The following is a 137,500-nucleotide window of genomic DNA, read 5'->3' as shown; positions in this document are numbered from 1 at the left end:
GAACGTCTTGTATGTTATTTGATATAATAATATTTTAATTATTTTATTTTAAAACAAGGAGCTAGAAAAATAGGAGTTTTTTTTGGTTGAATTATGTATGTTGACCCTAACCATCAGAATCTAAGGTTCTTCTCTTCTTAGCGATCGTGATTCTTTTTGCTATTTTATCTGTAACACACACACTCTTGGAAGCTTCAAGTTCCCCACCGCAGCTTCGCAGAAGTTGTCATCATCGACAGTCGTTTCTCTCAGCTGGATTGCGGCCGCAGCATGCAAAGCATGCTTCATGAGTGCGTAACTTCGTCAAATCTCATGTGTACTCCGCAGCACCATAGCCTAATCGAGAGCGCCCTCTCAACACACTCGATCGAAATGTGCAACACTAGTTTGCGTCGCACGCATGCTTTCGTCTTCTATGACCGCCGACTTTCTTCGCACTCTCTGTGATGTCACGCCAGAAGAAGTACCCAGCTACGTAAGCTTTGATTCGGTCAACTTGAGCCAGCCGATTGATGGAGTTCTAGAGAAACATGTACGAACAATTCTAGAGAAACATGAGATAGAACTGGCTTGTGAAACATGCAAGAAAAATGGACAAAGTAATTTCACCACAAGGTTTTCGTTCTTTTGAGGAAAGGGTAGCACGTGAATGGAGCTCGATGGCCAAATGAAAGGTACTTGGACGTGCATGTCTTTTTCCCACGACACTGGACAAAACGATGGCCGGGAGAAGAGGCTTAGTAGTTTGTCGTCGACCAATCCACAGCCTCAAAAAATGGAACGAATAGGCCGGTAAGATGGTCAAAGAGATCCTTCTTTTTCCTTCCCCAAGCCATAGCCAAGCACGTAATTGTCATACGAAGGACAAAAAAAATTGGTACGTTAATTTTTGTGAAGGAATCGAAATCATGGAGGTTAATGACATACACAGTATCTAAAAGTGTTTGATAATTTCTGAAAGGGAATATATTTGCTACCTTTAATTGCATGTGATTAAGGTTTTGAAGAAAATCAGAGATTTGATTTCTTATAGGATATGATTTAATCTATATGTATTTTCTTTTTAGAAATTATATCAAATTAATGATAAAAAGGACTTGAGTTACGATATGTGAAGTCAGGTATAGTTGTTAGAATCGGATCAGACTTGTTAGTTAGACTAAAATAATTTAAAATTGGATTATCATCAATCGAGTTATTGAATCAGAAATATTCATTACTTGGCAGGTTTTTTTAATACTTTAGAGTGTTTAAAAATACTAAAATAATTCTTAAAATAATAGTATTAGAATAATAATTATATCTTGTTATTTATAATATTTATTTTAAAAATATGATCATTTAATGATGGGAAATTGATTTTTCTGCAAAGGATGATTCTATTTTTTAATTGGAAGAGAATTTTGATCCGAATTGACATACGAGGAGTTGAATGAGCCAGTCGACCTTCTTCCTCCATTATTCTAAAATATTGTAAAAAACATATGAAAACCTGACCGAATAACAAACCACGTGGGCCCCCCCCCGTTCACCTTGGCCGCTAGTGTGACGTTCCAACTATAAAAATGCGGCGACTCCTTTCCCTTGACGTATACGAGCTACCATCGCAAAGCACAAGCATGGCACTCCTGCTCTCCCCATTTCCCTTTCTTCTCCTTGTTCTCGCGCTGCTGTCTGCACTTCTTCTCGCAGGTCGGAAGGCAAGAGGTAGCACCGCTGCCTGGAAGCTCCCTCCGGGCCCGGCCAAGCTCCCCCTGATCGGCAACCTCCACAGCTTGGGGAGCAAGGTGCTGCACCAGTCCCTGTGGGAACTCTCCAAGAAACACGGCCCTCTCGTGCACCTGAAACTTGGACGAGTCCCTGTTGTCGTCGTGTCGTCGCCGGAGCTGGCCAAGGAAGTCCTCAAGACACATGACCATGAGTGCTGCACCCGGCCTTCTCACATCTCCACCGATAAGTTTTCATACGGTCGCTCCGACATAGCCTTGATGCCGTACGGAGACCGATGGAGGCAGCTTCGGAAGTTTTGCACCGTCGAGTTCTTCAGCGCCAAGAAGATCAACTCTTTTAAGGGCGTCAGAGAACAAGAGACGGAGCGAACGGTGAAGCTGATATGTTTTCACGCTCGCCAGTCGCTCGTCGTCAACCTGAGTGAGCTGTTGCTCTCACTTTCCTGCAATATCACTTGTAGAACTGCCTTCGGCAGTCGCATCGACGACGGAGGCGATATCCATGACATACTCAGAGAAGCTCAGGCGTTGTTGACCGCCTTCTTTGTGTCTGATTACTTTCCACTGCTCGGGTGGGTTGATGCGCTAAGGGGGATGAAAGCCAGGCTCAATAGGATCTTTCTTAGGTTTGATGGCATCTACCAACGAGTTATCGATGACCATATTGATCGAATGAAGCAACAACGTAACGGTGATGAAGACATCTTGGAAGCTTTGCTCCGCATGCAAAAGGCTGGGGAGGATATAACAGAAGACACCATCAAAGGACTGCTCACGGTAGTTGTCACATCCTTTCCATATCATCGAGTTCTTGTTGACGCTATTTCCCTTATAATCACCAAACTCAAGTTTGTGATGGCCGTGTAGGATATTTTCATTGGTGGGACTGACACATCCTCAGCAGCCGTGGTGTGGGCGATGGCGGAACTCATCAGGCAACCGGAGATGATGAAGAGAACACAGGACGAGGTAAGAGGATGCGTTGGAAGCAAAGGAAAGGTGGAGGAGAGTGATCTTCACCAACTTCACTACCTTAAGTGTGTGATCAAGGAGACGATGAGACTGCACCCTCCGGCTCCGCTGATGCTTCCGAGGGAAACGATGCAGACTATAGAACTAAATGGATGCATTATTCCACCCAAAACCATAATTTACGTGAATGCGTGGGCGATAGGAAGGGATCCAAATTCGTGGGAGAGGCCTGATATCTTCAATCCGGAGAGGTTCATGCATGGCTCTTCCGACACGAAGGGGCAAGACTTCAAGTTCATACCATTTGGCGAAGGTCGAAGGATGTGCCCTGGTAAGAATCTTGGAATGTTAGTGGTGGAGCTCGTGCTTGCGAACCTCCTCTACTCCTTCAACTGGCATTTACCACTTGGACTCACGAAAGAGGACGTTGACATGGAGGAAGCACCCGGTATTACTGTGCATAGGAAGTCTGCGCTCTGTCTCATGGCCACGGAATATGAAGGAAAAGAGGACTAATTTACGTATATTCACTGTCTAGGTGATCAGAGATAATATGCTTTTGTGGAGGGTCTTGGTGTAAGATTGCATTGCAAAATAAAATAATTATTGCGTTTTTTTATTTATTACAACAGTTGGGCTCAAGTATTTTAGGTTTACTCCTTGAACATAAAAGTATAACTTGTGTTAGGTGGACTTGGGGTTTGTTCCTTAATGTCATGGGCGAAAGAGATAGCGAACCATGAAGAAAATTATGGAGAACATGAAAATTATTATTCACCCCTATGATTTGTGTTACATGACTATACACTTATATAGACATTAAAACAAACGTTAAAGGCTAATTAATCATACATGCTAATATATAAGAGATGCTTACACATTTGAGCATTTTGCAATGTAGTATCCGGCTCAAATATGATTTAAAAAGTTATCAATCATTAATTTATATTTAAAATATGATTGTACTCACAATATATATATATATATATATATATATATATATATATATATATATATATATATATATATATATAATATGTTTTCAAATAAACCCTTAATCAGTATCTATCTCAATTTCTTGCTAAGTGATTGTTGATGTGACAAAGGGTAAGCGGACAAATGAGTACGATGGAGTCTAGGTCAGATGGCTCCTTTGAGGGTAATACCACTATTGGTGGGGCTTGGTTTCTTCTTAGAGATGACGATGGATGTTGGTTGCATGTAGGGATTGTTTTATCAACGAAGAAAGCTGTTGTTACAATAACCTTTGTGTCATCAGGAAAGGAGTGTAAGACAAGTCCTCTTGGAAGCTGTTAAATGTAATAAGGGATGTTTATTCTTTTATGCAAATTTACTATTTTTAATATAATATATGTGTGTATGAAAAAGTAACCAATGCACCAATTGATTAGCAAATTATATTAGATATTACAGGGATAATTTTATTTGAAACAGTCAGAAATGATATCACCTGTGTTTATGTTACTATATTTCTTGGATTATATATATATATATATATATATATATATATATATATATATATATATATATATATATATATATATATATATATATATATATGAATTACGTGTTGGTATGAAATTATGGAAAGCAAAACTATTCATTCTATCTCTATCTACTTCAATAATATTCTTTCCACTCTCTTCTCCAGTAAGTTTGTAGATATTCCTTCACTTAATTGTTTTGCTTTTTCCTTGATACAAACTCACTCTCTTGGCGTTCTACTCACTCTTATTTTTATTCTTGGACTATTTCTTACGTTATCGAATCGTAATGCTCGGGAGATTCTAAAAGAGGCATGAGATCTCATTCTTTGAAGTGGCCAATCTTTTGCTTACATATGATTTTCCATCCATATCCATAATATAACATAATAATATGATACATTGAATATCCTTAAATTTAAATTGTCTGATGACGATTATAAGGCATCAAATTCCAAGTCGTGACATGTTCTTCATAGATGATTACTTCAACGGCATCAAATTCATTATTTGAGTTTGCCATTATATGATTATCGCTTGTGTTAAGGCGAGTAATTTTACTATCAAAATTAAACTCAAATTCAAAAACCTAGGAATCCTAATCTAACTCACATCCAATGTAGATTTGATCAGATAAGAATATGCTGATTAAAATTTTATCCAAAGATGTCCAAAAATAGGTCAAGTATGTACATTGATGAATACCATGCTCAATCCACCTTCATATGGTAATCAAAAGTGTATACCTCTTTGTCCTGTCCAAAACTGATTGGTATGCCCCTACATCACAGTGGTATGGTCTGGCCAGCCATAGAAATCCACGGTTCAATTGGCTTTATCCATTAACTTATAAAACATGAACATGTATAAGAGACTGAATGAATCATATGACTGATTCTATGCTTCCATTGAATCAGATGACCGATTCTATGTATAAAACATGAACTATGCTTCCGTTGATCATTAAGATTCTACGTATGCCGATGCGTCCACATCACAATGGAGCGAGCCTACATCCAGAAAAATGAGGTGTCCATGCAACAGTTATGATCGTAAACAACTTGTTGGCCTTCTCATTGGTCAATCTATGATTCAAGATAAACATGAGATAGAATTGCTTGCTTGCGTTCGTTGGCTTGTGAAACATGAAAAATGTGTGAAGGAAACTCACAATCAGCATATGCTTATTTTTTTGTTAAACAAGGGTAGAACATCACACGATTGGAGCTCAATTGCTAGAGATGTCTTCTCCAATCGAAAGGCATTTGAACTATGAATATAGTACATTAGGACAAAAAATTGGTCGGGGAGATCCTTCTTTCTCTTCCGCAAGTAATGTCCTAAGTATGTAACGTTAGTATAAAGGTCAAAAAATAAAAATAAAAAATCTGACTAACTTGAAGGGGTTAAAATAGGATCAAAGATAATTGTGCCTGCAATTTCTGGAGAGAAAACTTTTGTCGGATTACTGTCCTGCCACTGGATCTTATCTTATTCATTGATTAAAAAAAAAAAGACACAATATATAAAATCTTTAACAATTTATGAGATAGCAATACATTTATTTTTTATATTACCATCATTAATTGCTGGGTAAAAAGATATGATTAAAACCTCTATCATAATCACGAGGGTAAAAATAATTATAACATCTAAAATTTAGTGAGAATAAAGACGTCATACCATAATAACGATCACCATGAAACAGACAATTGTGAAAATAATAAATCACTAATAAATTTGATATATTATATATAATAAAAATATATGAATATAGTTTAAACAATTGACTCTTGTAATTCTCATCTCTTTCCTAACCCTTATTATCAAGTAGTTGTGCATAATCACTATAAGAATCTCTGTATTAAGGAGATGTCAAGGGTTTTAAGTGAGGGAATAAACAGAGTGATGAAAAAAAATTTGATAAGACGATATGAAGGTTAAATAAGTTGAGAATAATATATATACTTATAAAAATTATAATAATTTGAGTTCAAGCTATCACTCGACTTTATCAGCTAAGTGGATGATTTCTAGGAGAAAATGAGTTCCTCCATGCAAGCTTTTTGTTAAGTTTTTATTGGATTCTTTCCATTTAACTTAGTATGCCAATGTACAATTAATATGTTGATAAATACCTTCTCGACAGGTCAACAATACTCAATCTGTGGTAGGTGAAACTATGCATATCAAGATTCTATACCTTTACTCCATGGTGGGACTTACAACTAAAACTATGATCATAAAAGCTCTGGCCAATACCTTGGTTTAATCTTTTGTCCAGAAGAAATGTATAGTTCCAATTGGCTTGGCGTATGAAACATCAACATCTTAATATCTCACAGTAATCATACCACATCTGTCTTTAGAGGAAGTAATACTTCATCAAGGATTAAATATTTTATTCAAATATCCAAAAAAAACCTTCGGGAGAGACTCAACCTGTGTGGTCAATAGTAGATGCCTCTTTTGTCCTTGCCCAAGTCATGGCTTGATGATAGAAAGTAATATATCAAAAAAAGAAAAAGAAAAAAAAACGAGAATATATTTTCTTATCCTTAATTAAATAGATTAAAAATTAAAAAGAAAGAAGGACATGAAAGTTTATATGTCCAAGCCTAATGATTGCGTAAGAGAAATTGTATATAGTTAAAAAAAAAATCTAAACAAAGAAAAAAAAAATCTATAATGTAAATAGCCTGCTACAGTTTTAATATAACCATATAAATATAATATGATAAGATAAAATAACTTTATCTTTATATAAAGTGTTTACCGGTGTGATATCTAATTGCAGATCACCAATATATTTTAAAAAATAATAAAACTTACTAATGATGCAAGCTTACTGTGAGATCTAATCATCATAATTATGAAATCCTAGGTTAATAATGATGCTCGGACGATTTCTATAAGAAAACTTCCAAGTTTTTATTTTTTTTTCCAAAATGATACTCATACTTCAAATAATACATAAAGTACCTCTCAATAACCTCAATGATATTTTGTCTACCAATTTTTTTGCTTTTTTTTTTATCAGTTTTGAATTACAACGGTATTTTCCAATTTATTATAATATTTTATTAAGGTTCTAAAAGTATTATAAAATTAATAAAAAATAATTATAAGTGACATCATATTGTGTCTTTTTTATTGTCATTCTTATTACAGATTATTAAGGGATATTTCAAATATTATTAGAAATAGAAAACCATTTAAAGAAACATCTTTTGAATTAAAAAATAAAAACAATTAAGAAAATCACACATGATTCTTACGTGACAAATTGGTGTTAGCTTGAGAGGTTGGTTTTCCCATTGGAAGAAAATTTAGATCTAACTTGTCCTGCTATTTGGATATACAATTATCGTACATATTATTTCCATTAATATCAAAAGAACAAAGTACTTGTTATAGAGCAATTAATATCTCCACAATATTGAACTATAAATTAGAAGGGGATTTTGATCTAACTTATCCCACTAGTTAGACATACAATTACCTGCTTAATATTTCCATTAATATCAAAAGAATAAAGTACTTGTTCTGAAACAATTAATATGATCACAATATCCAACTATAAGTTAGAAGAGAATTTTGATCTAACTTATCTCTCGCTAGTTAGATATACAATTGTCCAATCTATTATTTTCATTAATATCAAAAGAATAAAGTACTTATTATGGAGTAATTAATATGACCATAATATCCAACTATAAATTACAAGATATTTTTGATCTAACTTGTCCTGCAAGTTGGATTTACAATTATCTTACTTATTATTTTTATTAATATCAAAGAACAAAGTACTTGCTGTGGACAATTAATATAAAAACAGATCTGCAACAATATCTAACTATATGTTAGAAGAGAATCTTGATCTAATTTATCCGGCTAGTTGGATATACAATTATCCTGCCTATTATTTCCATTAATATCAAAAGGATAAAGTACTTGTTGTGAAGCAATTAATATGACCACAATATCCAACTATAAGTTAGAAGAGAATTTTGATCTAACTTGTCCCGCTAGCTGGATATACAATTATCCTATCTATTATTTCCATTAATATCAAAAGAACAAAGTACTTGTTGTGCTATGAGAACAAATCAACTCAGTGTCACAATATCCAACTGTTAAGTCAGAAGAGAATTTTGATCTGTTCCGCCGCTAGTTAGATATATAATTATCTTATTTATTATTTTTATTAATCTCAAAAGAACAAAATACTTATTAGCTCGGTACAGTGTCACAACTATAAATCAGCAGGCACTCCTACCATTCCCTTATCAACAACATACGTGTGCTACCATCACAAAACGCAACCATGGCCCTTCCTCCCCTCCTGCTCTCACCTCTCCCTTCTCTTCTCGTTGTTCTCGCACTGCTGTCTTCACTTCTTCTCGCAGGTCGGAAGGCGAGAGGTGGCTCGGCGACCTGGAAACTCCCTCCAGGCCCACCCAAGCTCCCCGTCATCGGCCACCTCCACCTCTTGGGGAGCAGCTTGCTGCATCGCTCCCTTTGGGAACTCTCCAAGAAACATGGACCTCTCATGCACTTGAAATTTGGTCGAGTCCCCGTTGTCGTCGTGTCCTCGCCGGAGATGGCTAAGGAAGTGCTAAAGACACACGACCTTGAGTGCTGCAGTCGGCCTTCGCTCCTCTCCTTTTCCAAGTTTTCATACGGTCTCTCCGACGTCGCCTTCATCCCATACGGAGAACGATGGAGGCAGCTTCGGAAGCTCTGCACCGTCGAACTCTTAAGCACCAGGAAGATCAACTCTTTTAGGGACATAAGAAAAGAAGAGATGGAGCGAGTGACGAAACTGATATGTTCTCACGTTCGCGCTTCATCCATGGTCAACCTGAGCGAGTTGCTGCTCTCGCTTTCCTGCAATATGACATGCAGATCTGCCTTTGGCTCTGGCTTCGACGATGGAGGCGACATCCAACTCCACGACATGCTCAGAGAAGCCCAAGAAGAGTTAAGTGGCTTGTTTTTATCTGATTACTTACCATTGTTGGGGTGGGTTGATAGGCTAAGTGGGATGAGATCCAGACTTGAAAGGGCCTTTCTTAAGCTCGATAGCATCTATCAACGCCGTATAGATTACCACCAAGATCGATTGAGGCAACAAGGTAAAGAAGATGGAGACGTCTTAGATGCTTTGCTCCGCATGCAAAAGGATGAGGAGGGTCTAACAGAAGACCACATCAAAGGAGTTCTCATGGTAGTTGATGCCACCCTTTTCACAGCATCCAGTTCTTGTTAACGCCTTTTCTCTTTCATAACAACCAAGCTCAAGTGCAGGATATTTTCATTGCTGGGACGGACACATCCTCGGCAACCGTGGAGTGGGCGATGGCGGAGCTCATCAGACAACCTGAGCTGATGAAGAGAGCACAAGACGAGGTAAGACGATGTGTCGGAAGCAAAGGGGAGGTGGAGGAGAGTGACCTTCACCAACTTCATTTCTTCAAGTGTGTCATCAAGGAGACGATGAGGCTGCACCCTCCCGCTCCGCTGCTACTTCCTAGGGAAACCATGCAGCACTTTAAGCTTAATGGCTATGATATTCTACCCAAAACATGGATGTATGTGAATGCTTGGGCGATAGGAAGAGATCCCAATTCGTGGGGGAGGCCTCATGTCTTTGATCCAGAGAGGTTCATGCATGACTCCACGGAGGCAAGTGGGCAGGATTTCAAGCTCATACCATTTGGCGAAGGTCGAAGGATCTGCCCCGGTAAAAATCTTGGAATGTTAATGGTGGAACTTGTGCTTGCCAACCTCCTCTACTCCTTTGATTGGCATTTACCACCTGGAATGGTGAAGGAGGACATCAGTATGGAGGAAGCACCTGGTGTCACCGTGCATAGAGAGTATGCTCTTTGTCTCATGGCCACCAAATATGATGCAACAACAGCCTGAATTGCTTGTGCATGTTAAAGTACTAATATGTCCAAGTATTTTAAATGATACGCTTGTTTACTTTACAAGTGATTTAAATGATTAGTACTAATAAAGACAGTCATATGTGTCGATTTGTGCAATTAAAACATCTGGTGATATCTTCAGTTTGTGATTTATTGTTTCATGAAAAGAAGTGTGTGACTATATTTCATAACTTTTGTGGTTGAATTGTTCATTTTGAGAAAAGAGTATACTCCAGCGATAAAAAATCTGAGAGCTTCTATCAGCTAAATGGCTATGATATTTTACCCAAAACATGGATGTATGTGAATGCTTGGGCGATAGGAAGAGATCCCAATTCGTGGGCGAGGCCTCATGTCTTTGATCCAGGGAGGTTCATGCATGACTCCACGGAGGTAAGTGGGCAGGATTTCAAGCTCATACCATTTGGCGAAGGTCGAAGGATCTGCCCCGGTAAAAATCTTGGAATGTTAATGGTGGAACTTGTGCTTGCCAATCTCATCTACTCCTTTGATTGGCATTTACCACCTGGAATGGTGAAGGAGGACATCAGTATGGAGGAAGCAGCTGGTTTTACAATGAATAGAGAGTATGCTCGTATGCTCTTTGTCTCATGGCCACCAAATATGATGCACCAACAGCCTGAATTGCATGTGCATGTTGAAGTACTAATATGTCTAAGTACTTTAAATGATACGCTTGTTTACTGTACAAGTGATTTAAATGATTAGTACTAATAAAGACAGTCATATGTGTCGATTTGTGCAATTAAAACATCTGGTGATATCTTCAGTTTGTGATTTATTGTTTCATGAAAAGAAGTGTGTGACTATATTTCATAACTTTTGTGGTCGAATTGTTCATTTTGAGAAAAGAGTATACTCCAGCGATAAAAAATCTGAGAGCTTCTATCAGCTAAACGAAACAGCACCTTCTGTCGAGTGATAAGAATTGAGACTTCTCTTAGTCGGATTATGGCATGGCATTGACTAATTATGGCTCTTTTATTCCTTTGAAGTAACTGTGAAGAAGACAATGTAAATTTGTGCTTCCGCAAGATTGAGTTCAAAGATGCAGAATGCTTGGGGCTTTCAACTTAGACGTATGTGTTAGAGATCTCTCAAGGATTTCAAATCAAGTTAAGTTGAGAATCACCACATAGCTTCAGTGCCCTCTTCTAAAAGTATGGTCATTTACAACATCATGCTCATAAGGACACCAAAGGACTCCTCTGTTAGTGCTATTAATAGATTGGGTGTGAGGGGCCACAAGGAGCCCATAGAACTCGTCCTCTCGTTTCACATCGTCCTCCTTCTCATCATCGTCGTAAGCTTCCTCATCTTTGTCTTTGTTGGCTGCTTTTGGTATAGAATTGAATCGCATGCCCCCTTGTTGGTTGGCTTGGTTAAAGGTTGCTTGAATTTGAAGAATTATGTCATGATTAGTCATATTTACCTTATAAAAAATATTTTATTATGTCAATAAGCTCAGGATACATCTTACTAATACGTGAAGCCTAAAAAGTAACAAGAAGATAACAAGAAAATATTGTCGAGCTATAAATAGGAGTTGTCCAAAATCTTTATATATAAATTTTTTAGGTTAAACAGGTCAGAGAAAATGATTAAAAAACTAAAGATATTATGTCATCTAAGGATTTATTTATAATTTTCTCGTTGTTAGAATATTTTAATCCAATCATATCAACTTTATTCTTTCAAGACTCTAATAACTAAACTGGGCGGAACTAATGCAAACGAAAATAGACACCAAATACGATCTAAAAATTTGAACATTAAATCATGAATCAAACTTATTACATGTCGCTTAACTCTTTCGGTCTACATTAATGTGTCTATCTTTTGACACATATTTTTTATCATATCACATAAATGAATATTTTTAATAATGCAAGCATCATATATGATAGCTCTAATTAATTTGACTCAAGAATCAAATAATTTGATGTCTCAACAACTTATATTAGGCGAGTCATATGGACAAGGATGACCGGTAATAAAAAAGTATATATGGATGGTCACATGAATTATAATTGGTACAATAATTATAATCCAAAGGATATGTTTTGATCCTTGGTGAGGGATAATGACTGATTGGATATGCAAGCGCAAAGAAACATATGCATACAGTTCAGCAGCCAATGGAAAACAGCGATGTGTCGCCCTCTAATTTTTCACCTGCTTTGAGTAAATGTGTTGTAGAATTCTTTGTGTTTGATAAATAATAAATAAAAGTATATTTTTAATATCAATTAATGTAAATATTATTTATTAAAATTATTGTTCAAAAGTGTTAGGAATGGGGTCGACACTAAGAGGGGGGGGGAGGGGTGTGAATTAGTGCAGCGGTAAAAATCACATCGGTTCAAAACTTCTTGCGAGAAAATCCGTTTCCGACAAAAAACTGTTTTGTAAAGATATTAACTTTGAAAGTGTACGGAAGAGCGTAGTGGATATAAAACAAGTAAAAAGGTTTGCAATAAGATAAATAAATAAATAAAAAGATAAATCAATTTATAGTGGTTCGATCGTCGTGGCCTACATCCACTCCTCCTATTCCTCTTCCGTCGAGGCCATCGGCCTCCACTATTGATCTTCCTTTTATAGGCGAAGATCAACATTCTTCTTACACCTCAATTTTCCTTTTACTGGTTTTAGAAGATAACCCTTACAGGCACTCACACTCCTCCTAAACAGAATTCTAAAGTTAGATCTAGAGGAGGGATTTCTCAAGTGATTGCAACAACATTTCTTCACTTTTAAACTCTCTGTGCTTGTATGCTTTAACTAGGGATGAGAGGGATATTTATAGGCTTCAAGTTGATTGAAACTTAGAGTCTAAAAATATCTCATCCCGGGTTTCTTGGGTCTGGGTGGTACCATTGTCTGCGTTGGGCGGTACCACCGTCAGTGTTAGTCTAACACTGATATTGCATCGTCCTCTCTTACGGCCTATTGCCCAATCGGCCAGTTGACTTCGCAACTCCGATATCCTTGGCATAATATCCGCTCTTCTTGGCCCAATGCCCGAATCCATGGCCCGAAGCCTTTTGTCGATACATCAACTGATCCTCCGACCCGACGTCCAATCTTTTAACATGTTTTCCTCTAGCCCAACATGATTCTTCCTACTTTAATTATCTCATCCTGATCGAAGTATCCTACGTCACTCAAAACGTAGATTAAATCATAAAATAATTATCAATTGGTTTTATCATCAAAAGACAAGATTCAACAATCTCCCCCTTTTTTATGATGACAACCAATTGATGACGGAGTTAAAACAAATTTCCGGAGTTTAAACAAACTCCCCCTATCAATATGTCATATTGATAGAACATTGAATTCAAACTGAATTCAAGTCATTGCAAATTTTATCATGAATATTTGTAACACTTTATCATGCATAACATGATCATACTTCTCCCCCTTTGTCATCAACAAAAAGGAGAAGTTCCAACTATCAAGTGTTTGGACATAATTTCAAGTCATTGCATAATAAACATAATTTTCAATTTTATCATTATGCAAGCTAGCAATAATTAAATATATGCAAGTTAGCATGTTTTATTTCTTAAGATAGGTAAGATAACACTTTTGCTTCTTTTGAGATAGCAACTCTCTGCTTCTCTTTATATCACAAGCTAGCAATTTTATCAAATTTTACATCATACAAGGTAGCAAATTTTTGGTGATGTTCAAGATATCAAGTTCTTCTCCTTTCAATACGTAAGCTAGCAAATATTTACTTCCTTTGTAATAACATAAGCTAACAAAATGTTACATTATTTTACAACATGGAAGCTAACAATTTGAGATGTTCAAGAAATAAGTTCTTTCTTCTCTTTTGAGAAGTGTAATTTTTGTTTTCTTCTTGAATTATGTGAGCTAACATCTTTTATCTCCCCCTTTGAAATTGTTAAAAAGAAGAGAAGACCCTTTTATATGAATTTTCATATTATGACAAAGGAAAATAGTATAGATGAAAATTCAAATCATGAATGTTAAAATAATTATTTTATCATGAATATTTCATCATTTCATGCATCATTATCATAAGTTAAAGTATTACATGCTTAATACCAAAGCATCATATATATAAAATATAAAATCATCATTACATGCATGATTCCAAATCATCATTCTAGAGTATTATTTTAGAAAATGATAATTATTGATTTTCATATTATTTCAAAAAATCATAGTGTTGCATGTATCATTCCAAAACATTTCAAGACATACAAGCAATAAATACAAAGAAATCATGTCATGAAAGATAAGACCAATTAAATGCCAAAAGGTATGATTCATATAGTAAATTTCTTCTATAAATAAAATACCAAAAAAAATTGTAGGTGTATAAAGAAGAGATTTTGATTCAAAAAATCTCAAGTAATTCCAAGAAACCAAGATCATGATTTTGATAAAACTCTTTCAAATTTAAATTATCAAAATCATCAAAATCTCAATATTTCTTTCAAGAGATTCAAAATGACATAAATAATTTTATTGGTCCCTTAATGAAAAATCGATAAGATAGAGAAAAAAGAAATTTTCAAGAAAAATACTTTCCTCCTTTTGTTTCAACTTATTGATTGATTTGATACATGCATATTCTTTTCTTTCAAATCCATGCATCATCATTTAAAACGGAAAGATAAAAAATCATCAAGATCAAATAGTGTAATACATAATTGAAAAAAAAAAATAATTTCAACTCATTGCTTCAAGTCCTCAAGCATACAAATCATCAAGTATGATATAAACATTTATTTTCAAAACATTCATCATGGGCATACAAGCCAAAGAAATCATTAAACACAAAGCATATTCATTAATCATGGTTTTATTGGGCATAAGACATTTTCAAAAAAAATCATTTAGTTATTAAACATGTAATTTTTATTATCATTTTCAAAATTACTAGATATCAATTTTTTACATTTTCATTATATTTTTAAACATATATTTTTTAAAAAAATAGTTTTTTTAAACTAAATAAAAAATAAATGCATCATAAAAAACATCATGCAATTTCGAAGTAAACTAAGGGCATTTTAATTACCTCATCGTCGAAAGTTGTTAAGGCATAGTTTGCCACCACGCCTTTGTTGATTTTCTCCTCGTCTTCGGAGGAGCTCGATTCATCCCAATTTATGTTCTTCTTCTTGCGTTCAAAGCAAGTAGTTTTATTCTTTTTGCTTTTTAATTTTTGTTTCATGAACTTTCTAAATTTCATTTATAGTTCAAGTTCACCATCACTTGAGTTTATGCTCGAATGGTCTTTGATTGTTCTTAATCTGAAATCCTTCATGTCCTTTGGAAGGTGGTTCTCAAGTTCTTCATGTGTATTGCACGTCATTTCATAAGTCATCAAAGACCCGATAAGTTCTTCGATCAAAAAAGTATTCAGATTTTTTTATTCTTGAATAGCCGTTATTTTCGAATCCCAATTTTTAGAAAGTGATTGTAAAACTTTACTAACAAGTTCAAAATTCGAAAAAGTTTTACCAAGAGCTTTTATACTATTGACGACATCCGTAAAATGGGTGTATATGTCTCCAATAGTCTCGCTTGGTTTCATTTTGAAATAGTTCAAAATCATGCATCAAAAAGTTGATTTTTGAATATTTAACTTTGCTAGTGCCTTCATGTATGATTTCGAGAGTATGCTAAATTTTGAAAGTCGTTTCGCAAATAGAAATTCGATTAAACTCGTTTTTGTCTAAGGAACAAAATAAGGCATTCACAGCCTTTGCATTTAAAGAAAATATCTTCTTTTCTAAATCATTCCAATGATTTGTTTGAAGAGAAGACTTTTAAAAATCAAATTTGACTATGTGTCATAAATCGAGATTTAATGAAAGCAAGAAAACTCTCATTCGAGTTTTCTAATAAGTGTAGTCCATCCCATTGAAAAAGGGAGGACGAATGAGAGAGTAACCCTTTTGAAAGCCGGAAAGAGCAATTTCTCTTAGGTGTTAAACCAAGTGAGAAATAACGAGGCTCTGATACCAATTGTTAGGAACGGGGTCATCACAAAAATCACGTCGGTTCTAAACTTTGTTACGATTAAATTCGTTTTCGACGAAAATTTCGTAAAGGTATTAACTTTGAAAGTGTACAGAAGAGCATAGTAGTTGTAAAGTAAGTAAAGAGGTTTGTAGTAAGATAAATTATACAAAAGAAAAGACAAACCAATTTATAGTGGTTTGGTCATCGTGACCTACATCCACTACTCTGATTCCTCTTCCGTCGAGACCACCGGCATCCACTATCGATCTTCCTTTAATAGGCGAAGATCAACCTCCTTCTTACACCCTGATTCTCCTTTTACTGGGTTTAGGAGACAACCCTTACAAGCACTCACACTCTTAAACAGAATTCTAAAGTTAGATCTAGAGGAGGGATTTCTCAAATGATTGCAACAGCATTTCTTCACTTTTAAACTCTCTATGCTTGTGTGCTTTAACTAGGGATAAGAGAGGTATTTATAGACTTCAAGTTGATTCAAACTTGGAGCCTAAAAATATCTCATCCGGGGTTTTCTAGGTCCGGGCGGTACCACCGCCTACGCTGGGTGGTACTACCGCTAGTGTCAGTCTGACACTGACACTGCACTGGGCGGTACCATTGCCTGGCACTCTGCCACTAGGCGGTACCACCACCCAGACTAGCGGTGTCATTGCCTACAACCTCTCGGAGGCTATGTCTCGGCGGTACCATTGCCATGACGGTGTCACCTCTTAAGGCACTATTTGGGCCTCTCATTAGGCCCGACACAGTCCTTACATGGGCTTAACTGGCCCCTAATTGGGTTGGCCCAAATCCAAACCCAATTACATGCTAACTATGATTCCTAAGACATATTCTAAGCTAAATAAGTCTATAAGTCTAGTTTCTTCTAGCGAGCTTCCGGCGAACTTCCGACGATCTCTTGGCAATGTTCTAGCGAACTCCCGACAAGCTCTTGCACTTCACGATGATCTTTATGGCGAGTTCCGATGAACTTCTCTAGCAAGCTCCGAGACTTCTCGGCTGGTTCCGACAGAACTTCCGACGGACGACCGGACTTCCGACGAACTCTCGAACTCCCAAGTTTGATTCATGACTCCGGGACTTCATTTTACTTCATACCTTGCTATCATAGTTAATCTTACACATGTAAAAACACACTTCGATTTATACAATTAATACTAAGCATTAATCATGTTGTCCGGCATGTCATTGGTCCCTCGACGCTTCGTCTGATTCTTCGGCGCATCGTCCTCTCTTACGGCCTATTGCCCAATCGGCCAGTTGACTCCGCAACTCCGATATCCTTGGCACAATATCCGCTCTTCTTGGCCCGATGCCCGAATCCATGGCCCGAAGCATTCTGTCGATACGTCGACTGATCCTCCGGCTCGACATCCAATCTTCTGATATGTTTTCCTCTGGCCCAACATAATTCTTCCTACTTTGATTGTCTCATCCTGATTGAAGCATCCTGCGTCACTCAAAACACAGATTAAATCATAAAATAATTATCAAAATACGAGATTCAACAAAAAGATCATTAAATATTTTAATAAAGATCTTTTAATTGACCATGAATTATTTTATATGAAATATCTTAAGTATTTTTAAATTTCTAGAGTCAGAGTCTTTAGATAAAAAAATACAAAATAAAAGAATTATTATATTTTTTAATTATTACAATAATTAGGCTCAAGTATTTTAGGTTTACTCCTTAAACATAAAGTATAACATATTGTGACGGGCGAAAGAGGTAGAGAACCACAAAGAGAATTATGGAGAACACGAAAATTATTATCCACCTCTATGATTTGTGTTACCCAACACTACACTTAGGTAGACTTCAAAACCTACATAAAAGGCTAATTAATCATACATGGTAATATATAAGAGATGCTTACAATCAAGAATAAATGTAAAGAATCAATTATGACATAATAAAATATTTTTCTTTATGAGGTAAATATGACTAATCATTATGTTACAATTCTTCAACTTCAAGCAACCTTCACTTCAATTTTGATCATTATCCACGCCATGTCCAATCAAATACATTAATCCAACTTATTTTCGTGCATCATCCGACTTAACTACTATATTGAGATTTTTAATTATTTAAGTTTGAATAATATTTTAACTGGGCCACAACTTGACTTCGATTCGATCTCCTTAAGAGATCTCTAACACAGACGTCAAGTTGAAAGCCCCAAGCATTATGAATCTTCAAAACCAATCTCGTGAAAGCACAAATTTACTTTTGTCTTCTTCACGGTTACTTTCAACGCAAAAACCCCTAAGAAATAAAACAGCCATAGTTAGTCAATGCCATGCCATAATCCCACTAAGAAAAGTCTCAATTCTTATCACTTAACCTTACAATGACAGAAGGTGATGTTAGGTTAGTTGATAGAAGAGTATACTCTTTTCTAAAAATGAAAAATCCAACCACAAAGTTATGAAATATAGTCACGCACTTCTTTACATGAAACAATAAATTACAAACAGAAGATATCGCCAGATGTTTTAATTGCACAAATCGACACATATGACTGTCTTTATTCAATCTGATACTTTAACAGGAACATATTAGTACTAATCATTTAAATCACTTGTAAAGTAAACAAGCGTATCATTTAAAATACTTGGACATATTAGTACTTTAACATGCACAAGCAATTCAGGCTGTTGTTGCATCATATTTGGTGGCCATGAGACAAAGAGCATACTCTCTATGCACGGTGACACCAGGTGCTTCCTCCATACTGATGTCCTCCTTCACCATTCCAGGTGGTAAATGCCAATCAAAGGAGTAGAGGAGGTTGGCAAGCACAAGTTCCACCATTAACATTCCAAGATTTTTACCGGGGCAGATCCTTCGACCTTCGCCAAATGGTATGAGCTTGAAATCCTGCCCACTTGCCTCCGTGGAGTCATGCATGAACCTCTCTGGATCAAAGACATGAGGCCTCCCCCACGAATTGGGATCTCTTCCTATCGCCCAAGCATTCACATACATCCATGTTTTGGGTAGAATATCATAGCCATTAAGCTTAAAGTGCTGCATGGTTTCCCTAGGAAGTAGCAGCGGAGCGGCAGGGTGCAGCCTCATCGTCTCCTTGATGACACACTTGAAGAAATGAAGTTGGTGAAGGTCACTCTCCTCCACCTCCCCTTTGCTTCCGACACATCGTCTTACCTCGTCTTGTGCTCTCTTCATCAGCTCAGGTTGTCTGATGAGCTCCGCCATCGCCCACTCCACGGTTGCCGAGGATGTGTCCGTCCCAGCAATGAAAATATCCTGCACTTGAGCTTGGTTGTTATGAAAGAGAAAAGGCGTTAACAAGAACTGGATGCTGTGAAAAGGGTGGCATCAACTACCATGAGAACTCCTTTGATGTGGTCTTCTGTTAGACCCTCCTCATCCTTTTGCATGCGGAGCAAAGCATCTAAGACGTCTCCATCTTCTTTACCTTGTTGCCTCAATCGATCTTGGTGGTAATCTATACGGCGTTGATAGATGCTATCGAGCTTAAGAAAGGCCCTTTCAAGTCTGGATCTCATCCCACTTAGCCTATCAACCCACCCCAACAATGGTAAGTAATCAGATAAAAACAAGCCTCCCACCGCCGCTTGGGCTTCTCTGAGCATGTCGTGGAGTTGGATGTCGCCTCCATCGTCGAAGCCAGAGCCAAAGGCAGATCTGCATGTCATATTGCAGGAAAGCGAGAGCAGCAACTCGCTCAGGTTGACCATGGATGAAGCGCGAACGTGAGAACATATCAGTTTCGTCACTCGCTCCATCTCTTCTTTTCTTATGTCCCTAAAAGAGTTGATCTTCCTGGTGCTGAAGAGTTCGACGGTGCAGAACTTCCGAAGCTGCCTCCATCGTTCTCCGTATGGGATGAGGGCGACGTCGGAGAAACCGTATGAAAACTTGGAAAAGGAGAGGAGCGAAGGCCGACTGCAGCACTCAAGGTCGTGTGTCTTGAGCACTTCCTTAGCCATCTCCGGCGAGGACACGACGACAACGGGGACTCGACCAAGTTTCAAGTGCATGAGAGGTCCATGTTTCTTGGAGAGTTCCCAAAGGGAGCGATGCAGCAAGCTGCTCCCCAAGAGGTGGAGGTGGCCGATGACGGGGAGCTTGGGTGGGCCTGGAGGGAGTTTCCAGGTCGCCGAGCCACCTCTCGCCTTCCGACCTGCGAGAAGAAGTGAAGACAGCAGTGCGAGAACAACGAGAAGAGAAGGGAGAGGGGAGAGCAGGAGGGTAAGAACTGCCATGGTTGCGTTTTGTGATGGTAGCTCACGTATGTTGTTGATAAGGGAATGGTAGGAGTGCCTGCTGATTTATAGTTGTGACACTGTACCGAGCTAATAAGTATTTTGTTCTTTTGAGATTAATAAAAATAATAAATAAGACAATTATATATCTAACTAGCGGAACAAGTTTGATCAAAATTCTTCTCTTCTAACTGACAGTTGGATATTGGGGCACTGAGTTGATTTATTCTCATATTAATTGCTGCACAACAAGTACTTTGTTCTTTTGATAATAATGGAAATAGTCGACAGGATAATTGAATATCCAACTAACGGGACAAGTTAGATCAAAATTCTCTTCTAACTTAAGAGTTGGATATTGTGGTCATATTAATTGCTTCACAACAAGTACTTTATTCTTTTGATATTAATGGAAATAATAGATTGGACAATTGTATATCTAACTAGCGAGAGATAAGTTAGATCAAAATTCTCTTCTAACTTATAGTTGGATATTGTGGTCATATTAATTGTTTCAGAACAAGTACTTTATTCTTTTGATATTAATGGAAATATTAAGCAGGTAATTGTATGTCTAACTAGCGGGATAAGTTAGATCAAAATCCCCTTCTAATTTATAGTTCAATATTGTGGATCTGTTTTGATATTAATTGCTCTACAACAAGTACTTTGTTCTTTTGATATTAATGGAAATAATAGGTACGATAATTGTATATCTAAATAACAGGACAAGTTAGATCTAAATTTTCTTCCAATGGGAAAACCAACCTCTCAAGCAAACACCAATTTGTCATCATGTGCGATTTTCTTAATTTTTTTTAATTTTTTTTTCAAAAGATGTTTCTTTAAATGATTTTCTATTTCTAATAATATTTGAAATATCCCTCAATAATCTGTATTAAGAATGACAATAAAAAAGACATAATATGATGTCACTTATATTTTTTAATAGTTTTATAATTCTTTTAGAACCTTAATAAAATATTATAATAAATTGGAAAATACCGTTGTAATTCAAAACTGATAAAAAAAAATAAGTGGAAAAATTGATAGACAAAATATCATTGAGGTTATTGAGAGGTACTTTATGTATTATTTGAAGTATGAGTATCATTTTGGAAAAAAAAAATTAAAAACTTGGTAGTTTTCTTATAGAAATCGTCCGAGCATCATTATTAACCTATGATTTCATAATTATGATGATTAGATCACACAGTAAGCTTACGTCATTAGTAAGTTTTATTATTTTTTAAAATATCTTGGTGATCTATCACACCGGTAAACACTTTATATAAAGATAAAGTTATTTTATCTTATCATATTATATTTATATGGTTATATTAAAACTCTAGCACATCATTTAAGCAGGCTATTTGCAATATAGATTTTTTTTTTTATAATTAGTTGTACCTAGAAATCAATAGTATAATCAACAAGTGCTTTTGTGTCTTTTTGACTCTTTCAATTTTTTTCTTTGTTTAGATTTTTTTTTTAACTATAATAATTTCTCTTAGGCAATCATTAGGCAACGACATATAAAATTCCATGCCCTTCTTTCTTTTTAATTTTTAATCTATTTAATTAAGGATAAGAAAATATATCCTCTTTATATATATATATATATATATATATATATATATATATATATATATATATATATATTACTTTCTACCATCATGACTTGGGCAAGGACAAAAGAGGCCCCTATTTTTGACCACACAGATCGAGTCTCTCCTCGAGATTTCTTTTGGATGTTTACACAAAATATCCAATCCTTACTTCCTCTATAACTAAGATACTAAGATGTTGATGTTTCACACCTTAGAGCCAAATGGAACTATAGATTTCTTCTGTAGCTAGACAAAAGATTTTAAGTAAGGTGTTGGCTAGAGAGACCATAGTTTTAGGTGTAGGTCCCACCATAGAGTACAGAATATTGATAAGCATAGTTCCACCAACTAAAGTATTCTTGATGTGGATTTATAAAAAGAATAATAAATCAGTAATTTATTATTCATAATTTATATTTATATTTATATTTATTTTTAAATTTAAATTATTATCTTTACAATAGTTAATATTCTATTAATTACAAAATGATCACATCTTAAGGATCACAAATTTATTACAAAATAATAGATTGCTCTGAAAATAAATATAAAATAAAAACATATCAATAACTATAAATTCTCGTACGAATCTCAAAATAATCATTAAAATAATATTTAATATTCATAAAATAAAAATAAATATCAATAATTTATTAAAAATAATAATATATCTATTCGTCATAAAACTCATGAAAAAAAGATGATAATTTCTTACATAATAAATAAAATTATATATCGACCACATACAACATATACATAATAACAAATGTGTACATCACCCGATGGTGTACTCTTCGAACAACGGATGGAGAGCCATATTCTATGGGATGGATTTCGCTAAACAATGGATGGAGATAATCCATATCGCACTCCTAATAACGAATGGAGTGGTATCCCTCACCCGCTCAAGTGAAGACACGTTCCTCCCAATAGCAGATGGAGAAATCGTCTAACCATTACGTCTGATGGTGGTCCGCTAATCCCCAAAGGGAATTGCTACTCTCGGCAAGGATATATAAACATCCATGATTATTTATTTACACTCATCCATTCACTCACGCATGTATCAAGAAATCAATATGATTAAATATTATGAGACCATACTTGATGTAAATCTGCTATACTATGTTCATTGGTGGCTTCGCATTGTGATGAGCCCGTAGCTCCTTTTTGCACTTCCAATGTGAACTACTAGCTTAGTCATATCTACTACATAATAATAATCATATCAATATCATAAACTTAAGAAAGTTAAAAACCAATCATCATTTTTAAATGACATCTTTAGATAAAATATTTAAATTCATTAAATTATAAATGCATGAAACATCAATCTCTCAATAGTCCACAATCAACCAAAACCTTAATTGGAATAAGTTAATTGACTTAAACTAAACTCAATTCAATTATGATCTAATGGAACCAACCTTAAATCTTTATAGAACCGATCTGGAATCATCCTAGACTGGTCTAGTTTTGAATCACCCTAAACTGGTTTTAACTGATCAAACCTATCTAATTTAGTTAATTAACAAGCTCCAACCAATAGAGAGAGAGAGAGGAAATCAGACTATATTGTATAGTGCTAACCCAAACCGAACCAACCCACCTAAGTCTTGGATGGGCACATACGCTGCATATGCATGTTCCAAGTAATATGTTGAGTTGAGGTACGATAGGTTATATAAAAGGAGCAATGATATGTTTAATGTCAATCGTATAGTTGGATAAGCTTAACTTCATGGACTAGGCTAAGCCTTACTTATAAATTGGGCTGAGTCTTACCATTGAACTAGGTCATGCTTGGCTCACGAGTTGGTCGTACCTAGAGACATGAGTTGAGGTTGTATCTGACCACATAGACTAGGTCGTACCTAGCCGCATAAGTTGGCCCATGCCTAGCCACATGGTTGGGTCATACCTTACCATATGAGTTGGGTCATACATGACCACATGGATTGGATCATACCTAATCACATGAGTTGGCTCATGCTTGGTCATATGGTTGGGTCATACCTTATCACATGGGCAAGGTCATACATGACCAAATGAACTGGATCGTACCTAGCCACATATGTTGGGTCATGCATAGCCACATAGTTGGGTCATACCTAGCCACATAGTTGGGTCGTATCTTACCACATGGGTTAGGTCATACATAGCCATATGAATTGGATCGTATCTAGTCACATGGGTTGGGTCATGTCTGGCAACATGGGTTGGATTGTATATACCATATGGGCTGGCTCCTACCCGGCCACATATATTGAGTTATGTCGAGTCACATGAGCTAGGTCATACTTGGTCACATGAGCTAGGTCGTACATGACCACATGGGATGAGTCGATTCGATTTGATCGATCAATTTGACTCAAGTCAGAACCCAATTAGACTCCTCTTATCAAATTAAATTTTAATATTTAAAATTATTAAAGAATAACTCAAATCCATTAATTAAAACTTTAAATTCATAATCTAAAATTTAAAACTAATTACATTATAGAAATTCACACATAATTCTTGAAACATAGATATATCTAATTAAATAAAATAAAACTATTATGCTAATCTAAAAATAAAATTTTAATAATTAAATCAATATTAAAATTCACTTAAGCTTAAGAGATCAATATAAATTAAATAATCATTCTAACATCATAAAATAATTATCATTATTTACTAATCATAAATTTTGAAATTAAAACATCATTATGCATCAAAAATTATAACAATCTCAACATCAAGATTTCAAAATATAAATCAAACCTAGTTAAAAAAAGAAAAGATCATACCTCTCCTTAGCTATCCTTTCCTCAATATTATCTTCTCGCGTAGTCCTCTCCTTAATTCTCCCATTATTAAGCTTTGAGAGAAGAGTAGTCTCCTTTATATAAGAGAAGATGAGATCTTTCCAAAAGGTAAATAATAATTTAATTCTTATTTTTAATTTATTTTTATTTTTTAGAGAAATATAATATTCATTTCTTATACTTCACACAAATAGAATGTAAACTATTTATTTCCTAAAAATCAAATCACTCATTAAGAAATAAATCAATTAATAATTTAATTGATTAGTAAAATTTCTAATTTAACCAAAAACCAAATTTAATTATTTCCTTAACTATAATACGCAATATAAAAGTTAATAATAAGGTAATACATTATTTATAGTAATTAATTGATATTAAAGGACATTATCGATGATTACATCGGGAGAAGGTCTTTATCAACGTATTAATTGTACGTTGGAAATAATCCAATAAAACCTTAACAAAAAGCTTGAATGGAGGAACCCATTTTCTCTCAGAAATCATCCACTAAGCTGTTAAAGTCAAGTTATAACTTGAATTGAAGCTGTTAGGGTATATATCACTGTGATGTAGCGGCATATCAATCAGTTTTGGACAGGACATAGAGGGATACACTCTTGATTACCATATGAAGGTGGATTGAGCATGGTATTCATCAATGTGCATACTTGACCTATTTTTGGACATCTTTGGATAAAATTTTAATCAGCATATCCTTATCTGATCAATTTTACATTGGATGTGAGTTAGATTACGATTACTAGGTTTTTGAATTTTAGTTGAATTTTGAAAGTAAAATTACTCGCTTTGACACAAGCGATAATCATAAATAATTTATGGCAAACTCAAATAACGAATTTGATGCCAATGAAGTAATCATCTATAAAGATCATTAGGATGATGTCGGGATGATATTGTCAATTGTTTTGATACTGCATTTACTGCACTACTCCTTTGCTGAATTCATGATATATCTGCAGCCATCAATATAGAGAAGGACGCTTTATGCATAGAATTATTACTAATGACTTAACGTATTCTAATGGAATAAGAATCTCGCAAAATAGGTCCAAGTATGGTCATGGCTTTATGCATAGAATTGTTGGCCATGCTCGATCCAACTTCTTTGGCGTTTGGTGGAACTGTGCTTCCATTGATCATTAAGATTCTACGTATGCTGATGCGTCCACATCACAATGGAGCGAGCCTACATCCAGAAAAATGAGGTGTCCATGCAACAGTTATGATCGTAAACAACTTGTTGGCCTTCTCATTGGTCAATCTATGATTCAAGATAAACATGAGATAGAATTATTGCTTGCGTTCGTTGGCTTGTGAAACATGAAAAATGTGTGAAGGCAACTCACAAGCAGCATACGCTTATTTTTGTTAAACAAGGGTAGAACATCCTAGAGATGTCTCCTCCAAAAGGCATTTGAACTATGAATATAATACATTATTAGGACAAAAAGATATGGTCGTGGAGATCCTTCTTTCCCTCCCGCAAGTAATGTCCTATGTAACGTTAGTATAAAGGTCAAAAACAAAAAATCTGACGATCCTTTTTCCCCTCCCGCGAGTAATGTCCTAAGTATGTAACGTTAGTATAAAGGTCAAAAAAAAAAAATCTGACCAATTTGAAGGGGTTAAATAGGATCAAAGAATGATAATTGTGCCTACAATTTTGAGAGAGAAAACTTTTTGTCGGATTTCTGTCCTGCCACTGGATCTTATTCATTGATTAAAAAAAAAGACACAATATATAAAATCTTTCACAATTTATGAGAGAGCAAGACATTTTTTTTTTATATTGCCATCATTAATTGGTGGATACACCTATTTATAGATTAAATCATTTTTTAAGAAACTTATTCATATGTTTGATTACATTTTTCAAGAAATTAGTGAGACTGGAGCATTCTATCAACTCGATGACTATAAAAGCTGACCTGGAATATCAAGATTGATAATGGAATGTGATGTTGAGATTCTAACCAAAATAAAAGATTTTGAATTAAATTAGGAATACTCTAAGTTTACTTGATGGAATTTTCTTTTTTCTTTTTTAAGTTGATAGATTTATTGAGTTGATAATGGAATGTAATAGATATATTTTATTATTTCTAATATTTATTTAAAATATATTATATTATGTTATCAATTGATCAACTAATTAGACTCATACCGAATGACTCTGATCATAATCATGACCAATTAATTATGCTTTATAGGTTGACCTTTTTTGGTTGGAAGAAAATTTAGGACAATCTTCGATCAATTATTCTACCTACTCCCTCCGTCATCTTAAAATCTTGTGAAACAAAAAGAAAATGAAAACAAGACAGACCATGCAATCTCCCCTCCGGGCCCCATTTACCACGGCCTTTCGTTCTTGAGCGTGAGATGCAGCTATAAATAACTAGGAAACCATCGCAAAGCACAAGCATGGCACTTCCTCATATGATTGGAGCTCAATTGCCGGAGATGCATTCTCCGATGGAAAGCCATTTGGCCTATGAATATGCTATCAACTTCCACGTGCAGCAAGCATGCTATCAAACTGATGAGAACAAAAATTATGTTGAAATATGCTATCAACTTGGACTATCAAGATTGGTAGTGGAATGTTATGCAGAGATCATAATCAAAATTTTGAACGAGGAGAATCCTCTTGTTTTCTTTGGAACTATATTAAGAATATTGAGTGTAAATTCTTTGATGTATTCGCAGTAATCATTTGCTACCTTATTCGCATGCATCTATTATTCTTTTTTAAAAGAATAAATAATAAAGATAGGATTTAAATTCAAGATCTTAAGATAAATTATCAAAATCTTTGCCAAGTAGATTTGATGTCAAATTCTACCAATTTTTTTTTAATATAGATAAAATTAGCTGGGTCTATTTGTGCTGCTTGAAGCATGGTTTATACTGTACAAACTAGCACTATAATAAAATTTGATCTTTCTATGAAAAAAGTGAGATTTATTGTGATTAATATTTTGTTGATTAGAAAATTAATGTTAAAGGGGCTTGGATTACAATATGTAAACTCACATATAGTTACAATAATAAAAAATTAACTCAGAGTTGTTTGATTATAGAATAAATAATATTAAAATAAATATTCACTAGTGTTAAGGTGAGAGAGAGAAGAAAAATTAAAAGTCAAAAACAAAAACAAAAAAACTAAAGATCAATAATCAACAATCAATAAGATACTTAAAAACGATTAATGTAGTTCAACAACTCCCACCTAAGTCGGTAGTGGAAAATTAAATTTCTCAATATATGAAATTAATTATAAGATACTTAAGTTATCCTACTCACATATACTCAAGCAAAAATTAAATTTCTTATTATATGAGATCAATTATAAGGTTTCTATTATAGTCATCTTCTTAACGGAGCTAGCCATAGAAGTATTTAAGGCATACACTCTCGAGTACTACAACCAGTTATTTCTCATCTTCTTTATTAAGTTTATATGTAGTCGCTTCGACATGGGCTTCATGTCATATGAAGACCAATGGAGGATTGAAATATACAATCGACTTTGACTTGAGCTTTTGTTAAAATAATTGAATTTAATTAAAATAGAACAAATAAGTTGAGAAGAATATATATTCTTATAAAAATTAAAATAATTTAAGTGCGAGCTATCACTCGACCTTATCAAATAAGTGGATGATTTCTATGAGAAAATGGGTTCCTCCATACAAGCTTCTTGATAAGGTTTTATTGTATTCTTTCAATTTAACTTGTATGCTAATGTACAATCAATGGTACCTTGATAAAGACCTTCTCGAGAGATCAAGAATTCTCAATCTACCTTATTGGTGGTTTGTGGAACTATGCTTATCAAGATTCAATACCTATACTCGGGACCTACAACTAAAATTATGATCATAAAAGCCTTGGCCAACACTTTGCTTAAATCTTTTGTCCACCTACAAAAGAAATCTATAGTTCCAATTGGATTTTATCCTTTGGCATATGAAACATCATCTATTAAGGCATCTCACAGTTATCAGACCACATCTGTCATTAGAGGAAGTAATAATACTTCATCAAGGATTAGATATTTTGTGCAAACATCTAAAAGAAATCTCCAGAAGATACTCAACCTGTGTTGTCAAAAGTAGAGACCTCTTTTTTCTTTGCCCAAGTCATGGCTTGATGGTAGAAAGAAAGGTACATATAAACATATACATAAAGAGGATATGTTTTCTTGTCCTTAATTAAATAGATTAAAAATTAAAAAGAAAGAAGGATAAATATGTCCTTGTCTAATGATTTCCTAAGAGAAATTATATATATAGGACAAAGAAAAAGTCTAAACAAAGAAAATAATTGAAAGAATGAAAGACACAAAGGACACTTACTAATTATAATATTACTAATTCTTTTCCCTCTTTGTGTATCAAAATAGGTTCCTCATCAAAATACCAACTTGATATCAAAATGCTAATATCAATCAGCACAGCATAAACAATAGAGTAATAAATCAATCACACAGTGAAACCAAATCTTTTTAATGTGGAAAACCCAATACGAAAAAAATCACGGGACCGTAGTCCACCTCAAACTTCCACTATCAATAATAATGATAACAGGTTTACAGTAGGTTTTCTCTAGAACAATTAGAGGATTAGAATAACATCAAGAACATAGATCTTGGCTCAAGAATAGCATATCTTCAGCATATAGGTGGATCTCCTCCAAAGAGAATTCTAGGTTTCACAAAATGGATATCGCAGGAAAGTACCTTAGAGAGGGTAAACTATAGATCAACACCGTTAGGATTGTAGAGTTTGCTACAAGGATTCTTCACATAAAATTTGGGCCGAAACTGATAACGTTTGGCCACCGATCGTCAAGCAGAAAAACTTAAAAACCTTACTTTCTCTCTCTATTTCTCTCTCCTCTTTTCTCTCCACGCCGCCGCACGCTGCACGCTCTTACTCTAATCTCACCCTAATTTCGTTCTCTCTAATCTCCAATTAGTTGATTTGGGCTTATGGTCCAAATTGTCCAAGCCCACATATGGACTGGACCCAACAATTCTCCCCCTCCAGCTCATATGATGGGCTGTACCAAGCCCTCTCTTCGCCTACATGCTTCAAGCTTCTCCTTAAGTAAAGACTTTGTCAACATATATGAACCATTATCATTGGTATGCACCTTTTCTAACTATAATTCTTTCATCTCAAGCACATCACGAATCCAGTGATATCTCACATCAATATGCTTGGATTTAGAATGGTATGTTGAATTCTTGGAGAGGTGAATAGCGCTCTGACTGTCATAGTAAACAGTATATCCTTCCTGTTTCAAGCCTAATTCCTGTAGAAACTTTTTCATCCATAAAGCTTCCTTGCAGGCTTCAGTAACTGCTATGTATTCTGCTTCTGTGGTTGATAGAACAACACACTTCTGTAACTTAGACTGCTAAGAGACTACTCCTCCTGCAAATGTCATCAAGAATCCCGAAGTGGACTTCCTGGAATCAGTATCACCTGCCATGTCTGCATCTGTGTACCCTTCTAACACAGGTTCATCATCACCAAAACATAAACACAACCTGGAAGTACCTCTTAGATATCTTAATATCCATTTTACTGCTGCCCAATGTTCCTTTCTAGGATTGAGAGAAATCGGGTAACAACTCTAACTGCATGAGCTATATCTGGCCTAGTACAAACCATAGCATACATCAAACTGCCTACTGCAGATGAGTAAGGCACTCTAGATATTTCTTCTTTTTCTTTCTCATTTGTAGGATATTATTTCGAACTCAGCTTGAAATGACCTGCAAGTGGAGAACAAACTGCTTTGACTTTACTCATGTTGAATCTTTCAAGAACCTTTTCAATTTAAGTCTCCTGAGATAGCCAAATCTTCCTTTTCTTCCTATCACGAAGAATCTTCATGCCAAGTATTTGTCTCACCGAACCTAAGTCTTTCATGGCAAAAGACTTACTTAGCTCTCTTTTAAGCTTTTCAATTTTTCTAACATCATGGCCAACAATCAACATATCATCAACATATAGCAGTAAAATAATAAAATCGTCATCTGAAAATTTCTTCATAAACACACAATGATCAGATGTGGTTCTATCATACCCTTGGCTCATCATAAAGGAATCAAACTTCTTGTACCACTGTCTAGGTGCCTGTTTGAGTCCATATAAACTTTTCCTAAGCTTACATACCAAATTTTCTTTTCCCTTGACTTTGAAACCTTCTGGTTGCTCTATGTAAATTTCTTCTTCTAAGTCACCATGAAGAAATGTTGTTTTAAATCAAGTTACTCAACTTCTAAATTCAAGCGGGCAGCCAAACCAAGAACAACTCGGATAGAGGACATTTTCACAACCGGAGAAAATATTTCTTCAAAGTCAATACCTTTCTTCTGATTGAATCCTTTCACAACTAGTCGTGCCTTGTATCTTTGTTGTGAGCTATTATTTTCAATTTTCAATTTATAAACCCACTTATTCTTGAGAGCTTTCTTCTCTTTCGGCAGCTTTACCAAGTCATAGGTGTGGTTCTCAAGCAAGGATCTCATCTCTTCTTGCCACTCACTCTTATTCTCATGTAGAATAACTTCTTGGTAAGTTTCTGGCTCTCCCCCGTCAGTAAGCATAACATACTCATGTGGAGGATATCTAGTAGAGGGTTGTCGCTCTCTAGTGGATCTTCTCAATGGAATCTCAACTGGTAGTGGAGGTGCCTGTTCAGTTGGTTCAGCATCATCAACTGTAGGTGTATCATCACTAGTATTCTCACCACAATCTTCTTGTTCATCTCCCCCATGATCATCATGAACTACAGGTGAAGGAACTGGACCCAAACTCCAAGGAATATAAACAGAGGTTTCTGGCTTCTCAACATTATCACCATCATCAAACAATTGGTCTTCAAGAAACACAACATCTCTGCTTCTAATAATCTTCTTGTTCACTGGATCCCATAATCTGTACCCAAACTCTTCATGACCATATCCTAAGAAGATACATGCTTTTGCTTTACTATCAAGCTTTGACCTTTCATCTTTGGGAATATGAACAAATGCTTTACACCTAAAGACTCTCAAATGATTATAAGATATATTTTTTCCTCTCCATACTCTCTCTGGAACATCACCTTGCAGAGGAACTGATGGAGAAAGATTTATCAGGTCAACTGTAGTTCTCATAGCCTCCCCCCAAAATGACTTTGATAACTTTGCGTGTGAAAGCATACACCTAATCCTTTCTTCAATGGTTCTGTTCATCCTTTCTACCACACCATTCTGCTGAGGAGTTTTAGGAACTGTTTTCTCAAGCCTGATACCATGGAACCTGCAATAATTCTCAAAAGGACCCTTGTACTCACCACCATTATCTGATCGAACACACTTTAACTTTCTGTCGGTTTCTCTTTCAACATTGACATGAAACTCCTTGAAAGCATCGAGCACCTGGTCTTTAGATTTCAAAGCAAAAGCCCAAACTTTTCTAGAATGGTCATCAATAAAAGTAACAAAATAAAGAGCACCTTAAAGAGTTCTAGTTTGCATAGTACAAACATCAGTGTGAACTAAATCAATAACATCAGATCTTCTAGATGATGGATATGTCTGAAATACAACTCTATGTGTTTTTCCAGCTAAGCAATGATCACAAGATTTAAGAGATGTACCTTGCAACTCTGGTAAGAACTGCTTTCTAGCAAGAGTTTGAAGTCCCTTCTCGCTGATATGTCCAAGCCTCTTATGCCAAAGATCTATACTTTCACCTTTTCGAATTGCATTAATCTCTCCTTTGTGTAGCTTAGCTTCCATGACATAAAAAGAGTTAATCTTCTTTCCTTTTGCCACAATTAGAGAACCTTTAGTGAGTTTCCATTTACTTTCACCAAAATAATGTGCAAAGCCCTCATCATCAAGTCTACCTGTAGATATCAAGTTAAGACGAATATCTGGAACATGCTTTACATCTTTGAGTATCAATTTGCTCACAATACTGGTCTCCAAGCAAATATCTCCAATACCCATAATCTTAGATGTACCATTGTTTCCCATTCTGACATTACCAAAATCACCAGCACTGTAAGATCTAAAGAAATCACCATGAGAAGTAACATGAAATGAAGCACCGGAGTCAATTACCCAATTACTGTCCTGAGCTACAAGGCTAACACAACCTTCATCACAGACAATAGTGATATTACCTTCAGCAGCAACTGTATTGATCTCTTTCTCATTTTTCTTCATTTCATTCTGTTCTCGCTTCCAAAACCTACACTCTTTCTTCATGTGACCTGGCCTATTACAGTGAAAACATTTGATATCTCTTCTAGACTTGGATCTTCCTCTATAACCATATGGATTTCTGCTATAATTTATTCCACGTCTTTCTTGTTTTTCAGTAACAAATGCACCAGAAGAAGATTCACCCTGTTCTTTCCTTCTTGCATCTTCATTTAGCAAACTGTCTTTAACCATATCTATGGTTAGAGTCCCCTCTGGCGTGGAGTTACAAATAGTCACCACATATGTTTCCCAACTTTCTGGTAAAGAGCTGAGAAGTAATAATCCCTGTATCTCATCATCTATATTCATTTTCATAGCAACCAACTTGTTTGCGACTCTGAAATAGGCTTATGTGCTCAACAATATTACCACCATCTTTATACTTCAAATTTACAAGCCTTCTGAGGAGAGAAATTCTATTTCCCACTGTCTTTTTCGCAAAGAGATTTTCTAACTTTTGCCAAACAACATCAGCTCTGATTTCATCTGAAATATGCTCATGCAAGTTTATATCCATCCATCTTCTAATATAGGCAATAGCTTTTCTATGTTGAACTTCTCATTTTTCATCGTCCATAATAGAAGGTTTATCTTTAACCTTGATAGGCTTATACAAATCTTTGCAATAGAGCAAATCTTCCATCAGACGCCTCCAAGTGGAATAATTTGATGAGTTCAATTTACTCATACCATCTGACTGCTCCATTTCAATCACACAAGAAAACTAGCACCAAACAACTAATGCTCTGATACCACTTGTTGGGAAGAAACCTGTTAATGCGGAATAATTCTTTTCCCTCTTTGTGTATCGAAATAGGTTCCTCATCAAAATACCAACTTGATATCAAAATGCTAATATCAATCAGCACAGTATAAACAATAGAGCAATAAATCAATCACACAGTGAGACCAAATCTTTTTAATGTGGAAAACCCAATGCGGGAAAAACCACGAGACCGTAGTCCACCTCAAAATTCCACTATCAATAATAATGATAACGGTTTACAGTAGGTCTTTTCTAGAATAACTAGAGGATCAAAATAACATCAAGAACATAGATCTTGGCTAAGAATAGCATATCTTCAGCTGGATCTCCTCCAAAAGAATTTTAGGTCTCATAAAGTAGATATCACAGGAAAATACCTTAGAAAGGGTAAACTGTAGATCAACACCATTAGGATTGTAGAGTTTGCTGCAACGTATCTTCAGCTGGATCTCCTCCAAAAGAATAGCATATCTTTTCTCTGCACGCCGCCGCACGCTACACGCTCTTACTCTAATCTCACCCTAATTTCGTTCTCTCTAATCTCCAATTAGTTGATTTGGGTTTATGGCCCAAATTGTCCAAGGACCGGACCCAACAACTACCATTGATTTCTAGGTACAACTAATAATAAAAAAATTTATATTATAAATAGGTTACTCAGATAATGTGCTAGAGTTTTAATATAACAATATAAATATAATATGATAAGATAAAATAACTTTATCTTTATATAAAGTATTTATAGTTGTGATATCTAATTACAGATCACATAGTTCTACAGCACCCAAGTCTATGTAATCAAGTCTAAAATTATAGCTTAAGATATTTAAAAAATTAATAAAACTGTTTATATGTTTATCTGGATTTATTCTTCTTGCCGTCTTAGATTAGATTACTATTTGAGGAAGGGTCACACTCATATATGATCCTCCCTTTATTGTACTAATTCTATCATATTACATCAACATTTTGATTAAAATATTTAAAGATTTATTTTAATGTAAGGTAAAACTTTTTTGTTTTTAAGGTTATGATATAGTTTAGAAGGGCTTTGTTCGAATATATCATAATGTTAAAGGAACGAGTTATAGATATAATGTTATAGACTCTAATACTATTTATAAGAAGAAGATTCTTTGATACTGATAGATAACTGATAAGAAAGGAATAGCTGATTGTGAGGTGGTAGGAATATAGTGGAGAAAAGCCTTCACAGTCACTTACATTTTCACTTGATAGTCACTCACATTTTTCATTTGATACAATTTCTCCACACACTTATACAACATGGACCCCTTATCTATATATAGGGGATAGATGGTAATTTCAAATCACATATATCGAGTATTCTCATAATTATCTAGAGATATTTCTCTTCTCAAAGTATCCTCATTCATTCTATGTTTAATCAGGTCATAATTATTTAAATGATCTTTTAGTTATCTAAATAACTTCAAATATTCTAATATATTGGATTAGAAATTTAAAAATATATTTAATTGAATCCAATCTATTAGTTTCAAGAAAATCGGAATAACAAATTGGTTGAACCAAATTGAGATAATTTTGAAATGCTAAAAAAATAATCAACAAAATATTTGTTTTTGAGTTTTCACCACTAATATGTGGAAAATATACTTAATTGAATCTAAAATTTCTGGAAAATCAGAATGACAAATTGGTTGAACCAAATTGGTTGAACCAAATTAGGATAATTTTAAAATACACCCAAAATGATAAACAAAATATAAACCCCAACACCTTTCTTCATCTTATTAGTCTGGCCAAGCATAGAAATATGAGAGTTCCAACTGGCTTTATCCCTTAACTTGTAAAACATTGGACATGTACATTGCAACTCACATCCATCATATGACATCTATTCTTCATCCATCAGATGATGGATGTTTTGTGCAAATATCCAAAAGAAATGATTTACTATAGAGGCTCGATCAAATGACATTTGTCTGTGCATGTCTTTAGACGAAAGTAGAGGCTTCTTTTGTCCTTGCCCAAGCAATGCATATAAAGAAAGGATTTACATGTTTCCTAGTCCGCAACGCATGTGAATCAAAACTTATCACCCAATAATGCATTCTTATGTAATAGGACAAAAAAAAGGTTGGGGGGGGGGGGGGGGGGGGGGGGGGGGGGGATGGAACGAGCATTTCGATTAGAAGAAGATCAAAGCTTTACTTTATTAGAATTATAATTTACAAATAAAAATTATTCTAAAAAAATCCTATTTGATATAATCCTGATAATTTATAATTAATTTAAGTTCTTTACATATTTTTGGATATTTTTTTATTAATGATATTTCATTAAATATATAGTTCAAATAATTTATCAGTCAATTATAAGAAGATCCTAATGACAAGAGCTTACTATGGGACCTAATCCTCGTAATTATGAAATCATAGGTCAATAGTGATGCCTGGGGGATTTCTATGAGAAAGCTTCCAAGTTTTTATTTTTTCCAAAGGCGTCCCCTATTTTAATTTTTTTCAAAATGATACTCCTAATTCGAATATTATTGAAGGCAAAAAACCATTTAAAGAAATATTATTGAAAACAAAAAACTATTTAAAGAAACATCTTTTGAAAAAAAACAAAAAAATAACACATGATTCTTTGGTGACAAATTGGTGTTTGCTTGGGAGGTTGGTTTTCCCATTGGAAGATAATTTTGATCTAATTTTTCTTGCTAGTTGGATATATAATTATCTTATCTATTATTTTTATTAATCTTAAAAGAATAAAATACTTGTTGTGGAGCAATTCATATGAAAACAGATCAACTCAGTAGTGTCACAACTATAAATCAGCAGGCGCTCCTACCATTCCCTTGTCAACATAAGTGAGCTACCATCACAAAACGCAACCATGGCAGTTCCTCCCCTCCTGCTCTCCTCTCTCCCTTCTCTTCTCGTTGTTCTCGCACTGCTGTCTTCACTTCTACTCGCAGGTCGGAAGGCGAGAGGTGGCTCGGCGACCTGGAAACTCCCTCCAAGCCCACCCAAGCTCCCCGTCATCGGCCACCTCCACCTCTTGGGGAGCAGCTTGCTGCATCGCTCCCTTTGGGAACTCTCCAAGAAACATGGACCTCTCATGCACTTGAAACTTGGTCGAGTCCCCGTTGTCGTCGTGTCCTCGCCGGAGATGGCTAAGGAAGTGCTCAAGACACACGATCTTGAGTGCTGCAGTCGGCCTTCGCTCCTCTCCTTTTCCAAGTTTTCATACGGTTTCTCCGACGTCGCCTTAACCCCATACGGAGAACGATGGAGGCAGATTCGGAAGTTCTGCACCGTCGAACTCTTCAGCGCCAGGAAGATCAACTCTTTTAGGGACATAAGAAAAGAAGAGATGGAGCGAGTGACGAAACTGATATGTTCTCACGCTCGCGCTTCGACCATGGTCAACCTGAGCAAGTTGCTGCTCTCGCTTTCCTGCAATATGACATGCAGAACTGCCTTTGGCTCCGGCTTCGACGATGGAGGCGACATCCAACTCCACGACATGCTCAGAGAAGCCCAAGCGGTGGTTACTGGCTTGTTTTTATCTGATTACTTACCATTGTTGGGGTGGGTTGATAGGCTAAGTGGGATGAGATCCAGACTTGAAAGGGCCTATCTCAAACTCGATAGCATCTACCAACGCCGTATAGATTACCACCAAGATCGATTGAGGCAACAAGGTAAAGAGGACGGAGACGTCTTAGATGCTTTGCTCCGCATGCAAAAGGATGAGGAGGGTCTAACAGAAGACCACATCAAAGGAGTGCTCATGGTAGTTGATGCCACCCTTTTCACAGCATCCAGTTCTTGTTAACGCCTTTTCTCTTTCATAATAACCAAGCTCAAGTGCAGGATATTTTCATTGGTGGGACGGACACATCCTCGGCAACCGTGGAGTGGGCGATGGCGGAGCTCATCAGACAACCTGAGCTGATGAAGAGAGCACAAGACGAGGTAAGAGGATGTGTCGGAAGCAAAGGGGAGGTGGAGGAGAGTGACCTTCACCAACTTCATTTCTTGAAGTGTGTCATCAAGGAGACGATGAGGCTGCACCCTCCCGCTCCGCTGCTACTTCCTAGGGAAACCATGCAGCACTTTAAGCTAAATGGCTATGATATTCTACCCAAAACAAGGATGTATGTGAATGCTTGGGCGATAGGAAGAGATCCCAATTCGTGGGGGAGGCCTCATGTCTTTGATCCAGAGAGGTTCATGCATGACTCCATGGTGGCAAATGGGCAGGATTTCAAGCTCATACCATTTGGCGAAGGTCGAAGGATCTGCCCCGGTAAGAATCTTGGAATGTTAATGGTGGAACTTGTGCTTGCCAACCTCCTCTACTCCTTTGATTGGCATTTACCACCTGGAATGGTGAAGGAGGACATCAGTATGGAGGAAGCCCCTGGTGGTACTGTACATAGAGAGTATGCTCTTTGTCTCATGGTCACCAAATATGATGCAACAACAGCCTGAATTGCTCGTGCATGTTAAAGTAGTAATATGTCTAAGTATTTTAAATGATACGCTTGTATACTTTACAAGTGATTTAAATGATTAGTACTAATATGTTCCTGTTAAAGTATCAGATTGAATAAAGACAGTCATATGTGTCGATTTGTGCAATTAAAACATCTGGTGATATCTTCAGTTTGTGATTTATTGTTTCATGAAAAGAAGTGTGTGACTATATTTCATAACTTTTGTGGTTGAATTGTTCATTTTGAGAAAAGAGTATATACTCTTCTATCAACGAAACTCGCTCAGGTTGACTGTGGTTGAAGCGCGAGCGTGAGAACATATCAGTTTCGTCACTCGCTCCATCTCTTCTCTTCTTATGTCCCTAAAAGAGTTGATCTTCCTGGTGCTGAAGAGTTCGACGGTGCAGAACTTCCGAAGCTGCCTCCATCGTTCTCCGTATGGGATGAAGGCGACGTCGGAGAGACCGTATGAAAACTTGGAAAGGGAGAGGAGCGAAGGCCGACTGCAGCACTCAAGGTCGTGTATCTTGAGCACTTCCTTAGCCATCTCCGGCGAGGACACGACGACAACGGGGACTCGACCAAGTTTCAAGTGCATGAGAGGTCCATGTTTCTTTGAGAGTTCCCAAAGGGAGCGATGCAGCAAGCTGCTCCCCAAGAGGTGGAGGTGGCCGATGACGGGGAGCTTGGGTGGGCCTGGAGGGAGTTTCCAGGTCGCCGAGCCACCTCTTGCCTTCCGACCTGCGAGAAGAAGTGAAGACAGCAGTGCGAGAACAACGAGAAGAGAAGGGAGATAGGAGAGCAGGAGGGGAGGAAGGGCCATGTTTGCGTTTTGTGGTGGTAGCTCGCGTATGTTGTTGATAAGGGAATGGTAGGAGTTCATGGTAATTTATGGTTGTGGCAATGTACTGAGCTAATAAGTATTTTGTTCTTTTGATTAAACCAATTTGTCATTCCGATCTTTTAGAAACTTTAGATTTAATTGAGTATATTTAAAAATCTTTAAGATGGCCACATCTTAGTGATGTTAACTCCAAAACAAATATTTTGTTTGTTATTTTTTGAGCATTTTAAAATTATCCCAATTTGATTCAATCAATTTGTTATTCCGATTATCTAGAAACTAATAGATTGGATTTAATTAAGTATATTTTAAAATTTCTAATCCAATAACCAAATCAACTTAGTCAAATGTTTGGTTTTCCATTCTTCTTTTTAGAACTATCTAATTGGTTCAAAATAAACCTAATTTATTAGAATATATGAATTTAATTATAATATTAAAAGATCATTTAGATAATTATGACCTGATTAAATATAGATTGAATGAGGATATATTGTGCAAAGACATATTTCTAGATAATTGTGAGAGTACTAGAGAAATTACCCTCTATCCCCTATATATAGATAGCTATGTGGTCCATGATGTACAAGTGTGTGGAGATATTGTATCAAGTGAAAATGTGAACGACTGTGAGAGCTTTTCTCCACTATATTCCCACCACCTCACAATCAACTATTTCTTCCTTATCCGTTATCAGTATCAAAGTATCTTCTTCTTATAAATAGTATCATTATCTATAACATCATATCCATAGCTCAAGTCCCTTTAATATTATGATATATTCCAACAAAGATCCTCTAAATTATATCATAACGTTAAAAAAAAATCAAATCTTAAATTAAAATAACTTTTTACTCAAAATATTGATGTATTCACATACAATTAGTACAATAAAGAGAGGATCATTTACAAGTGTGATTCTTCCTCAAATAGTAATACTACTTGTATAAGATTTAATCTAAGAAAATAAAAATAAAATGAGATAGACACATAAAAAGATTTCTTTTTTTTAATATCTTAAACTATAATTTTAGACTTGATTACCCTTGACTTGCGTCATGTCATGTCCTCTAGAACTGGATGAACGGGATGATTACCACACTTGTAAATACTTTATATAAAGATAAAGTTATTTTATATTATCATATTATATTTATATGGTTATATTAAAACTCTAGCGCATCATTTAAGCAGGCTATTTGCAATATAGATTTTTTTTTGTAATTAGTTGTACCTAGAAATCAATAGTATAATCAACAAGTGCTTTTGTGTCCTTTCGACTCTTTCAATTTTTTTCTTTGTTTAGACTTTTTTTTTAACTATATATAATTTCTCTTAGGTAATCATTAGGCAAGGACGTATAAACTTCCATGTCCTTCTTTCTTTTTAATTTTAATCTATTTAATTATGGATAAGAAAATATATCCTCTTTATATATATATATATATATATATATATATATATATATATATATATATATATATATATATATATATATATATATATATATATATATATATATATATATTACTTTCTACCATCATGACTTGGGCAAGGGCAGAAGAGGCCCCTATTTTTTACCACGCAGATTGAGTCTCTCCTGGAGATTTCTTTTGGATGTTTGCACAAAATATCCGATCCTTACTTTGTCTATAACTAAGATACTAAGATACTAAGATGTTGATGTTTCGCACCTCAAAGGATAGAGCCAAATGGAACTATAGATTTCTTCTATAGCTGGACAAAAGATTTAAGTCAAGTGTTGGCCAGAGAGACCATAGTTTTAGGTGTAGGTCCCACCATGGAGTACAGAATCTTGATAAGCATAGTTCCACCAACTACAAGTTTTCTTGATGTGGATTTATAAAAAGAATAATAAATCAGTAATTTATTATTCATAATTTATTTTTTATTTTAAATTTAAATTATTATCTTTATAATAATTAATATTTTATTAATTACAAAAAGATCACATCAGGATCACATACAACACATACATAATAACAAAGGTGTACATCACCCGATGTGCATTCTCCCAACAACGGATGAAGAGGCATATTCCATGAGATGGATTCCTCTCAACAATGGACGGAGATAATTCATATGGCATTGATAATAACGGATGGAGTGGTACCCCTCACCTGCTCAAGTGAGGACACGTTCCTCCCAATAGCGGATGGAGAAACCATCTAACCATCACATCTGATGGCCTGCTAATCCCCAAAGGGAATTGCCATACTTGCCCTCGGCAAAGATATATAAACATCCATGATCATTTATTTAACTCATCCATTCACTCAGTATGCATCAAGAAATCAATAGGATTAAATATTATTAGATACCATACTTGATGTAAATCTACTATACTATGTTCATTGGTAGCTTCGCATTGTGATGAGCCCGTAGCTCCTTTCACATGTTGCACTTTCAATGTGGACTACTAGCCTAGTCATATCTACTATATAATAATAATCATATCAATATCATAGTAGAAAACCAATAATCATTTTCAAATGACATCTTTAGATAAAATATTTAAATTCATTAAACTATAAATGCATGAAACATCAATCTCTCAATAATCCATAATCAACCAAAATCCTAATTGAAATAACTTAATTGACTTAAACCAAACTCAATTCAATTATGATCTAATAGAACCAATCTCAAATCTTTATAGATTCGATCTGGAATCATCCTAGACTGATCTAATTTAGATTTGATTGATCTCGATTAGGTCAAATAGGTTTGAACTAGTCAAGTTAGTTTTGAATTATCATAAACTGGTTTTAACTGATCAAACCTATATGATTTAATCAATTAACAAGCTCAAACCAATAGAGAGAGAGAAAATCAGACTATGTCGTATAATGCTAACCCAAGCCGAACCAACCCACTTGAGTCTTGGATGAGCACATATGTTGCATATGCATGTTCCAAGTAATATGTTTAGTTGAGGTACGATAGGTTATATAAAAGAAGCGATGATATGTTTAATGTCAATTGTATAGTTGGATAAGCTTAACTTCATGGACTAGGCTGAGCCTTATAAATTGGGCTGAGTCTTACCATTGAATTAGGTCATGCTTGACTCACGAGTTGGTCGTACCTAGACACATGAGTTGAGGTTGTATCTGACCACAGACTAGGTCGTACCTAGCCACATAAGCTAGCCCATGCCTAGCCACATGGTTGGGTCGTACCTTACCATATGAGTTGGGTCATACATGACCACATGGACTGGATCGTACCTAGCCACATGAGTTGGCCTATGCCTGGTCATATGGTTGGGTCATACCTTACCACATGGGTTGGGTCATACATGACCACATGAACTGGATCGTACCTAGCTACATGGGTTGGATCATGTCTGGCCACATGGTTGGGTTGTACCTTACCACATGAGTTAGGTCATATATTGTCACATGAACTGGATCGTACCTAGCCACATGGGTCGAATCATACATACTATATGGCCTGGCTCCATCCCGGCCACATATATTGGGTCATGCCGAGTCACATGAGCTAGGTCATACTTGGTCATATGAGCTAGGTCATACATGACCACATGGGATGAGTCGATTCGATTTGATCGATCAACTTGACTCAAGTCAGACCCTAGTTAGACTCCTCTTATCAAATTAAATTTTAATATTTAAAATTATTAAAGAAGGACTCAAATCCATTAATTAAAACTTTAAATTAATGATCTTAAATTTAAAATTAATTACATTATAGAAATTCACACATAATTATTGAAACATAGATATATCTAATTAAATAAATTAGAACTATTATGCTAATTTAAAAATAAGAATTTTAATAATTAAATCAATATTAAAATTTACTTAAGCTTAAGAGATCAATATAAATCAAATAATCATTCTAACATCACAAAATAATTATCATTATTTACTAATCATGAATTTTGAAATTAAAACATCATTATGCATAAAAAATTATAACAATCTCAACATCAAGATTTCAAAATATAAATCAAAGCTAGTTAAAAAAAGAAAAGATCATACCTCTCCTCGGCTATCCTTTCCTCGATATTATATTCTCCGAAAGTCCTCTCCTTAATCCTCCTATTGTTAAGCTCGATAAGAAACGAGAGAGGAGTAGTCCCCTTTATATAAGAGAAGATGAGATCTTCCCAAAATGTAAGTAATAATTTAATTCTTATTTTTAATTTATTTTTATTTTTTTAGAGAAATATAATATTTATTTCTTATACTTCACACAAAAATAGAATGTAAATTATTTATTTCCTAAAAATCAAATCACTCGTTAGGAAATAAATCAATTAATAATTTAATTGATTAGTAGAATTTTTAACTTATCCAAAAACCAAATTTAATTATTTCCTTAATGATAATACACAATATAAAAGTTAATAATAAGGTAATACATTATTTATAGTAATTAATTGATATTAAAGGACATTATCGATTATTACATCGGGAGAAGGTCTTTATCAACGTATTAATTGTACGTTGGAAATAATCCAATAAGCTTGAATGGAGGAACCCATTTTCTCTCAGAAATCATCCACTAAGCTGTTAAAGTCGAGTGATAACTTGAACTGAAGCTGTTAGGGTATATATCACTGTGATGTAGCGGCATATCAATTAGTTTTGGACAGGACATAGAGGGATACACTCTTGATTACCATATGAAGGTGGATTGAGCATGGTATTCATCAATGTGCATACTTGACCTATTTTTGGATATCTTTGGATAAAATTTTAATCAGCATATCCTTATCTGATCAATTCTACATTGGATGTGAGTTAGATTAGGATTACTAGGTTTTTGAATTTGAGTTGAATTTTGAAAGTAAAATTACTCCGCTTTAACACAAGCGATAATCATATATAATGGCAAACTCAAATAACGTCAATAAAGATCATTAGGATGATGTCGGGATGATGACTAGTAATGCCTTATAATCATCATCAAATGATTTAAATTTAAGGATATTACATGTATTATACTATTATGTTATATTATGGATATGGAGAAAGTCATATCTACCATGGCAAACAAAAGATTGGTAACTTAAAAGAACGAGATCTCATACTTCTTTTAGAATCTCTCGAATATTACGATTCGATAACATAAGAAATAGTTTGATAACAGAAACAAGAGTGAGTAGAAAATGCAACATTCAAGAATGCAAAGAAAACAAAGGGAGTGAGTTTGTATCGAGAAAAAAGCAAAACAATTGGGCAAAAACTTGATGGAGAAGAGAGTGGAAAGAACATTATTGAAGTAGATAGAGATAGAATGAATGGCTTTGGTTTCCATAATTTCATACCAACACGTAATTCATATATATATATATATATATATATATATATATATAAGCACACATGTAATCCAAGAAATACACCAACATAAACACACGTGATATGATTTGTGACTGTTTCAAATACAATTATCCCTGTTATATCTAATATAATTTGCTAACACCAATTGGTGCATTGGTTACTTTTTATACACACATACGTTATATTAAAAATAGTAAATTTGTATTAAAAAAATAAATATCCCTGGTTACATTTAACAGCTTCCAAGAGGATCTATCCTTCACTCATTTCGACACAAAGGTTATTGTAACAACAGCTTTCTTCGTTGATAAAACAACCCCTACATGTAAACAACATCCATCGTCATCTCTAAGAAGAAACCAAACCCCACCAACAGTTGTATTATCCTCAAAAGAACCGTCTGACCTAGACTCCCTCGTACTCATTTACCCCCTTACCCTTTGTCACATGAACAATCACTTAGCAAGAAATTGAGATAGATAATGATTAATGATGCATTTGAAAACATATTTTAAATATATATTAAGAGTGTAATCATATTTTAAATATAAATTAATGATTGATAATTTTTTAAAATCATATTTGACCCGAATACTACATTGCAAAATACTCAAGTGATGATGCTACACACTGAGGTAGCATTAGTATTTCAATATTTGTGTGATACTAATAAAATCTTTTAAAATTTGTAATGTACATTATGATATTCTCTAAAATTCTAAAATTATCATTATATAACTGACATTCATTTTCTCTCTCCTTCTATCGATTCTCCACTAACTAACATGATTTATCTGAAAATTTTATTTATTTAGTTTTAAGAATTATTTTATAGTTATTTATATGATTATGTTTTTTATTTATTATATAACATACACAATTTTTTATGAGATTACGTATATTATATATATATATATATATATATATATATATATATATATATATATATATATATATATATATATATATATATATATATATATATATATGATTTATTGTATAGTGAAAAGAATTGTGTGACTCTATTTCATAAATCTGGGGTTGGATTGTCCATTTTGAGTAAAGAGTATACTCCATATATAAGTCCATAAAAATCTGACAGCTTTTATATTTACATAGAAACAAAACAAAAAAAACAATGGTTAGGAATCCAACTAAGTTTGAGTTCTTATCTTATCACGGATTAGGTATGAATGTACACGATAGCTAACCATTGATCGGCATATTACTCATACGGCATGGCATTAACTAATTATGATTCTTTCTGAACTTCGAGGATGGTATAAGATATGAATATACACGATAGCTAACCATTGATCGACAGATTACTTATACGGCATGGTATTGACTAATTATGGCTCTTTTAAAATTTGGAGGACGGTATGAGGTATGAATGTACACGATAGCTAATCATTGATCAACAAATTACTCATATGGCATGGCATTGAGTAATTATGGCTCTTTTTGGACTTCGAGGATGGTATGAAGCTATATGTCCGTTAATGTTTCTTTTGGATTGTTTCCTTTAGGTGTTTTTGCCAGCTCGGTAAATTTGTGCTTCTACCAACTCGGTTTTCAGCAAACATAATGCTTGGGGCTTTCAACTTGATGTTTGTCTTAGAGATCTCTCCAGGAGTTTGAATATAAGTTGAATTGATCAGACTATCACACATTGTGGTTGCATCAACAGTTATGTATACATACGATCAGCTGTTTCATTTGCTTTGGTTAGCAACAATAATAAGTGTTATTTTTGGCACATTGTCAATTGTTTTGATACTGCATTTTCTGTACTATTCCTTTGCTGAATTCATGATATATCTGCAGCTATCACTGTAGAGAAGGACGGTTTATGCATAGAATTATTACTATATGACTTAACGTATTCTAATGGAATAAGAATCTCTTAAAATAGGTCCAAGTATGGTCATGGCTTTATGCATAGAATTGTTGGCCATGCTTGATCCAACTTCTTTGGCGTTTGGTGGAACTGTGCTTCCATTGATCATTAAGATTCTACGTATGCCGATGCGTCCAGATCACAGCGGAGCCTACATCCAGAAAAATGAGGTGTCCCTGCAACAGTTATGATCGTAAACAACTAGGCCTTCTCATTGGTCAATCTATGATTCAAGATAAACATGAGATAGAATTGCTTTTCGTTCGTTGGTTTGTGAAACATGAAAAATGTGTGAAGGCAACTCACAAGCAGCATATGCTTATTTTTGTTAAACAATTATAGAACATCCTAGAGATGTCTTCTCCAAAAGGCATTTGAACTATGAATATAATACATTAGGACAAAAAGATGGTCGTGGAGATCCTTCTTTCCCTCCCGCAAGTAATGTCCTATGTAACGTTAGTATAAAGGTCAAAAACAAAAAATCTGATCATCCTTTTTCCCCTCCCGCAAGTAATGTCCTAAGTATGTAACGTTAGTATAAAGGTCAAAAAAAAAAATATCTGACCAATTTGAAGGGGTTAAATAGGATCAAAGAATGATAATTGTGCCTCCAATTTTGAGAGAGAAAACTTTTGCCGGATTACTGTCCTGCCACCGGATCTTATTGATTGATTAAAAAAAAAGACACAATATATAAAATCTTTCACAATTTATGAGACAACAATACATTTATTTTTTTTTATATTGCCATCATTAATTGGTGGATACACCTATTTATAGATTAAATCATTTTTGAAGAAACTTATTCATATGTTTGATTACATTTTTGAAGAAATTAGTGAGACTCGAGCATTCTATCAACTCGATGACTATAAAAGCTGACCTGGAATATCAAGATTGATAATGGAATGTGATGCTGAGATTCTAACCAAAATAAAAGATTTTGAATTAAATTAGGAATACTCTAAGTTTACTTGATGGAATTTTTTTTTTTTAAGTTGATAGGTCTATTGAGTTGATAATGGAATGTGATGGATTTTTTAAGTTGATAGATATATTTTATTATTTCTAATATTTATTGAAAATATATTATGTTATCAATTGATCCACTAATTAGACTCATACTGGCTGACTCTGATCATAATCATGACCAATTAATTATGCTTTATAGGTTGACTTTTTTTTGGTTTGAAGAAAATTTAGGACAATGTTCAATCAATTATTCTGCCCTACTCCCTCCGTCATCTTAAAATCTTGTGAAAAAGAAAATGAAAACAAGACCATGCAATCTCCCCTCCAGGCCCCATTTACCACGGCCTTTCGTTCTTGAGCGTGAGATGCAGCTATAAATAACTAGGAAACCATCGCAAAGCACAAGCATGGCACTTCCTCATATGATTGGAGCTCAATTGCCGGAGATGCATTCTCCGATGGAAAGCCATTTGGCCTATGAATATGCTATCAACTTCCGCGTGCAGCAAGCATGCTATCAAACTGATGAGGACAAAAATTATGTTGAAATATGCTATCAACTTGGACTATCAAGATTGGTAGTGGAATGTTATGCAGAGATCATAATCAAAATTTTGAACGAGGAGAATCCTCTTGTTTTCTTTGGAACTATATTAAGAATATTGAGTGTAAATTCTTTGATGTATTCGCAGTAATCATTTGCTACCTTATTCGCATGCATCTATTATTCTTTTTTAAAAGAATAAATAATAAAGATAGGCTTTAAATTCAAGATCTTAAGATAAATTATCAAAATCTTTGCCAAGTAGATTTGATGTCAAATTCTACCAATTTTTTTTTAATATAGATAAAATTAGCTGGGTCTATTTGTGCTGCTTGAAGCATGGTTTATACTGTACAAACTAGCACTATAATAAAATTTGATCTTTCTATGAAAAAAGTGAGATTTATTGTGATTAATATTTTGTTGATTAGAAAATTAATGTTAAAGGGGCTTGGATTACAATATGTAAACTCACATATAGTTACAATAATAAAAAATTAACTCAGAGTTGTTTGATTATAGAATAAATAATATTAAAATAAATATTCACTAGTGTTAAGGTTAGAGAGAGAAGAAAAATTAAAAGTCAAAAACAAAAACAAAAAAACTAAAGATCAATAATCAACAATCAATAAGATACTTAAAAATGATTAATGTAGTTCAACAACTCTCACCTAAGTCGGTAGTGGAAAATTAAATTTCTCAATATATGAAATTAATTATAAGATACTTAAGTTATCCTACTCACATGTACTCAAGCAAAAATTAAATTTCTTATTATATGAGATCAATTATAAGGTTTCTATTATAGTCATCTTCTTAACGGAACTAGCCATAGAAGTATTTAAGACACACACTCTCGAGTACTACAACCAGTTATTTCTCATCTCTTTTATTAAGTTTATATGTAGTCGCTTCGACATGGGCTTCATGTCATATGAAAATCGATGGAGGATTGAAATATACGATCGACTTTGACTTGAGCTTTTGTTAAAATAATTGAATTTAATTAAAATAGAACAAATAAGTTGAGAAGAATATATATTCTTATAAAAATTAAAATAATTTAAGTGCAAGCTATCACTTGACCTTATCAAATAAGTGGATGATTTCTATGAGAAAATGGGTTCCTCCATACAAGCTTCTTGTTAAGGTTTTATTGTATTCTTTCAATTTAACTTGTATGCTAATGTACAATCAATGGTACCTTGATAAAGACCTTCTCGAGAGGTCAAGAATTCTCAATCTACCTTATTGGTAGTTTGTGAAACTATGCTTATCAAGATTCAATACCTATACTCGGGACCTACAACTAAAATTATGATCATAAAAGCCTTGGCCAACACCTTGCTTAAATCTTTTGTCCATCTACAAAAGAAATCTATAGTTCCAATTGGATTTTATCCTTTGGCATGTGAAACATCATCTATTAAGGCATCTCACAGTTATCAGACCACATCTGTCGTTAGAGGAAGTAATAATACTTCATCAAGGATTAGATATTTTGTGCAAACATCTAAAAGAAATCTCCAGAAGATACTCAACCTGTGTTGTCAAAAGTAGATGGCTCTTTTTTCTTTGCCCAAGTCATGGCTTGATGGTAGAAAGAAAGGTATATATAAATATATATATAAAGAGGATATGTTTTCTTGTCCTTAATTAAATAGATTAAAAATTAAAAAGAAAGAAGGACAAGCAAGTTTATATGTCCTTGTCTAATGATTTCCTAAGAGAAATTATATATATAGGACAAAGAAAAGGTCTAAACAAAGAAAATAATTGAAAGAATGAAAGACACAAAGGACACTTACTGATTATAATACTACCATTGATTTCTAGGTACAACTAATAATAAAAAAATTTATATTATAAATAGGTTACTCAGATAATGTGCTAGAGTTTTAATATAACAATATAAATATAATATGATAAGATAAAATAACTTTATCTTTGTATAAAGTATTTATAGTTGTGATATCTAATTAGAGATCACATAGTTCTATAGCACCCAAGTCTATGGTAATCAAGTCTAAAATTATAGCTTAAGATATTTAAAAAATTAATAAAACTTTTTATATGTTTATCTGGATTTATTCTTGCCGTCTTAGATTAGATTACTATTTGAGGAAGGGTCACACTCATATATGATCCTCCCTTTATTGTACTAATTCTATCATATTACATCAACATTTTGATTAAAACATTTAAAGATTTATTTTAATGTAAAGTAAAACTTTTTTGTTTTTAAGGTTATGATATAGTTTAGAAGGGCTTTGTTCGAATATATCATAATGTTAAAGGAACGAGTTATAGATATAATGTTATAGACTCTAATACTATTTATAAGAAGAAGATTCTTTGATACTGATAGATAACTGATAAGAAAGGAATAGCTGATTGTGAGGTGGTAGGAATATAGTGGAGAAAAGCCCTCACAGTCACTTACATTTTCACTTGATAGTCACTCACATTTTTCATTTGATACAATTTCTCCACACACTTATACAACATGGACCCCTTATCTATATATAGGGGATAGATGGTAATTTCAAATCACATATATAGAGTATTCTCATAATTATCTAGAGATATTTCTCTTCTTAAAGTATCCTCAGTCATTCTATGTTTAATCAGGTCATAATTATTTAAATGATCTTTTAGTTATCTAAATAACTTCAAATATTCTAATATATTGGATTAGAAATTTAAAAATATATTTAATTGAATCCAATCTATTAGTTTCAAGAAAATCGGAATAACAAATTGGTTGAACCAAATTGAGATAATTTTGAAATGCTAAAAAAATAATCAACAAAATATTTGTTTTTGAGTTTTCACCACTAATATGTGGAAAATATACTTAATTGAATCTAAAATTTCTGGAAAATCAGAATGACAAATTGGTTGAACCAAATTAGGATAATTTTAAAATACACCCAAAATGATAAACAAAATATAAACCCGAACACCTTTCTTCATCTTATTAGTCTGGCCAAGCATAGAAATATGAGAGTTCCAACTGGCTTTATCCCTTAACTTGTAAAACATTGGACATGTACATTGCAACTCACATCCATCATATGACATCTATTCTTCATCCATCAGATGATGGTTGTTTTGTGCAAATATCCAAAAGAAATGATTTACTATAGAGACTCGATCAAATGACATTTGTCTGTGCATGTCTTTAGACGAAAGTAGAGGCTTCTTTTGTCCTTGCCCAAGCAATGCATATAAAGAAAGGATTTACATGTTTCCTAATCCGCAACGCATGTGAATCAAAACTTATCACCTATCCCTTAACTTGTAAAACATTGGACATGTACATTGCAACTCACATCCATCATATGACATCTATTCTTCATCCATCAGATGATGGATGTTTTGTGTAAATATCCAAAAGAAATGATTTACTATAGAGACTCGATCAAATGACATTTGTCTGTGCATGTCTTTAGACGAAAGTAGAGGCTTCTTTTGTCCTTGCCCAAGCAATGCATATAAAGAAAGGATTTACATGTTTCCTAATCCGCAACGCATGTGAATCAAAATTTATCACCCAATAATGCATTCTTATGTAATAGGACAAAAAAAAAGGTTAGGGGGGGGGGGGGGGGGGGATGGAACGAGCATTTCGATTAGAAGAAGATCAAAGCTTTACTTTATTAGAATTATAATTTACAAATAAAAATTATTCTAAAAAAAATCCTATTTGATATAATCCTGATAATTTATAATTAATTTAAGTTCTTTACATATTTTTGGATATTTTTTTATTAATGATATTTCATTAAATATATAGTTCAATTAATTGATCAGTCAATTATAAGAAGATCCTAATGACAAGAGCTTACTATGGGACATAATCCTCGTAATTATGAAATCATAGGCCAATAGTGATGCCTGGGGGATTTCTCTGAGAAAGTTTCCAAGTTTTTATTTTTTCCAAAGACGTCCCCTATTTTAATTTTTTTCAAAATGATACTCCTAATTCGAATATTATTGAAGGCAAAAAACCATTTAAAGAAATATTATTGAAAACAAAAAACTATTTAAAGAAACATCTTTTGAAAAAAAACAAAAAAATAACACATGATTCTTTGGTGACAAATTGGTGTTTGCTTGGGAGGTTGGTTTTCCCATTGGAAGATAATTTTGATCTAATTTTTCTTGCTAGTTGGATATATAATTATCTTATCTATTATTTTTATTAATCTTAAAAGAATAAAATACTTGTTGTGGAGCAATTCATATGAAAACAGATCAACTCAGTAGTGTCACAACTATAAATCAGCAGGCGCTCCTACCATTCCCTTGTCAACATAAGTGAGCTACCATCACAAAACGCAACCATGGCAGTTCCTCCCCTCCTGCTCTCCTCTCTCCCTTCTCTTCTCGTTGTTCTCGCACTGCTGTCTTCACTTCTACTCGCAGGTCGGAAGGCGAGAGGTGGCTCGGCGACCTGGAAACTCCCTCCAAGCCCACCCAAGCTCCCCGTCATCGGCCACCTCCACCTCTTGGGGAGCAGCTTGCTGCATCGCTCCCTTTGGGAACTCTCCAAGAAACATGGACCTCTCATGCACTTGAAACTTGGTCGAGTCCCCGTTGTCGTCGTGTCCTCGCCGGAGATGGCTAAGGAAGTGCTCAAGACACACGATCTTGAGTGCTGCAGTCGGCCTTCGCCCCTCTCCTTTTCCAAGTTTTCATACGGTTTCTCCGACGTCTCCTTAACCCCATACGGAGAACGATGGAGGCAGCTTCGGAAGTTCTGCACCGTCGAACTCTTCAGCGCCAGGAAGATCAACTCTTTTAGGGACATAAGAAAAGAAGAGATGGAGCGAGTGACGAAACTGATATGTTCTCACGCTCGCGCTTCGACCATGGTCAACCTGAGCGAGTTGCTGCGCTCGCTTTCCTGCAATATGACATGCAGAACTGCCTTTGGCTCCGGCTTCGACGATGGAGGCGACATCCAACTCCACGACATGCTCAGAGAAGCCCAAGCGGTGGTCGGTGGCTTGTTTTTATCTGATTACTTACCATTGTTGGGGTGGGTTGATAGGCTAAGTGGGATGAGATCCAGACTTGAAAGGGCTTATCTCAAACTCGATAGCATCTACCAACGCCATATAGATTACCACCAAGATCGATTGAGGCAACAAGGTAAAGAGGACGGAGACGTCTTAGATGCTTTGCTCCGCATGCAAAAGGATGAGGAGGGTCTAACAGAAGACCACATCAAAGGAGTGCTCATGGTAGTTGATGCCACCCTTTTCACACCATCCAGTTCTTGTTAACGCCTTTTCTCTTTCATAATAACCAAGCTCAAATGCAGAATATTTTCTTTGGTGGGACGGACACAACCTCGGCAACCGTGGAGTGGGCGATGGCGGAGCTCATCAGACAACCTGAGCTGATGAAGAGAGCACAAGACGAGGTAAGAGGATGTGTCGGAAGCAAAGGGGAGGTGGAGGAGAGTGACCTTCACCAACTTCATTTCTTGAAGTGTGTCATCAAGGAGACGATGAGGCTGCACCCTCCCGCTCCGCTGCTACTTCCTAGGGAAACCATGCAGCACTTTAAGCTAAATGGCTATGATATTCTACCCAAAACATGGATGTATGTGAATGCTTGGGCGATAGGAAGAGATCCCAATTCGTGGGGGAGGCCTCATGTCTTTGATCCCGAGAGGTTCATGCATGACTCCATGGAGGCAAATGGGCAGGATTTCAAGCTCATACCATTTGGCGAAGGTCGAAGGATCTGCCCCGGTAAGAATCTTGGAATGTTAATGGTGGAACTTGTGCTTGCCAACCTCGTCTACTCCTTTGATTGGCATTTACCACCTGGAATGGTGAAGGAGGACATCAGTATGGAGGAAGCCCGTGGTGGTACTGTACATAGAGAGTATGCTCTTTGTCTCATGGTCACCAAATATGATGCAACAACAGCCTGAATTGCTTGTGCATGTTAAAGTAGTAATGTGTCTAAGTATTTTAAATGATACGCTTGTATACTTTACAAGTGATTTAAATGATTAGTACTAATATGTTCCTGTTAAAGTATCAGATTGAATAAAGACAGTCATATGTGTCGATTTGTGCAATTAAAACATCTGGTGATATCTTCAGTTTGTGATTTATTGTTTCATGAAAAGAAGTGTGTGACTATATTTCATAACTTTTGTGGTTGAATTGTTCATTTTGAGAAAAGAGTATACTCCAGCGATAAAAAATCTCAGAGCTTCTATCAGCTAAACGAAACAGCACCTTCTGTCGAGTGATAAGAATTGAGACTTCTCTTAGTGGGATTATGCTATGGCTTTGACTAATTATGGCTTTTTTATTCCTTCAGGCGTTTCTGCCTTTGAAGTAACTACGAAGAAGACAAGGTAAATTTGTGCATCCGCAAGATTGAGTTCAAGGATACAGAATGCTTGGGGGCTTTCAACTTGACGTCTGTGTTAGAGATCTCTCAAGGATTTCAATCGGAGTTGAGTTGTGGCCCTACTAAAATACTATTCAAACTTAAATAATTAAAAATCTCAATATGGCATTAAAAACACGAAAATAGGTTGGATTAATGGATTTGATTGGACATGGCCTGGTTAAAGGTTGCTTGCAGTTGTTGAATTGTGTTATGATGATTAGTCATATTTACGTCATAAAAAAATATATTTTATTATGTCAGTAAGCTAAGGATACATCTTACTAATACGATAAGCCTAAAAAGTAACGAGAAGATATCGAATTCAATTGAACCATACATAAAAAGAGAAAATATTAGAAAAAAATTCATATATTAGTCTCAAAAAGAGATATTGTTGAGCTATAAATAGGAGTTGTCCAAAATCTTTATAACTAATTTTTTAGGTTAAATAGGTCAGAGAAAATGATTAAAAAACTAAAAATATTATGTCATCTAATTCACTCGTTCACATCTACTCGTTGTTAGAATATTTTAGTCCAATCATATCAACTAAACTGAGCGAAACTAATGCAAATGAAAGTAGACACCAAATATGATCTAAAAATTTGAACATTAAATCATGAATCAGAATCAGACTTATTACATGTCCCTTAAATCTTTCGGTCTACATTAATGTGTCTATCTTTTAACCCATAATTTTTATCATATCACACAAATGAATATTTTTAATAATGCAATCACCATATATGATAGCTCTAATTAATTTGACTCAAGAATCAAATAATTTGATGTCTCAACAACTTATATTAGGCGAGTCATATGGACAAGGATGACCGGTAATAAAAAAGTATATATGGATGGTCACATGCATTATAAATGGTAAAATAATTATAATCCAAAGGATATGTTTTGATCCTTGGTGAGGGATAATGACTGATTGGAGATGCAAGCGCAAAGAAACATATGCATACAGTTCAGCAGCCAGTGGAAAGCAGCGATGTGTCGCCCTCTAATTTTTCACTTGCTTTGAGTAAATGTGTTGTAGAAATCTGTGTTAGATAAATAATAAATATAATTATATTTTTAATATCAATTAATGTAAATATTATTTACTAAAATTATTGTTCAAAAGATCATTAAATATTTTAACGAAGATCTTTTAATTGACCATGAATTATTTTATATGAAAGATCTTAAGTATTTTCAAATTTCTAGAGTCAGTGTCGTTAGATAAAAAATGTAAAATAAAAGAATTGTTGCAATTTTTAATTATTACAATAGTTAGGCTCAAGTATTTTAGGCTTACTCTTTAAACATAAAGTATAAATTGTGTTAGATGGACTTAGGGTTTGTTTCTTATTGTCACGGGCGAAAGAGGTAGAAAACCACAAAGAAAATTATGGAGAACACGAAAATTATTATCCACCTCTATGATTTGTGTTACCCAACTATACACTTACATAAAAGGCTAATTAATCATACATGGTAATATATAAGAGATGCTTACAATCAAGAATAAATGTAAAGAATCAATTATGACATAATAAAATATTTTTCTTTATGAGGTAAATATGACTAATCATTATGTTACAGTTCTTCAACTTCAAGCAACCTTTACTTCAATTTTGATCATTATCCACGCCATGTCCAATCAAATCCATTAATCCAACTTATTTTCGTGCATCATCCGACTTTACTACTATATTGAGATTTTTAATTATTTAAGTTCGAATAACCACAACTTGACTTCGATTCGATCTCCTTAAGAGATCTCTAACACAGACGTCAAGTTGAAAGCCCCAAGCATTATGAATCTTCAAAACCAATCTCGTGAAAGCACAAATTTACTTTTGTCTTCTTCACATTTACTTTCAACGCAAAAACCCCTAAGGAATAAAACAGCCATAGTTAGTCAATGCCATGCCATAATCCCACTAAGAAAAGTCTCAATTCTTATCACTTAACCTTACAATGACAGAAGGTGCTGTTAGGTTAGTTGATAGAAGAGTATATACTCTTCTCTTAAAGTGAACAATCCAACCACAAAGTTATGAAATATAGTCACGCACTTCTTTTCATGAAACAATAAATCACAAACAGAAGATATCGCCAGATGTTTTAATTGCACAAATCGACACATATGACTGCCTTTATTCAATCTGATACTTTAACAGGAACATATTAGCACTAATAATTTAAATCACTTGTACAGTAAACAAAAGTATCATTTAAAGTACTTAGACATATTAGTACTTTAACATGCACGAGCAATTCAGGCTGTTGTTGCATCATATTTGGTGGCCATGAGACAAAGAGCATACTCTCTATGTACAGTAACACCAGGGGCTTCCTCCATACTGATGTCCTCCTTCACCATTCCAGGTGGTAAATGCCAATCAAAGGAGTAGAGGAGGTTGGCAAGCACAAGTTCCACCATTAACATTCCAAGATTCTTACCGGGGCAGATCCTTCGACCTTCGCCAAATGGTATGAGCTTGAAATCCTGCCCATTTGCCTCCATGGAGTCATGCATGAACCTCTCTGGATCAAAGACATGAGGCCTCCCCCACGAATTGGGATCTCTTCCTATCGCCCAAGCATTCACATACATCCATGTTTTGGGTAGAATATCATAGCCATTTAGCTTAAAGTGCTGCATGGTTTCCCTAGGAAGTAGCAGCGGAGCGGGAGGGTGCAGCCTCATCGTCTCCTTGATGACACACTTCAAGAAATGAAGTTGGTGAAGGTCACTCTCCTTCACCTCCCCTTTGCTTCCGACACATCCTCTTACCTCGTCTTGTGCTCTCTTCATCAGCTCAGGTTGTCTGATGAGCTCCGCCATCGCCCACTCCACGGTTGCCGAGGATGTGTCCGTCCCAGCAACGAAAATATCCTGCACTTGAGCTTGGTTATTATGAAAGAGAAAAGGCGTTAACAAGAACTGGATGCTGTGAAAAGGGTGGCATCAACTACCATGAGCACTCCTTTGATGTGGTCTTCTGTTAGACCCTCCTCATCCTTTTGCATGCGGAGCAAAGCATCTAAGACGTCTCCGTCCTCTTTACCTTGTTGCCTCAATCGATCTTGGTGGTAATCTATACGGCGTTGGTAGATGCTATCGAGTTTGAGATAGGCCCTTTCAAGTCTGGATCTCATCCCACTTAGCCTATCAACCCACCCCAACAATGGTAAGTAATCAGATAAAAACAAGCCAGCTACCACCGCTTGGGCTTCTCTGAGCATGTCGTGGAGTTGGATGTCGCCTCCATCGTCTAAGCCGGAGCCAAAGGCAGTTCTGCATGTTATATTGCAGGAAAGCGAGAGCAGCAACTCGCTCAGGTTGACCATGATAGAAATAATAGAAGATACGAACAAATATTGAATGAAGCTTTATTGTATAAATGAAATAGCTTTAGCTTGAATCCATTAACATGTTCCCTCTCCTATTTATACAAATTAGGAGGAAGGATTTCCCTAACAGAATAGAGGATTTTCCTCAACAGAATAGAGAAATTTCCTCATATAGTTAGGAAAATCTTATCTTCTATCATGCCCCCGCAAGATGGTGCTCCTGACAAGGATACCAATCTTGGATCGATGCAAAGAATTGTTTACAAGCGAGAGGCTTCATGAGTAAGATAAGTGTAGATCGCTGCTGCTGCTGTTGCGATTGATGTTGCTGTGATGGCACAGGCGTTCCCTTCATTCTCCTTAAGTCTGTCAAATGTTGACAGATCAGCGAAGACTACCGCGGTGAGGAAGATGAGGATTGACCACGGAGCCTCTTAGGAATGCAACGGCATTGGTCGCTGGCCGAAGGCAAGAGCGAAGCCTCGCTTTTCTCAATTACGTTGGTCGTGGTTGCGATTACGACAGCTGCGACGGTAGAGAAGAAATCTACAGCAATATTGCAGTGATGCAACTATAGCAAAGGAGGAAACTGCAACAGAGGAGGAAGCTGTAGCAGAAGAGGAAGCTGTAGCAAAAGAGGAAGGAAAATAGCTACAACGAGGAAGAAAGGTGGGGCAGTGCTGATGAGCAGCACTAAAGATGCCGTAGCGGAAGGGAACAGACGTTGGCGCAGAATGGCAACACTAATGATGAATTGGCAACGAGAAGAGAGCTTGTTCTAGGCAAGCGGCTCTGATACCATGATAGAAATAATAGAAGATAAGAACAATAATTGAAGAAGCTTTATTGTAGAAATGAAATAGCTTTAGCTTGAATCTATTAACATGTTCCCTCTCCTATTTATACAAATTAGGAGGGAAGATTTCCCTAACAGAATAGAGGATTTTCCTCAACAGAATGAGAAATTTCCTCATATAGTTAGGAAAATCTTATCTTCTATCATGCCCCCGCAAGATGGTGCTCCTAACAAGGATACCAATCTTGGATCGATGCAAAGAATTGTTTACAAGCGAGAGGCTTCATTAGTAAGATAAGTGTATATCGCTGCTGCTGCTGCTGCGATTGCTGTTGCTGTGATGGCACAGGCGTTCCCTTCATTCACCTTAAGTCTGCCGAATGTTGATAGATCATTGAAGACTACCGCGGTGAGGAAGATGAGGATTGACCACGGAGCCTCTTAGGAATACAACGGCGTTGGTCGCTGGCCGAAGGGTGAAGCTTCACTTTTCTCAGCGATGTTGGTCGCTGGCCGAAGGCAAGAGCGAAGCTTCGCTTTTCTCAACGATGTTGGTCGTGGTTGCGATTACGACGGCTATGACGGTAGAGAAGAAATCTACAGCAATGTTGCAGTGATGCTACTACAGCAAAGAAGGAAACTGCAACAGAGGAGGAAGCTGTAGCAGAAGAGGAAGATGTAGCAAAAGAGGAAGGAAAATAGCTATAACGAGGAAGAAAGGTGGGGCAGTGCTGATGAGCAGCACTAGAGATGCCGTAGCGGAAGGGAACGGACGTTGGCGCAGAGTGGCAACACCAATGATGAATTGGCAGCGAGGGAACGGACGTTGGCGCAGAGTGCCAACACCAATGATGAATTGGCAGCGAGAAGAAAGCTTGCTCTAGGCAAGCGGCTCTGATACCATGATAGAAATAATAGAAGATAAGAACAAATATTGAATGAAGCTTTATTATATAAATGAAATAGCTTTAGCTTGAATCCATTAACATGATAGAAATTAAGCGAAGAAGATAGAAAGATAAGAACAATAGAATATAAGAAGCTTTATTGAAGTAGAGAAACTTTAGCTTGAATCTATTAACATGTTCCCTCTCCTATTTATAGGAATTAGGAGGAAGGATTTCCCTAACAGAAGATAAGATTTTTCTCAACAGAATAGAGAAATTTCCTCATATAGTTAGGAAAATCTTATCTTCTATCATGCCCCCACAAGATGGTGCTCCTGATAAGGATACCAATCTTGGATCGATGCAAAGAATTATTTACAAGCGAGAGGCTTCATGAGTAAGATAAGTGTAGATCGCTGCTGCTGTTGCTGCGATTGCTGTTGCTGTGATGGCACAGGCGTTCCCTTCATTCTCCTTAAGTCTGCCGAATGTTGACAGATCAGCGAAGACTACCACGGTGAGGAAGATGAGGATTGACCACGGAGCCTCTTAGGAATGCAACGGCGTTGGTCGCTAGCCAAAGGGTGAAGCTTCACTTTTCTCAGCGACGTTAGTCGCTGGTTGAAGGCAAGAGCGAAGCTTCGCTTTTCTCAACGACGTTGGTCGTGGTTGCGATTACGACGGCTGCGACGGTAGAGAAGAAATCTACAGCATTGTTGCAGTGTTGCTACTATAGCAAAGGAGGAAACTGCAATAGAGGAGGAAGCTGTAGCGGAAGAGGAAGCTGTAGCAAAAGAGGAAGGAAAATAGCTACAACGAGGAAGAAAGGTGGGACAGTGCTGATGAGCAGCACTAGAGATGCCGTAGCGGAAAGGAACGGACGTTGGCGCAGAGTGGCAACACCAATGATGAATTGGCGGCGAGAAGAGAGCTTGCTCTAAGCAAGCGGCTCTGATACCATGATAAAAATTAAGCGAAGAAGATAGAAAGATAAGAACAATAGAATATAAGAAGCTTTATTGAAGTAGAGAAACTTTAGCTTGAATCTATTAACATGTTCCCTCTCCTATTTATAGGAATTAGGAGGAAGGATTTCCCTAACAGAAGATAAGATTTTCCTCAACAGAATAGAAAAATTTCCTCATATAGTTAGGAAAATCATATCTTCTATCATGCCCCCGCAAGATGATGCTCTGACAGAGAAGGGAGGTTGGGGTGGTGGTGGGGGAGGTGAGGGGGGAGAATGGAAAGTGGAGGGAGCGAGCATAGGCGGCTCCGCCATTCTTTCCACATCGCCTCCCTTCGGTCTCTCCGCGCCCAACTCCTCCGATTCCTCCACCAACGTAAGGAGGCGCTGACAGAGAAGGGAGGTTGGGGTGGTGGTGGGGGAGGTGAGGGGGGAGAACGGAAAGTGGAGGGAGCGAGCATAGGCGGCTCCGCCATTCTTTCCACATCGCCTCCCTTCGGTCTCTCCGCGCCCAACTCCTCCGATTCCTCCACCACCTTCCCCTCCCCCACATATCTATATACATGGCTCCTTCCATCGAAGGAAAGCGGCCCGAGGTGAAGTCACCAATGAACACCACCTGCTGCAACCGGGAGGAGATCACTCCCCGGTACAGGGTCACGGTGGTCGGCAGCGGCAACTGGGGCAGCGTCGCCGCCAAACTCATCGCCTCCAACACCGTCAAGCTTCCCATCTTCCACGATGAAGTACGGATGTGGGTGTTCGAAGAGATACTGCCTGGTGGAGAGAAGCTGTCCAAGGCGATCAATCAAACTAATGAGAATGTAAAGTACCTTCCAGGCATAAAGCTCGGAAAGAATGTGATTGCAGATCCTGACCTTGAGAATGCAGTGAAAGAAGCAAACATGCTGGTCTTTGTAACTCCCCACCAGTTCGTTGCGGGCATATGCAAAAGGCTTGTAGGGAAAATAAAACCCAATACAGAGGCCATCTCTCTGATTAAGGGTATGGAGGTTAAAACGGAGGGGCCATGCATGATCTCGAAACTTATAACTGATATGCTGGGGATCAACTGTTGTGTTCTCATGGGTGCTAACATCGCTAATGAGATTGCTGTTGAGAAGTTCAGCGAAGCGACAATTGGCTACAGACAAGATAAGGAGGTTGCACAAAGATGGGCTAGATTATTCTGCACCCCTTACTTCCTAGTATCTGTGGTACAGGATGTGGAAGGAGTAGAGCTCTGTGGGACTCTGAAGAATGTGGTTGCTATTGCAGCAGGTCTTGTGGATGGCATGAACATGGGAAATAACACAAAGGCAGCAATAATGAGGATTGGTTTAAGGGAGATGCGTGCACTTTCAAAACTGCTATTCCCTTCTGTTAGAGACAGCACCTTCTTTGAAAGCTGCGGTGTGGCCGATCTAATAACAACTTGTCTTGGAGGGAGAAACAGAAAAGTTGCCGAGGCTTTTGCAAAATGTGGTGGCAAAAGATCATTTGATGAGCTAAAAGCTAAAGCTACTTCAATTCTACAATAAAGCTTCTTCAATTATTGTTCTTATCTTCTATTCTTTTTATCATGGTATCAGAGCAGTGAGAATTGCCTTTGGCCAGCGACCAACGCCGCTGAGAAAAGAGAAGCTTCGCCCTTGCCTTTGGCCAGCGACCAACGCCACTGAGAAAAGTGAAGCTTCGCCCTTGCCTTCGGCCAGCGACCAACGTCGCTGTAGTCACATTCCTGAGAGGCTCCACGGCCAATCCTCATCTTCCTCACCGCGGTAGTCTTCGCTAATCCACCAACAGTCGACGGACTTAAGAAGAACGAAGGGCGGACATAAGGAGAACGAAGGGAACGCCTGTGCCCTCATAGCAACAGTAATCGCAGCAACAATAGCGATATGCTCTTGCCCTACTCACGAAGCCTCTCGCTTTAAACCATTCTTTGCATCGATCCAAGATTGGTATCCTTATCAGGAGCATCATCTTGCGGGGGCATGATAGAAGATAAGATTTCCCTAACTTGATAGATGATAAGATTTCCCCAACTATATGAGGAAATCTCTCTATTCTGTTTATTCTGTTGAGTGAAATCCTTCCTCCTAATCTGTATAAATAGGAGAGGGAACATGTTAATATATTTAAGCTAAAGCTACTTCAATTCTACAATAAAGTTTCTTCAATTATTGTTCTTATCTTCTATTCTTTTTATCATGGTATCAAAATAGAGAAATTTCCTCATATTGTAGAAATGAAAGCATCTAAGACGTCTCCGTCCTCTTTACCTTGTTGCCTCAATCGATCTTGGTGGTAATCTATACGGCGTTGGTAGATGCTATCGAGTTTGAGATAGGCCCTTTCAAGTCTGGATCTCATCCCACTTAGCCTATCAACCCACCCCAACAATGGTAAGTAATCAGATAAAAACAAGCCAGCTACCACCGCTTGGGCTTCTCTGAGCATGTCGTGGAGTTGGATGTCGCCTCCATCGTCGAAGCCGGAGCCAAAGGCAATTCTGCATGTCATATTGCAGGAAAGCGAGAGCAGCAACTCGCTCAGGTTGACCATGGTCGAAGCGCGAGCGTGAGAACATATCAGTTTCGTCACTCGCTCCATCTCTTCTTTTCTTATGTCCCTAAAAGTGTTGATCTTCCTGGCGCTGAAGAGTTCGACGGTGCAGAACTTCCGAAGCTGCCTCCATCGATCTCCGTATGGGGTTAAGGCGACGTCGGAGAAACCGTATGAAAACTTGGAAAAGGAGAGGAGCGAAGGCCGACTGCAGCACTCAAGATCGTGTGTCTTGAGCACTTCCTTAGCCATCTCCGGCGAGGACACGACGACAACGGGGACTCGACCAAGTTTCAAGTGCATGAGAGGTCCATGTTTCTTGGAGAGTTCCCAAAGGGAGCGATGCAGCAAGCTGCTCCCCAAGAGGTGGAGGTGGCCGATGACGGGGAGCTTGGGTGGGCCTGGAGGGAGTTTCCAGGTCGCCGAGCCACCTCTCGCCTTCCGACCTGCGAGAAGAAGTGAAGACAGCAGTGCGAGAACAACGAGAAGAGAAGGGAGAGAGGAGAGCAGGAGGGGTGGAACTGCCATGGTTTTGTTTTGTGATGGTAGTAGCTCACGTATGTTGACAAGGGAAGCGAAGGAGTGCCTGCTGATTTATAGTTGTGACACTGTACCGAACTAATAAGTATTTTGTTCTTTTGAGATTAATAAAAATAATAAATAAGATAATTATATATCTAACTAGCGGCGGAACAAGTTAGATCAAAATTCTTCTCTTCTAACTGACAGTTGGATATTGGGGCACTGAGTTGATTTATTCTCATATTAATTGCTGCACAACAAGTACTTTGTTCTTTTGATAATAATGGAAATAGTCGACAGGATAATTGAATATCCAACTAGCGGGACAAGTTAGATCAAAATTCTCTTCCAACTTATAGTTGAATATTGTGGCAGAGTTAATCTGTTTTGATATTAATTGGTCTTCAACAAGTACTTTGTTCTTTTGATATTAATAGAAATAATAGGCACGATAATCGTATATCCAAATAGTAGGACAAGTTATATCAAAATTTTCTTCCAATGGGAAAACCAACCTCTCAAGCAAACACCAATTTGTCATCATGTGCGATTTTCTTAATTTTTTTTTCAAAAGATGTTTCTTTAAATGGTTTTGTATTTCTAATAATATTTGAAATATCCCTTAATAATCCAAAAGACATAATATGATGTCACTTATATTTTTTTTAATAGTTTTATAATTCTTTTAGAACCTTAATAAAATTTTATAATATATTGGAAAATACCGTTGTAATTCAAAACTGATAAAAAAATTAAGTGGAAAAATTGGTAGACAAAATATCATTGAGGTTATTGAGAGGTACTTTATGTATTATTTGAAGTATGAGTATCATTTTGGAAAAAAAAATTAAAAACTTGGAAGTTTTCTTATAGAAATCGGCCGAGCATCATTATTAACCTATGATTTCATAATTATGATGATTAGATCTCACAGTAAGCTTGCGTCATTAGTAAATTTTATTATTTTTTAAAATATCTTGGTGATCTGCAATTAGATATCACACTGGTAAACACTTTATATAAAGATAAAGTTATTTTATCTTATCATATTATATTTATATGGTTATATTAAAACTGTAGCAGGCTATTTACATTATAGATTTTTTTTAATTAATTGTACCTAGAAATCAATGATAGCATTATAATCAACAAGTGTCTCTTTGTGTCGTTTGACTCTTTCAATTTTTTTTTCTTTGTTTAGATTTTTTTTTTTAACTATATACAATTTCTCTTAGGCAATCACTAGGCTTGGACATATAAACTTATGTGTCCTTCATTCTTTTTAATTTTTAATCTATTGAATTAAGGATAAGAAAACATATCCTCTTTTTTTCTTTTTTTGATATATTACTTTCTACCATCAAGCCATGTCTTGGGCAAGGACAAAAGAGGCCTCTACTTTTGACCACACAGGTTGAGTCTCTCCTCGAGATTTCTTTTGGATGTTTGCATAAAATATCCAATCCTTGATGAAGTATTACTTCCTCTAAAGACAGATGTGCTATGATAACTGTGAGATATGAAGATGTTGATGTGTATGTTGATGTTTCATACGCTAAAAGGATAGAGCCAATTGGAACTATACATTTCTTCTGTAGCTGGACAAAAGATTTAAGCAAGGTGTTGGCCAGAGCTTTTATGATCATAGTTTTAATTGTAGGTCCCACCATGGAGAATCTTGATAAGCATAGTTCCACCAACCACAGATCGAGTATTCTTGACCTCTCGATAAGGTCTTTATCAACATATTAATTGTACATTGGCATACAAGTTAAATGGAAAGAATCCAATAAAACCTTAACAAAAAGTTTTCATGGAGGAACTCATTTTCTCTTATAAAGTCAAGTGATAGCTTGACCTCAAATTATTATAATTTTTATAAGTATATATATTCTTCTTAATTTATTTTTCCTTGTGATACAAGATTATACTAAGCAATTCCTTCGTATCGTCTTATCATTTTTTTCTTTTGTCTGGTTCCCTCACTTAAAACGCTTGATATGTTCTTAATATAATACTTTGTAGGAGATTCTTATAGTGATTATGCACAACTACTTGATAATAAGGGTTAGGAAAGAGATGAGAGTTACAAAGAGTCAATTGTTAAGACTATATTCATATATTTTTATTATACGTAATATATCAAATTTATTATTGATTTATTATTTTCACAATTGTCTGTTTGATAGTGATCGTTATTATGGTATGACCTCTCTATTCTCACTAAATTTTAGATATTATAATTATTTTTACCCTTTGATTATGATAGAGGTTTTAATTCTATCTTTTAATTTAATTTAATTCTTTTAATAGAAGCCCAAGTCAGAGCGATCGTACATTTCAATCCTTCATGTGTCTCGGTACGATATCAAACTAAATTTGGAATGACCATAGCACTCGAGGATGTATGTCTTGAGGACTTTCTTGGCCAGCTCCATTGAAGAGATGACTACAACACAAACCTTATAATTGATCTTATATAGAGAGAAATTTAATTTTTAGAAATTTAATTTTTCACTATAGATGTAGGTGGAAGTTACTAAACTATGCTAATCTTGTGTAGGATTTTAAGCATGTTCTTGGTTGTTGATCTTTAGTAATTTTTTTTTCGTTTTTGATTTTTAATTTCTCTTTTGGATTTTTATTTTTCTTTTCTCTCTCTCCTTAACACCGGTGAATATTTATTTTAATATTACTTATTCTATAATCAAACTAACACTGAGTTAATTTTTTTATTATTGTAACTATATGTGACTTTACTTATGTAATCCAAGCCCCTTTAACATTAATTTTCTAATCAACAAAATACTAATCACAATTAATCTCTTTTTTTTTAGAAAAAGTTCAAATTTTATTATAGTGCCAGTTTGTACATTATGTTGACAACAAAAATTATGATGAAATATGCTATCAACTTGGAATATCAAGATTGGTAGTGGAATGGGATGCAGAGATCATAATCGAGGAGAATCCTCCTGTTTTCTTTGGAACTATAATAGGAATATTGAGTGTAAATTGTTTGATGTCTTGCATGAGGTTAATAGAAGTAATCATTGGCTACCCTATTCACATTCGTCTATCATTCTTTTTTTCAAAGAATAAATAATAAAGATGAGATTTAAATTCAATATCTTAAAATAAATTAATTATCAAAATCTTTGCCAAGTAGATTAGCTGTCAAAGTCTACCAAAACCTTGGCAAAATTTTTTTTGCCAAGTAGACAAGTTGATGACAACATAATTTTTGTCCTCATCAGTTTGATAGCATGCTTGCTGCACGCGGAAGTTGATAGCATATTCATAGGCCAAATGGCTTTCCATCGGAGAATGAATCTCCAGCAATCGTTCTCCAATCATGTGAGGAAGTGCCATGCTTTGTGCTTTGCGATGGTTTCTCGTGTATGACAAGGGGACGGTAGAGGTTCCTCGTTCTTTATGGCTGCATGTCACGCTCAAGAACGAGAGGCCGTGCTAAATGGGGGAGATTGCATGATGTCGTTTTCTTTTCCTTGGGAGTAGGTAAAATAATCGATTGAGCATTGTCCTAAATTTTCTTCCAACGAAAAATAGTCAACCCTACAATGCATAATTAATTGGTCATGATTATGATGGCAGTCAGTAGGTATGAGTCTAATTAGTGGATCAATTGATAACATAATATAATATATTTTCAATAAATATTAGAAATAATAAAATATATCTATCAACTTAAAAAATCCATCACATTCCATTATCAACTCGATAAACCTATCAACTTTTAAAAAAAAAATTCCATCAAGTAAACTTAGAGTATTCCTAATTTAATTCAAAAGCTTTTATTTTGGTTAGAATCTCAACATCACATTCCATTATCAATCTTGATATTCCAGGCCAGCTTTTATAGTCATCGAGTTGATAGAATGCTCCAGTCTCACTAATTTCTTCAAAAATGTAATCAAACATATGAATAAGTTTCTTCAAAAATGATTTAATCTATATATAAATAGGTATACCCAGAAATTAATGACGGCAATATAAAAAATAAATGTATTGTTGTCTCATAAATTGTGAAAGATTTTATATATTGTGTCTTTTTTTAATCAATGAATAAGATAAGATCCAGTGGCAGGACAGTAATCCGACAAAAGTTTTCTCTCTCAAAATTGGAGGCACAATTATCATTCTTTGATCCTATTTAACCCCTTCAAGTTGGTCATATTTTTTATTTTTATTCTTTGACCTTTATACTAACGTTACATACTTAGGACATTACTTGCGGGAGGGAAAGAAGGATCTCCACGACCATCTTTTTGTCCTAATGTATTATATTCATAGTTCAAATGCCTTTTGGAGAAGACATCTCTAGGATGTTCTATCATTGTTTAACAAAAATAAGCATATGCTGCTTGTGAGTTGCCTTCACACATTTTTCATGTTTCACAAGCCAACGAACGCAAAGCAACAATTCTATCTCATGTTTATCTTGAATCATAGATTGACCAATGAGAAGGCCAAGTTGTTTACGGTCAAAACTGTTGCATGGACACCTCATTTTTCTGGATGTAGGCCCCACTGTGATGTGGACGCATCGGCATACCTAGAATCTTAATGATCAATGGAAGCACAGTTCCACCAAACGCCAAAGAAGTTGGATTGAGCATGGCCAACAACTCTATGCATAAAGCCATGACCATACTTGGACCTATTTTGCGAGATTCTTATTCCATTAGAATACGTTAAGTCATTAGTAATAATTCTATGCATAAAGCGTCCTTCTCTATATTGATGGCTGCAGATATATCATGAATTCAGCAAAGGAGTAGTGCAGTAAATGCAGTATCAAAACAATTGGCAATGTTCTAAAAATAGCACTTATTGTTGTTGGTAACCAAAGCAAACGAAACAGCTGATCGTACGTATACATACATGTTGATGCAACCATAATGTATGATAGTCTGACCAATTTAACTTAGATTCAAACTCGTGGAGAGATCACTAAGACAAACATCAAGTTGACTGCCCCAAGCATTATGTTTGCTGAAAACCGAGCTGGCAAAAGCACCTAAAGGAAACAATTCAAAAGAAACACTAACGACAAATGGTCCAGAAAGAGCCATAATTAGTCTTTCTAGCTCAAGTCCCGTTACAATCGATGTCATATCACACTACAGTCAAATCAGTAAAAGAAGCACTCCCACGTGTCGAGCCAGCAATCGTACCAAGACGTCGCTCAGTATGTCCCATCCTGGTAAGCCCAAGACGGCACCGCATTGACACGGACTTAGCTGGTTTTGCCTAAGTCGTGCGGCACCCTTGCATGTCCGTCCGCAAAGGTCAGCCTCCCCGAAGCCTCCCATTGTCCCATAGGACCACCAAAAGAGAGAACGGGTTAGAGAGAACGCCTCAATCGGGATCCACAAGCAGACATCTCCGAAAGAACACTTCATAGACAATGCAAATTACAAACAGACTTTACAAGCTCTGAACAGTGGCACAACAAAGGGTAAAATGGTCCATTACAGACCGAAAAGCTCTCGTACGTGTCCACATGACACAACCTTTATTTACAAGCCTAAAGAGGCCACCAACCCAACTAAAGTAGGACTATTAAGCCTTCGGCCGCCCTTCTACATTCTGTACAAGGCATGAACATGCCAAAAGACACGAACATATATAAGCATTACATCAAACACCCTGTTTCAAAGTTTGTCCGTGACATTCTCCCCCACTTATTCCTTCGACGTCCTCGTCGAAGCCTTTGTGAACACTACAACTCTTCACCTTTGCTGAGTCTTCAATCTTCTGCTCCAGCTGCAATGCGCCTCCTGGCTCCTAGCTGCTCTCCGCTGCTATTTTTGAGTAGTCGAACCTTTGATCTACCATGCTGCTTCAACTCGCCAATGACTCTGACTCTGGTGTGGGGTTGGCTGAGTTGTGTTGATCCTTGTTGATTCCTGTGGATCTCCCAGATGAAGGAAAAGACCATCCTTACTGCGCCAGTCTCTTAGAAATTCCACATGCTATTTGAACTGGGTAGATGCTTGTTGGAGCTTTAACGAGCATCGTCTCGCAAACTTCTGAAGTTTTGGGTCCTTCCTCCACAAAATCTGCTCATTGACTCTTCTTTCAGTTAGTTGTCACATCCAAGTAGGTTCGCATCACTTTCGCTTTCGATTGGCATTTCGTTGGGAAATGAAGCGAACAATCTACTCTCAGTAGCACTGATCACCGTTGGTGAGGATTTGACAACTATTGTCTTCCATTATCTTCGAAGGGTCTTTGAACTTGTGCAGAGCTCCTCTGCTGGATATAGATAAGAGAACTGGGGTACTCGGTTTCGCCCATTCTCTTAAGAGTTGAGAAGGTAAAGGTTACTTGACTTTGCCCGCCTCCTCGAGGTTGTACTTCATGCATCGAGCTGATTATGGCCTTCGCCTGCTCTTTGCTCACACTTCTGAAGCACTTGAAGTGTTTGCACTCCTTGCGTTGAGTTGGCTACTGTGATTCACCTTCTCAATGCCATCGAACTTCTGGAATGCGGGAAGTTTTCACCCAAACTTGGAGTAATTCTCTGATAGATGAGGTCGCCTCTGGGATTGTACCATCTTCTCCATCAACCCTGCCGCCTACTCCACTGAGTAGCAAAGGTACAGCACCGCGTACTGCTTGCTTCGTTCCTTGGTCGTGCACTCTTGCATGACCCGAAGTCCTTCACTTACGGCTATCTTGATGAGAAACTTGTTGACACCGGTCTTACGAAGTTTCTTGGCCTTTGCCCTTCAGCCTTGTCTCGGTACTTGGAGTTTGCCTCTACATGCTCCACCTCCTCGGCCCCTTTCACGACCAAGCGCTCTCCCTCCATGAGAGCAAGGGATCAATGACTTGCACGGAAGTCCCGCCTTTGCGGTACCATGGCGCTACCATGCCCATGGCCCTACTATCCGTCGCCTCGCCTCTACATCCCTTTTCTCCATGATCAGTAGATATGTCTCCGTGGCACTCCTCTGAGTCCACCTCCATTCTGACTGATGCTTGATTTTGGGTAGCTAAGTCCCTCTGGACTTGTCGTCGCTTCCTCGCCCCTTTCGACCCCCTACTTCAACACCTCTGTGTTCTGCAAGCAGCTCCCTTTGGTCGATGGAAAGACAGACTGCAACTCCCATGCATGGCCTCTGCCATCGCATTATAGGTTTTGCACCGATTCTACTCTTCTTAGCTTCCTTGGTAACAACGTTCGCTTACTCGGCCGTGTCCTCTGACTTGCCGGGCTCCCTTAAGCGAATATAAGCTCTGGAGCAGTCCAACTCTCCAGCTGCTTCGATCATACCTCTGCATGATCAAGTCCCTCCTATGGGACTCACTGGTACTTGCATTTGAACTTTTCCCTTGGTGGAACCCAGCCCCCATATGCTGATGACCAAGGTTTTCATCCGATGCAAAATTCGGTGCATGCCCGGAAGACCCGCCTCTGCGGTACCATGGCCTTCACTCCTTGAATCCATAGCCCTTCTTGCCGTCGTGTTGTTCACCGAAGTGGAGCTCCCAGTAGCTCCCGATCATACCTCCATAGGATCTCATCCCTCACGGGACATGGTTGTGTGTATCGCATTGCCACGAACTGTTCCACCACGATCCGCTGCACCATGTCACCTCCTGGTGACATCTCCATTGCATTTTGATCCTTGTGGAATAAACTCGAATTGTGAACCCTCCATGTGTGGCCTCTGCTAATACATCGCAGGGTCTCTTCCACCTTCGATTTTGTTCGCTCCTTTGGCAATCGACCTTCATCCACCCACTCTTGGGTCACACCTAGATGAAGCCCCGCTCTAGGACAGTCCGTCACCTAGTAGCTCCCGAAGTCCACCGACTTCACTGTAATTTGTGCACCATTGTCTGGATCCTGGACCTCTGCCCCTACCAGCACAATCTCCGCTGCGCACTGCTTCCTGCCTAGCAACTTGACTGGCAACACTGTGGCATATTCTTCAAGAGTACCCGCCTCTGCGTCCTCTTGCCCCGTGCTAAAGCCTTCTGAACCCAACTTCGCCTCTGCAAATTGAGTCGCCTTAGTTCCTCCATCAAATGCTCCTCTGAGATAAGGTGCATGTGCCCAGAAACTCCCTTCGTCTTTGGCACCATGCAAGATGAGTCCACTCCGTCAGAATGAAGAACCCATGGAACAACATGATCCTGTTCTTGCCTCTGCAAGAGTTCATGTCCTTGACCTCTGTCTAAGGAAAGCACTGTGCCTCTGCTCCATGTTCCAACTTCTCTGCTGGCTCCCTTCATGCGGCTTGGGTACTTCACCAAGTTACACCCAAGTTGCTCCGCTCCTCGTTTTTGCATTGAGTCGATGGTAGCCCTCGTGCCCACCATTCCACGGGTCAGCCCTCCCTTGAGTTCGATCTCATATCGACTCCAAATGTGCCTTCATCTGTGTTGCTTTAGGTCGCTCCCCCACTTGATCTCGCAATGCATCCACCAATGCATTCTCTCAAGCGAGATCATGCGACGACTCCTCGCCGCTTGCTCAGTCCATCGAGCTTCGTGGAGTTGTTGTTTGTTGAGGTACTCCTCCTCAACATGTGAAGTCCGTCTCACATGATTCTCCCTCTGGAGAGCCGAGACTTATCCCTCCTGGATAACTGTCCCGTTGGAGCAACATCTCTCTTTGTTTCGGAGACCACCATCCCCTTGGACTACTCCGATCTGCTGAACAAACTGTGCATTGTTCTGCCTCCTGCAAACGCACTTGCTAGATTGCGCCTCCACGTCAATACAGCCACCGCTGCACCCCTCAAGGACTAGCAACATGCTGAACTCGTTGCACACTTCAGCCTCCTCCGGACGTATCCTTCGTATGCCGAAGAGAAAGTTTCAATGCTCCATGGCGCCGAGTTTCGGTCGCCTTGGGATGGCCGCGAACATTCCATCGTCCGCATACAAGCCCATGCATGAGTATCGAATTCTTTGAGATAGCAATTCCCCTCACCTCTGTGAGCTTTGCACAACTCTTTCAATCGCTGAACAACTCATTCCGCCTTGCATGGTCTCATTCTTGCCAAGCGCCTCGCTTGCCTAGAGCACCATCAAGTATAGTTGTCAACGTTGAGCCGTAGCCCAAACTCAACGATCCCAACCTTTGTGCGCTCCGCATTCTTCCAAGCTTGCCTGTTCTCGTGGTGCCTCTTGCGCGAAGGGTTGGCCATTCCTCTGAATGCCAATGTCAGATGCCCGCTCCTCTGAGCGACTCTTTTCCCTACATCTCCATGCTCGTTTTCCCTCAAACGGTCGCGCGTGTGCTGACTGCCCTCAATGCAGCCCCGCTAGGTCCCCCACGTTTGCATGCTAAGTGTTTCTATGATTGCTTGTCCCGCTCTGATACCATATGACACAGACTTAGCTGGTTTTGCTTAAGTCGTGCGGCACCCTTGCGTGTCCGTCCGTAAAGGTCAGCCTCCCCGAAGCCTCCCATTGTCCCATAAGACCACCAAAAGAGAGAACGGATTAGAGAGAACGCCTCAATCGGGATCCACAAGCAAACATCTCCGAAAGAACACTTCATAGACAATGCAAATTACAAACAGACTTTACAAGCTCTGAACAGTGGCACAACAAAGGGTAAAATGGTCCATTACAGACCGAAAAGCTCTCGTACGTGTCCACATGACACAACCTTTATTTACAAGCCTAAAGAGGCCACCAACCCAACTAAAGTGGGACTATTAAGCCTTCGGCCGCCCTTCTACATTCTGTACAAGGCATGAACATGCCAAAAGACACGGACATATATAAGCATTACATCAAACACCCTGTTTCGAAGTTTGTCCGTGACAGCATGGTGCCATTCCACACGTCTCGAGATGATGGCCGCACAAAGGTACCATCTCACCCCTCGAGGATTGACCGTCACGCCAAACCCGCATACGACTAATCTTGTACAGTAGTATAAAAGCTCCTGGCTGGCATCCGGCATAGGGGGAGGGAGAAAAAGTAGAACCCCACACTGACTTACTTGTCAAGGGGCCACAGTCGGTAACCACCCGACAGGACCTTCTGTGTAGGTGAGCGGTCATCCTATAAGTGTCCACAACAAAGGTCCATTATAGATCGAAAATCTCTCACAAGTGTCCACATGACACAACCTTTATTTACAAGCCTAAAGAGGCCACCAAACCCAACTAAAATGGGACTATTAAGCCTTTGGTCGTCCCTCTACATACTATACAAAGCATAAACAAATAGAAAGACATGGACATATATAAGCATTACATCAAACATCCTGTTTCGAAGTTTGTCTGTGACAATGCGCCCTTTCTCTCTGCACTCTATTGTTAAGAAGACAATGCACTCGTTGTCGAGGGGCAATGGGAGAGATAGAGAACCAGAACCCGAATAGGAAAACCACCAACGTTGACATCTAGAACACAAACAAAGGTAGGGAACGACAGTTGTGGGAGAACAGAGTGGCTACCACAGTTGTTGTTGCTACTAAGGTCTATTACGACGATGAGCCATTAATCTTTTGTCAAAGCCCAACCAAGGAGGGGATGTGCGATTCAATCCTATACCAAAAGCAGCCAACAAGGACAAGGATGAGAAAGCTTACAACGATGACGAGAAGAAGGAGGATGTGAAACGAGAGGATGAGTTCTATGGGCTACTTGTGGTCCCTTACACATGATCTACTAACTGCACTAACGGAGGAGTCCTTCACCCCTCTTCACACTTTGATTGATCTAGTGATGATGTTGGACATGAGCCACGGTATAACAAGAGAGAAACTTCGGATGCTGAAGTGTGCAATGCGACTAGTAGTTTTCTCTTTGGGCCCGAGGGATCAGCTCTCCATCGTGAGACTCTCGACTGCTGTAACTGCTAAAAGGCTCCTCCCTTTACAACGAATGTAGAAGCAAGACCAGCATGTTACCCGCTAGATCATAGAAAGGCTTGTTTTAAAGGAAATTAACTAGACAACCGGTCCACGTTTTCAAATCAACATATTATCAATTTTTTTAAATTTAAATTATATATGTCAATATATTAATAATTTATTATGAGTTGATGGGAGGGACTTATATAATATATTTTTTAAAATATAAGGTTATTTTAGATATGATTAAATCATAAATATTTAAGAGATCTGGACTAAAATAAATCTTAATCCTTTATTATGAGTTAGTATATTACTAAGTAGACTATAACATTTGTTAACCCAAACTTAATGGGAGGAGCTTATATGCTATGTTTTTAAAAATATAAAAATTATTTTAGATACGAGTAAATTATAAAAATTTAAGATCGATGATAAAGGGATTAAAATAGGATTAATAATGATACTTGTACTCATTAATTAAGAAAAAGGAATATATAAAATCTTTCACAATTTATGAGAGAGCAAGACATTTATTTTTTATATTGCCATCATTAATTGCTGGGTACACATATTTATAGGTTAAAGCATTTTTGAAGAATCTTATTCATATGCTTGATTACATTTTTGAAGAAATTAGTGAGACTGGAGCATTCTATCAACTCGATGACCATAAAAGCTAACCTGGAGTATCAAGATTGATAATGGAATGTGATGTTGAGATTCTAACCAAAATAAAAGCTTCTGAATAAAATTAGGAATACTCTAAGTTTACTTGATGGATTTTTTTTTTTTTTAAGTTGATAGATTTATTGAGTTGATAATGGAATGTGATGGATTTTTTAAGTTGATAGATATATTTTATTATTTCTAATATTTATTGAAAATATATTATGTTAACAATTGATCCTCTAATTAGACCCATACCGGCTGACTCTGATCATAATCATGACCAATTAATTATGCTTTATAGGTTGACTTTTTTTTGGTTCGAAGAAAATTTATGACAATGTTCAATCAATTATTCTGCCCTACTCCCTCCGTCATCTTAAAATCTTGTGAAAAAGAAAATGAAAACGAGACCATGCAATCTCCCCTCCAGGCCCCATTTACCACGGCCTTTCGTTCTTGAGCGTGAGATGCAGCTATAAATAACTAGGAAACCATCGCAAGGCACAAGCATGGCACTTCTTCATATGATTGGAGCTCAATTACCGGAGATGCATTCTCCGATGGAAAGCCATTTGGCCTATGAATATGCTATCAACTTCCACGTGCAGCATGCTATCAAACTGATGACAACAAAAATTATGTTGTCATCAACTTGTCTACTTGGCAAAAAAAATTTTGCCAAGATTTTGGTAGACTTTGACAGCTAATCTACTTGGCAAAGATTTTGATAATTTATCTTAAGATATTGAATTTAAATCCCATCTTTATTATTTATTCTTTGAAAAAAGAATGATAGACGAATGTGAATAGGGTAGCCAATGATTACTTCTATTAATCTCATGGAATACATCAAACAATTTACACTCAATATTCTCCTCGATTATGATCTCTGCATCCCATTCCACTACCAATCTTTATATTCCAGGTTGATAGCATATTTCAACATAATTTTTCTTTTCAGCATAATGTACAAACTAGCACTATAATAAAATTTGAACTTTCTCTAAAAGAAAAAAGATTAATTGTGATTAGTATTTTGTTGATTATAAAATTAATGTTAAAGGGGCTTGGATTACAATATGTAAAGTCACATATAGTTACAATAATAAAAAAATTAACTCAGCGTTGGTTTGATTATATAATAAGTAATATTAAATAAATATTCAAGTGTTAAGGAGAGAGAGAAAAGAAAAATCAAAAACCAAAAGAGAAATTAAAAATCAAAAGCAAAAAAAATTATTTGAGATCAACAACCAAGAACATGCTTAAAAGCCTACATAAGATTAGCATAGTTTAGTAACTCCTACCAATATGTAGTATAGTGAAAAATTAAATTTCTCAAGTTCAATTATAAGATCAGTTATCCTCACTCAAATATACTCAAGAAAAAATCAAATTTCTCCATATATAAGATCAATTATAAGGTCTTTGTTGTACTCATCTCTTCAATGAAGTTAGCTAGGAAAGTCCTCATGACGCACACCCTCGAGTGCTATGGTCACTCTGACGTTAGCTACATATCATATAGAAACCCAAGGGAGGATTGAAATATACGATTACTCTTGACTTGGACTTCTATTAAAAGAATTAAATTAAATTAAAAAATGATTAAAATTTTTCTCATAATCATAAGGGTAAAAATAATTATAATATCTAAAATTCAGTGAGAATAGAGAAATCATATCATAATAACAATCAAAACAGACAATTGTGAAAATAATAAATTAATAATAAATTTGATATATTACATATAATAAATATATATGAATATAATCTTAATAATTGAGTCTTGTAATTCTCATCTCTTTCCTAACCTTTGTTACATTCTTTGACGTCAAAGAATAAGAGAAAAGAAAATAAGGTAAAGCCTCGATTAACTTAAAAAATTATGCATAATCACTAGAATCTCCTGCAAAGTATTATATCAAGGGCATATCAAGGGTTTTAAGTGAGAGAACAGATAGAGTGACAGAAAAAAAAAAAAAAAAAAGGATGAAATGAAGGAATTGCTTAGTATAATCTTATAAAAATAAATTGAGGATAAATAAATTGAGAAGAATATATATATACTTATAAAAATTATAATGATTTGAGTTCAAGCAATCACTCGACTTTATCAGCTAATGGATGATTTCTAAGAGAAAATGAGTTACTCCAATCTTTTTGTCAAGGTTTTACTGGATTCTTTCCGTTTAACTTAATATACCGATGTACAATTAAGATGTTGATAAAGACCTTCTCGAGAGGTCAACAATGCTCAATCTGTGGTTGGTGGAACTATGCATATCAAGATTCTATACCTGTACTCCATGGTGGGACCTATAACTAAAACTATGGTCGAAAAAGCTTTGGCCAACACCTTGCTTAAATCTTTTGTCCAGCTATAAAAGAAATGTATAGTTCCAATTGGCTCTATCATTTGGCGTATGAAACATCAACATCTTAATATTTCACAGTTATCATACCACACCTGTCTTTAGAGGAAGTAATACTTCATCAAGGATTGGATATTTTATTCAAATATCCAAAAGAAATCTCCAAGAGAGACTCAACCTGTGTGGTCAAAGGTAGAGGACTCTTTTGAAAGTAATATATCAAAAGAAAAAAAGCAAAAAATGAGGATATGTTTTCTTATCCTTAATTAAATAGATTAAAAATTAAAAAGAATGAAGGACACGGAAGTTTATATTGCCAAGCCTACTGATTGCCTAAGAGAAATTATATATAGTTAAAAAAAAGTCTAAACAAAGAAAAAAAAAATTGAAAGAGTCAAAAGACACAAAGAGACACTTGTTGATTATAATGCTATTATTGATTTCTAGGTACAACTAATTAAAAAAAAATCTATAATGTAAATAGCCTGCTATAGTTTTAATATAACCATATAAATATAATATGATAAGATAAAATAACTTTATCTTTATATAAAGTGTTTACCGGTGTGTTATCAGATCACCAAGATATTTTAAAAAATAATAAAACTTACTAATGACGCAAGCTTACTGTGAGATCTAATCATCATAATTATGAAATCATAGGTTAATAATGATGCTCGGACGATTTCTATAAGTAAACTTCCAAGTTTTTAATTTTTTTTTTCTAAAATGATGCTCATACTTCAAATAATACATAAAGTACCTCTCAATAACCTCAATGATATTTTGTCTACCAATTTTTCCACTTATTATTTTTATCAGTTTTGAATTACAACGGTATTTTCCAATATATTATAATATTTTTATTAAGGTTCGAAAAGAATTATAAAACTATTAAAAAATATAAGTGACATCATATTATGTCTTTTGGATTATTAAGGGATATTTCAAATATTATTAGAAATAGAAAACCATTTAAAGAAACATCTTTTGAAAAAATAAAAATAAAAACAATTAAGAAAATCACACATGATTCTTACGTGACAAATTGGTGTTTGCTTGAGAGGTTGGTTTTCCCATTGGAAGAAAATTTAGATCTAACTTGTCCTGCTATTTGGATATACAATTATCGTGCCTATTATTTCTATTAATATCAAAAGAACAAAGTACTTGTTGTAGAGCAATTAATATCAAAACAGATACACAATATTCAACTATAAATTAGAAGGGAATTTTCATCTAACTTATCCCGCTAGTTAGACATACAATTGCCTGCCTAATATTTTCATTAATATCAAAAGAATAAAGTACGTGTTCTAAAGTAATTAATATGACCACAATATCCAACTATAAGTTAGAACAGAATTTTGATCTAACTTATCTCTCGCCAGTTAGATATACAATTGTCTTATCTATTATTTCCATTAATATCAAAAGAATAAAGTACTTATTGGGGAGTAATTAATATGACCATGATATCCAACTATAAGTTACAAGAGAATTTTGTCCTATCTATGTGTTGTAGAATTCTTTGTGTTTGATAAATAATAAATAAAATTATATTTTTAATATCAATTAATGTAAATATTATTTACCAAAAATTATTGTTCAAAAGATCATTAAATATTTAACGAAGACCTTTTAATTGACCATGAATTATTTTATATGAAAGATCTTAAGTATTTTCAAATTTTTAGAGTTAGTGTCTTTAGATAAAAAATGCAAAATAAAAGAATTATTGTAATTTTTAATTATTACAATAGTTAGGCTCAAGTATTTTAGGTTTACTCCTTAAACATAAAGTATAAATTGTGTTAGGTGGACTTAGGGTTTGTTTTTTATTGTCACGGGCGAAAGAGGTAGAGAACCACAAAGAAAATTATGGAGAACACGAAAATTATTATCCACCTCTATGATTTGTGTTACCCAACTATACACTTACATAAAAGGCTATAATCATACATGGTAATATATAAGAGTTGCTTACAATCAAGAATAAATGTAAAGAATCAATTATGACATAATAAAATATTTTTCTTTATGAGGTAAATATGACTAATCATTATGTTACAATTCTTCAACTTCAAGCAACCTTTACTTCAATTTTGATCATTATCCACGCCATGTCCAATCAAATCCATTAATCCAACTTATTTTCGTGCATCATCCGACTTTACTACTATATTGAGATTTTTAATTATTTAAGTTTGAATAATATTTTAACTGGGCCACAACTTGACTTCGATTCGATCTCCTTAAGAGATCTCTAACACAGACGTCAAGTTGAAAGCCCCAAGCATTATGAATCTTCAAAACCAATCTCGTGAAAGCACAAATTTACTTTTGTCTTCTTCACAGGTACTTTCAACGCAAAAACCCCTAAGGAATAAAACAGCCATAGTTAGTCAATGCCATGCCATAATCCCACTAAGAAAAGTCTCAATTCTTATCACTTGTGATTAGTTTAGTTGATAGAAGTGTTGAGATTTGATTCATAGTTATCTATCTAGATAGTTATATGATTTAGTGGTTATAGGATGATTTAAATAACCACCTCAATCATGATCTAGTAGTTATAGGGTGGTGGGTGGTTGTCACTAGGTCCTATAAATAGGACCGCAATTCATGAAGCAAATGGAGAAAAATATAGATAGAGAGTGAGTCTGTGTGTATTTGATATCTTGTAAGTGTTCTTATCAATCCTCATGTTTTTAATACTACATCAGTTTTCTTGAATCGAAAGGCTTCTTTTTACTTGCATCATAGTATTCTATTTTTTCTTTGCTCCTTCATCCCCAACATTTATGGTATCAGAAACTAGTTTCAATCTAAACTGGGCATTATGGCTTTTAACGGCAATTCCATGTCTCGACCCCTTATCCTAATTTTTTTGGGCAAAAGCTATGAATTTTGAACTATCAAGATGAAGACTCTATTCAAGTCTCAAGATTTTTGGGACTTAATAGAGAATGGATATGTAGATCCAGATGACGAAATCAGGCTGAGGGAGAATAGAAAGGACTCAAAAGCATTGTTCTTCATTCAACAAGCTATACATGAGACGATCTTCTCAAGAATTGCAGCAGCGACAACCTCAAAGCAAGCTTGGTTGATATTTCAAAATGAATTTCAAGGCTCATCAAGGGTGATTATGGTAAAACTTCAAACCCTCCGTCGTGAGTTTGAAATTTTGTTCATGAAAAACAATGAATCGGTGTAAGATTTTCTTTCTCGAGTGACTGAATTTGTTAGCCAAATGAAATCTTATGGTAAATATCTTCCTGATCATATAATTGTTGCAAAAGTTTTGAGAAGTTTAACTCCGAAATTTGATCATGTTGTTGTCGCAATTGAGGAATCAAAATATTTATCTACTTATTCATTTGATGAACTAATGGGTTCCTTGCAAGTACATGAAGTAAGGTTGAACAGATCACTTGAAAAAAATGAAGAAAAAGCATTTCAGGTTAAGGGAGAGTCTTCTACTTCAAAAGAAGATAAAAAATTAGCAGGAAGATGACGTGGCAGAGGAGGATTTCGTGGTAGAGGAAATGGAAGAGGAAGAGGACACTTTGATGAACAAGGGCAATCAAATTATGATCAAAAAAATTACAAAAGTGGAATTTCACTATTATAAAAAGTTTGGTCACATAAAGGTAGATTGCTGGAAAAGAGAAAAGCAAGCAAGCTATATGAAAAAAAATGAAGAAAATAGTAAGTTGTTTATGACTCATTCAAATGTTCATAATATCTCAAATGATATTTGGTTTCTAGATAGTGGATGTTCTAATCATATGTCAGGCATAAAATCAATATTTAGAGATATTGATGAAACTCACAAGTTGAAAGTTAGACTTGGAGATAGCAAGCAAATCCAATTGGAAGGGAAAGGAATAATTGAGGTGAAGATAAATTAAGGGAAGGTAAAACACCTTGATAATGTTTTCTTTGTTCCTACTTTATCACATAACTTGTTGAGTGTTGGATAATTAGTAGATGATGGATATTCAGTAATATTTGATGATGGTTCATGTACTATTAGAGATAAAAAATCTAGTTTGATTATAGTAAATGTTTACATGACACAAAACAAGATGTTTTCACTTGATGTGTCAAATATTGAAAGGCATACGCTTATCACAACTCAAAAGAATGAGTTTAGTTTATGGCATTTAAGATATGGACACCTTAACATTAAAGGTTTAAGGTTGTTAAGTCAAAAAGGAATGGTTTTCGGATTGCCCAAGATTAATACACTTGATGTATGTGAAGGATGTATTTATGGGAAACAAAGTAAAAAAATCGTTTCCTATTGGAAAAGCATGGAGAGCATCTAATTGTCTTGAATTAATTCATGTTGACTTATGTGGACCTATGAATACAAAATCATTTGGTGGAAGTCAATATTTTTTATTATTTACGGATGATTATAGTCACATGAGTTGGGTATATTTTTTGAAATTGAAATCTGAAATATTTGATAATTTTTGAAAGTTTAAGGTAGAAAGACAAAATGGTAGATATATAAAGACACTTCGGACATATAGAGGTGGTGCATTTTTATCTAATGAGTTTAGTTCTATTTGTGAAGAAAATAGTTGAAATGGTAAGAAGTTTGCTTAAAGGAAAACATCTTCCAAATCAACAGTTGCAACAGCAGTTTATTTGTTGAATATTTCACCAACAAAGGCTGTTATGAATCGAACTCCTTTTGAGGCTTGGTATGGTATGAAACCAAGTGTGTTCAAAACAAAATTTAAATGTAAATTATTTGGTTTCACTGATAGTGATTGTGCAGAAGCTTTAGATGATCGAAAGAGTACTTCAGGCAAGTGGAGCCATAACAATAAAGTATTAGGGAACGGATGAACAAGTTGCGGATATCCTTACCAAATCACTTCCAATTCGAAAGAATGTTTATTTTATGTCGTAAATTGGTATCAAGGGGGAGTGTTGAGATTTGATTCATAGTTATCTATCTAGATAGTTATCATGATTTAGTGGTTATAGGATGTTTGGTGGTTGTCACTAGGTCCTATAAATACCTCATTATCTACCTCATTATCTAGTTACCTCATTATCTAGTAGTTATAGGGTGGTTGTCACTATGTCCTATAAATAGGACCGCAGTTCATGAAACAAATAGAGAAAAACATAAATAAAGAGTGAGTCTGTGTGCATTTGGTATCTTGTAAGTGTTTTTATCAATCCTCTTGTTTTTAATACTACATTAAGTCAAAAGGCTTCTTTTTATCCCTGCTCCTCCAACCACAAAGTTACGAAATATAGTCACACACTTCTTTTCATGAAACAATAAATCACAGACAGAAGATATCGCTAGATGTTTTAATTGCACAAATCGACACACATGACTGTCTTTATTCAATCTGATACTTTAACAGGAACATATTAGTACTAATCATTTAAATCACTTGTACAGTAAACAAAAGTATCATTTAAAGAACTTAGACATATTAGTACTTCAACATGCACATGCAATTCAGGCTGTTGGTGCATCATATTTGATGGCCATGAGACAAAGAGCATACTCTCTATGTACAGTAACACCAGGGGCTTCCTCCATACTGATGTCCTCCTTCACCATTCCAGGTGGTAAATGCCAATCAAAGGAGTAGAGGAGGTTGGCAAGCACAAGTTCCACCATTAACAATCCAAGATTCTTACCATGGCAGATCCTTCGACCTTCGCCAAATGGTATGAGCTTGAAATCCTGCCCACTTGCCTCCATGGAGTCATGCATGAACCTCTGGATCAAAGACATGAGGCCTCCCCCACGAATTGGGATCTCTTCCTATCGCCCAAGCATTCACATACATCCATGTTTTGGGTAGAATATCATAGCCATTTAGCTTAAAGTGCTGCATGGTTTCCCTAGGAAGTAGCAGCGGAGCGGGAGGGTGCAGCCTCATCGTCTCCTTGATGACACACTTGAAGAAATGCAGTTGGTGAAGGTCAAGCTCCTCCACCTCCCCTTTGCTTCCGACACATCGTCTTACCTCGTCTTGTGCTCTCTTCATCAGCTCAGGTTGTCTGATGAGCTCCGCCATCGCCCACTCCACGGTTGCCGAGGATGTGTCCGTCCCAGCAATGAAAATATTCTGCACTTGAGCTTGGTTATTATGAAAGAGAAAAGGCGTTTACAACAACTGTAAAAGAGAGATATCCTCAACTGCATAGCAGATGAGATTTCCTCAACTGCATGAGGAAATCTCTCTGCTCAGTTAAAGAAATATCCTCTTTCACCATGTATAAATAGACTTCACATGATATTACTTGAAGTGTGCTTTTGCTTTATCCTTATAATTTTATTCTTTACTCTCTCATTCTATCATAGCGTTCACCTCTTCGAGTCTTTCGACCCCACCCATCAGCTTCCCCAATCTCCCTCCCATCTGCTTCCGCACGCTGGTCCATCGACCAGCTCCTGGCTTTCTCCCTCCAGCACCTTCGCCTTTGGTTCGCCTGCAACTGACCAGTGACGGTCACCTCTCCCTCCCGGACGAGGGTGGAAACGTAGTGCTTCTAGCGTGAGCCCAGCCAACGCCTCCGCCACTGCTGTTCTCGGCTCCGGCAACATTGTCGTCACTGCTTCCGACGGCTTCCCAGGTAGCCAGCGTCCTGCTCTGCCTTCGCAGCGACAAGCAGCCTTCGGAAACTTTCTACGTTGCTGCCTCGCTGCCAAGATTCCTAACTGCTGATCTATTGCACAAAGATCTGCAGCTGTCTTGCACAAAGTTGATCACGCCCCTGGCTGCATCACTGCCCAGAGTCCTCCCTATAGACCTACTGCATAGAAATCTACAGCATATTGCATAGGTCTTTTCCTTCAACGAAGACCTTATTCTTTCAACACAGATCTTATTTGCCACCATCTCAGGTGACATTGATCTATACCAACACTTCTTTCTCCCTAATCATATCTTTCATATGTTCTCCGTCTACCTCTGATGCTCCCATTACTATTCCCACTATTTGGCTATGATCTTTTAGGCTATATCGATGACTCTCTTCGTTGTCCACCGGGGATCTCAACATCTCAAGCGCATTCAGTCTAGTACCAAATTCGGATCACAAACTATGGTTACGCCAGGATCGCCTCATCCTTCAAGCAATTCAAGCCTCGGTCGCTGGATCCCTTGCCCCACTTATTTCTTCATGTGACATTGCTGCCGAAGTTTGGTGCAACTTTCAACTACCATGAGCACTCCTTTGATGTGGTCTTCTGTTAGACCCTCCTCATCCTTTTGCATGCGGAGCAAAGCATCTAAGACGTCTCCATCTTCTTTACCTTGCTGCCTCAATCGATCTTGGTGGTGATCTATACGGCGTTGGTAGATGGTATCGAGCTTAAGATAGGCCCTTTCAAGTCTGGATCTCATCCCACTTAGCCTATCAACCCACCCCAACAATGGTAAGTAATCAGATAAAAACAAGCCACCTAACGCCGCTTGGGCTTCTCTGAGCATGTCGTGGAGTTGGATGTCGCCTCCATCGTCGAAGCCAGAGCCAAAGGCAGTTCTGCATGTCATATTGCAGGAAAGCGAGAGCAGCAACTCGCTCAGGTTGACCATGGTCGAAGCGCGAGCGTGAGAACATATCAGTTTCGTCACTGGCTCCATCTCTTCTCTTCTTATGTCCCAAAAAGAGTTGATCTTCCTGGTGCTGAAGAGTTCGACGGTGCAGAACTTCCGAAGCTGCCTCCATCGTTCTCCGTATGGGATGAAGGCGACGTCGGAGAGACCGTATGAAATCTTGGAAAGGGAGAGGAGCGAAGGCCGACTGCAGCACTCAAGGTCGTGTATCTTGAGCACTTCCTTAGCCATCTCCGGCGAGGACACGACGACAACGGGGACTCGACCAAGTTTCAAGTGCATGAGAGGTCCATGTTTCTTGGAGAGTTCCCAAAGGGAGCGATGCAGCAAGCTGCTCCCCAAGAGGTGGAGGTGGCCGATGACGGGGAGCTTGGGTGGGCCTGGAGGGAGCTTCCAGGTCCCCGAGCCACCTCCCGCCTTCCGACCTGCGAGAAGAAGTGAAGACAGCAGTGCGAGAACAACGAGAAGAGAAGGGAGATAGGAGAGCAGGAGGGGAGGAAGGGCCATGTTTGCGTTTTGTGGTGGTAGCTCGCGTATGTTGTTGATAAGGGAATGGTAGGAGTTCATGGTAATTTATGGTTGTGGCAATGTACCGAGCTAATAAGTATTTTGTTCTTTTGATTAAACCAATTTGTCATTCCGATCTTTTAGAAACTTTAGATTTAATTGAGTATATTTAAAAATCTTTAAGATGGCCACATCTTAGTGATGTTAACTCCAAAACAAATATTTTGTTTGTTATTTTTTGAGCATTTTAAAATTATCCCAATCTGATTCAATCAATTTGTTATTCCGATTATCTAGAAACTAATAGATTGGATTTAATTAAGTATATTTTAAAATTTCTAATCCAATAACCAAATCAACTTAGTCAAATGTTTGGTTTTCCATTCTTCTTTTTAGAACTATCTAATTGGTTCAAAATAAACCTAATTTATTAGAATATATGAATTTAATTATAATATTAAAAGATCATTTAGATAATTATGACCTGATTAAATATAGAATGAATGAGGATATATTGTGCAAAGACATATTTCTAGATAATTATGAGAGTACTAGAGAAATTACCCTCTATCCCCTATATAGATAGCGATGTGGTCCATGATGTACAAGTGTGGAGATATTGTATCAAGTGAAAATGTGAACGATTGTGAGAGCTTTTCTCCACTATATTCCCACCACCTCACAATCAACTATTTCTTCCTTATCCGTTATCAGTATCAAAGTATCTTCTTCTTATAAATAGTATCATTATCTATAACATCATATCCATAGCTCAAGTCCCTTTAATATTATGATATATTCCAACAAAGACCCTCTAAATTATATCATAACGTTAAAAAAAAATCAAATCTTAAATTAAAATAACTTTTTACTCAAAATATTGATGTAATCACATATAATTAGTACGATAAAGAGAGGATCATTTACAAGTGTGATTCTTCCTCAAATAGTAATACTACTTGTATAAGATTTAATCTAAGAAAATAAAAATAAAATGAGATAGACATATAAAAAGATTTCTTTTTTTTAATATCTTAAACTATAATTTTAGACTTGATTACCCTTGACTTGCGTCATGTCCTCTGGAACTGGATGAACTGGATGATTACCACACTTGTAAATACTTTATATAAAGATAAAGTTATTTTATCTTATCATATTATATTTATATGGTTATATTAAAACTCTAGAACATCATTTAAGCAAGCTATTTGCAATATAGATTTTTTTTTAATTAGTTGTACGTAGAAATCAATAGTATAATCAACAAGTGCTTTTGTGTCTTTTTGACTCTTTCAATTTTTTTCTTTGTTTAGACTTTTTTTTTTAACTATATACAATTTCTCTTAGGCAATCATTAGGCAAGGACATATAAACTTCCATGTCCTTCTTTCTTTTTAATTTTTAATCTATTTAATTAAGGATAAGAAAATATATCCTCTTTATATATATATATATATATATATATATATATATATATATATATATATATATATATATATATATATATAAAACTTTCTACCATCATGACTTGGGCAAGTGCAGAAGGGCTGAAGAGTCTCTCCTGGAGATTTCTTTTGGATGTTTGCACAAAATATCCAATCCTTACTTCCTCTATAACTAAGATACTAAGATGTTGATGTTTCGCACCTCAAAGGATAGAGCCAAATGGAACTATAGATTTCTTCTGTAGCTGGACAAAAGATTTAAGCCAGGTGTTGGCCAGAGAGACCATAGTTTTAGGTGTAGGTCCCACCACAGAATCTTGATAAGCGTAGTTCCACCAAGTATTCTTGATGTGGATTTATAAAAAGAATAATAAATCAGTAATTTATTATTCATAATTTATTTTTTTTATTTATTTTAAATTTAAATTATTATCTTTATAATAATTAATATTTTATTAATTACAAAAAGATCACATCTTATAGGATCACAAAATCTTTTCTACCCAAGCTTTGAATTATTATAAAATAGTTGATTACTCTAAAAATAAATATAAAATAAAAACATATCAACAATAACACATGCTCATAGGAACCTCAAAATAATTATTAAAATAATATTTAATATTTATAAAATAATAATAATTCAATAAAAATGATAATATATCGATTCGTCATAAAACTCATGAAAAAAAAAGATGATAATTTCTTACGTAATAAACAAAATCATACATCGACCACATACAACACATATATAATAACAAAGGTGTACATCACCCGATGGTGTATTCTCCCAACAATGGATGGAGAGTCATATTCCATGAGATGGATTCCTCCCAACAATGGATGGAGATAATCCATATGGCACTGATAATAACGGATGGAGTGGTACCCCTCACTCGCTCAAGTGAGGACACGTTCCTCCCAACAGCGGATGGAGAAACTGTCTAACCATCACATCTGATGGCCTGCTAATCCCCAAAGGGAATTGCCATACCTGCCCTCAGTAAAGATATATAAACATCCATGATCATTTATTTAACTTATCCATTCACTCAGCATGCATCAAGAAATCAATAGGATTAAATATTATGAGAGACCATACTTGATGTAAATCTACCATACTATGTTCATTAGTAGCTTCGCATTGTGATGAGCCCGTAGCTCCTTTCATATGTTGCACTTCCAATGTGGACTACTAGCCTAGTCATATCTACTACATAATAATAATTATATCAATATCATAGTAGAAAACCAATAATCATTTTCAAATGACATCTTTAGATAAAATATTTAAATTTATTAAACTATAAATGCATGAAACATCAATCTCTCAATAATCCATAATCAACCAAAATCCTAATTGAAATAACTTAATTGACTTAAACCAAACTCAATTCAATTATGATCTAATAGAACCAATCTCAAATCTTTATAGATTTGATCTGGAATCATCCTAGACTGATCTAATTTAGATTTGATTGATCTCGATTAGGTCAAATAGATTTGAACTAGTCAAATTAGTTTGGAATTACCATAAACTGGTTTTAACTGATCAAACCTATCTGATTTAATCAATTAACAAGCTCAAACCAATAGAGAGAGAGAAAATCAGACTATGTCGTATAGTGCTAACCCAAACTGAACCAACCCACTTGAGTCTTGGATGAGCACATACGTTGCATATGCATGTTCCAAGTAATATGTTGAGTTGAGGTATGATAGGTTATATAAAAGGAGCAATGATATGTTTAATGTCAATCGTATAGTTGGATAAGCTTAACTTCATGGACTAGGCTAAGCCTTACTTATAAATTGGGCTGAGTCTTACCATTGAACTAGGTCATGCTTGGCTCACGAGTTGGTCGTACCTAGACACATGAGTTGAGGTTGTATCTGACCACATAGACTAGGTCGTACCTAGCTGCATAAGTTGGCCCATGCCTAGCCACATGGTTGGGTCATACCTTACCATATGAGTGGGTCATACATGACCACATGGATTGGATCATACCTAATCACATGAGTTGGCTCATGCCTGGTCATATGGTTGGGTCATACCTTATCACATGGGCAAGGTCATACATGACCAAATGAACTGGATCGTACTTAGCCACATATGTTGGGTCATGCCTAGCCACATAGTTGGGTCGTACCTACCACATAGTTGGGTCGTACCTTACCACATGGGTTAGGTCATACATAGCCATATGAATTGGATCGTATCTAGTCACATGGGTTGGGTCATGTCTGGCCACATGGGTTGGATTGTATATACCATATGGGCTGGCTCCTACCCGGCCACATATATTGAGTTATGTCGAGTCACATGAGCTAGGTCATACTTGATCACATGAGCTAGGTCGTACATGACCACATGGGATGAGTCGATTCGATTTGATCGATCAATTTGACTCAAGTCAGAACCCAATTAGACTCCTCTTATCAAATTAAATTTTAATATTTAAAATTATTAAAGAATAACTCAAATCCATTAATTAAAACTTTAAATTCATAATCTAAAATTTAAAACTAATTACATTATAGAAATTCACACATAATTCTTGAAACATAGATATATCTAATTAAATAAAATAAAACTATTATGCTAATCTAAAAATAAAATTTTAATAATTAAATGAATATTAAAATTCACTTAAGCTTAAGAGATCAATATAAATCAAATAATCATTCTAACATCATAAAATAATTATCATTATTTACTAATCATGAATTTTGAAATTAAAACATCATTATGCATCAAAAATTATAACAATCTCAACATCAAGATTTCAAAATATAAATCAAACCTAGTTAAAAAAAGAAAAGATCATACCTCTCCTTAGCTATCCTTTCCTCAATATTATCTTCTCGGGTAGTCCTCTCCTTAATTCTCCCATTATTAAGCTTTGAGAGAAGAGTAGTCTCCTTTATATAAGAGAAGATGAGATCTTTCCAAAAGGTAAATAATAATTTAATTCTTATTTTTAATTTATTTTTATTTTTTAGAAAAATATAATATTCATTTCTTATACTTCACACAAATAGAATGTAAACTATTTATTGTTAGGATCGGAGCGGCACTAAGAGGGGGGGGGTGAATTAGTGCAGCGGATTAAAACTTCGATTTTAACAAAATCTTTCGTACGTTAAGAATGAAACTTGAGAAATTTAACTTGAAGGCATATTCTTAAAGTTGCGCAGCAAGAGTAATAAGGAACTAAAGTAGTAAGAAGATTTGCAGTAATGTAAATGACAATAATAAAAAGCAAACCAGAGATTACGCCGATTTTTAGAGTGGTTCGGTCAAATGACCTACTCCACTTGCGAGGCCCCTCTTCGATGAGGCTCCCACCTTCCACTAGCAAGTCTCTTGAAATGGAAGGGTAAACACCCCTCTTACAACCTTTTACAAGCAGCTCAATCTCTTACAAATTTTCAATAAGAAAGAAGGAGGAGAACTCTCTAGCAAATTGAAAACAAGACTTGCTAAGACTTTCTACTACTTTTCTCTCAATCAAAATGCTTCTCAAAAGTTGTAACCTCAGCTGAGATTTGAGGGGTATTTATAGGCCTCAAGAGGATTCAAATTTTGGGCTCCAAAATTTGAATTCTCTTAGGGTTCCCGGTGCTGGCGGTTCCACCGCCCAGCGCTCGGGTGCTGGATGGTGCAACCGCCCAGCCAAGGAGGTGTCACCGCCCAGCACTCGGGTGCTGGGCGGTGCCACCGCCTACAGTGTTTTCAGCCCGACTACAGTGTTTTCAGCCACTAGTTGGGCTTCAATCTTGGCTCTCTAGTTCGCTGGTTTAGCTTAATTTTTAGCCTAAACCAACTCTGACTTTGGGCCCAGTTGGCCCCTAACCAGGATATAGGATTATCTCTTAATCCTAATCCTAATTACAAGTGGACTACATAACCAAAACACATCCTAAGCAAATTTTCAACCGCGAACGTCGAGTCTTGTTCTAGCGAGCTTTTCGACGAACTTTCTGCCGACGGGCTTCTAGCAAGCTCCCGAACTTGTGATGACTTTAATGAGTAGCCGAGCCTTCTCGGTGATCTCCGTGAACCTCCGACGATCTCTTCGGCGAACTTTCGAAAATTTCGACAGGTTCCCGATTTCTTCTCGGTTGGTTCTGGCAGCATCTCCGACGATTCTTCGGACTCTTAAACGTCCATCGAACTTGACTCCGGTAATCTCGCTTTGTGCTTTCTGGTTATCGTAGTTAATCCTGCATACTTAACTCAATAATATGGATTAGATCAAATAACCCATCAATTGATTTTATCATCAAAATCCGAGATTCAACAATCTCCCCCTTTTTGATGATGACAATCAATTGATGACGGAGTTAAACGTAACTCCCCCTATCTATATGCCATATTATGAGAAGATAAAACACATGAATTTCATCATTGAATTCAAGTATAAACCGATAAGCTCTAACCGTAGAACTTATCGTTATTCTCATTAAGCATAATGTAAATGCGAAACTTTGATGAAAATCTTTTTCAAGTCGAAAGATAAGAGACAAATTTTACTATGACAAGAGATAAAGATTTTCAACTTGAATTGCATGATTATACATTTTAGACATGCATTCAATATGATCAATCAATCTTACGATATTTTCAAGGATTTTGCAAGGCATATAAGATAATCATCGATCGATCACTTTTCTCAAGGATTTTGCAATTCATATTTTGTCATGCTATTAAGAATGATATAAGTCATCACTTTTCTCCCCCTTTGTCATCAACAAAAAGGAAAATGAGACTTGAAGCACATATTTTGTCATACAACGATTTTATCATTGAAAATTAAGTATGCAAAAATATTTACGCAGAGTTCATTTTAGAGGAAAATTCAGCATGCATTCATATTATCTAATCTCTTCTTTCTATGAATAATAGAAATTGTAGATGTATAAGAGAGAGATTGGGATAAAAAAAAAATTCAAGTAGTAATTTCACGAAGTCAAGATCATAATTCGAATACAAACTCATTCAAATCGTCAAATTAATGAAAATCTCAACATTACTTTTTAAACATCACATAAGGCATTTAAAGAATTTTTGAAACATAGGAGAATGATTAATTTAAGCATACAATGTTTCAATCAAATTCAAGTCATGAATGCCAATACTTTCATATTTGTAAGTATCAATTCATGAATGCCAAAAGATATTATTTGTGATTCCAATTTTGCAAGATCAAGATTATGATTTAGATAAAACTTATTTAAATCAAATCGCTAACTTGAAATTCATAATCAAGTCATCAAAGTCGATTTCGAGATTTCACAACATGTCATATGGAATTTGAAGGAGAATGAGAGACGGAAAGAAGATGAAAAACTTTACGGAAAATCCAATCAAACAAGTTTATTGTTTAGGGACAATTTAGCATGCCTAATTCCCTTCGGATGAATTCAAATTGGTCTTCATTCAAAGCTTTTGTAAATATATCTGCTAATTGATGCTTTGTGTCAATGAATTCTAGAACAACATCATTGTTAAGAACATGATTGCGTATGAAATGATGCCTAACATCGATGTGCTTAGTTCTAGAGTGCTGAATTGGATTTTTAGTAAGACATATGGCACTAGTATTATCACATTTTATGGGAATATTTTTAAAGTGAATTCCATAGTCTTCTAATGTATTTTTCATCCAAATGACTTGTGCACAACATGCACTTGCAGCAATGTATTCGGCTTCCGCCGTAGATAGTGCGACTGAATTTTGTTTCTTGGAAGTCCAAGAAACAAGTGCATGTCCTAAAAATTGGCATGTTCCGGATGTACTTTTTCTATCTATCCTGCATCCGCCAAAATCGGCATCTGCATAAGCTATTAGATCGAATTTTTCAGATTTTGGATACCACAATCCTAAATTTGGAGTTCCTTTAAGATATCTAAATATTCTTTTAACACTCTTAAGATGACATAATTTAGGATTAGATTGAAACCTAGCGCAAAGTCCTACACTAAACATAATATCCGGTCTAGTCGCAGTGAGGTAGAGTAGACTACCTATCATTCCCCTATATGTTTTTTGATCGAAACTTTCACCATTTTCATCCATATCTAACTTAGTCGCAGTACTCATAGGGGTGTTTATTGCTTTTGAACTATCCATGTTAAATCGTTTTAACAATTCTAATGTATATTTGGATTGGTTAAGAAATATACCATCACTAAGTTGTTTGATTTGTAATCCCAAAAAGAAAGTTAATTCACCCATTAAACTCATTTCAAATTCAAGACTCATAGATTTGGCAAATGATTCACATAGTGATTCATCCGAAGAGCCAAAAATAATATCGTCAACATAAATTTGCACAATAAGAAAATTATTTTCAAAATGTTTAATAAACAATGTAGTATCAACCTTGCCTTTGGTAAAATTATTTAAAATAAGAAAGGAACTAAGCCTTTCATACCAAGCTCTAGGAGCTTGTTTTAAGCCATAGAGAGCTTTAGTCAATTTGAATACATGATTAGGAAGAAGAGAATTTTCAAATCCGGGAGGTTGTTCGACAAATACTTCTTCGGAAATAAAACCATTCAAGAAAGCACTTTTAACATCCATTTGAAATAGTTTAAAATTATTACTACTAGCATAGGCAAGGAGCATCCTTATGGCTTCTAATCGAGCCACGGGAGTGAAGGTTTCTTCGTAATCGATACCTTCTTCTTGGTTGAAACCTTTGGCCACTAATCTAGCCTTGTTTCTAACCACGATACCATTTTCGTCTTGCTTGTTTCTAAAGACCCACTTAGTACCTATGACTAAGTGGTCACTTGGTCTAGGAACAAGCTTCCATACCTCATTCCTCTCAAATTGGTTCAATTCTTCTTGCATTGCAATGATCCAAAAATCATCTTTTAAGGCTTCGTCAATGCATTTAGGTTCAATTTGAGAAAGGAAAGCGGCGTTAGCACAGAAATTTTTGAAAGAAGAACGAGTTTGAACCCCTTTTGATGTATCTCCTATAATTTGCTCTTTTGGATGAGCATCTACATACTTCCATTCTTTTGGTAAAGAAATTTCGGAAGAAGATGCATTCAAATGGCTATTTTGAGGAGAGGGTTCATTTAAATTCAAATTATCAAAACCAAGATCATCATCAAAATCATTTTTCTTTAAATCGAAAGTTTCATTAAAAGCTACATGAATAGACTCTTCAATTACTAAAGTTCTTTTATTAAAAACCCGAAAAGCTTTAGAAACGGAAGAGTAACCAAGAAAGATGCCTTCATCGGATTTAGCATCAAATTTTCCTAAAGCATCCCTTTCATTTAAAATAAAGCATTTACAACCAAAAACTTTAAAATAGGAGATGTTTGGTTTTTTGTTATTCCATAATTCATAGGGAGTTTTGGATAAGGATGGTCTTATTAGAACTCTATTCATGATGTAGCAAGCCGTATTTACGGCTTCGGCCCAAAAGTACTTAGGTAAACTATGTTCATTCAACATAGTTCTTGCCATTTCTTGTAGGTTTCTATTTTTCCTTTCAACTACTCCATTTTGTTGAGGATTTCTTGGAGTTGAGAAGTTGTGATTGTACCCATTACTTTCGCAAAAATTTTGAAAGTCACGATTTTGGAATTCACCACCGTGATCACTCCGAATTGATGAAATCATGAAGCCTTTTTCGTTTTGAGTGAGTTTACAAAATTTAGAGAAACACTTGAAGCAATCACTTTTGTGAGCTAAGAAATAGGTCCAAGTGTATCTAGAGTAGTCATCCACAATCACAAAAGCATATTTGCTTCCACCTAGACTTGTTGTATCAATTGGTCCAAATAAGTCCAAATGGATCAATTGTAATGGTCTAGTAGTGCTAATTTGATTTTTTGGTTTGAAGCTTGTTTTTATTTGTTTGCCTAGTTGACATGCATCGCATACTTTGTCCTTAATAAACTTTATATTTGGAATTCCTTATACTAATTCTTGAGATGAGATCTTAGATATTGTTTTCATGCTTGCATGGCCTAATCTCCTATGCCAAAGCCAAGCATCATCATTTACGGCGGAGAAGCACATTTCATTACTTAGTTCATCAAGATTGATGGTATAGACATTATTTTGTTTTAAAGCAATCATAGTCATGTTATGATTTGGTTTTTCAATAATGCACATATTTGATTCAAATCTAACGATGTAACCTTTATCACATAGTTGACTAATACTCAAGAGATTATGTTTCAATCCATCAACTAGTAAGACATCATCAATGGAAAAATTAAATTTGTTACCAATAGTTCCCTTGCCAATGATTTTGCCCTTGTTGTTGTCTCCGAAGGTAACGTACCCTTCTTCTTTGCTAGTGAGCATAGAGAAATGAGATGGATCTCCAGTCATATGTCTTGAGCATCCACTATTGAGATACCATCTCTTGCTCCTAGCTTGTGGGTTTGTCTACAAAAGAGGATGATTTTTAGGTACCCATTTGATTTTGGGTGCCTCAAAAATTGACCCACTAACTTTGTTATTTATGATTGAATTCTTTATAGTTCCTTTAGAAACCCATATTAATTTTTGTGAACTAATTTTCCTAAATGGGCATTTGTAGGCAATATGTCCGGATTTGCAACAAAAGTTGCATTTCATATAAGAGGAAACTTGTAATGTAGGTCCTTTTATGAAAGTGGTAGGATTTTGATGTAATCTTTTTACAAATCCAATTCCATTTCTATTTGCGATGTGACCCTTGTGTGCAAGGATCATATCTAATCCTTTGCTACCAACCTTAAACTTGTTTAAGGTTTCCTTAAGAAGCAAGTTTTCATTTTTTATTGCTTCTAAGTGCTCACACTTAGAGCATGGAGGAGTTTGAAGACTATCAAACTTATCTTGTAGCAAAGCATGCTCTTTCTTTAAGATACTTAACTTCTTGCTAACAGTTCTACATTCATCAAATAATTCATGAAAAGCGATAGATAGTTCTTCAAAAGATAAATCTTCATTAAATAAATCACATACCTCTTCTCCTAACGCCATTAGCGCGTAATGAGCAACTTGCTCGGTGTTGGACTCCTCTTCTTCGGATGCGCTTGAATCATCCCACGTTGCCTTGAACGCCTTCTTCTTTGATGTCCTCTTTTTGGCTTGAGGACAATCGTTCTTGTAGTGTCCCGGTTTTTTGCATTCATAGCAAATCACTTGGTCCTTCTTTTGTTCAAATTTATTTTTTACATTATTTTTAAGTTTGTTCTTTCTTAAATATTTTTTAAATTTTTGAGTCAAAAGTGCAATGTCATTGTCACTGTCCTCATCACTTGATGTTCCTTTTAAGTGGTCTTCTTGTGATTTGAGTGCAATATCCTTCCTGTTCTTCGGAAGGGGGTTCTCGAGCTCGTCATGAGCTTGACATGTCATTTCGTAGGTCATTAGAGACCCAATGAGTTCTTCAAGAGGGAATGCTTTAAGGTCTTTGGCCTCTTGAATGGCCGTAACTTTTGGATCCCAACTTTTAGGGAGGGATCTTAAGATTTTAGTTACTAGTTCAAAGTTAGTAAAATCTTTACCAAGAGCTTTGAGTCCATTGATGACATCCGTAAACCGGGTGTACATGTCTCCGATGGACTCACTTGGTTTCATTCGGAAAAGTTCGTAAGAGTGCACAAGGATGTTGATTTTGGACTCTTTCACTCGGCTAGTGCCTTCATGAGTGACCTCAAGAGTTCTCCAAATATCAAAAGCCGAATCACACATTGAAACACGATTAAATTCGTTTTTGTCTAATGCACAAAACAAGGCATTCATAGCCTTTGCATTTAAAGCAAAAACCTTCTTCTCCGATTCATTCCATTCGCTCGTCGGAAGAGAAGATTTTTGAAATCCATTCTCGACAATAGACCAAAGCTCAAAGTCCATAGAAATGAGGAAGATTCTCATGCGAGTCTTCCAATATGTGTAATCCGACCCATTAAACAAAGGTGGTCGTGCAATAGAATGGCCCTCTTGCATGCCGGAGTAAGCCATCTCTCTTGGGTATTAAACCAAATATGAGAGATAACCTTGCTCTGATACCACTTGTTAGGATCGGAGCGGCACTAAGAGGGGGGGGGGTGAATTAGTGCAGCGGATTAAAACTTCGATTTTAACAAAATCTTTCGTACGTTAAGAACGAAACTTGAGAAATTTAACTTGAAGGAGTATTCTTAAAGTTGCGCAGCTAGAGTAATAAGGAACTAAAGTAGTAAGAAGATTTGCAGTAATGTAAATGACAATAATAAAAAGTAAACCAGAGATTACGCCGATTTTTAGAGTGGTTCGGTCAAATGACCTACTCCACTTGCGAGGCCCCTCTTCGATGAGGCTCCCACCTTCCACTAGCAAGTCTCTTGAAATGGAAGGGTAAACACCCCTCTTACAACCTTTTACAAGCAGCTCAACCTCTTACAAATTTTCAATAAGAAAGAAGGAGGAGAACTCTCTAGCAAATTGAAAACAAGACTTGCTAAGACTTTCTACTACTTTTCTCTCAATCAAAATGCTTCTCAAAAGTTGTAACCTCAGCTGAGATTTGAGGGGTATTTATAGGCCTCAAGAGGATTCAAATTTTGGGCTCCAAAATTTGAATTCTCTTAGGGTTCCCGGTGCTGGCGGTTCCACCGCCCAGCCAGGCGGTGCCACTGCCCAGCGCTCGGGTGCTGGACGGTGCAACCGCCCAGCCAAGGAGGTGTCACCGCCCAGCACTCGGGTGCTGGGCGGTGCCACCGCCTACAGTGTTTTCAGCCCGACTATAGTGTTTTCAGCCACTAGTTGGGCTTCAATCTTGGCTCTCTAGTTCGCTGGTTTAGCTTAATTTTTAGCCTAAACCAACTCTGACTTTGGGCCCAGTTGGCCCCTAACCAGGATATAGGATTATCTCTTAATCCTAATCCTAATTACAAGTGGACTACATAACCAAAACACATCCTAAGCAAATTTTCAACCGCGAACGTCGAGTCTTGTTCTGGCGAGCTTTCCGACGAACTTTCTGCCGACGGGCTTCTAGCAAGCTCCCGAACATGTGATGACTTTAATGAGTAGCCGAGCCTTCTCGGTGATCTCCGTGAACCTCCAACGATCTCTTCGGCGAACTTTCGAAAATTTCGACAGGTTCCCGATTTCTTCTCGGTTGGTTCTGGCAGCATCTCCGACGATTCTTCGGACTCTTAAACGTCCATCGAACTTGACTCCGGTAATCTCGCTTTGTGCTTTCTGGTTATCGTAGTTAATCCTGCATACTTAACTCAATAATATGGATTAGATCAAATAACCCATCAATTGATTTTATCATCAAAATCCGAGATTCAACATTTATTTCCTAAAAATCAAATCACTCATTAAGAAATAAATCAATTAATAATTTAATTGATTAGTAAAATTTCTAATTTAACCAAAAACCAAATTTAATTATTTCCTTAACTATAATACGTAATATAAAAGTTAATAATAAGGTAATATATTATTTATAGTAATTAATTGATATTAAAGGACATTATCGATGATTACATCGGGAGAAGGTCTTTATCAACGTATTAATTGTGTGTTGGAAATAATCCAATAAAACCTTAACAAAAAGCTTGAATGGAGGAACCCATTTTCTCTCATAAATCATCCACTAAGCTGTTAAAGTCGAGTAATAACTTGAACTGAAGCTGTTAGGGTATATATCACTGTGATGTAGCGGCATATCAATCAGTTTTGGACAGGACATAGAGGGATACACTCTTGATTACCATATGAAGGTGGATTGAGCATGGTATTCATCAATGTGCATACTTGACCTATTTTTGGACATCTTTGGATAAAATTTTAATCAGCATATCCTTATCTGATCAATTCTACATTGGATGTGAGTTAGATTACGATTACTAGGTTTTTGAATTTTAGTTGAATTTTGAAAGTAAAATTACTCGCTTTGACACAAGCGATAATCATAAATAATGGCAAACTCAAATAACGAATTTGATGCCAATGAAGTAATCATCTATAAAGATCATTAGGATGATGTCGGGATGATGACTAATAATGCCTTATAATCATCATCAGATGATTTAAATTTAATGATATTACATGTATTATACTATTATGTTATATTATGGATATGGATGGAAAGTCATATCTATATGGCAAACAAAAGATTGGAGACTTAAAAGAATGAGATCTCATTCCTTTTTTAGAATCTCCCAAATATTACGATTCGATAACGTAACAAATAGTCTGATAACAGAAACAAGAGTGAGTAGAAAATGCAACATTCGATAATGCAAAGAAAACAAATGGAGTGAGTTTGTACCGATGAAAAAGCAAAACAATTCAGTAAAGAAAAGCCTACGAAGTTGATGGAGAAGAGAATGGAAAGAACATTATTGAAGTAGATAGAGATAGAATGAATGGCTTTGTTTTCCATAATTTCATACCAACACGTAATTCCTATATATATATATATATATATATATATATAGTGAAAAGAATTGTGTGACTCTATATATATATATATATATATATATATATATATATATAGTAAAAATCTGACAGCTTTTATATTTACATAGAAACTGAAAACAAAAAAAATAATAGTTAGGAATCCAACTAAGTCTGAGTTCTTATCTTATCACTTAACCGGATTAGATATGAATGTACACGATAGCTAATCATTGATCGGCATATTACTCATACGGTATGGCATTAATTAATTATGGCTCTTTCTGAACTTCGAGGACGGTATGAGGTATGAATGTATACGATAGCTAACCATTGATCGGCATATTACTCATACGGCATGGCATTAATTAAATATGGCTCTTTCTGAACTTCGAGGATGGTATGAGGTATGAATATACACAATAGGTAATCATTGATCGACAGATTACTCATACGACATGACATTGACTAATTATGACTCTTTTTAGACTTCGAAGACGGTATGAGGTATAAATATACATGATAGCTAACCATTGTTCAACAGATTACTCATACGGCGTGGCATTGAGTAATTATGGCTCTTGTTGGACTTGTGGATGGTACGAAGCTATATGTCCATTAATGTTTCTTTTGGATTGTTTCCTTTAGGTGTTTTTGCCAGCTCGGTAAATTTGTGCTTCTACCAACTCGGTTTTCAGCAAACATAATGCTTGGGGCTTTCAACTTGATGTTTGTCTTAGAGATCTCTCCAGGAGTTTGAATCTAAGTTGAATTGATCAGACTATCACACATTGTGGTTGCATCAACAAGTATGTATACATACGATCAACTGTTTCATTTGCTTTGGTTAGCAACAACAATAAGTGCTATTTTTGGCACATTGTCAATTGTTTTGATACTGCATTTACTGTACTATTCCTTTGCTGAATTCATGATATATCTGCAGCCATCAATATAGAGAAGGACGCTTTATGCATAGAATTATTACTACATGACTTAACGTATTCTAATGGAATAAGAATCTCGCAAAATAGGTCGAAGTATGGTCATGGCTTTATGCATAGAATTGTTGACCATGCTCAATCCAACTTCTTTGGCGTTTTGTGGAACTGTGCTTCCATTGATCATTAAGATTATACGTATGCCGATGCGTCCAGATCACAGCGGAGCCTACATCCAGAAAAATGAGGTGTCCATGCAACAGTGATGATCGTAAACAACTTGGCCTTCTCATTGGTCAATCTATGATTCAACATAAACATGAGATAGAATTGCTTTGCGTTCGTTGGCTTGTGAAACATGAAAAATGTGTGAAGGCAACTCACAAGCAGCATATGCGTTTTTTTGTTAAACAAGGATAGAACATCCTAGAGATGTCTTCTCCAAAAGGCATTTGAACTATGAATATAATACATTAGGACAAAAAGATGGTCGTGGAGATCCTTCTTTCCCTCCCGCAAGTAATGTCCTATGTAACGTTAGTATAAAGGTCAAAAAAAAAAAATCTGACGATCCTTTTTCCCCTCCCGCAAGTAATGTCCTAAGTATGTAACGTTAGTATAAAGGTCAAAAAAAATAAAATCTGACCAATTTGAAGGGGTTAAATAGGATCAAAGAATGATAATTGTGCCTCCAATTTTGAGAGAGAAAACTTTTGCCGGATTACTGTCCTGCCACTGGATCTTATTCATTGATTAAAAAAAAAGACACAATATATAAAATCTTTCACAATTTATGAGACAACAATACATTTATTTATTTTTTATATTGCCATCATTAATTGGTGGATACACCTATTTATAGATCAAATCATTTTTGAAGAAACTTATTCATATGTTTGATTACATTTTTGAAGAAATTAGTGAGACGCGAGCATTCTATCAACTCGATGACTATAAAAGCTGACCTGGAATATCAAGATTGATAATGGAATGTGATGCTGAGATTCGAACCAAAATAAAAGATTTTGAATTAAATTTAGAATACTCTAAGTTTACTTGATGGAATTTTTTTTTTTTAAGTTGATAGGTTTATCGAGTTGATAATGGAATGTGATGGATTTTTTAAGTTGATAGATATATTTTATTATTTCTAATATTTATTGAAAATATATTATGTTATCAATTGATCCACTAATTAGACTCATACTGGCTGACTCTGATCATAATCATGACCCAATTAATTATGCTTTATAGGTTGACTTTTTTTTGGTTCGAAGAAAATTTAGGACAATGTTCAATCAATTATTCTGCCCTACTCCCTCCGTCATCTTAAAATCTTGTGAAAAAGAAAATGAAAACAAGACCATGCAATCTCCCCTCCAGGCCCCATTTACCACGGCCTTTCGTTCTTGAGCGTGAGATGCAGCTATAAATAACTAGGAAACCATCGCAAAGCACAAGCATGGCACTTCCTCATATGATTGGAGCTCAATTGCCGGAGATGCATTCTCCGATGGAAAGCCATTTGGCCTATGAATATGCTATCAACTTCCGCGTGCAGCAAGCATGCTATCAAACTGATGAGGACAAAAATTATGTTGAAATATGCTATCAACTTGGACTATCAAGATTGGTAGTGGAATGTTATGCAGAGATCATAATCAAAATTTTGAACGAGGAGAATCCTCTTGTTTTCTTTGGAACTATATTAAGAATATTGAGTGTAAATTCTTTGATGTATTCGCAGTAATCATTTGCTACCTTATTCGCATGCATCTATTATTCTTTTTTAAAAGAATAAATAATAAAGATAGGATTTAAATTCAAGATCTTAAGATAAATTATCAAAATCATTGCCAAGTAGATTTGATGTCAAATTCTACCAATTTTTTTTTAATATAGATAAAATTAGCTGGGTCTATTTGTGCTGCTTGAAGCATGGTTTATACTGTACAAACTAGCACTATAATAAAATTTGATCTTTCTATGAAAAAAGTGAGATTTATTGTGATTAATATTTTGTTGATTAGAAAATTAATGTTAAAGGGGCTTGGATTACAATATGTAAACTCACATATAGTTACAATAATAAAAAATTAACTCAGAGTTGTTTGATTATAGAATAAATAATATTAAAATAAATATTCACTAGTGTTAAGGTGAGAGAGAGAAGAAAAATTAAAAGTCAAAAACAAAAAAAAAATACTAAAGATCAATAATCAACAATCAATAAGATACATAAAAATGATTAACATAGTTCAACAACTCTGACGTACGTAGTGAAAAATTAAATTTCTCAATATATGAAATTAATTATAAGATCCTTAAGTTATCCTACTCACATACACTCAAGCAAAACTTAAATTTCTTAATATATGAGATCAATTATAAGGTTTCTATTATAGTCATCTTCTTAACAGAGTTGGCCATAGAAGTATTTAAGACACACACTCTCCGGTACTACAACCAGTTATTTCTTATCTCTTCTATTAAGTTTATATATAGTCGCTTCGATATGGGCTTCATGTCGTATGAAGACCGATGGAGGATTGAAATATACGATCGACTTTGACTTGAGTTTTTGTTAAAATAATTAAATTTAATTAAAATAGAACAAATAAGTTGAGAAGAATATATATTCTTATATAAATTAAAATAATTCAAGTGCAAGCTATCACTCGACCTTATCAAATAAGTGGATGATTTCTATGAGAAAATGGGTTCCTCCATACAAGCTTCTTGTTAAGGTTTTATTGTATTCTTTCAATTTAACTTGTTTGCTAATGTACAATCAATGTTACCTTGTTAAAGACCTTCTTGAGAGGTCAAGAATTCTCGATCTACCTTATTGGTGGTTTGTGGAACTATGCTTATCAAGATTCAATACCTATACTCGGGACCTACAACTAAAATTATGATCATAAAAGCCTTGGCCAACAACATGCTCAAATCTTTTGTCTACCTACAAAAGAAATCTATAGTTCCAATTGGATTTTTATCCTTTGGCGTGTGAAACATCATCTATTAAGGCATCTCACAGTTATCAGACCACATCTGTCGTTAGAGGAAGTAATAATACTTCATCAAGGATTAGATATTTTATGCAAACATCTAAAAGAAATCTCCAGAAGATACTCAACCTGTGTTGTCAAAAGTAGAGGCCTCTTTTTTCTTTGCCCAAGTCATGGCTTGATGGTAGAAAGAAAGGTACATATAAATATTTATATAAAGAGGTTATGTTTTCTTGTCCTTAATTAAATAGATTAAAAATTAAAAAGAAAGAAGGACAAGTAAGTTTATATGTCCTTGTCTAATGATTTCCTAAGAGAAATTATATATATAGGACAAAGAAAAGATCTAAACAAAGAAAATAATTGAAAGAATGAAAGAGACAAAGGATACTTACTGATTATAATACTACCATTGATTTCTAGGTACAACTAATAATAAAAAAAATTATATTATAAATAACTTACTCAGATAATGAGCTAGATTTTTAATATAACCATATCAATATAATATGATAAGATAAAATAACTTAATCTTTGTATAAAGTATTTATAGCTGTGATATCTAATTACAGATCACATAGTTTTACAGGACCAAGTCTATGATAATCAAGTCTAAAATTATAGCTTAAGATATTTAAAAAAATTAATAATTTTTTATATATTTATCTCGATTTATTCTTGTCGTCTTAGATTAGATTACCATTTGAGGAAGTGTCACACATCCTCCCTTTATTGTACTAATTGTATGTGATTACATCAACATTTTGATTAAAACATTTAAAGATTTATATTAATGTAAGGTAAAACTTTTTTTTTAAGGTAATGATATAGTTTAGAAAGGCTTTGTTCCAATATATCATAATGTTAAAGGGACGAGTTATAGATATAATGTTATAGACTCTAATACTATTTATAAGAAGAAGATTCTTTGATACTAATAGATAACTGATAAGAAAGGAATAGCTAATTGTGAGGTGGTAGGAATATTGTGGAGAAAAGCCCTCACAGTCACTTACATTTTCACTTGATGGTCACTCACATATTTCATTTGATACAATTTCTCCACACACTTATAAAACATGGACCGCTTATCTATAAATAGGGGATAGATGATAATTTCAAATCACATATATCTAGTATTCTCATAATTATCTAGAGATATTTCTCTTCTCAAAGTATCCTCATTCATTCTATGTTTAATCAGGTCATAATTATTTAAATGATCTTTTAGTTATCGAAAGAACTTCATATATTCTAATAAATTAATTTTATTTTGAACGAATTAGATAGTTGATTTGGTTATTGGATTAGAAATTTAAAAATATATTTAATTGAATCCAATCTATTGGTTTCTAGAAAATCGGAATAACAAATTGGTTGAACCAAATTGAGATAATTTTGAAATGCTAAAAAAATAATCAACAAAATATTTGTTTTTGAGTTTTCACCACTAATATGTGGAAAATATACTTAATTGAATCTAAAATTTCTGGAAAATCAGAATGACAAATTGGTTGAACCAAATTAGGATAATTTTAAAATACACCAAAAATGATAAACAAAATATAAACCCCAACACCTTTCTTCATCTTATTAGTCTGGCCAAGCATAGATATATGAGAGTTCCAACTGGCTTTATCCCTTAACTTGTAAAACATTGGACATGTACATTGCAACTCACATCTATCATATGACATCTATTCTTCATCCATCAGATGATGGATGTTTTGTGCAAATATCCAAAAGAAATGATTTACTGTAGAGACTCGATCAAATGACATTTGTCTGTGCATGTCTTTAGACGAAAGTAGAGGCTTCTTTTGTCCTTGTCCAAGTAATGCATATAAAGAAACGATTTACATGTTTACTAATCCGCAACGCATATGAATCAAAACTTATAACCCAATAATGCAATCTTATGTAATAGGACAAAAAAAAGGGTGGGGATGGAACGAGCATTTCGATTAGAAGAAGATTAAAGCTTTACTTTATTAGAATTATAATTTATAAATAAAAATTATTCTAAAAAAAATCCTATTTGATATAATCCTGATAATTTATAATTAATTTAAGTTCTTTACATATTTTTGGATATTTTTATTAATAATATTTCATTAAATATATAATTCAATTAATTGATCAGTCAATTATAAGAAGATTCTAATGACAAGAGCTTATGAAATCATGGGCCAATAGTGATGCCTGGGCGATTTATCTGAGAAAGCTTCCAAGTTTTTATTTTTTCCAAAAGCCTCCTCTATTTTAATTTTTTTCAAAATGATACTCCTAATTCGAATATTATTGAAAGCAAAAAACCATTTAAAGAAATATTATTGAAAACAAAAAACTATTTAAAGAAACATCTTTTGAAAAAAAACAAAAAAATCACACATGATTCTTTGGTGACAAATTGGTGTTTGCTTGGGAGGTTGGTTTTCCCATTGGAAGATAATTTTGATCTAATTTTTCTTCCTAGTTGGATATATAATTATCTTATCTATTATTTTTATTAATCTTAAAAGAATAAAATACTTGTTGTGGAGCAATTCATATGAAAACAGATCAACTCAGTAGTGTCACAACTATAAATCAGCAGGCGCTCCTACCATTCCCTTGTCAACATAAGTGAGCTACCATCACAAAACGCAACCATGGCAGTTCCTCCCTTCCTGCTCTCTTCTCTCCCTTCTCTTCTCGTTGTTCTCGCACTGCTGTCTTCACTTCTACTTGCAGGTCGGAAGGCGAGAGGTGGCTCGGCGACCTGGAAACTCCCTCCAGGCCCACCCAAGCTCCCCGTCATCGGCCACCTCCACCTCTTGGGGAGCAGCTTGCTGCATCGCTCCCTTTGGGAACTCTCCAAGAAACATGGACCTCTCATGCACTTGAAACTTGGTCGAGTCCCCGTTGTCGTTGTGTCCTCGCCGGAGATGGCTAAGGAAGTTCTCAAGAAACACGACCTTGAGTGCTGCAGTCGGCCTTCGCTCCTCTCGTATTCCAAGATTTCATACGGTCTCTCCGACGTGGCCTTCATCCCATACGGAGAACGATGGAGGCAGCTTCGGAAGTTCTGCACCGTCGAACTCTTAAGCACCAGGAAGATCAACTCTTTTAGGAACATAAGAAAAGAAGAGATGGAGCGAGTGACGAAACTGATATGTTCTCACGCTCGCGCTTCGACCATGGTCAACCTGAGCGAGTTGCTGCTCTCGCTTTCCTGCAATATGACATGCAGAACTGCCTTTGGCTCTGGCTTCGACGATGGAGGCGACATCCAACTCCACGACATGCTCAGAGAAGCCCAAGCGGCGTTAGGTGGCTTGTTTTTATCTGATTACTTACCATTGTTGGGGTGGGTTGATAGGCTAAGTGGGATGAGATCCAGACTTGAAAGGGCCTATCTTAAGCTCGATACCATCTACCAACGCCGTATAGATCACCACCAAGATCGATTGAGGCAGCAAGGTAAAGAAGATGGAGACGTCTTAGATGCTTTGCTCCGCATGCAAAAGGATGAAGAGGGTCTAACAGAAGACCACATCAAAGGAGTGCTCATGGTAGTTGATGCCACCCTTTTCACAGCATCCAGTTCTTGTAAACGCATTTTCTCTTTCATAACAACCAAGCTCAAATGCAGAATATTTTCATTGGTGGGACGGACACATCCTCGGCAACCGTGGAGTGGGCGATGGCGGAGCTCATCAGACAACCTGAGCTGATGAAGAGAGCACAAGACGAGGTAAGACGATGTGTCGGAAGCAAAGGGGAGGTGGAGGAGAGTGACCTTCACCAACTTCATTTCTTCAAGTGTGTCATCAAGGAGACGATGAGGCTGCACCCTCCCGCTCCGCTGCTAATTCCTAGGGAAACCATGCAGCACTTTAAGCTTAATGGCTATGATATTCTACCAAAAACATGGATGTATGTGAATGCTTGGGCGATAGGAAGAGATCCCAATTCGTGGGGGAAGCCTCATGTCTTTGATCCAGAGAGGTTCATGCATGACTCCATGGAGGCAAATGGGCAGGATTTCAAGCTCATACCATTTGGCGAAGGTCGAAGGATCTGCCCCGGTAAGAATCTTGGATTGTTAATGGTGGAACTTGTGCTTGCCAACCTCCTCTACTCCTTTGATTGGCATTTACCACCTGGAATGGTGAAGGAGGACATCAGTATGGAGGAAGCCCCTGGTGTTACTGTACATAGAAAGTATGCTCTTTGTCTCATGGCCACCAAATATGATGCAACAACAGCCTGAATTGCTCGTGCATGTTAAAGTACTAATATGTCTAAGTACTTTAAATGATACTTTTGTTTACTGTACAAGTGATTTAAATGATTAGTGCTAATATGTTCCTGTTAAAGTATCAGATTGAATAAAGGCAGTCATATGTGTCGATTTGTGCAATTAAAACATCTGGCGATATCTTCTGTTTGTGATTTATTGTTTCATGAAAAGAAGTGCGTGACTATATTTCATAACTTAGTGGTTGGATTGTTCACTTTAAGAGAAGAGTATATACTCTTCTATCAACTAACCTAACAGCACCTTCTGTCATTGTAAGGTTAAGTGATAAGAATTGAGACTTTTCTTAGTGGGATTATGGCATGGCATTGACTAACTATGGCTGTTTTATTCCTTAGGGGTTTTTGCGTTGAAAGTAAATGTGAAGAAGACAAAAGTAAATTTGTGCTTTCACGAGATTGGTTTTGAAGATTCATAATGCTTGGGGCTTTCAACTTGACATCTGTGTTAGAGATCTCTTAAGGAGATCGAATCGAAGTCAAGTTGTGGTTATTCGAACTTAAATAATTAAAAATCTCAATATAGTAGTAAAGTCGGATGATGCACGAAAATAAGTTGGATTAATGGATTTGATTGGACATGGCGTGGATAATGATCAAAATTGAAGTAAAGGTTGCTTGAAGTTGAAAAATTGTAACATAATGATTAGTCATATTTACCTCATAAAGAAAAATATTTTATTATGTCATAATTGATTCTTTACATTTATTCTTGATTGTAAGCATCTCTTATATATTACCATGTATGATTAATTAGCCTTTTATGTAAGTGTATAGTTGGGTAACACAAATCATAGAGGTGGATAATAATTTTCGTGTTCTCCATAATTTTCTTTGTGGTTTTCTACCTCTTTCGCCCGTGACAATAAGAAACAAACCCTAAGTCCACCTAACACAATTTATACTTTATGTTTAAAGAGTAAACCTAAAATACTTGAGCCTAACTATTGTAATAATTAAAAATTGCAACAATTCTTTTATTTTGCATTTTTTATCTAAAGACACTGACTCTAGAAATTTGAAAATACTTAAGATCTTTCATATAAAATAATTCATGGTCAATTAAAAGATCTTCGTTAAAATATTTAATGATCTTTTGAACAATAATTTTAGTAAATAATATTTACATTAATTGATATTAAAAATATAATTATATTTATTATTTATCTAACACAGATTTCTACAACACATTTACTCAAAGCAAGTGAAAAATTAGAGGGCGACACATCGCTGCTTTCCACTGGCTGCTGAACTGTATGCATATGTTTCTTTGCGCTTGCATCTCCAATCAGTCATTATCCCTCACCAAGGATCAAAACATATCCTTTGGATTATAATTATTATACCAATTATAATGCATGTGACCATCCATATATACATTTTTATTACCGGTCATCCTTGTCCATATGACTCGCCTAATAAAGTTGTTGAGACATCAAATTATTTGATTCTTGAGTCAAATTAATTAGAGCTATCATATATGGTGATTGTATTATTAAAAATATTCATTTGTGTGATATTATAAAAATTATGGGTTAAAAGATAGACACATTAATGTAGACCGAAAGATTTAAGGGACATGTAATAAGTCTGATTCTGATTCATGATTTAATGTTCAAATTTTTAGATCATATTTGGTGTCTACTTTCATTTGCATTAGTTTCGCTCAGTTTAGTTGATATGATTGGACTAAAATATTCTAACAACGAGTAGATGTGAACGAGTGAATTAGATGACATAATATTTTTAGTTTTTTAATCATTTTCTCTGACCTATTTAACCTAAAAAATTAGTTATAAAGATTTTGGACAACTCCTATTTATAGCTCAACAATATCTCTTTTTGAGACTAATATATGAATTTTTTTCTAATATTTTCTCTTTTTATGTATGGTTCAATTGAATTCGATATCTTCATAACACAATTCAACAACTGCAAGCAACCTTTAACCAGGCCATGTCCAATCAAATCCATTAATCCAACCTATTTTCGTGTTTTTAATGCCATATTGAGATTTTTAATTATTTAAGTTTGAATAGTATTTTAGTAGGGCCACAACTCAACTCCGATTGAAATCCTTGAGAGATCTCTAACACAGACGTCAAGTTGAAAGCCCCCAAGCATTCTGTATCCTTGAACTCAATCTTGCGGATGCACAAATTTACCTTGTCTTCTTCGTAGTTACTTCAAAGGCAGAAACGCCTGAAGGAATAAAAAAGCCATAATTAGTCAATGCCATGGCATAATCCCACTAAGAGAAGTCTCAATTCTTATCACTCGACAGAAGGTGCTGTTTCGTTTAGCTGATAGAAGCTCTCAGATTTTTTATCGCTGGAGTATACTCTTTTCTCAAAATGAACAATTCAACCACAAAAGTTATGAAATATAGTCACACACTTCTTTTCATGAAACAATAAATCACAAACTGAAGATATCACCAGATGTTTTAATTGCACAAATCGACACATATGACTGTCTTTATTCAAGCTTAACAGGAACATATTAGTACTAATCATTTAAATCACTTGTAAAGTATACAAGCGTATCATTTAAAATACTTAGACATATTACTACTTTAACATGCACAAGCAATTCAGGCTGTTGTTGCATCATATTTGGTGACCATGAGACAAAGAGCATACTCTCTATGTACAGTACCACCACGGGCTTCCTCCATACTGATGTCCTCCTTCACCATTCCAGGTGGTAAATGCCAATCAAAGGAGTAGACGAGGTTGGCAAGCACAAGTTCCACCATTAACATTCCAAGATTCTTACCGGGGCAGATCCTTCGACCTTCGCCAAATGGTATGAGCTTGAAATCCTGCCCATTTGCCTCCATGGAGTCATGCATGAACCTCTCTGGATCAAAGACATGAGGCCTCCCCCACGAATTGGGATCTCTTCCTATCGCCCAAGCATTCACATACATCCATGTTTTGGGTAGAATATCATAGCCATTTAGCTTAAAGTGCTGCATGGTTTCCCTAGGAATTAGCAGCGGAGCGGGAGGGTGCAGCCTCATCGTCTCCTTGATGACACACTTGAAGAAATGAAGTTGGTGAAGGTCACTCTCCTCCACCTCCCCTTTGCTTCCGACACATCCTCTTACCTCGTCTTGTGCTCTCTTCATCAGCTCAGGTTGTCTGATGAGCTCCGCCATCGCCCACTCCACGGTTGCCGAGGATGTGTCCGTCCCACCAAAGAAAATATTCTGCATTTGAGCTTGGTTATTATGAAAGAGAAAAGGCGTTAACAAGAACTGGATGGTGTGAAAAGGGTGGCATCAACTACCATGAGCACTCCTTTGATGTGGTCTTCTGTTAGACCCTCCTCATCCTTTTGCATGCGGAGCAAAGCATCTAAGACGTCTCCGTCCTCTTTACCTTGTTGCCTCAATCGATCTTGGTGGTAATCTATACGGCGTTGGTAGATGCTATCGAGTTTGAGATAGGCCCTTTCAAGTCTGGATCTCATCCCACTTAGCCTATCAACCCACCCCAACAATGGTAAGTAATCAGATAAAAACAAGCCACCGACCACCGCTTGGGCTTCTCTGAGCATGTCGTGGAGTTGGATGTCGCCTCCATCGTCGAAGCCGGAGCCAAAGGCAGTTCTGCATGTCATATTGCAGGAAAGCGAGCGCAGCAACTCGCTCAGGTTGACCATGGTCGAAGCGCGAGCGTGAGAACATATCAGTTTCGTCACTCGCTCCATCTCTTCTTTTCTTATGTCCCTAAAAGAGTTGATCTTCCTGGCGCTGAAGAGTTCGACGGTGCAGAACTTCCGAAGCTGCCTCCATCGTTCTCCGTATGGGGTTAAGGAGACGTCGGAGAAACCGTATGAAAACTTGGAAAAGGAGAGGAGCGAAGGCCGACTGCAGCACTCAAGATCGTGTGTCTTGAGCACTTCCTTAGCCATCTCCGGCGAGGACACAACGACAACGGGGACTCGACCAAGTTTCAAGTGCATGAGAGGTCCATGTTTCTTGGAGAGTTCCCAAAGGGAGCGATGCAGCAAGCTGCTCCCCAAGAGGTGGAGGTGGCCGATGACGGGGAGCTTGGGTGGGCTTGGAGGGAGTTTCCAGGTCGCCGAGCCACCTCTCGCCTTCCGACCTGCGAGTAGAAGTGAAGACAGCAGTGCGAGAACAACGAGAAGAGAAGGGAGAGAGGAGAGCAGGAGGGGAGGAACTGCCATGGTTGCGTTTTGTGATGGTAGCTCACTTATGTTGACAAGGGAATGGTAGGAGCGCCTGCTGATTTATAGTGGTGACACTACTGAGTTGATCTGTTTTCATATGAATTGCTCCACAACAAGTATTTTATTCTTTTAAGATTAATAAAAATAATAGATAAGATAATTATATATCCAACTAGCAAGAAAAATTAGATCAAAATTATCTTCCAATGGGAAAACCAACCTCCCAAGCAAACACCAATTTGTCACCAAAGAATCATGTGTTATTTTTTTGTTTTTTTTCAAAAGATGTTTCTTTAAATAGTTTTTTGTTTTCAATAATATTTCTTTAAATGGTTTTTTGCCTTCAATAATATTCGAATTAGGAGTATCATTTTGAAAAAAATTAAAATAGGGGACGCCTTTGGAAAAAATAAAAACTTGGAAGCTTTCTCAGAGAAATCCCCCAGGCATCACTATTGGCCTATGATTTCATAATTACGAGGTTTAGGTCCAATAGTAAGCTCTTGTCATTAGGATCTTCTTATAATTGATTGATCAATTAATTGAACTATATATTTAATGAAATATCATTAATAAAAAAATATCCAAAAATATGTAAAGAACTTAAATTAATTATAAATTATCAGGATTATATCAAATAGGATTTTTTTTAGAATAATTTTTATTTGTAAATTATAATTCTAATAAAGTAAAGCTTTGATCTTCTTCTAATCAAAATGCTCGTTCCATCCCCCCCCCAACCTTTTTTTTGTCCTATTACATAAGAATGCATTATTGGGTGATAAGTTTTGATTCACATGCGTTGCGGATTAGGAAACATGTAAATCCTTTCTTTATATGCATTGCTTGGGCAAGGACAAAAGAAGCCTCTACTTTGGTCTAAAGACATGCACAGACAAATGTCATTTGATCGAGTCTCTATAGTAAATCATTTCTTTTGGATATTTGCACAAAACATCCATCATCTGATGGATGAAGAATAGATGTCATATGATGGATGTGAGTTGCAATGTACATGTCCAATGTTTTACAAGTTAAGGGATAAAGCCAGTTGGAACTCTCATATTTCTATGCTTGGCCAGACTAATAAGATGAAGAAAAGTGTTCGGGTTTATATTTTGTTTATCATTTTGGGTGTATTTTAAAATTATCCTAATTTGGTTCAACCAATTTGTCATTCTGATTTTCCAGAAATTTTAGATTCAATTAAGTATATTTTCCACATATTAGTGGTGAAAACTCAAAAACAAATATTTTGTTGATTATTTTTTTAGCATTTCAAAATTATCTCAATTTGGTTCAACCAATTTGTTATTCCGATTTTCTAGAAACTAATAGATTGGATTCAATTAAATATATTTTTAAATTTCTAATCCAATATATTAGAATATTTGAAGTTATTTAGATAACTAAAAGATCATTTAAATAATTATGACCTGATTAAACATAGAATGAATGAGGATACTTTGAGAAGAGAAATATCTCTAGATAATTATGAGAATACTTGATATATGTGATTTGAAATTATCATCTATCCCCTATATATAGATAAGGGGTCCATGTTGTATAAGTGTGTGGAGAAATTGTATCAAATGAAAAATGTGAGTGACTATCAAGTGAAAATGTAAGTGACTATGAGGGCTTTTCTCCACTATATTCCTACCACCTCACAATTAGCTATTCCTTTCTTATCAGTTATCTATCAGTATCAAAGAATCTTCTTCTTATAAATAGTATTAGAGTCTATAACATTATATCTATAACTCGTTCCTTTAACATTATGATATATTCGAACAAAGCCCTTCTAAACTATATCATAACCTTAAAAACAAAAATGTTTTACCTTACATTAAAATAAATCTTTAAATGTTTTAATCAAAATGTTGATGTAATATGATAGAATTAGTACAATAAAGGGAGGATCATATTTGAGTGTGACCCTTCCTCAAATAGTAATCTAATCTAAGACGGCAAGAATAAATCCAGATAAACATATAAAAAGTTTTATTAATTTTTTAAATATCTTAAGCTATAATTTTAGACTTGATTACCATAGACTTGGGTGCTATAGAACTATGTGATCTCTAATTAGATATCACAACTATAAATACTTTATACAAAGATAAAGTTATTTTATCTTATCATATTATATTTATATTGTTATATTAAAACTCTAGCACATTATCTGAGTAAGCTATTTATAATATAAATTTTTTTATTATTAGTTGTACCTAGAAATCAATGGTAGTATTATAATCAGTAAGTGTCCTTTGTGTCTTTCATTCTTTCAATTATTTTCTTTGTTTAGACCTTTTCTTTGTCCTATATATATAATTTCTCTTAGGAAATCATTAGACAAGGACATATAAACTTACTTGTCCTTCTTTCTTTTTAATTTTTAATCTATTTAATTAAGGACAAGAAAACATATCCTCTTTATATATATATTTATATGTACCTTTCTTTCTACCATCAAGCCATGACTTGGGCAAAGAAAAAAGAGCCATCTACTTTTGACAACACAGGTTGAGTATCTTCTGGAGATTTCTTTTAGATGTTTACACAAAATATCTAATCCTTGATGAAGTATTATTACTTCCTCTAACGACAGATGTGGTCTGATAACTGTGAGATGCCTTAATAGATGATGTTTCACATGCCAAAAGGATAAAATCCAATTGGAACTATAGATTTCTTTTGTAGGTGGACAAAAGATTTAAGCAAGGTGTTGGCCAAGGCTTTTATGATCATAATTTTAGTTGTAGGTCCCGAGTATAGGTATTGAATCTTGATAAGCATAGTTTCACAAACCACCAATAAGGTAGATTGAGAATTCTTGACCTCTCGAGAAGGTCTTTATCAAGGTACCATTGATTGTACATTAGCATACAAGTTAAATTGAAAGAATACAATAAAACCTTAACAAGAAGCTTGTATGGAGGAACCCATTTTCTCATAGAAATCATCCACTTATTTGATAAGGTCGAGTGATAGCTCGCACTTAAATTATTTTAATTTTTATAAGAATATATATTCTTCTCAACTTATTTGTTCTATTTTAATTAAATTCAATTATTTTAACAAAAGCTCAAGTCAAAGTCGATCGTATATTTCAATCCTCCATCGGTCTTCATATGACATGAAGCCCATGTCGAAGCGACTACATATAAACTTAATAAAGGAGATGAGAAATAATTGGTTGTAGTACTCGAGAGTGTGTCTTAAATACTTCTATGGCTAGTTCCGTTAAGAAGATGACTATAATAGAAACCTTATAATTGATCTCATATAATAAGAAATTTAATTTTTGCTTGAGTACATGTGAGTAGGATAACTTAAGTATCTTATAATTAATTTCATATATTGAGAAATTTAATTTTCCACTACCGACTTAGGTGAGAGTTGTTGAACTACATTAATCGTTTTTAAGTATCTTATTGATTGTTGATTATTGATCTTTAGTTTTTTTTGTTTTTGTTTTTGACTTTTAATTTTTCTTCTCTCTCTCACCTTAACACTAGTGAATATTTATTTTAATATTATTTATTCTATAATCAAACAACTCTGAGTTAATTTTTTATTATTGTAACTATATGTGAGTTTACATATTGTAATCCAAGCCCCTTTAACATTAATTTTCTAATCAACAAAATATTAATCACAATAAATCTCACTTTTTTCATTGAAAGATCAAATTTTATTATAGTGCTAGTTTGTACAGTATAAACCATGCTTCAAGCAGCACAAATAGACCCAGCTAATTTTATCTATATTAAAAAAAAATTGGTAGAATTTGACATCAAATCTACTTGGCAATGATTTTGATAATTTATCTTAAGATCTTGAATTTAAATCATATCTTTATTATTTATTCTTTTAAAAAAGAATAATAGATGCATGCGAATAAGGTAGCAAATGATTACTGCGAATACATAAAAGAATTTACACTCAATATTCTTAATATAGTTCCAAAGAAAACAAGAGGATTCTCCTCGTTCAAAATTTTGATTATGATCTCTGCATAACATTCCACTACCAATCTTGATAGTCCAAGTTGATAGCATATTTCAACATAATTTTTGTCCTCATCAGTTTGATAGCATGCTTGCTGCACGCGGAAGTTGATAGCATATTCATAGGCCAAATGGCTTTCCATCGGAGAATGCATCTCCGGCAATTGAGCTCCAATCATATGAGGAAGTGCCATGCTTGTGCTTTGCGATGGTTTCCTAGTTATTTATAGCTGCATCTCACGCTCAAGAACGAAAGGCCGTGGTAAATGGGGCCTGGAGGGGAGATTGCATGGTCTTGTTTTCATTTTCTTTTTCACAAGATTTTAAGATGACGGAGGGAGTAGGGCAGAATAATTGATTGAACATTGTCCTAAATTTTCTTCGAACCAAAAAAAAGTCAACCTATAAAGCATAATTAATTGGTCATGATTATGATCAGAGTCAGCCAGTATGAGTCTAATTAGTGGATCAATTGATAACATAATATATTTTCAATAAATATTAGAAATAATAAAATATATCTATCAACTTAAAAAATCCATCACATTCCATTATCAACTCGATAAACCTATCAACTTAAAAAAAAAAAATTCCATCAAGTAAACTTAGAGTATTCCTAATTTAATTCAAAATCTTTTATTTTGGTTAGAATCTCAGCATCACATTCCATTATCAATCTTGATATTCCAGGTCAGTTTTTATAGTCATCGAGTTGATAGAATGCTCCAGTCTCACTAATTTCTTCAAAAATGTAATCAAACATATGAATAAGTTTCTTCAAAAATGATTTGATCTATAAATAGGTGTATCCACCAATTAATGATGGCAATATAAAAAAAAAATAAATGTATTGTTTTCTCATAAATTGTGGAAGATTTTATATATTGTCTTTTTTTTTAATCAATGAATAAGATCCAGTAGCAGGACAGTAATCCGGCAAAAGTTTTCTCTCTCAAAATTGGAGGCACAATTATCATTCTTTGATCCTATTTAACCCCTTCAAATTGGTCAGATTTTATTTTTTTTGACCTTTATACTAACGTTACATACTTAGGACATTACTTGCGGGAGGGGAAAAAGGATCGTCAGATTTTTTTTTTTTGACCTTTATACTAACGTTACATAGGACATTACTTGCGGGAGGGAAAGAAGGATCTCCACGACCATCTTTTTGTCCTAATGTATTATATTCATAGTTCAAATGCCTTTTGGAGAAGACATCTCTAGGATGTTCTATCCTTGTTTAACAAAAAAACGCATATGCTGCTTGTGAGTTGCCTTCACACATTTTTCATGTTTCACAAGCCAACGAACGCAAAGCAATTCTATCTCATGTTTATGTTGAATCATAGATTGACCAATGAGAAGGCCAAGTTGTTTACGATCATCACTGTTGCATGGACACCTCATTTTTCTGGATGTAGGCTCCGCTGTGATCTGGACGCATCGGCATACGTATAATCTTAATGATCAATGGAAGCACAGTTCCACAAAACGCCAAAGAAGTTGGATTGAGCATGGTCAACAATTCTATGCATAAAGCCATGACCATACTTCGACCTATTTTGCGAGATTCTTATTCCATTAGAATACGTTAAGTCATGTAGTAATAATTCTATGCATAAAGCGTCCTTCTCTATATTGATGGCTGCAGATATATCATGAATTCAGCAAAGGAATAGTACAGTAAATGCAGTATCAAAACAATTGACAATGTGCCAAAAATAGCACTTATTGTTGTTGCTAACCAAAGCAAATGAAACAGTTGATCGTATGTATACATACTTGTTGATGCAACCACAATGTGTGATAGTCTGATCAATTCAACTTAGATTCAAACTCCTGGAGAGATCTCTAAGACAAACATCAAGTTGAAAGCCCCAAGCATTATGTTTGCTGAAAACCGAGTTGGTAGAAGCACAAATTTACCGAGCTGGCAAAAACACCTGAAGGAAACAATCCAAAAGAAACATTAATGGACATATAGCTTCATACCATCCACAAGTCCAAAAAAGCCATAATTACTCAATGCCACTCCGTATGAGTAATATGTTGATCAATGGTTAGCTATCATGTATATTTATACCTCATACCGTCTTCGAAGTCTAAAAAGAGCCATAATTAGTCAATGTCATGTCGTATGAGTAATCTATCGATCAATGATTACCTATTGTGTACATTCATACCTCATACCGTCCTCGAAGTTCAGAAAGAGCCATAATTAATTAATGTCATGCCGTATGAGTAATATGCTGATCAATGGTTAGCTATCGTGTACATTCATACCTCATACCGTCCTCAAAGTTCAGAAAGAGCCATAATTAATTAATGCCATGCCGTATGAGTAATATGCCGATCAATGATTAGCTATCGTGTACATTCATACCTAATCCGGTTAAGTTATAGATAAGAACTCAGACTTAGTTGGATTCCTAACTATTATTTTTTTTGTTTTCAGTTTGTATGTAAATATAAAAGCTGTCAGATTTTTACTATATATATATATATATATATATATATATATATATATATATATATATATATATATATATATATATATATATATATATATATATATATATATATAGAGTCACACAATTCTTTTCACTATATATATATATATATATATATATATATATATATATATATATATATATATATATATATATATAATATACGTAATCTCATAAAAAATTGTGTATGTTATATAATAAATAAAAAACATAATCATATAAATAAAATAATTCTTAAAACTAAATAAATAAAATTTTAAGATAAATCATGTTGGTTAGTGGAGAATCGATAGAAGGAGAGAGAAAATAAATGTCAATTATATAATGATAATTTTAGAATTTTAGAGAATATCATAATGTACTTTACAAATTTTAAAAAATTTTATTAGTATCACACAAATATTGAAATATTAATGCTACCTCAGTGTGTAGCATCATCATTTGAGTATTTTGCAATGTAGTATTCGGGTCAAATATGATTTTAAAAAATTATCAATCATTAATTTATATTTAAAATATGATTGCACTCTCAATATATATTTAAAATATGTTTTCAAATGCACCATTAATCATTATCTATCTCAATTTCTTGCTAAGTGATTGTTCATGTGACAAAGGGTAAGGGGGTAAATGAGTACGAGGGAGTCTAGGTCAGACGATTCCTTTGAGGGTAATACAACTGTTGGTGGGGCTTGGTTTCTTCTTAGAGATGATGATGGATGTTGGTTGCATGTAGGGGTTGTTTTATCAATGAAGAAAGCTGTTGTTGCAATAACCTTTGTGTCATAAGGAGTGAAGGATAGGTCCTCTTGGAAGCTGTTAAATGTAACCAGGGATATTTATTTTTTTAATACAAATTTACTATTTTTAATATAATGTATGTGTGTATGAAAAGTAACCAATGCACCAATTGGTGTTAGCAAATTATATTAGATATAACAAGGATAATTGTATTTGAAACAGTCACAAATCATATCACGTGTGTTTATGTTGGTGTATTTCTTGGATTACACGTGTGCTATATATATATATATATATATATATATATATATATAGGAATTACATGTTGGTATGAAATTATGGAAAACAAAGCCATTCATTCTATCTCTATCTACTTCAATAATGTTCTTTCCACTCTCTTCTCCATCAACTTCGTAGGCTTTTCTTTACTGAATTGTTTTGCTTTTTCGTCGGTACAAACTCACTCCATTTGTTTTCTTTGCATTCTCGAATGTTGCATTTTCTACTCACTCTTGTTTCTGTTATCAGACTATTTGTTACGTTATCGAATCGTAATATTTGGGAGATTCTAAAAAAGGAATGAGATCTCATTCTTTCAAGTCTCCAATCTTTTGTTTGCCATATAGATATGACTTTCCATCTATATCCATAATATAACATAATAGTATAATACATGTAATATCGTTAAATTTAAATCATCTGATGATGATTATAAGGCATTATTAGTCATCATCCCGACATCATCCTAATGATCTTTATAGATGATTACTTCATTGGCATCAAATTCGTTATTTGAGTTTGCCATTATTTATGATTATCGCTTGTGTCAAAGCGAGTAATTTTACTTTCAAAATTCAACTAAAATTCAAAAACCTAGTAATTGTAATCTAACTCACATCCAATGTAGAATTGATCAGATAAGGATATGCTGATTAAAATTTTATCCAAAGATGTCCAAAAATAGGTCAAGTATGCACATTGATGAATACCATGCTCAATCCACCTTCATATGGTAATCAAGAGTGTATCCCTCTATGTCCTGTCCAAAACTGATTGATATGCCGCTACATCACAGTGATATATACCCTAACAGCTTCAGTTCAAGTTATCACTCGACTTTAACAGCTTAGTGGATGATTTCTAAGAGAAAATGGGTTCCTCCATTCAAGCATTTTGTTAAGGTTTTGTTGGATTATTTCCAACGTACAATTAATACGTTGATAAAGACCTTCTCTCGATGTAATCATCGATAATGTCCTTTAATATCAATTAATTACTATAAATAATGTATTACCTTATTATTAACTTTTATATTGTGTATTATAGTTAAGGAAATAATTAAATTTGGTTTTTGGATAAATTAGAAATTTTACTAATCAATTAAATTATTAATTGATTTATTTCTTAATGAGTGATTTGATTTTTAGGAAATAAATAGTTTACATCCTATTTGTGTGAAGTATAAGAAATGAATATTATATTTCTCTAAAAAAATAAAAATAAATTAAAAATAAGAATTAAATTATTACTTACATTTTGGAGTCATGCCCATTTGCCTCCATGGAGTCATGCATGAACCTCTGTGGATCAAAGACATGAGGCCTCCCCCACGAATTGGGATCTCTTCCTATTGCCCAAGCATTCACATACATCCATGTTTTGGGTAGAATATCATAGCCATTAAGCTTAAAGTGCTGCATGGTTTCCCTAGGAATTAGCAGCGGAGCGGGAGGGTGCAGCCTCATTGTCTCCTTGACGACACACTTGAAGAAATGAAGTTGGTGAAGGTCACTCTCCTCCGCCTCCCCTTTGCTTCTGACACATCCTCTTACCTCGTCTTGTGCTCTCTTCATCAGCTCAGGTTGTCTGATGATCTCCGCCATCGCCCACTCCACGGTTGCCGAGCATGTGTCTGTCCCAGCAATGAAAATATTCTGCACTTGAGCTTGGTTATTATGAAAGAGAAAAGGCGTTTACAAGAACTGGATGCTGTGAAAAGGGTGGCATCAACTACCATGAGCACTCCTTTGATGTGGTCTTCTGTTAGACCCTCTTCATCCTTTTGCATGCGGAGAAAATCATCTAAGACGTCTCCATCTTCTTTACCTTGCTGCCTGAATCGATCTTGGTGGTAATCTATACGGCGTTGGTAGATGCTATCGAGCTTAAGATAGGCCCTTTCAAGTCTGAATCTCATCCCACTCAGCCTATCAACCCACCCCAACAATGGTAAGTAATCAGATAAAAACAAGCCACCTAACGCCGCTTGGGCTTCTCTGAGCTTGTCGTGGAGTTGGATGTCGCCTCCATCGTCGAAGCCAGAGCTTAAGGCAGTTCTGCATGTCATATTGCAGGAAAGCGAGAACAGCAACTCGCTCAGGTTGACCATGGTCGAAGCGCGAGCGTGAGAACATATCAGTTTCGTCACTCGCTCCATCTCTTCTATTCTTATGTCCCTAAAAGAGTTGATCTTCCCGGTGCCGAAGAGTTCGACGGTTCAGAACTTCCGAAGCTGCCTCCATCGTTCTCCGTATGGGATGAAGGCGACGTCGGAGAGACCGTATGAAATTTTGGAATACGAGGGGAGCGAAGGCCGACTGCAGCACTCAGGTCGTGTGTCTTGAGCACTTAGCCATCTCTGGCGAGGACAAAAGTGAGATAGTAGCTACCGTAAGTTTGCTTCAGCCCCTCCCCACTTTATCAAAAATTGAGAAATTTAATTCATATTCTCAATTATAAATTGATAAATATGATTTATTATAATTATGATTAATTTTAATCATAATTATATTTTGATTATTTGATTGGATTTAATTTTTGATTAAAAAAAATATAAATTATGGTTTATTTTATAATTTTCTCATATGAATTTTTGATTTTACATGTGATAAATAAAATTAAAATCCAATTATTATTATTTTTAGAATTTTATTTATTTATCCACCTGTATATATATGAAATTGTGAAATAATGTATACCTTTCACATGAATGCATGATTTATATAAATTATTGATTTTTTACATATAATAAATAAAATTAAAATTCAATAATTGTTTTTGGACTTTTATATATTTATTCATATGTATATATTTGAAATTGTGAAATAATGTTCACATTTCACATAAATGCATGATTTATATATTTTCATGATTATCATTTTTCTTATTATTGAATTGCTTAACATTATTGTTCAATAATTATTATGGTTATTTTATTATTGAATTATTTTGCATTAATATTTAATAATTATTATTGTTATTTTATTATTGAACTGTTTTGCATTATTGTTCAATAATTATTATGGTTATTTATTATTGAATTATTTTGCATTAATATTTAATAATTATTATTATTCTTTATTATTGAATTGCTTAGCATTAATGTTCAATAATTATTATTGTTATTCTATTATTGAATTGCTTGGCAAAATTAAAGAAATTGATGAATGTTATTTGTAATTCATCTCCTTAAGTTTTATCTGACTAGTAACTTTTAAAGTGGCCTAGGATGATAGACTTTTGTGATATGAATTACAATAAAAGTTTTATCATTTATAGGACATTTTTATTTTATATCATTGCATTAGTCTTGTAGCCACCAAAGTGACTTGGACTAATGACTTATAAAATAATATTAAAGAATTAGTCCTAAATGATATTAAGGAAATAATATTCATAATTGCACATATAATTAGGAGATTTAGATAATCCTAAAGGAGAATCTAATTCAAATAATTATATGATGGGGTAGGATGATATTATTTTTGGAAATTCTTGTAGTTTAGGGTTGTATACCCAAAGGTAACAATACCTATTCCTCAAGGATGGTACCAGTCCTCCATAAATATTCTTGAGTGAACACTATATATGTCAATATTTCATCCAAAGGTGTAATATAGATGATATCAATAGTTCATCAATTTTTGACAAACTCAAAGCATTAATATTATTATATATCTTTTTGCAGAGGTACTTCCGCATATACATTCTTATGCTTCTAATGTCCTGAACTTTCTGGATCAAATTATTCAGAATGGTTAGAGCATGTGCAATTCACATTGGGTGTATTAGATCTTGATCTAGCATTACTTGTTGAAAAGCCTGCAGACTTGACTGATGAAAGTATTACAGAACAAGTTAATGAAATGAAGGCTTGGGAAAGATCTGATAGGCTTAGTTTAATGTTCATAAGAATGACAATTGCAAATAACATAAAGACTTCATTATCGATTGCAACTAGCGCAAAGGAATATTTAAAGGTTATTGAAGATAGATTTAAATCTGATAAATCATTGGCTGGCACATTGATGAAAGAACTGACTACGGCTCAGTATGATGGTACTCGAGGAATTTAGGATCACATCCTCAATATGGCTGACAAAGCTGCAAAACTTAAAACATTAGGCATGAATGTTGATGAATCTTTCCTTGTGCAATTTATTCTCAATTCTCTTCCTTCTCAGTTTGGCCCATTTAAGATTCACTACAATACAAATAAGGATAAGTGGGACTTGAATGAGTTGACTAGCATGTGTATTCAGGAAGAATTGAGATTAAGGAAGGAAAATTCATATAATGTCATGACGACTACTCAAGGAGGTGGTAATAAGAAAAGAAAGTTGAAGCATCATCCATCAAAGAGATTTGTTAAGTTTGGAAATGTTAAACAGACTAATGAAAAGAAAGCCTTTATTGTAAAGTGCTTCTTTTTGCTAGTCATAAGTGCCCAGCAAGCCAATCACGTGAGTGATGGCACGTGTCACTTGATACAGAATCTTTTTGCTTATTATATTTTGGCGTATATCACTTTATAACTATTGCATAAATGCATATATATTGTGATGTCCTTGGATTTGTGCAATGGGAATCGGATCGTGATGAGATCACGATAATGAGATCGATTCACCTTTAAACACATATCCTAAATAATCCCGGTCATAGGTTACTCGAGAGGGACATCGTGATAACCGGATAGACTGGTGTGCTGTATACCCGTCCATATGATGGATGCAGCTGGTCTCATAGCTGCTCGTGTAGGGACACTAGGGATACAGTACAGGTGCTCATTGGAGAATGAGTTCACTGATTGATCCGCTTACGGAATGCTGGATGGTTGATGATGCCTTATTGTCAGACAACGATTCCGTAGTCCTAGTGGTGTATCTGGTTCTTAGACTTGAGACACCAAGGATGTCTTGTATGAGTGCTCCACTCTTTGATACCAGACTTATAGGTTTGGTTGTTCCCAGATCTAGTACAGCTGGTCATTGGGAGTGGTAGTCGACCTTACGAGGGCTATTGAGTGTCGATAGAGGATCATCCACTCTCGGTATCATGAGAGGAATATCCCATGTGTTCTTGCTCAGACAAATCCCTGGCCAGGGTCATTCGGGTTGAGAGAGAAAGAGTTCTCCGGGAGAATCCGATTAGAGCGAGACTCGAGTAGAAACCGTATGGGTCTGACAGCACCATGCTCGATATACGGTCTCTGGGATATTAGATGGATGAGGGACTATAGGTACATGGTAACTGAGGACAGACAGGTCCAATGAATTGGATTCCCCTGTATCGTCTGGGGACTACGGCGTAGTGGCCTAGTACTTCCGTAGTCGATGAGTCGAGTGAATTATTACAGAGATAATAATTCACTGAGTTAGAAGGAGTTCTGACAGGTATGACTCACGGCCAGCTCGATATTGGGCCTAGAGGGTCACACACATATGGTAGGCATTGCGATGAGTAGAGGTTCGGATATGAGATATCCGACGGAGCCCTTGTCTTATTGGATGCAGATCCAATACCCACTAGGGAAAGGACCCATTAGGGTTTTGACACGGGATCTCTATAAATAGGAGGGATTCACAGCCTCATAGGCTAGAGTCTTTGCTTGCCCTTCCTATTCTCCTCTCCCTCTCCACCTCAGAGTAGGCCTGGAGTTTTGAGGAGCGTCGTCGCAACCCTGCTGTGTGGATCACCGCTAGAGAGGAGGACGCTTGACCTCCTTCACCCTCTCCTAAGGATCTGCAAGGAAACAGGGATATACGATCTCCCTAGGTAACACAATCTCTATACGCAGTTTTGTGTTTTTGCGGATTTTGCGCACCAATCTTCGCACGACGATGAACATCCTTTTGTGAATCGGGGATTTTTGTTTTCTTGTTCTTCCGCTGCGCATATGATATCGCCCCCCCAATGATTTCCCAACAGTGGTATCAGAGCCAGGTTGTTCGTGCGAATGATTGGTTTTTGAACTGCGTGTGTTGTGTTTAGGAAGAATATTGACGTCAAAATCGTTGACGCAAAAGCAAGGAAGGGCAGCAACAGTTGCTGCCCTCGATCTGCATGCCTGCAGCCAGCCGCAGCCGCAGCCGCAGCCAGGCAGCACAGCGCCGGCGCATGCGCAAGCGCTGTGCCTGCAGCAGCCGGCCGGCGGTCTGCTTGCAGCAGGCTTGCGGCCGGCGGGGCTGGGAGCCCGCTTGGTAGAAGCGCCTGCGGCCACTGAGCCCGCGGGCAGAGGCGCCGCGGGGCAGCAGCGCGGGCTGAGGCACCGCAGGGCAGCGGCGCCTGTGGCCGCTGCTCCCACGGGCAAAAACCCCGCAGGGGCGGCCGCCAGTGAGGCAGCACCACCTGCGGGCACTGACTCGCGGGCAGAACCGCCCGCGGAGGCGGCGGCGCCCGAAGAGGGCGCCCACCCGCAGCGGCATCGCCGCCAGCGGGCGTGCCGCCTGCAGGCGAGGGCAGTGCCCTCGCCCCGCCGCACAGGCCGCCGCCGGCAGGGTGGCGGCGGCGGCAGCAGCGAAAAGGGGAAAGGGTATTAGGGTTTTCTGCGCAAAAGACAGTTTTGCCCCTCGGAATTTGAGAAATTCCAGTTTCTGTCTTTTGTCCAAATTATGAAAATACCCTTAGGAATTGAGAAATTCTCTATATATCCCTGATTTCAGAAAATATTAATTAATTAAAAGGTTTAGTTGATTATTATTTTTATTATTATCTAGTAGTCCTACATGATGATGATTATTTATACATGTGATGTATGATGAGTGGACGGATGATCATGGACCGTGTGATGTGTGTACTTGTGATTATTATTATTGAGGTCTGCGAACCTCCATTATATTTCTCGTTTATTGTCGGGCCTGCATGCCTATGATTAAGTTGTAATCACATGAGGAGGCGCAGCGGGAGCGTGGAAGCCATAGCGGGACCCACGAGACGGACGATCGTGATGCATGGAGATGCATCAAGATGTCGATGGAACCGACGAGGACGAGATGGACGATCACAAGGCATGGAGATGCACCGTTGCACACATAGATCTTGATGTGAGTGATTAGGCCTACTGGCTCGGGCCTAATCATATTAGGTTGTGGTCCATGATCATCTGGTGTGATTGCTTATACACATACTAGATATGTATATATATTTGCATGCGATGTAGATATATATTAAATATGTATATGTGTGACATGTCATATTAGGAGACCAAATCATAGAAACATCTCTCGATAATATTAAGTCGGTAAACGTGAGGCAATTAGATTGACCCACGTGGCCTTCCATCGTTATGAGTAGGAACCGAATCCCGGTGTAGGTTGAGTTGGTCGAGTCCCTCGAGACTCACCTATATCGCGATTCGCTATCTTGCTTACGACATAGAGATGTCACCGGTGACCTGAGGGCATGATATGCTTGGTCGAGTCCCTCGAGGGTATATCATCAAATCAGACTCATCTTGTAACGAAGGTGTTGACTTAACCGAGCATCATGGTTGGTCGAGTCCCTCGAGGCCATGGTGATTCGGAGGCCGAACAGGACGGGAATCACAAGGAGTTGTGATCGGCAAGAGTTGTCTACCTTTTAGGCTTAGTGTGATTGGTCGAGTCCCTCGAGGTTACACTAAGACGCTGATTGGATCCTGATCCCCACTAGAAGTCTGCCGGAGACTTCCGTTTCACGTGCTGAGGGTGTCGCGTGACTCGTTAGTAAAATAGTGGGAGCATATTAAGATAGAAGTCCATATCTTGATAGTTTATTTCTTGCAAAATCTGCATGTTATTCATTTTTGCTACATCTTTATTTTCAGAAAATGTCGCTTTCAAATCCCTTACGTGGCATACTTGATGTCAACCGCCTCACTGGTCCAAATTATACGGATTGGCTCCGTAACTTGAGAATTGTTCTCACAGCGGAGAAAATCGTGTACGTCCTTGATACAGTGATGCCTACGCCCGAAGAAGGGGCAAGCGAGGATGAGATCGCTCGCTACGTGAAGTACATTGATGACTCCACTCTTGCTCAGTGCTATATGTTGGGCTCTATGACTCCAGAGTTACAGAGACAACATGAAAAGATGGATGCCAGATCCATTCTCCTACATGTCCGTAAATTGTTTGAGGAACAGGGAAGGACTCAACGATATGAGATATCCAAGAGCCTTTTCCGCGCTAGGATGACTGAGGGGACACCGGTTCAGAACCATGTCCTAAAGATGATTGAGTGGATAGAGAAACTCACAGGTCTAGGAATGGTCCTAGAGGATAACTTGTGTGTGGACATTGTGCTTCAGTCCCTACCAGATTCCTTTTCACAGTTCATAATGAACTTTAATATGAACAAGCTTGAGGTGACTCTCCCAGAGCTCCTCAATATGTTGAGGGAGGCAGAGAGTACTATTAAGAAAGAGAAGCCAGTTCTCTACACTGGTGAGACCAGAAAGAAAAGGAAAGCAGAAAGGTCCCTTAAGAAGGGAAAGGGCAAGGGCAAACAAGGTAAAGCAAAGGTTGCTAAGAAAGACCCAACAAAGGACAAAGGCCAGTGCTTCCACTGTGGTAAAGATGGGCACTGGAAGAGAAACTGCAAAGAGTACCTTGCAGAAAGGGCGAAACAAAAGCTTGATGAAGCTTCAGGTACATTCATGATCAGTCTCCATTTGTCAGACTCTTATGATAACACATGGGTATTAGATACCGGTAGTGCTTATCATATATGCAATTCGTTGCAGGTTCTGGCAAGGCCTAGGAGACTAGAGAGAGGTGAGATGGACCTCAAGATGGGTAATGGAGCAAAAGTTGCTGTATTAGCTGTTGGCGAGGTCGCCCTACATCTGCCTAGTGGAGCTTTTATTGCATTAGATGCATGTTATTTTGTTCCTTCTATTATCAAAAATATTATCTCCATTTCATGTTTAACAGTTAGTGGATATAAATTTGTTTTTGAGAACAATGGTTGTTCGATATTATTAGATGATAAGATCATCACGAAAGGAACATTGCATAATGGTTTATTTATGTTAGACACCACTCCACATATCATGAATATAAATGTGTCCAAAAGGAAACGAGATGAGTTGAACAGTGCATACCTGTGGCATTGTAGGCTAGGTCACATCCATGAAAGAAGGATTCAAAAGTTGCTAAATGATGGATATCTAGATCCATTCGACTATGTGTCATATGCAACTTGTGAGCCTTGCATTCGTGGAAAACTGACCAACTCTCCATTTAGTGGAACTGGAGAGAGAGCCACTGAGTTGTTGGAACTCATACATAGTGATGTATGTGGACCCATGTCAACTCATGCCATTGGAGGTTACTCCTACTTCATTACATTTACTGATGATTTCTCAAGGTATGGATATGTGTACTTAATGAAGTACAAGTCCGAGGCCTTTGAGAAATTCAGAGAGTATAAGAATGAGGTGGAGAACCAGACTGGAAAGAGTATCAAAACTCTTCGATCAGATCGAGGAGGTGAGTACTTAAGTACAGAGTTTACTCACTTCCTCAAGGACCATGGGATATTATCCCAATGGACACCTCCTTATACACCTCAGCTCAATGGTGTCTCTGAAAGGAGAAATCGTACATTATTAGATATGGTACGGTCCATGATGAGTTTCGCTGACCTACCCATCTCATTCTGGGGATATGCCCTAGAAACCGCAGCTTACCTTCTGAACAGAGTTCCAACTAAGTCGGTGGTGTCTACACCATATGAGATATGGAAAGGGAAGAAGCCTGATCTTAAAGTAGTTAAGATTTGGGGCTGCTCTGCCCATGTTAAAAGACACAACCCCGATAAGTTAGAATCAAGGACAGGGCGATGTAAATTTGTGGGATACCCCAAGGAAACTTGTGGGTATTATTTCTATCATCTCGAGGACCAAAAGGTCTTTGTAGCTAAGAGAGCAGTGTTCCTTGAGAAGGAACACATTCTTGACGGAGACAGTGGGAGAATGATAGAATTGAGCGAGGTTGGAGAACCAAGCTCAAGCACCACTCTACAGCCCGAGTCTGTTCAGGTATCTAATACACAAGTTCCAACTAAGTCGGTGGTGTCTACACCATATGAGATATGGAAAGGGAAGAAGCCTGATCTTAAAGTAGTTAAGATTTGGGGCTGCTCTGCCCATGTTAAAAGACACAACCCCGATAAGTTAGAATCAAGGACAGGGCGATGTAAATTTGTGGGATACCCCAAGGAAACTTGTGGGTATTATTTCTATCATCTCGAGGACCAAAAGGTCTTTGTAGCTAAGAGAGCAGTGTTCCTTGAGAAGGAACACATTCTTGACGGAGACAGTGGGAGAATGATAGAATTGAGCGAGGTTGGAGAACCAAGCTCAAGCACCACTCTACAGCCCGAGTCTGTTCAGGTATCTAATACACAAGTTTCAACTTTACGCAGGTCTGATAGAGTATCCCATCCTCCTGAGAGATATGTGGGACATATTAGAGCAGAGGATGTAGAGGATATTGATCCTCAGACCTACGAGGAGGCTATTATGAGTATAGACTCCGGGAAGTGGAAAGAAGCCATGAATTCTGAGATGGATTCTATGTACTCCAATAAGGTTTGGAACCTAGTTGATGCACCCGAAGGTATTGTACCCATCGGTTGCAAGTGGATCTTTAAGAAAAAGATCGGAGTAGATGGAAAGGTAGAGACCTATAAAGCAAGGCTAGTGGCTAAGGGGTATCGTCAAAGGCAAGGTGTTGACTACGACGAAACTTTCTCACCCGTAGCAATGCTAAAATCCATCAGAATTCTATTGGCTATTGCAGCACACTATGATTATGAGATCTGGCAGATGGATGTGAAAACCGCATTCCTCAACGGGAACCTGGAGGAGGAGGTGTATATGATGCAACCTGAGGGATTCGTGTCCAAGAACTGCCCAGATAAGGTGTGTAGGTTGCTTAGATCCATTTATGGACTAAAGCAAGCTTCCCGAAGTTGGAACATAAGATTTGATGAGGCAATCAGATCTTATGACTTCGTTAAGAACGAAGATGAGCCTTGTGTATACAGAAAGGTAAGTGGGAGCGCTATTAGCTTTTTGGTGTTATATGTGGATGACATCCTCATCATTGGGAATGACATAGGAATGCTATCCACAATAAAGGCTTGGTTATCTAGACACTTCTCCATGAAGGACTTAGGGGAAGCATCTTATATCTTGGGGATTAGAATCTATAGAGATAGATCCAAAAGGATGCTTGGCTTGTCCCAGTCCAGGTACATAGAAACTATTGTCAAAAGGTTTGGCATGGAAAATTCCAAAAGAGGTCTCATACCGATGAGACATGGGATATCGCTTTCTACGAGTATGTCCCCAAAGACTCCAGAAGAAAGGGCAAACATGGATATGATACCTTATGCCTCAGCAATAGGGTCTATCATGTATGCCATGCTATGTACTAGGCCTGATATAGCGCATGCTCTGAGTGTCACGAGCAGGTATCAGGCGGATCCAGGCTTGGAGCACTGGAAAGCAGTAAAGTGTATCCTTAAGTACTTGAGAAGGACTAAGGATCTTTTACTAGTATATGGAGGTAATAGCCTTAAGGTTGAAGGCTACACTGACTCAAGTTTTCAGTCTGATGTCGATGATAGCAAGTCGAATTCAGGGTATGTGTACACCTTGAATGGAGGAGCAGTGTGCTGGAAGAGTTCCAAGCAAGATACCACTGCTGACTCGACCACAGAGGCGGAGTACATTGCTGCATCAGATGCAGCAAAGGAGGGAGTCTGGTTGAAGAAGTTCATCACAGATTTGGGAGTCGTGCCGGATAGTGAGGAGCCGATTTCCCTATATTGCGACAACAACGGGGCAATTGCTCAAGCGAAGGAACCTAGGTCTCATCAGAAATATAAGCATGTTCTGAGGAGGTTCCACCTTATCAGAGAGATCGTAACCCGAGGAGATGTAGCAGTGGAAAGAGTTCCATCCGAAGATAACATTGCAGATCCACTAACAAAGCCATTGTCTCAGATTGTCTTTGAGCGTCACAGGGGTCTGATGGGGATCAGACACATAGGTGATTGGCTTTAGGTCAAGTGGGAGATTGCTAGTCATAAGTGCCCAGCAAGCCAATCACGTGAGTGATGGCACGTGTGACTTGATACAGAATCTTTTTGCTTATTATATTTTGGCGTATATCACTTTATAACTATTGCATAAATGCATATATATTGTGATGTCCTTGGATTTGTGCAATGGGAATCGGATCGTGATGAGATCACGATAATGAGATCGATTCACCTTTAAACACATATCCTAAATAATCCCGGTCATAGGTTACTCGAGAGGGATATCGTGATAACCGGATAGACTGGTGTGCTGTATACCCGTCCATATGATGGATGCAGCTGGTCTCATAGCTGCTCGTGTAGGGACACTAGGGATACAGTACAGGTGCTCATTGGAGAATGAGTTCACTGATTGATCCGCTTACGGAATGCTGGATGGTTGATGATGCCTTATTGTCAGACAACGATTCCGTAGTCCTAGTGGTGTATCTGGTTCTTAGACTTGAGACACCAAGGATGTCCTGTATGAGTGCTCCACTCTTTGATACCAGACTTATAGGTTTGGCTGTTCCCAGATCTAGTACAGCTGGTCATTGGGAGTGGTAGTCGACCTTACGAGGGCTATTGAGTGTCGATAGAGGATCATCCACTCTCGGTATCATGAGAGGAATATCCCATGTGTTCTTGCTCAGACAAATCCCTGGCCAGGGTCATTCGGGTTGAGAGAGAAAGAGTTCTCCGGGAGAATCCGATTAGAGCGAGACTCGAGTAGAAACCGTATGGGTCTAACAGCACCATGCTCGATATACGGTCTCTGGGATATTAGATGGATGAGGGACTATAGGTACATGGTAACTGAGGACAGACAGGTCCAATGGATTGGATTCCCCTGTATCGTCTGGGGACTACGGCGTAGTGGCCTAGTACTTCCGTAGTCGATGAGTCGAGTGAATTATTACAGAGATAATAATTCACTGAGTTAGAAGGAGTTCTGACAGGTATGACTCACGGCCAGCTCGATATTGGGCCTAGAGGGTCACACACATATGGTAGGCATTGCGATGAGTAGAGGTTCGGATATGAGATATCCGACGGAGCCCTTGTCTTATTGGATGCAGATCCAATACCCACTAGGGAAAGGACCCATTAGGGTTTTGACACGGGATCTCTATAAATAGGAGGGATTCACAGCCTCATAGGCTAGAGTCTTTGCTTGCCCTTCCTATTCTCCTCTCCCTCTCCACCTCAGAGTAGGCCTGGAGTTTTGAGGAGCGTCGTCGCAACCCTGCTGTGTGGATCACCGCTAGAGAGGAGGACGCTTGACCTCCTTCACCCTCTCCTAAGGATCTGCAAGGAAACAGGGATATACGATCTCCCTAGGTAACACAATCTCTATACGCAGTTTTGTGTTTTTGCGGATTTTGCGCACCAATCTTCGCACGACGATGAACATCCTTTTGGGAATCGGGGATTTTTGTTTTCTTGTTCTTCCGCTGCGCATATGATGTCGCCCCCCCTATGATTTCCCAACACTTTTGTGGCAAGAAAGGACATGTGAAGAAGGATTGCATTAAACGCAAAACTTGGTTCGAAAAGAAAGGTATTAACTCGACCTTTGAATGTTTTGAATCAAACATTACAGAAGTTCCTTCTAACACTTGGTGGATAGATTTCGGTGCTTCAACTCATGTTATAAATAACATGCAGGGATTTCTTTCAATTTGAAAACCAAAAGAACATGAAAGATTCATCATTATGGGAAATCGTCTTAAAGCGAAAGTGATATCAATGGAACTTATCGTCTATGCTTAGAGACAGGTCACTCGATGGATCTTGTTGACACATGTTATGTCCCTACAATTTCTAAAAATTTGATTTCTCTTTCTAGAATTGATGAGTTAGGATATTATCTTTCTTTTGGTAGTGGCAAACTCAGCATGTTTTATGATTCAATAAAAGTTGGTTTTGGAATTCTGTGTGATGATTTGTACAGAATTAATTTGGATCTTGAGTTTACAAAGACACTAATGACCCTGCAATCATGTGTTGGATTGAAACGTAGTTTCAATAATGAAAGATCTTCTATATTGTGGCATAAACGATTGGGGCATAACTCCAAAGAAAGAATTGAAAGATTAGTGAAGGATAATATTTTGGAACATTTAGACTTCATTGATTTTGATATTTGTATAGATTGCATTAAGGGAAAGCAAACTAAACAAATAAAGAAAAATGCCACAAGAAGTAAAGAACTCCTTGAGATTATTCATACTGATATCTGCAGACCACTCCATATTCCATGTTTTAGTGGAGAAAAATATTTCATCACATTTATAGATGATCTGTCTAGATATGACAAAGTTTATCTAATACATGAAAAGTCTCAAGCCATTGATATTCTTGAAGTATACATAAATGAGGTTAAGAGACAATTAGATAGAAAAGTTAAAATTATCAGATCTGACAGAGGTGGTGAATTTTATGACAGATATGATGGAGCTAGTCAGAATATTGGTCCTTTTGCTAGATTCCTAGAACAACAGGGTATTTGTGCTCAATATGCATTACCAGGTGTGCCACAGCAGAACGGTGTTGCTGAAAGGCGAAATCGTACTCTGATGGATATGGTTAGGAGCATGATGAGTTATTCCTCTGTACCTGAGTCGATGTGGGGTGAAGCTCTTAGGACAGCTATGTACATCTTGAACAGGGTTCCTAGTAAGTCAGTTTCATCGACTCCTTTTTAGTTATGGACTGGTAGGAAGCCTAGTCTAAGACATCTACATATATGGGGGTGTCCTGCAGAGATAAGAGTATTCAATCTATATGAAAAGAAATTGGATCCAAGAACTATTTCAGGATATTTTATTGGTTATCCAGAAAAATCCAAGGGATACATATTTTATTGCCCTAATTATAGTATAAGAATAGTAGAATCTGGTAATGCAAAATTCCTAGAAAATGGCGAAATCAGTGGGAGTGAAAAATCTCGAAAGGTTAATTTTGATATTAAGGAGATTCATGTTAATTCTCCCATATCATCTCCTGTCCGAGAAATTGTTGTTCCCCAAATCAATGAGAGTATTGATGAGGGTGAACAATAAAATAACATCGAAGAACTCTCACATGATGTTGATGTCGCCGCTGATAATCTTGTAGAACAATCACAACTGGTAGATTTGAGAAGATCTCAAATGAAAAGGAAACATGCCATTTCTGATGATTATGTGGTATATCTACAAGAATCAGATTATGATATAGGAATAAAAAGAGACCCCTTATCGTTTTCACAAGCCATAGAAAGTAACGATTCTGAAAAATGGTATGATGCAATGAAAGAAGAGTTAAAATCAATTGTCCAGAATGATGTCTGGAATCTCGTTGAATTGCCCAATGATTGTAAAAGAGTCGGTTGTAAATGGGTCTTTAAGACAAAACGCGACTCAAAGGGTAATATCGAACGATATAAAGCCAGACTTGTGGCCAAAGGTTTTTCTCAGAAGGAAGGCATCGACTATAATGAGACTTTTTCTCCAGTTTCTAAAAAGGACTCATTGAGAATTGTTATGGCATTAGTAGCTCATTATGATCTTGAGTTGAATCAGATGGATGTGAAAACAGCATTTCTGAATGGCGATCTGGATGAGGAAATCTATATGGAACAACCTGAAGGATTCATAGAAAAGGGAAAAGAAAGTTTGGCTTGTAAACTTAAGTAATCCATTTATGACCTTAAACAAGCTTCCAGATAATGGTATATAAAGTTTCATAATACCATTACTTCCTTCGGATTTAAGGAAAACACTATTGATCAGTGTATATATCTGAAGGTAAGTGGGAGCAAGTTTATCATATTGGTCTTATATGTGGATGATATTTTTCTTGCCAGTAGTGATCTTGGTTTATTGCACGAAACCAAGATATTTCTCAACAAGAACTTTAAGATTGTTGATATGAATGAGGCATCCTATGTCATTGGCATTGAGATATTCAGGAATAGATCTCAAGGATTATTAGGATTATCTCAGAAAGGATATATTGATCGTATCTTGGAGAGATTTAATATGCAGCTTTGCTCAACCAATGATGTATCTATTATTAAAGGTGAAAAATTCAGTCAAAACCAGTGCCCAAAAAATGACGTAGAAAAGAATCAAATGAAGAATATTCCTTATGGATGCGCAGTTGGAAGTCTATTATATGCTCAAACTTGTACAAGACCAGATATCAGTTTTGTAGTTGCAATGCTGGGAAGATATCAAAGTAACCCAGGAATGGAACATTGGAAAGCTGCAAAGAAAGTAATGAGATATCTACAAGGGACGAAAGATTATATGCTCACATATAGGAGATCAGATCAGCTTGAAGTAACATGATTTTGCAAATTGCCTCGACAGTAGGAAGTCCATTTCAGGATTTGTATTTATGTTAGCTGGTGGGGCAATTTCTTGGAAAAGTGCAAAGCAATCGCTTATTGCATCATCAACAATGGAAGCTGAATTTGTGGCATGCTTTGAGGCCACAAATCAAGCTTTATGGCTGCGAAATTTCATCTCAGGACTTGGTGTGGTCGACTCAATTGCCAAGCCACTGAAGATATTTTGTGATAACACCGCAGTAGTTTTCTTCTCTAAGAATGGCAAGTACTCTAGTGGTTCCAAGCACATTAAGATAAAGTACTTGGTGGTTAGAGAAAAAATCCAGAAACAACAAGTGTCAATTAAGAACTTGAGCACCACTATGATGATTGTTGATCTATTGACAAAAGCCTTACAGTGCAAAATATTCAAAGAACATGTTCTTAGAATGGGGCTTGTGAGCAAGTTACAAAGGATATGGTGACGCATGTTTATGTGGATGCTATTATTGACATTCTATTTAATTAAAGTTATTTGTTTCTGTTATCCTGTTTACATTTATGTTTATGCATATTATGGTTGAATATAATAACAGGATTGTCTTGACAAGATAAATTACAGGGGTCATTATGGATTATATTAGGAAAGACTAACAATGTTGTGGTACATAGAAGGAAGTATAACATTGATGAAATACAACCGCTATGACTCGCATTGATAGTTGGACTTAATATTGTATTATTGTGTTTATTGGACTTATTGGCTTATTTTAAAACATGGTCATGTATAAAATACTTTTCAAAATTTCTTGGAATCCAATTAGGTAAAATTATTTTTTAAACAAATTTTGTTTTGTTTGTTTTGATTTTGTATCTTTTATATCTAGAATAACTAATTGGGTTCTGTTCAGATATTTTAGCCAATAGACTAAGTCCACTACGCAACGATTCCTCGGGAGATAACCTTGATGGGAGGAAATCTCCTGAGATCTCATCGTAGACCCTCTGCTATCGCCTATAAAAGGACAGGATCTCTAGGGGTTGAGGGTGTGTTAGAGCGTCATAACGTTGACACGTATAGACGCACCTCTCTGTTGAGGGATTCAGTTATTCTCCTCGACTCTCTCCCCAAAACCCTCTCCCCAAAATCCATCAATCTGTGTGCGTCCTGTGAAAGGATAGGAAGAGAGGAGAAAGGTTCTACTCTCCTTGCACTCCTTCAGATTACGTGCGATTGGATTAAAGACGGTGCTTAGCAGATCAAAGACGGTGCTTAGCAAATCAACAGGATCTTTGAACATATGGCATTAAAACGTACGCATCGTATAATTAGATCTATGCATTTGATTTCAATCCTGACATATAGGTTATTTTCACATTATTGACATAGCATAATTATAGATTTTATAGATAATTATAACATTAGGCATGAATGTTGATGAATCTTTCCTTATGCAATTTATTCTCAATTCTCTTCCTTCTCAGTTTGACTCATTCAAGATTCACTACAATACAAATAAGGATAAGTGGGACTTGAATGAGTTGACTAGCATGTGTGTTCAGGAAGAATTGAGATTAAGATAGGAAAATTCATATAATGTCATGACGACTACTCAAGGATGGACACCTCATTTGTGGCAAGAAATGACATGT

At 36.2% G+C, this 137,500-nt stretch overlaps 10 protein-coding genes and 1 pseudogene across 10 annotated transcripts; 6 read left to right on the top strand and 5 right to left on the bottom strand.

Moving 5' to 3' along the window:
• Window positions 1–1,612: 1,612 nt before the first annotated feature.
• Window positions 1,613–3,292, top strand: LOC103978096 (cytochrome P450 71A1). The gene is made up of 2 exons (XM_009393798.3): window positions 1,613–2,507; window positions 2,598–3,292. The coding sequence occupies exons 1-2, from the start codon at window positions 1,620–1,622 to the stop codon at window positions 3,216–3,218; spliced, it is 1,509 nt and encodes a 502-aa protein (XP_009392073.2). The 5' UTR covers window positions 1,613–1,619; the 3' UTR covers window positions 3,219–3,292.
• A 5,196-nt stretch (window positions 3,293–8,488) lies between these two features.
• LOC135607212 (cytochrome P450 71A1-like) lies at window positions 8,489–10,237 on the top strand. The gene is made up of 2 exons (XM_065098832.1): window positions 8,489–9,437; window positions 9,518–10,237. The coding sequence occupies exons 1-2, from the start codon at window positions 8,535–8,537 to the stop codon at window positions 10,136–10,138; spliced, it is 1,524 nt and encodes a 507-aa protein (XP_064954904.1). The 5' UTR covers window positions 8,489–8,534; the 3' UTR covers window positions 10,139–10,237.
• An 8,535-nt stretch (window positions 10,238–18,772) lies between these two features.
• Window positions 18,773–20,483, bottom strand: LOC135607211 (cytochrome P450 71A1-like). Its single transcript, XM_065098831.1, has 2 exons — window positions 19,558–20,483; window positions 18,773–19,477 (listed from the first exon to the last, which is right to left on the bottom strand). The coding sequence occupies exons 1-2, from the start codon at window positions 20,458–20,460 to the stop codon at window positions 18,857–18,859; spliced, it is 1,524 nt and encodes a 507-aa protein (XP_064954903.1). The 5' UTR covers window positions 20,461–20,483; the 3' UTR covers window positions 18,773–18,856.
• A 16,051-nt stretch (window positions 20,484–36,534) lies between these two features.
• LOC135607210 (cytochrome P450 71B34-like) lies at window positions 36,535–38,681 on the top strand. Its single transcript, XM_065098830.1, has 2 exons — window positions 36,535–37,737; window positions 37,818–38,681. The coding sequence occupies exons 1-2, from the start codon at window positions 36,835–36,837 to the stop codon at window positions 38,436–38,438; spliced, it is 1,524 nt and encodes a 507-aa protein (XP_064954902.1). The 5' UTR covers window positions 36,535–36,834; the 3' UTR covers window positions 38,439–38,681.
• Window positions 38,682–52,082: 13,401 nt separating this feature from the next.
• On the top strand, window positions 52,083–54,019 carry LOC135606452 (cytochrome P450 71A1-like). The gene is made up of 2 exons (XM_065097483.1): window positions 52,083–53,294; window positions 53,375–54,019. Exons 1-2 carry the CDS (start codon window positions 52,392–52,394, stop codon window positions 53,993–53,995), a joined length of 1,524 nt encoding a protein of 507 aa, XP_064953555.1. The 5' UTR covers window positions 52,083–52,391; the 3' UTR covers window positions 53,996–54,019.
• Window positions 54,020–56,690: 2,671 nt separating this feature from the next.
• Window positions 56,691–63,584, bottom strand: LOC135607209 (cytochrome P450 71A1-like). Its single transcript, XM_065098828.1, has 3 exons — window positions 62,755–63,584; window positions 57,442–57,533; window positions 56,691–57,361 (listed from the first exon to the last, which is right to left on the bottom strand). Exons 1-3 carry the CDS (start codon window positions 63,563–63,565, stop codon window positions 56,741–56,743), a joined length of 1,524 nt encoding a protein of 507 aa, XP_064954900.1. The 5' UTR covers window positions 63,566–63,584; the 3' UTR covers window positions 56,691–56,740.
• Window positions 60,845–62,025, top strand: LOC135607208 (glycerol-3-phosphate dehydrogenase [NAD(+)]-like). Its single transcript, XM_065098827.1, has one exon. The coding sequence runs from the start codon at window positions 61,033–61,035 to the stop codon at window positions 62,008–62,010; it is 978 nt and encodes a 325-aa protein (XP_064954899.1). The 5' UTR covers window positions 60,845–61,032; the 3' UTR covers window positions 62,011–62,025.
• Window positions 63,585–82,803: 19,219 nt separating the features above from the next.
• Window positions 82,804–85,692, bottom strand: LOC135607207 (cytochrome P450 71B10-like; annotated as a pseudogene).
• A 20,353-nt stretch (window positions 85,693–106,045) lies between these two features.
• On the top strand, window positions 106,046–107,801 carry LOC135606451 (cytochrome P450 71A1-like). The gene is made up of 2 exons (XM_065097482.1): window positions 106,046–106,963; window positions 107,044–107,801. The coding sequence occupies exons 1-2, from the start codon at window positions 106,061–106,063 to the stop codon at window positions 107,662–107,664; spliced, it is 1,524 nt and encodes a 507-aa protein (XP_064953554.1). The 5' UTR covers window positions 106,046–106,060; the 3' UTR covers window positions 107,665–107,801.
• Window positions 107,802–110,175: 2,374 nt separating this feature from the next.
• On the bottom strand, window positions 110,176–111,956 carry LOC135606450 (cytochrome P450 71B10-like). The gene is made up of 2 exons (XM_065097481.1): window positions 111,006–111,956; window positions 110,176–110,925 (listed from the first exon to the last, which is right to left on the bottom strand). The coding sequence occupies exons 1-2, from the start codon at window positions 111,906–111,908 to the stop codon at window positions 110,305–110,307; spliced, it is 1,524 nt and encodes a 507-aa protein (XP_064953553.1). The 5' UTR covers window positions 111,909–111,956; the 3' UTR covers window positions 110,176–110,304.
• Window positions 111,957–117,758: 5,802 nt separating this feature from the next.
• LOC135606655 (cytochrome P450 71A9-like) lies at window positions 117,759–121,567 on the bottom strand. The gene is made up of 3 exons (XM_065097710.1): window positions 121,193–121,567; window positions 120,712–121,112; window positions 117,759–117,870 (listed from the first exon to the last, which is right to left on the bottom strand). Exons 1-3 carry the CDS (start codon window positions 121,565–121,567, stop codon window positions 117,759–117,761), a joined length of 888 nt encoding a protein of 295 aa, XP_064953782.1.
• Window positions 121,568–137,500: the final 15,933 nt, after the last annotated feature.

The sequence above is a fragment of the Musa acuminata genome, chromosome BXJ2-3 (genome assembly GCF_036884655.1).
Source record: "Musa acuminata AAA Group cultivar baxijiao chromosome BXJ2-3, Cavendish_Baxijiao_AAA, whole genome shotgun sequence".
In the NCBI taxonomy this organism is placed as follows: domain Eukaryota; kingdom Viridiplantae; phylum Streptophyta; class Magnoliopsida; order Zingiberales; family Musaceae; genus Musa; species Musa acuminata.
This window is presented reverse-complemented; position numbering and strand designations above follow the sequence as displayed.

Bases quoted from the DNA above. Each gene is read 5' to 3' on its own strand.
- LOC103978096 (XM_009393798.3), top strand. From the start codon at position 1,620: ATGGCACTCCTGCTCTCCCCATTTCCCTTTCTTCTCCTTGTTCTCGCG. The intron at 2,508-2,597 runs GTAGTTGTCACA...ATGGCCGTGTAG, and splicing joins CCATCAAAGGACTGCTCACG to GATATTTTCATTGGTGGGAC.
- LOC135607212 (XM_065098832.1), top strand. From the start codon at position 8,535: ATGGCCCTTCCTCCCCTCCTGCTCTCACCTCTCCCTTCTCTTCTCGTT. The intron at 9,438-9,517 runs GTAGTTGATGCC...GCTCAAGTGCAG, and splicing joins ACATCAAAGGAGTTCTCATG to GATATTTTCATTGCTGGGAC.
- LOC135607211 (XM_065098831.1), bottom strand. From the start codon at position 20,460: ATGGCAGTTCTTACCCTCCTGCTCTCCCCTCTCCCTTCTCTTCTCGTT. The intron at 19,478-19,557 runs GTAGTTGATGCC...GCTCAAGTGCAG, and splicing joins ACATCAAAGGAGTTCTCATG to GATATTTTCATTGCTGGGAC.
- LOC135607210 (XM_065098830.1), top strand. From the start codon at position 36,835: ATGGCAGTTCCTCCCCTCCTGCTCTCCTCTCTCCCTTCTCTTCTCGTT. The intron at 37,738-37,817 runs GTAGTTGATGCC...GCTCAAGTGCAG, and splicing joins ACATCAAAGGAGTGCTCATG to GATATTTTCATTGGTGGGAC.
- LOC135606452 (XM_065097483.1), top strand. From the start codon at position 52,392: ATGGCAGTTCCTCCCCTCCTGCTCTCCTCTCTCCCTTCTCTTCTCGTT. The intron at 53,295-53,374 runs GTAGTTGATGCC...GCTCAAATGCAG, and splicing joins ACATCAAAGGAGTGCTCATG to AATATTTTCTTTGGTGGGAC.
- LOC135607208 (XM_065098827.1), top strand. From the start codon at position 61,033: ATGGCTCCTTCCATCGAAGGAAAGCGGCCCGAGGTGAAGTCACCAATG.
- LOC135607209 (XM_065098828.1), bottom strand. From the start codon at position 63,565: ATGGCAGTTCCACCCCTCCTGCTCTCCTCTCTCCCTTCTCTTCTCGTT. The intron at 57,534-62,754 runs GTAAAGAGGACG...TGAGGCAACAAG, and splicing joins AGATCGATTGAGGCAACAAG to GTAAAGAGGACGGAGACGTC. The intron at 57,362-57,441 runs GTAGTTGATGCC...GCTCAAGTGCAG, and splicing joins ACATCAAAGGAGTGCTCATG to GATATTTTCGTTGCTGGGAC.
- LOC135606451 (XM_065097482.1), top strand. From the start codon at position 106,061: ATGGCAGTTCCTCCCTTCCTGCTCTCTTCTCTCCCTTCTCTTCTCGTT. The intron at 106,964-107,043 runs GTAGTTGATGCC...GCTCAAATGCAG, and splicing joins ACATCAAAGGAGTGCTCATG to AATATTTTCATTGGTGGGAC.
- LOC135606450 (XM_065097481.1), bottom strand. From the start codon at position 111,908: ATGGCAGTTCCTCCCCTCCTGCTCTCCTCTCTCCCTTCTCTTCTCGTT. The intron at 110,926-111,005 runs GTAGTTGATGCC...GCTCAAATGCAG, and splicing joins ACATCAAAGGAGTGCTCATG to AATATTTTCTTTGGTGGGAC.
- LOC135606655 (XM_065097710.1), bottom strand. From the start codon at position 121,567: ATGGTCAACCTGAGCGAGTTGCTGTTCTCGCTTTCCTGCAATATGACA. The intron at 121,113-121,192 runs GTAGTTGATGCC...GCTCAAGTGCAG, and splicing joins ACATCAAAGGAGTGCTCATG to AATATTTTCATTGCTGGGAC. The intron at 117,871-120,711 runs GTAAGTAATAAT...TGTTTCCTTCAG, and splicing joins AATGGGCATGACTCCAAAAT to GTGTTTTTGCCAGCTCGGTA.